Genomic DNA, 144,179 nt, shown 5'->3' on the forward strand with positions numbered 1-144,179 from the left:
TTTCTCTGCGTTTTGCGTTTTTTCTCAAGAGCAATTAGAATTGAATGTACTCCTGTCCACTGGCGTTTTGCGTTGCGTGGCGTTTTTTAACATAGGAACTGTCAGTTGCATATGTGTCCTTATTTTTCTCCTAATGCACCCATGAAAGTCAATGGAAATTAATGGAAACGCCGCGAAAACGCCGCGAAAACGCGGCAAAAAACGCAGTGAAAAACGCGGCGTTTTTCACGCACGGAAATCGCAAACGCCAGTGGGTGGGCGCCCTCATTCAGCATTACATGTCAGTATGCGGGTAAATATACCGTAAGTGCAGATATACAGAACTTATCACACGAACGTATCCTCATATTTGGCGCACGATGGCACAATAAGAAGGTAAGGCAGGATTCTTACCAACTAAAGCAGTACTGTTGTGCAGATAACGCTGAATGCTCAGACGATGCACTTTAATTAAGACATATAATAAAACTCATTAAACAATCTATATGCCATTCCGATTAAAATGATTTTTAATCTAAAAATAACGACTTCCTCATCGCACAAAGCCGCTTATTAGAGCCGCAATACTTACATTGTGAACATTTAAGTGTTGCAGTGTTTTTTATCTTTAACCTTTAAATATCAATGAACATTGGGCTGCGTTATCTTCTATGTACACTTCGCTTTCTGAAACAGTTCTAATTGAATTAATATTAGTTTCTTGCAACCAATGTAATTGAACTGGCATTCATCTGCTGCTGCGGGTTTATCTCAGAAAACACAATAATGTGAGTGTGGAAGCCGAGGTTCATCCTAAGGCAGATTTCTAAGATGTCTATTTTCGCAGCAGAGCGGTGGCTGCATTGATCTTCCATTATCGTGAATAGAAGATATGGAAACAAATGAGCGCCAGTCTGCCAGCTTCCACCGCGAACGAGGGGTATAGGACATTGGGTGTAACGCAGTCTCTGCTCTCCGTGAGGAGCCCCATGATATATTAGGAGAACTGCAAAACAAAAACAAGAAGCAAACCGGCTCACCAACAGCGGATACAGCTACTCCACAAAGTCAGGAACTTGGGCGAGGGAGGGCAGAGCGGCTGCAGCGGCGCACAGAGGAATCTCCAAATAGGAAAGCTTTCCGCAATCAAAATAACATTAATAAAACTCAACTTTAAATACATTTTGAGTAAAAACAACATTTTAAAGCAGGAGATTAAAAAGAGAGAACGTTCTTACAGGTTTAACCCCTTGAGTGGTGGGTTTCCTGCCACCCTGTCGTGCCCACCAGGGCAGGTTTTTTAAAATGGTCTAATCATTGAATTTTAACTAGTTTTGCAGTTGCGTCTCAAGAGCCATAACTTTTTCATTTTTCCATTGACATGGCCATGTGAGGGCTTGTTTTTTGCGGGACAAGTTGTGATTTTTTAAACAGGGGGGAGGAAAAAAAGAAATGGGGAAAAAAGAAAAAAAGGGGCCATGTCATTAAGGGGTTAAATAATGTATTAACTTCCTTCTCTGGGTCATTACGACGCATGGATACCACATGTGTGATTGTATTTTTGATTTTTTACAAAGTAAAGGGAGACAAGTGTTTTTTTTATTTTTTTAATAATTTTTTTACTTTTTTTTTTTTTTTTTTTTTTTTTTTGTCCCTATAGGGGACTTCCACAGGGACCCATCAGGACCCCTGATCACATTCCGGGGGTCCGATGGTGACAGCCCTTTACATGCTGCAGTGACAACCCTTTACATGCTGCAGTCACATAGACTGCAGCATGTAAAGGGTTAACACAGCAGAGATCGGAGGTTTTCTCTGATCTCTGCTGTAAGAGCTAGTACCTAGCTGTCCTCTGACAGCCAAGCACCAAGCTCTCCCTGCCACAGAGACCATCGGCTTGCTTCTGACAAGCCGATGGTCTCTATGGCAACCTGTAAACAAAGCAGGACATTGCAGACATGTCGGCAATATCTTCTGCTGGTTTTTCAAAGCCCTTGCACTGCTCTGTGTGGGTCTGTGCAGGCAGAGCACACTGTCACAGCTTGTGGCATTGTGCTCTGCAGCTCCCATAGTGATACATAGCCCGGAAATCTTCCAGGCTATGTCACTATGAGCAGTGGAGCTCGGCCCGGAAATTTTCTGGGCGTGCCACTCAAGGGGTTAAAGCCGGACAGTCTTGGCTTTCATTCATAGTGAAGTTCCCAGTTGCTGCTCCTAAATTAAAAGCAACAACTGCACCTTAAGGCCAATTTAGATACAACGATTCTCTATCAAAATTCACTCAGCCGTATTTAGATCGGTAACCGTTGGGTCTAAATGCACGGACATCATGCAGTTTTTGTACACAAGTGATTCCTTGCTCAATTCTAGTTTTCTAGAATTGAGCGATGAACTCTTATCAGCTGTGCAGGCTGCTGATAACATTCTTACAGCCCGTGTCCCGCTGGTAGTTCACAGTGGGGCACAAGCTGTAAACGCAAATAACAATGCAGCTGTTTGCTTATGCAGAACAGCGGTATTGTTCGCCGAGTGATAGCAGCCATGTCCCGCTCCGCCAACATAACTCTTTCGTAGCTACTATAGACTATGCAAAGATGATCACTCAAATCTGTCACTCAGACTGTCGTTTGAGCGATTTTTGAGGGATCATCTTTCAGTGTGAATGGTCTCTTACACATGTGAATGATAATTAGTATAATGACTAGTAAACAACGGTAAACTTGTCAACCACAGAATATCTCATTCCTATTGGTAAATAGTTTTACACATGGAGTAACGCTGTATATCATGAATAACAGGTATAAGTAGTGATGAGTGAACCAAAAGTTTGATTCAGCCTGGTCGCCAAAAATGTTCTTTCAGTCCAAATTAGTTCGGATCCAAACAGAACTTCAGCAAAACCCTGTGGTGCTTAATAACACTGTCAGGGAACCATAAAATTACTCCTCCTCCTCCTCCAACTCTCCCCCCTCCTCTCCTCTCCTCCTCCTCGTATGCCAATGAGCTTATCAGAGCAAATGATGCCCACCATTCAGCTATACAGGGGTATGTTCCATAGAGGTGCACAAGCTCTTTACTGTACCTCGGTATGCCACCAATTCTATACACTCCAATGGAGCATGTAGTGCGGGAATGGTGGCTTCATATTACCGTAAGCAGGCAAACAGGCGCCATGCAAGTATCCATGAGCCCTTAAAGCCTCAGAGCAATCCAAACACCAAATATGTTTGACAGATGTGCACAGGGACCGAATAAAGTGGTCCCGGGAGCTGAGCCTGCACCATACATAGCGGGTGTCAGTTGTCAAAAACAGCTAATACCCTGTGATCAAAGACAATGATGGCTGCACCTGTTACCCATTAAAATGTCACTGTCAATTCTGACAAAGACATCTGAATGGCCTAATTGGGAATGAGATTACAAGGTGTCATTGCAGACCCCCACGGCTGCCATGTATTTCTGCCTATTAAGACGTGCCTGTAGAAATAGGAAAGTCCCGCAGCACACCTAACACATGCACTTCAGTGCAGAGGTTCCAGTCTGTATATGCCAAGCCACCTGTGGGGTCATGAACCAAACCCCAAATAAATGCAATGGTATCCAAGGAGGCGGCAGCATCAACGGTGTAGAGATTATAAAAAAAGGGTTTTATTGCTCCATAAAATGGCGACATTTCGACTTAATCTAAGTCTTTTTCAAGCCTCAATTAAGACGTGCCTGTGACATATCTTAAAACAATGTCTACAGAAATACAATATACTGCAATGTTGTATAAGTAAACAATCACAAACCTCTCCACATATCTTTGGTATATTTGGTATTGCTGCGTATTTAAAGCTCTGGTCAATTTCAATAATGAATTATTGATCCCGCATAGAGAATGTTGTCAGGGAAAAAAACCCGCAGCGCCATCTGCTTCAAGAAAAAAAAAAATGATATAAAGCTATCAAACAGTCATATGTGTCCAAAATGGTGCCATCATAAACTACAAGTCTTCCTGCAAAAGACAAGCAGCTCTCACACAGCGCCATCAATGGAAAACTAAAAATGTTACGCGGTCAGAAGATAAAGACAGAAAGTCATTATTTTTTTAAGATATTTAATTATTCAAAAGTAGAATAACAAAATATATCGGGGGAACAGAAGTTTGGTTTCACCGTATTCGCACCAACCCGCTGTCTTTTCTTCCACTGTGTATACACTGTAACAATAAGACCCCCTCAAAATGGCCCAATTGAGTTTTTTTTTCATTTCACACCACTTATACATTTCTAAAAGTTTTGTAGTGCATTATATGGCACATTAAATAGCACTATTTAAAAATACAACTCATCCTGCAAACAACAAGCCCTCTATAGCCATGTCAACCAAAAAATGTAAAAAGTTAGGATGTCTTAAAAGTTTGGAGGAGAAAACAAAAAATGGAAAAAAAATGTCTGTGAAGTTAAAGGACTATAAATAAAGCACAAGTGGAAAAAAATGACTACTGTCTTTCAGGATCAGCGCCTCCGCGTACACAGGTTGTGTGGGGTATTGCAGCTCAGTCTCAGTAAATTCAATGTTGCACACACTGCAATACCAGACAAACCCCTGGCCAGGGAGCCTGGTTTCTGGAAGAAAGAAGCCATGTTTTTCCAATCCTGGGCAAGTCCTTTAATTGCATCTGCTGGTCCTGGTGGGGCTGGTGCTCATTATTAGGTAAAGGTCTGGACCCAGCATTCCTTTGGGGTGGTCTGATCCTGATCCACCAATTGAAGAAATGCCCTAGAACGATAACGACATCTTGATGCCACAAAACTACAGATGAAGCATCCATCTAACGGACTGCGGCCATCATGCTGCCCCGTTTGCACCTACCTGCTGATGGTGCTGGATTCTTCTCATTTCCATCCGAATTGCTCTTTTTCAGCAGCAGTCGGCTTATAATAAGATTACATGTCTTCTTTTTGTATTCGTTCACTGACTTCCCGATAACCCTCCCAATCTCAGCCGTTGTGGAGAACAAGATGCGCTTCTGTAATTAGGTCTTGCCTTCGGTAAAATACAATATGGATCAATATGTAGTTTGCTTGTTTATTATTCATCCTATTGAAGCTATTTGAGAACAGGAAAAAATACCGGCGCAGCGCTTTCAATTTCTTTGACAAAGCCTTTTTATCCACTAGAAAATCCCCCTTCTGTATAACTTCTACCTGTAGTTGATAAAACGGCTAAAAATGCCAGTTTGAAGTCAAGCCTTATGGTATTTCATGGGGCCCAAATTGGTAATATCCGTTATGATGTGCAGTGAATAGGAAATAGAGACTCCGGACCCTCGCTCTAGTGATCGGTGGTGGTCTCCGAGGTTGGGCCTTAATGATAAATGTTCTTATTTGGAAAACCCTTTGAAGCCTCACACAATAGGCCAAGCAGCGCTAAGGGTCTGTATGGCAGAGCCATAGGCACCGCACATTCTGCTCTACGATGTCTAGCTGAATGGGGCTCTCTTAGTAGTAATGTCAGAAAGTTCGACAGAGTAAACTGAGACAGACGATCTTAAAATGCGCCAAGCGGTAAATCCAGCTCAGGCAATGGTAGAACAGGATATTTAAAAAGTGCCTTTTATTACAAAAATATTAAAAAATATGGAACATTGAACACAATACTGTACATCAAAAAATGTTGCTGACATGTTTCTGGTGCAAACAGCACCTTTAGTCGACTAAGAGTGGTATTCGCACCTGAAATCCAAATGTTGAATAGTAAATCTGCCCCTGTGCGTCTAGGGTAGAATACCCCCATGACATAGCATGGAGTATGCCAAAGTATTGTTTCCATATGGAATTCATACCAAATCAGAGGCATGCAGAGGTACAGGATGGGCCTATAGCATGCACCCAACTGTCCCTCATTTGGCAGGACAGCCCCGGATTTTGGGACTGTCCTACCATCTCAGAAGGCAGGAGACATGTCCCACTCCTTCCCACAACCGGCTTCCCACAACCGGCTTAACACAGAACCCTACTCTAGTAAACGCTGTCAAGCAGCACCATCACTTCATCACCCACATACTACCGCCGGTCAGAGAGTGCACTTGGTAGAGATGATAGCCTGATGCCCCCCTTTACAAACACACGGAGAGCAGGAGACGGGGGAGCCAGGTTGTTCTCTATACGGAGCACGCTGTCCGGCCGTCGGTAGTATGTGAGGGATGAAGTGATGCTGCTGCTGGACGGAAGTGGAATTCATAAAAATGTCTAGACCAGAATTCTAGCAAATGTTTGTGCAAATCCCACTTGTGCAAAAATGTATGGCTTCTCTGCTTTTTAACACTGCCCTCACTACTTTTGTAAAAAAAAGTGGGTGGGCTTGGCATGAGGGGGTGGGGCTAACGGCAGTAAAACAAAAACTCCAGACGTTGGCTTAAAGTCTAGCACAAATCAATGGCAGGTTTTATTTGCCAAGGTAGATTTCAGCACATGGTACATGGGCAGCCTATGATGTGCCAAATGTAATAAGAGGCTTGCTCTTCGTATTATATTTGGTCCATCTTACTTTGTGGTCATGTATCTTAGACCAGTGTGTAAAAGTTTACTGAAGAGGAACGTGGCAGTGGGATGGGGGAAGGAGGGCATTATAACCTAGTGGGACCACAGTGATCATACCATACATGATGGGACCACAACGGGGGCACTATAAATGAGTCTACAGTGGCGGCACTATAATGAAATGGGGCTATAGAGGAGACATTATAAATGAGTGCGACCACAGTGATCATACCATACATGATGGGACCACAACGGGGCACTATAAATGGGTCTACAGTGGCGGCACTATAATGAAATGGGGCTATAGAGGAGACATTATAAATGAGTGGGACCACAGGGAAGAGCACGGGTACCATGGGGGGATTCTGAGAGGTTCATTAGGGGAAGCACCAGGATGGTAAAAGTGTACAGAGATGGGAAGTTATGGCTTAAAGAAGTTTTCATAGCAGTGTAGGCCCAGATAGAGAAGAAAATGAAAACAGACAACTCCAGTCTGAGACGATAGCACCTGGGATTACTGGAGGTACCTGCACTAACCAGAACTATTATGTGAGGGGACTCCTCTGGGGCATCACCGTGAGGGGAGACAATAGATGTTTCTTATTATAAAAGGTATATGGTCTAACATAAATAACATTGTCTTACTGCTGGACTCGCCCCTCTTGTTGTTTGGAAGCAATGCTGTACTGTAGATTTGTATAGGCGCCATATTAAATGGCAAACGACCTAAATAAGTTTTCTTTTTACCAAGAAAAACCGCTTGCTTTATATAAGTGGAAAATTTTTGCCCTCAAATAAAAGAAATTGGTTTGTTCATTTCCAGCCTCATATCTTTTCTCCATTTCCATTCTGGCAGCTGCGATCAGTCTGTGTCAGTGGTGGGGAAAGCAATAGCCTGAGAGAAACTGAATCCGCTGCTGTCCCTCCAAGAGACAAATGACATAAAAGGAAAGCTGATTATCAACATTGAGCGCGGTCATCATTAAAAGTGCGGAGGATCAAGGCCTTATGTTGGCTGAACTATTAATCCTAAAAGTAGAGCTGACTGGTAGACAGACCGTCTCGCTTTACAGTCAATTAGCTGCCTAAGTTGGCATTTAGTTTAGTGTCTGGTTTTTTTCAGCTTATTTTTTATTTTTCATCAAAGCGTGAGAACGATGCTAAACCTTGTGCTACGCCGAAGGACCTCGAAAGTGCAACCTCGAGGCTTCAACTGATTCCGCACTGAATAAAATGAGGTGCAGTGTTTTAGGGTTTGCAAGGGGGTTTGGACTTAAAGAGGTTCTGTCATTAGAAAAAACAATTCTATACTTACCTATTCCTCCCCAGGCAGCCTTCTTACTAGATCTTCCCCTTATTGACCTTTTCCTGGCTCCTCCAGTCCCCGGGTCACCTCACATCCAGCTGGACGATTCTTCTTCCGGTGATGAAGCGTACATTGCTGACATTCTCCTTCCTGCAGGTCAATATACACTTTGTCACTACGCAGTCTCAGCAATAGCTCAGCATTGCTTGATAGGCAGTGAACGCTACATCACTAGTGACGTAACCTACACTGACCTGCAGGAAGGAGAATGCCGAGAATGGACGCTCCAAAACAAGAAGAGGAGGATCCGGCCGGCCGGCTTGCGGTGAGGGGATGGGAGAAGATCAGCAAGGAGAAGATATGGTAAGAAGGCTGCCTGGGGAGGAATAGGTAAGTATTCTTTTTTTTTTTAATGACTAAACCCCTTTAAGCTGATGGATCTCCAGTTCGGGGTCCTTAGAGATGGGCACCAGCACACAGCAGCGATGACAGAACTAGAGAGTAATACAAAGATGAGGTGCACATCAGCCCTCCATGCCGCAAAACTTTAATGGTCAAACAGAAAGTATACTAGAAAGTAATCAACAAGGGCATAAATGAGACTATATATAGCAAAGACAACCATACATTATAAATGCATGACCAATTATATCATCCAACAAACCATTATCACTTGACGAATATCCAATTGTAACTGCAATCCATTTTACGATCGGACAACACCCAGTCTCGGCGTCCTCGTCTCTTCAAGCAGATGTTCGAACTCACACTGTTCGCTTCCAGATCGTATGACATCATGGGATTTCCAACCTTTATCTCTTCAGCTTCATTGATTGCAATTGTGCATGTCTCGCCTGAGATTCCATCAGAACATAACCCTCAACCCCCACATGTCTGCCCCCAAGAATTACATCCTTCTCAATGTTGATATGACCAATTTACTTAAGATGTCAAATATACAATATATATCCATATCTAAAAAAAGAGAGTGAGGAAGGAAGGGAGAGAAAAATGGAAAATTCCAAAAACATCCCATACACAAAGACGAGAGAAGGTGGAGTGCGATCGATCAAATCACCAGCCGGAAAATGTAATAAATTATGCAATACCCCTAGGATGAAAAAGTATACATCCCCAGCTCCCCTTGCATAAATATACCCCACTAAAGTTGAACTCCACATTTAAATCCTCGAGGTACAATGTCTCCAAGTTATGGGTCCATTTCAGCTCCTTTTGTTTCAACAGCCTTTCATGATTGCCCCCTCTCCTATGGGATGCTACATGGTCAATGACCGTATATCTTAATTGACAAATGGAGTGACCGGCCTTCAGAAATTGTCTGAAGACTGGTAAATCCATAATTTTCCTCTTAATAGTCCTTTTATGTTTGTGGATTCGCTCATGGATTTCTGTTGTCGCTTCATCAACAAACATCACAGAGCCTTAACACTCCAACATGTAGATGACGTAACTAGATCTACATGTATACAGTGAATCAGTTTTATACACCTTGTTGATGGCGAATGTGTCCCCCTTCACCATGTCCGTACAGTTAGACCTATTTAAACATGGAAAGTTACCTTTCCCTGGTGTTGTCGAATAGGTCTGAACAGACAGTTTAAACGTCCCGATATCTGCAGGGATGAGTTCATCCTTCAAGTTGTGTCCTCTCCTATAAACTATTTTAGTAGGTATCAAAAATTCTTTTACTTTCAGACAGCCCTTACTCAGTAGAGGCAACTCCTCTCAAATAATCCTTCCAAGATCCTTACTGACTTCAGAACATCTAGCGATGAAAGGAATACGTGTTACCGTATCTCTCGCATGGGACTCCGCAGAGAACCTGCTCTTCCTAATTCTCACCTTACATTCCTCCAATAGATTCCTCAGATACTCTCTGTCTAAAAATGTTTTGCACATCTGGTTTATCCCTTTGTTAAAACACACTTCATCAGTAACAATTCGACTCATCCAAACAGGCAGGTAGGAACTATTAGGGGTTGATTCAGGGATTAGTCTGATTGCCATTAGGGAGTCGGGAAGACATTTTTTCCCCAAAAGGGCTAATTGGCTTCTGCTCTTGGGGGTTTTTTGCCTTCCTCTGGATCAACAACACAGGAGGCTAGACAGGCTGGACTAGATGGACATTGTCTTCATTCGGCCTTACGAACTATGTTACTATGTAACCATCGACTCCTTGGTAGGGAGTCAAACATGTGTTTGGGGTGGTGGCTCTCCAAGTGCAGGAGGCTATTGTGATCTGTTAACTGGACAAACAAATCAGTTTTCAATCTACCATCTTCCACATACTCCTTTGTATCTAAAACGGTAATGACTCCTTGATGTTACCATAGTAAAACATATTCCATCTACACAATTATTAAACATCTCATGAAAACTATTCACATCTTTCATCATACCTGTCCAAATAGAGAAAATGTTAGCAATGATGTGCCGCCAGCACAGGATGCACTTGAGGAAAGTTGACGTGTACATAAATCGTTGTCCCCCTCTGCTGGAAGAAGAGATCGTACCCAAAGAAGATGGGGTGTTGACCAAATGTAAAGTGGACTGCAACTACGATTGGATATTGGTGTATGTTCATCGGGTGAATTATATGATTAGTCGTGCATTTATGATGTATGTTCGTCCATGCTATATATAGTCTCGTTTATGCCCTTGTTGATTGCTTGGAAAAGGCTCAGTGTTTGGTTGAAACATCGCTGCTGTACTTTCTGCTTGACCAATAAGGTTTGATGCATGGAGTGCTAACAACCACCTCATCTTTTTTTACCTATTTGTGGATGGATGTGGATGGATCTGACTTGACGTCTGTGCCCCCTTCGCTGTAAGGACATTGGTGCTGCTACTATCTGCTGCATGAGGAACTCTATCATCCTGAGTGGTGTGCACCAAGGGGTATACCCATGAAGGATAAAGATGCCCCCATCCTGAATGAAGGTATGGTAAAGTCAAGTAGATTAAATGTGTTTCCTTATATGGATCAGGATGTACAGAGATGTGTTTTCTCTGTTAAGGAAGACGCATCATTTTGAGTACTCCCTCCCTAGATTTATTAAAGAGGTAACATGAACAAGATTTTGAAACATCCATTTCAGTTGAGCTGCACCATGACACTTTACAGAATTCCCACATGGATGCAGCCTCGCCGGCGCCCACATTTATCCTCCTCCAATAATAACTTTTGCAAGAAGTTTGAAATTATTTTCAATAAATGTGCTTTTCATGTTATTCTCCTGAATGTGGCGTTTTTGCAACAAGAGATGGATAGTTTGAAAAATAATAAGCATGCGCTTGATGATCAGTTGACATTAGAGATGATCGAGCATTGCCCTTAGCTAGTACCTGCCCACTCGGGAGCAAAAAATTCGGCTGCCGGCGGCGGGGGAGAGCGGGGAGGAATGGAGGGGACATCTCTCTCTCTCCCCCCCCCCCCCCCTCCCGCTCCCCCCTGTTCATGGCGGCAACTCACTTGTCACACGCGCCGGCAGCTGAACCTTTTCTTCCGAGCGGGCAGGTACTCGCTGAGGACAATGCTCAATCGAGTAATTGCCCTTAGCGAGTATGCTCGCTCATCTCTAGTTGAAATCTTTATTATCTGCTATGAGTCTACTGAATTTAAAACTAGAGTGAATCAGATGTCTTCTAAACATCGAACAGAGGTGGGACAGATAAAATGGCATTGAGATCTGAAGGATTATCTTCTGGGAAAGCTTTAGAATTGGCAAGACCCTACGAGTTAGGCTAAGAACTCCAGTAGAATAAATCGCTGTCAGAGAGGGAACAATATGGGATCCAGAGAGAGAACAATATGGGATTCAACGAGGGAACAATATGGGATTCAAAAAGGGAACAATATGGGATTCAGAGAGGGAACAATATGGGATTCAGAGAGGGAACAATATGGGATTCAGAGAGGGAACAATATGGGATTCAACGAGGGAACAATATGGGATTCAGAGAGGGAACAATATGGGATTCAGAAAGGGAACAATATGGGATTCAGAAAGGGAACAATATGGGATTCAGAAAGGGAACAATATGGGATTCAGAGAGGGAACAATATGGGATTCAGAGAGGGAACAATATGGGATTCAACGAGGGAACAATATGGGATTCAGAAAGGGAACAATATGGGATTCAGAAAGGGAACAATATGGGATTCAGAAAGGGAACAATATGGGATTCAGAAAGGGAACAATATGGGATTCAGAGAGGGAACAATATGGGATTCAGAGAGGGAACAATATGGGATTCAGAGAGGGAACAATATGGGATTCAGAGAGGGAACAATATGGGATTCAGAGAGGGAACAATATGGGATTCAGAGAGGGAACAATATGGGATTCAGAGAGGGAACAATATGGGATTCAGAGAGGGAACAATATGGGATTCAAAGAGGGAACAATATGGGATTCAGAGAGGGAACAATATGGGATTCAAAGAGGGAACAATATGGGATTCAGAGAGGGAACAATATGGGATTCAGAGAGGGAACAATATGGGATTCAAAGAGGGAACAATATGGGATTCAGAGAGGGAACAATATGGGATTCAGAGAGGGAACAATATGGGATTCACCCGCTGTGAGGCTGATTCTACAGATGATTCTTCCCGACAAGATTTTTTTAGACTGAAATCTACATCTCTCTTGCAGTTAGGAACCTAAAGTATAACTTTTATTAATCTAAAATTAAAATAAAGCATGTGACCATCAATAATATTTGTGACTTCTCTGATATAATAGAGTGTTCTGTATCCTGTCCCGTAGCACGCATCCAAGGGAACGGTGTTCAAACAAGAAAAAAGACCAATCTAGATGGAAAAGAGATTGGAAAGATTTCTATCTTCGGACGCCACCTTAAAGGCTGTTGAAGTAAATCATGCAACTGGACAGCTAGTTTAACCAACCAGTTGCTGGTGCGAGTGTTACCACTATGGGTGGAAAATAAATCCTTTCAGCAAGAAATTAGTCGAATGGACCCCATACTGATATGTGGGGTACAACTAGAAGACCGATTAGTTGGTATGAGTAGTACTATTTCATGCAGAAGAGATTGACACAATTGTTGCTAAATATGTATCATAATTCCCACTGCATATAGCTCATCAATCAGAAAACAGCAGAGCGCTGTATGGCTGTATACAGAGGAGATAGCCAAATCAGTGCATCCTGCTGAAAAACAGATATTCCGGATACAGACTACTATCCTGATAACTAGCAGCTGCATAAGTTCGGAGCAGTGTTAGGTCTCTATCACTAAGACCATTTATAAGGGTCTCAGTGATTTTAGGACAAGTCTACACTTCCTTAGCTGACAGCTGCATAAGTCAAAGCTGAATAAATAGATTTCCTTTTCTTCTTTCTAGTAGATAGCTGAGAGGTCTCACTATAACCAATCTGCATAAAGGAGGCTCTATGCTAACTGTCGCCAGATTATAAAAGGGCTCATCGTGTTTCGATATCTAGATGCTAAGATATTTCATCAGGAGCTTAAAGATGTCAAAGGAAAGAAAGTGCTGCATGGCCATAATGGTCGACCAGAAGCTTCTCTGATAATGCCGGGTCAAACCTCCAATGGGGATCAGAAATATACATCTAGATCTAGATAGAGAAGTGGTGGATGTAAACATCAACGAGGTCAGAAGAACAGAACTAAAGAGATTTAATTGTAACCAAGGACCACCAGACCGGTTCAGAGACGTCGCATCTAGTGGTTAATATCTCCTCTTTTTCTGTTTCTGACATCAGTGTGGATTGAAGGTTTATCTGTTGTCGGGTACAAAAGATGGATTGGTTTCAGATTGAAGTTGATCTGCAGCGCTTGTTTAGGTCTTTGTGCTTCAAGGCATATTTTATGGATAATGATGAAATAAGATCTACACCTATGTCTCCATGTAGAAGTAATGAGGATATATGTATGATTAAAGACTGGAGTATTCGCATCCTCAGTGACTTCCAACCTCCACCAACTAATCACGCAGTAGAGACTTTTATTCAGATAATTACAGAGAGAGTTAAGACCTTGATGAGGCAGTTTGTGAATGTACATGTAAATAAGAGAAGATGGAACTACAGGATTTAATGTCTAATACGGTCATTACTATAAAACCGGCAGATAGGAGGGGTACAGTGGTGGCGATGGGCACAGACAAATATTTACATGAGGTTATTCGCCAACTGGATGATGAAAATATTTATTGGAAACCGAGCAGAGATACGAAGTTTGAGATTATTCATGGGTTCAAGGCTAATTTTGATGGAGCGTTATGTGAAGGAATTGTGAGGACAAACTGGGGAATTACTTGAAGGTACCCGGGTTCTCTATATGCTTCTGAAAATCCCCAAGAACCTGCTAGACCCCCATGGGAGACCAATTGTTTTGAGAATGGACTTCATCTTTAGTACTGTAGCCAACTTTTTGGACAAAGTCAATTTGCCACCACAACACCCTCGTATATACATGACACTAGTGACTTTTTGGATAAATTGTATTCAGTAAGTTTACTAAATTCTCCTTTTTTCTGGAATCCTTTGCTGTGGTATGTTTGTATACATCTATAAACCATGATATGGGTTAGGACGCATTCTCTGGAGCACTGGCCAGCGCACGATGCAGCCAGACGCTTACACAGTTTGTTCTTGTTCTGCTGGTAGTAGTCCTCTGGACCAATTATTTCCCTTTTCTGTGAATGATTTTTTCTTGCAGCAGAGGGGGACAGTGATGGGGTACAACATAGCCCCCACATATGCTACCACCTACATGTACTCCTTCAAGGACAGATTTGTGTATGCGTCACCTTTCTTTGTGCATATCCTGTGCTGACAGCACTTCTTTGAGGACATGTTCTTTATTTAGACAGGCATGTTGGAAGATTTGAATAGTTATGAGATGTTGAACAATTGTGTAGATGGAATACGTTTTACTATGGTAACATCTAAGGAGTCATTACAGTTTTTAGATACAAAGGTGTGGAAGATGATATATGGAAAATTAATTTGTTTGTCAATTTAACAATATCACTGTGAGAGCCGCCACCAGAAGCACATGCTTGAGTCGCATTGGCTAGAGTGCGCCAAATTGTTACTGATGAAGTGTGTTTTGACTGAAGGATAAGCCAGTGAATCTGAGAAATGTATTGGAGATATGTAAGTCGAGAATTAGGAGGAGTAGGTTCTCTACTGAGTCATGTGTGAGACGCTCTACCACGTATCCTCTTCATCTCTAGACTTTCTGAAGTTAGTGAGGATCTTGGAAGGATTATTTGAGAGGAGTAGCGACTACTGGGTAAGGGTTGTCTGAATATACAAAAATGTCAGATGCCTCCTAGAATGGCTTATGGGAGAGGATATAACTTGAAGGACCAACTCATCCATGCAGATTTTGCTATGTTTAAACAGTCTATTCAAACCTATTTGACAACGCCAGAGAAAGGTAATTTTCCTTGTTTAAATTGTTAACTGTGCAAACATTTGAACACCTTTCACCATCCACACACTGATAAGGTATATAAAATTGGTTCAGTCTATACATGTAGATTGGGTTATGCATGTGCATGTTGGAGTGTCCATGTACTAAGATGGATGATGGTGAAACGACTACAGAAAATTCATGAACAAATCAGCAAACATAAAAGTACTACTGGGAGGAAAATTATAGATTTAACAGTCTACAGACATTTTTTGGAGGCAAGTCATTTAAGATATGGGGTAATTGACCATGTGGCACCCCACAGGAGAGTTCATAGAATCATAGAATGGTAGAGTTGGAAGGAACCTCCAGGGTCATCGAGTCCGACCCCCTGCTCAGTGCAGGATCACTAAATCATCCCAGATAGATGTCTGTACAGCCTTTGTTTGAACACTTCCATTGAAGAACAACTCCCCACCTCCCGTGGTAGGGTTGGCGATCATGAAAAGCTGTTGAGGCAAAAGGAACTTAAATGGATCCATTCCTTGGAGACATTGTACCCCAAGGATTTAAATGTGGAATTCAACCTGAGCAGAATATAGTCATGCAAGGGGAGATAGGGATTTGTACTTTTACATTCCGGGGGTATTGTGTAATTTATTTATTTTGATATAGTTTTATATAATGTATATTCTGTATGGATATTTATGAGAGTTTTTTATATTTTTCAGGCTGGTGATTTAAACGATCAGATTCCACATTCTCTCGGCTCCATATATGGGATGTTTTTGGAATTTTCCTTTTTTCTGACCCTCCATTCCTCCCTCTCTTTTTTTAGATATGGATATATAGTATATTTAACATCTTAAGTTATTTGGCCATTTGATCCTTGTGAATGTGGGTATTTTATATCAACCTTGGGTGTTGATGGGTGGAAGTTGAGGGTTATGTGCCAATCGAATCTTGGGGAAAACATGCTCAATTGCAATCAATTAAGACGAAGAGATAAAAGGGGGGAAATCCCGAAGGAACAAAAGGATTCAATAATGACTTATGAAACACCCCGTGAACCCTCCATGTAGCTGGCAAATCAAGTTCATAAGCCAGAGGATTCACTACCCGCGTGATGACAAAGGGGCCCACATAACGCGGCGCCAGTTTTAAAGATGGAAGCTTCAATTTGAGATTTTTAGAAGACAGGTATACCTTCTGTCCCATCCTGTAAAGTTCAGACACTGACAGACCCTTCCCACTACGCAACTGCATACGAGCCCCTGTCGCTTCCAAGTTTTCCTGTACTTCCTTCCATACTCCCTGCAGCGTATCTGTGGCGACATCAGCTGCAGGACAGGCAGATGAAGTAGGAATAGCCGTAAGGAAGGGAGGATGCTGACCATATACACAAAAGAATGGAGACACCCCAGTAGAAGAACAAGTGCGATTGTTTAGCACAAACTTTGCCAACGGCAAGAACTCTGCCCCCTGATGAGTTTTTTCACTGGCAAACAACCGTAAATATTGCACTAAATCCTGGTTCTTCTGCTCAGTCTGACTATTAGTTTGCTGGTGGAAGGCTGACTAGTAGGACGGCGACGTTCCCAGGTTTTTGGAGAAGACTCGCCAAAACTGTGCAACAAACTGAACCCTGCAATCCGATACAATGTTCTCGGGAACCCCATGTAGACAAATGATTTCTTTCACAAAAATCTTGGAAAATTCTATCGCGGGGAAGGTAGCTTTTTTAACCCCAGAAAATGTGTCATTTTTTAGAAACGGTCTACAACCACAAAAATAGTGGTGGACTTCTGCGATTCCGGTAGATCGGTGATAAAATCTAGTGATAACTGCAAACACAGACAAGAAGGTACCTATAAAGGTCTCAGAGGCCCCTCCGGACGCCAACACCGACTTTTACTGCGTGCACAGACAGAGCATCCCTTAACAAAGTCGCGGATCTCCCGAGCCATGCCTTGCCACCAGAAGTATCCAGAGCAAAGATCCAGAGTCCCCTGAACCCCCAGATGGCCATGCAAAAACCGATGAGTGAGATTCTTCAATGACTCTGAGACGCAAGGTCTCTGGCACAAACCATCTGCTCTCCGGTACCCCCAAAGGAGCGTCCTGCTGACCTTTCTGTAGTTGAGGGATGAGGTCGGATTCTACAGCTGTCACCACCACCCCCGATGCCAATATATTCTCGGGAGTCATAGTCTCACTTTCCGGTGCCCCAAAACTCCATGACAGGGCGTCCGCCTTTACATTCTTCTCTCCCTGAATATATGTCATGACGAAATTAAACCTGGCAAAAAATAACGCCCACCTGGCCTGCCGAGCAGTGAGTCTTTTAGCATTGGCGAGATATACCGAGTTCTTGTGATCAGTATACACGATAATAGGGTGTCTAGCCCCCTCAAGATGGTGTTGCCACTCTTCTAGAGCCCACTTGATTGCCAATAACTCACGGTTCCCCACGTCGTAATTACGTTCCGCCGAATTAAACTTCCATGAGAAGAACGCACATAAGCTATACCCGGATCTCCCGCTGGCCTCCTGAGACAAAACCGCCCCCGACCTCGGATGCATCCAGTTCGATAAAAAATGGTTGCCGCGCGTCCGGCTGTACTAACACCGGGGCAGTGGAAAATGCCCTTTTTAGATGACTAAAAGCCTCTAGGGCCTCAGGTGGCCATCCTACCAGTCCCCTTTTTGGTAAGATCGGTCAGGGGTTGGGCAATAACTGGGTAGTTTTTAATGAATTTACGGTAAAAATTTGCGAAACCCAAAAATCGCTGGAGAGCTTTTAGGTTGTCTGGTCTGACCCATTGGGAGATTGCTGCCACTTTATCGGATTCAATTTGAATATCCGTGGGTAAATTCACATAGCCCAGGAAAGACACTTGTCTAGTACCAAATATGCATTTTTCCAACTTGACAAAAAGTTGGTATTCATGCATATGGGTAAGAACCAACTTCAGGTGCCGCACATGGGAATCCCAGTCCGGTGAGTACACCAAAACGTCATCCAGATATATGACCATGAATACCCCCAGGAAGTCGTGGAAGAACGTGTTCATAAATCCCTGGAACACAGTGGGGGCGTTACAAAGTCCAAAGGGCATGACCAGACATTCAAAATGTCCTAACGGGGTGTTAAACGCGGTCTTCCACTCATCTCCTTCTCGAATGCGAATTAAATTGTAAGCGCCCAATTTGGAAAACCAGTGGGCCCCTACTACCTTATTCAATAAGTCCGGAATGGTTCTTCACTGTAATTTTATTTGAAGCCCAATAATCCACACAAGGCCTCAATGTCCCATCCTTCTTCTCCACAAAGAAGAGACCTGCCCCGGCAGGGAACCTGGACGGCCTGAGACTTTTTTGTCGTTTGGCCAGAGACTCTGAGATATAGGACCTAAGGGCTTCATACTCACGCCCAGACAAATTGATAATGGCTCCCTTAGGGATGGGACTGTCGGGAATCCAATCAATACCACAGTCCCACTCCCTATGGGGAGGCAAAGTCTCAGACAATTTCTTGGACAATGCGTCCTGAAAATCAGACAAATATTCTGGGATAAGTACAGTATTTGCTGAGCACATGGATATAGTAGTTATGTGATTACGACAGGACAACCCCTAACGTGTCAATTCCCGGGTGGAACAATCAATTTGGGGGTGTGCAATGCCAACCAGGGCATACTAAGCACCACATCTACGGACATCCTTTCCATAACCAGGAAGCACAGATTTTCAGAGTGGAGAACACCCACAGTGAGCTGTAGAATGGGAGTCCTCCATTGGACAACACCTGCAGATAAAGGAGTTGAATTAATACTGGTAAAGTGTATGGGGGACTTTGGTGCTGAGAATTCAGTCATCAGAGGTCTGACAACATTTAAATTAATCAAATTGGCGGCAGCGCCCAAATCAATAAAGGCTTGCCCAGATCGACTAAAATTCCGGAAGCCAACTTGACAAGGCACCAACAAATTAGGGAGTACCTGTGATCCTAGGCGATCCTCCCAAAAATCGCCTAGGATCTGAAGTTTTCCACTGGTTCGGATTGATGTTGTAGACACTTCTGAGGACAGGTCGCTACACGATGTCCGGCTTTTCCACAATAGAGGCAGAGGTGATGAGTCATCCGGAACTGTCGCCGTTCCTTGGGCCTTAGCTGGTCCACTTCCATAGGCTTGGCACCAGGAGTTGGCTTGAAAGAAGTTGAAGCGGGTCTGGAAGATTCCCTAGTTTTACAGGCCTGATGTTCCTCTGTTCTAGATCTTAGCCTCCTGTCAGCTTTTACTGCCAATTCCATCGCCTCATTGAGTGTTACGGGAGTGGGATGAGAAATAAGTAGATCCTTGACATCATCAGAAAGACCCCAAAAAAACACATCTTTGAGGGCACTATCGTTCCAGGAGGTTTCACCAGCATACTGTCTAAACCTAGAGCAATAGTCCTCTACCGACTGCTGCCCCTGACGTAGAGACATGAGCTGTGACACTGGCAACCTCCTAGTTCCCGAAAAAACAAATTCACTGACTGCAGGCAAGCCGAACTCTTGGGTAAAGAGTAGGCCCATGTCTGGGGGGGACCCCGCAGTAGGGACATAATCAATCCCACTTTTTGGGACTCTGAGCCGGAGGAACCGGGCTGCATACAAAAATACAGACTACATGCCTGCTGAAAAACAAAAAACTTGCTTCTCTCCCCTGAAAATACCTTGGGGAGAGGACACTTGAGCTCAGGGATAGACAGGGCGGCAGAAACCTGAGCCAAAGCTCGCTGCTCCTGGGCCACCATACGACCGGACAGGTCTTGGATCACGTCCACTAGATCCCGCAACTGACTAGCAAGGACATTCATAGTCTCCATTGGGGAGCGAAACAAAACCCACAGGGTAATTTTAAGGGCCAGATACTATGTTAGGGTATCCTACCCACCACGCCAGCCCAGGTTGCCCTAGAACATACCCGCAACCCCCTGTCCCTGCCTACTTGACTCCACTCCTGGCTAATCCCAGGCGGGCAACTGGGCGGCAGGCCCTACTCTCACTAGGGACCGAGTGGGAACACTGGCGTACCAAGATGTAACGAAGGTAGAATACCGGCAGGATGGGCAGATGATACAACCTACAGAAAAATACAAGCAGACCAAGGCAGATGGGAGATCCTGGCAGATATGACAGAACAAGCTGACAATGCTGGAGACCAACAGAGGCAGGATGCTAGCACGCTGAAGGAAACCAAATAACTGGCAGTGAATGCAGGTCACTGCCAGCCTTAAAAACACAACCCTCCGCCCAGGGGCAGACAGAGGGAGACACTCACTCCCACAGCACCAATTTAAAAGGTGCTAATGCACGAGGCAGACTACAGTTGCGCGCACACATGGCGCCTCCAGGACCCGCGAGTGCGCGCACCATGCCGTGCACCAACAGCACCACGCTGACCAGCCACATGTGCCCCCGGCAGCTGGACAACAAGCTGTGGGGACGCGCCCTGACCGCGGGACCCAGTGCCCCGCAGCCCCGAGAGGACCCGCAGCCGCCGCACCGTAACAGTCTCACTTATGCCCTTGCTTAAAAAAGGCTCAGTGTTGGGCCAAAACGTTGCTGGTGTACTTTCTACTTGACCAATAAAGTTTTGCTGCATGGAGTGCTGATGTGCACCTCATCTTTATTTTCCTATTTGTGGATGGACATTGGTGCTGCTACTACCTGCTGTGAAGAACTAGAGAGTAGCCAGACAGAGCTGTAGGCTAAAACTAGAAGATCAATTGGGTGTGACAATCCAGAAAGGAGCAAACCAAGGCAGTGTCAGAGTTCAGGCTAGGAGTCAACACTACAAAATATACAGAAGAACAACATTTTAAGGGACAGGAGTACTCATTAACCAAGGGAGGGAGGGGTCCATCACAGGGGGCAATACTCATAGAATCATAGAATGGAAGGGACCTCCAGGGTCATCGGGTCCAAACCTCTGCTCAGTGCAAGATCACTAAATCATCCCAGACAGATATTTGTCCAGCCTCTGTTTGAAGACTTCCATTGAAGGAGAACTTACCACTTCCCGTGGCAACCTGTTTCACTCATTGATCCCCCTCACTGTCTAATATCTAATCTGTGTCTCCTCCTATCCAGTTTCATCCCATTGCTTCTAGTCTTTCCTTGTACAGATGAGAATAGGGCTGATCCCTCTGCACTGTGACACCCCTTCAGATATTTGTAGACCGCTGTTAAGTCTATTCTCTGCCTTCTTTGTTGCAAGCTAAACATTCCCAGATCCTTTAACCGTTCCCAATTGGACATGATTTGCAGACCGCTCACCATCTTGGTAACTCTTCTCTGAACTTGCTTCAGTTTGTCGATGTCTTTTTTAAAGTGGGGTGCCCAGAACTGGACCCAGTATTCCAGATGAGGTCTGACTAAGGAAGAGTAGAAGGGAATAATGACCTCATATGATCTAGACTTCTGTAATAAACTGATGCTCAGGAAATTAGTGAGAGACCTGGATCGGCAAGACCTGATGACATCATCAGAAAAAACCATTCTGATTCTTAGCAACAAAGCACAGCAACAGAAAGAGAAAGAAAAATACTATTCTGCAGCAACATTAGTGTGTGCAATAGCTTTGCGCCTCACAAGACAACTTTTTAAATGGACGGAGTTTAGTAGGAGGGGCGTGGCTTCCCATAGACTAGAACATTTATTATAATTTATGCCAGAAACTGGTGTACAGTATAATAATATTAGTACAAATCAATGACGGTTTAGACCTTGTGTGGATTTGAATGTCTGGCGCAACGGTCTTAAATTAACAACTAGTGCAGTACTTAGCCATATTCTGCTGCGTGGATCCAGTACTATAGCCCTGCTGCCCTCCGATGATTGTTGTGGAAGATGACGTCAGCAGAAGTCACTTGATTACTGCAAACAATAAGAGGCTGCAGTATCACCGCCCGCTCTTCTGGCATCAGTGCTAACATCCTGGGTGCCATGATACAAGGAGATCAGAATGGTGATGCTGCAGCCTCTGATTGGCTGCAGTAGTTGGCTGACTTCCGCTGACATCATCTTCCACAACAATAAATGGGAGGATTTCGGGGCAAGAGTGCTTGATCTCTGCAGCAGAGGACGGGTAAGATAGTTTGAGCAATAGCATCAATGTTGTCTGGTAACCAGACCATCCCTTTAATTCCAGCTCACGTTAGGAAATGCTTGTCTTGATCCCTACCTCCATGGCATTTTGTAACTCTCATACCCTTAAGCTTTCATTAATCAGTTTGCTTTTATAATTTCATGTCACTTGGGCTGTAGGCTCTTATTTCATCGGACACTTGTTAGGTAAAGCATGGCTGAAGAACCATCAGGACTATGGCTGTTAGATGGCATGCTAAAGTATATCTAGCCCTTGGTGGGAATTGAAGTGATGCCCAAGGCGAGGATTGAAACTAACATCCAAAATAAGAAGGACATTTTATGATTTTTAGTCAACATTAAGAAAACTGACATTTGCAAGGACAAATCTCTGAAGCCCAAAGCTGTCCCCGCAGATCATGGTTCCCAGGGTAATAGTAAAAAATAATCATAAAACTTCAGAATGAATTACGGCTCTGCTCGGCCGTGATCTTGACGTATCGTTTTGACTTGCCCCAGACTGCAGGTCATAATAAAGAACATGATGAAGTTTCTGTTGATCTTAAATAGGAAATAATACCTCTCTGATCCGGAGCCTCGGGTTGTAGAATTGCACGGGTCATTTATGAAATGTTTTCAAATATTTCTTACGACAACCAGCCTGCTGCGGAAAATTACAAATTAATCTAGAAAAGGTGAGAGATGGGATCTGACTGCTCGCTGTAGGCTGAATGAACTGGTTTCTTGGATACTTTTTGTCATGACTATTTTGGGTTGTACTGAGCCCCATAGTAACCTTTGCTGGCCTACCATACCTCCTGATGCCTCTAATTTCATGCAAAATCATGCTCCATAATGGAGGTAGTCTCTTCTAAAAGTTTTGCTTCTAGGTATGAATATCTTCATAATCAAATGCTAAATGGAGAGACCATCGGGACTCCATAACCAACTAGTGTAGAGAACGGAAACTTGAAATTGTGAAGGTTCCAGACAGAGAACTTATGTTGGAAGAGGTGATGTTGGGACAGAGTTGGTAAGCAAGAGCACTGAAAAGAGTAACAGGACCTGTTGTGTGCTGTGATCAGTGGAGCGGGATGCATAACTTTACAGCCATGTCCCCGCTGACCCCAGCGTCATTTTTCTTTTCCTTCTAGGTCCTCCTGTTTGCCTGCACTAGTTCGTGTTATATACAGAGCCTGGCACTAGCGTTCGGTCAAGTTGGCTGTCTCCACGGCTTAGTGTTACTCAAGCATGACATCTGTCACTACCACTGAGCGGTGTGGACAGCCCACTTGACAGAAAATGGGTATCCGGTGGCTCTAAATGTAAAGGAGAAGTGCTGCAGGTGAATGAGGGCCTAGAGTGTGGAGTCAGCAGAAACATGGCTGTAAAGCTACTCATACAGCTTCGCTCATTGCAGCATACAACAGGTGAATAAAAATAAAATAAAGAAATCTTGTTATTTGTATAGCGCCAACTTATTCCGCAGCGCTGCCTGGTAATTTGCTTATTAACCCCCACAAAGCTGGGTACCCATTTTACCGACCTCGGAAGGATGGAAGGTTAAGGAATTGAACCCGCAACCTTCAGGTCGTGAGCAAGAGCTTAGCACTGCATTTCTGCTGTCTTAGGACTCTGCGCCAATTTAAAGAGTATTTCTAACAAAAATGTAAAGAATGCCCATATATTAACAAATTATAAGAAACAGCCGTAGCCAATGAGTGATGAGTGGTTATGAAATTAGTATTATTGGCATCTTTCTATTCAATTGTGGTGGTCACTTTGTAACAGCGATAGAAGGATATACGGCCATATTGGTTGTCACTATTGCTGCAATACCTTCTCCGGAGCTGATGACTAACTCTGATTTCACCAGCCTGTTCTACCAAGATTTACATCAGTTTTATGCTAATTCTTAAAGAGTAACTAACTACACTTTTTAAAAACTTTTGACATATAGTGAGGTGTCAGAAGTTTTGATCAGTGGGGGTGCAGGTGCTGAAACCCAGACTGATCACTAAACCAGACAGACAGAAGTGTTCATCTGAGCACTGTGTCCGTTTGGTTATTTCTGTCACTATTCGGAGCAGTCTAGGGGCTCCATAGAGAGACTATGGAGTCCTTACATCACTTGCAGTGACAGCTTAACGAACACAGCACTCAGCCGAGCGATTCTGCCCATTCATTTTAGTAATCGGTGGAGCTATCAGCACCTGAGCCGCCATTGGTCACGTCAGATCAAAGAGTTTTTTTAAAGTTTAGTTATCCTTTTAAGTCCCAGCTTCAATATGGCTGCACTTTCTGCTTCTGTTATTGCAAAAATATGTCCTCCATAACTGTATAGAACGATGGCATCATCTCTTTAGGTAAAACAGACATCATGACCAAACTATGGCTCCAGCTTCAGGTCCTCATATATTCTTATATATGGCTAAGATTACGGTTTGGGTGCAAACTACCTTTAATATGTTCCTACATGCAGGCAGCGCTGAATGGTCTAGACAGTGTACACAGACTTGTGAAGAACCTGCAATAATGATGTCTGTTCCTTCTCGCCACCCCAGCACAAAGTATAAGCCTAAACATTCATTCCCCGATCATGTGAAGCCTTTTTTATATAAATGTCCTTCGAATAATTCCCAGTGGGATCTGAAATCCCATTGATGCCTTTCAAGTTTAAGACAAGGAAGGCGCCATTGTAGCAAGCAATTCACTGCTCCCACCATGCGTCCTCGGACTGTAAACCCCCATACTGTTCTGCTTTTATTTATGTCCTTGGCAGAGGCTATTGTACAGGGCATTATGTTTGCGTGTCGCTACACAAAGCTTCGCTCACACCATCTTGTATGACCTACTTGTTGGTGTACAGAAATCCACTGCTCCAACTTCCTCTGAAGAGATTTTATTACAAAATATCTGGGCGGTTTACAAAAGTATATATAAAAAACTAGAAAAGATCTTCAGGTCTGGTGGGAAATAGAAATGGAATTGAAACCATCATTGTCCAAGGTGGTTTGAAGAAGATACTCGTTGGTTGGTTGGGGAGGGGGGGGGGGGTGTGATCGTGTTTGTGAGAATAATGTGGAAGAGGGATCAGAAACTTTATCCAGCTCATTTCCATGGCAACAAGTCTGTAGCGGCAATCCAACTGCAGATGAGAGGGTCAGGAAACAGCAGCGTTATAACCTCTCTCGATGAATCAGCTTTTAACCATCTAATAGCTTCGAAGACTTCCGGCATCCCACATTTAGTCATCTCTTCGTCCTTATGATAGCAAACACAAACAAGTACTAAATAAATCATCAGAGCCATAAATAATGCATCATACGCTCATCAAGAGAGGATGAAAAGCCATCCATTGGTACTTTGTACTTTGGTCTACACATGAAATGCTCTTGCTTTCTTCAAGTAGTCATTTTTGAGATGTTTCCGAGATTGGTTTTTCTAGTAGAGAAATCACAGGTCTGGCAAACTTTAACTTGACATACTATGTGTCACATGCCAGGAGGCAGAGAATTGTAACATTTTTGATGGCATGTGATGTGTTAAATGCCCATATAAAGTTTGTAGCCTCATGGTGTGTAACATTAAATGTCAGGTTAAGGTTCGCTAAATATCTAAACACATCTCATGGTCTTGCTGGGGCAGTCATGTAGGACACAAGTAAATAGGGGGTATCTCATGATCATAATCCCTGTTTGTCCTAAGGCTATGGACTCTTGTAGACTGGATAGAGGTAAGAGAAGTTACACTCATAACCTCATTACATGTATGGAACAAACCCAGAGCTGTGGCTCCTCTACGATCATGAGTGGTGATGAGCGAACTTTTGAAAAGTTAGCCGAATTTCGGCAAAAAGTTTGCTTCAGTCTAAATTAGCTCGAGGTAAACCAGAACTTCATCAATACTCCTCAAACTGCTGTATAAAGACTGTCTAAGGGCTATGAAAGTGCTCCTCCTTTTCCAAAAAAATATTAAGCGGATCTGTCTCTGCCCTTAAAAAAAGTATAGAAATAAATAAAACCTGCATAACAACTTTTATAACACGTCAGGCCTGGACAGAGCAGTACAGCTCCAGCATACTTCTAAATAATATGGTTAGCATATTATGTACCCAAATATCAGCTCCACGCAGAGATAATGATTACAGTGCGGTTACCTCCAGAGATTACAGATGATGTCATCTCTGTTTGAAATCATCCGTACTCAGTTTTCTTCTCTTTAGGTCCACTAGGATTTCTTCCAGCCATGATGAATTTCAGTACACTATCCCTATCCCGCTGCTGCAACCCCTAATGAATTTCTTGATGCCCCCTATAGTAACAATGTGTCTGCTGTGGTCCTACTAAGTAAAAGTGCCTCTGCTGTGGTGCTACTACGTAATTGTACCCTCACTATGGTCCTACTAAGTAATAGTGCATCCCCTGTGGCTGCACTAAGTAACAGGATCTCTATATGGCGCCAATTATGCCCACTGTGGCCCTGCTTGCAGGCACGATTCATGGGGTAAGTTGTCTTCTGAGAGTAGGGACCCACAAGATAACAAGGACCCTTGTTACGGGCCCGTGGGCTTAAGTGTCTTGGCCAAAATACGAACCAATACCTTGTACTGTATCTATTCCATCTGTTTATGTGTGCAGGTATCATAGGCGAGTGTTTGGGGCACTTGTCAGTCATTGTATGTCTGCCGTGAGTCCAGTTCGTAGTTCACCTTCTATTTGGTTTGGTGTTCTTTTTGTGCATTTGTGCAGTATTTCAGGTTACAGATCCAGCGCATCCGGTCTGGAAGTGACACATAGGAATTGCTAGGAGATGAATCTCATGGACATCTAATATTTTCAGCTGCTGACAAATTGCCATCCATTTTTTTGCTTTAGTTCATTTAAAATACAAAATGAATCAACTTTATAAATAGTCTTAATTAAAAATATCCCCATTGTTTTGTGGATTCAGCTCCCATGCAGACCTATGTGCCTCCATGGTAACAGACTGCAAACAGTCTGTGTAGTCTGATCATGCAGTCATGTTTTCTACTTCTTACTAAGCACATATTCCTGAGCTGGGACAGACACTTCAGAATGGAGCTGCAGCACAAAGCATTAGGATATTTATAAATCAAAGCTGTTTTTAAAAATGATTCATTTTACATTTTAGATACATTAGTGCGCAGGTCTAAATTCCTTTTAAGTGGGCTTCCTATTTCAGCCAAGTGATATCCTACATTTGTAACACATTTAGAGATTAGATGATATTGGTGATAGCTTTATGCTATAAATATTTGGTGATTGTTGTCCAGACCCCAGTGCCGTGTAATGTCATAATACAAGAGTGTCTTACAGCAGAAGCTGGATCCTCATACCTGTAATCCACATCAGATGTTGACATCTGTCCACTCACAAGATAGCCTCTTCTCCACAGAATTTTTGCAACCTGTCAATGTCCAAGAATACTAAATTAGTGCGACATGTTTCATATGATATGCAAATGGTAGTCTAGTGCCATGTGACTTTACATTCTACTTATCATATCAACTTCACTGTAATAAGCTGGTAAAATGGTAATAATTAGAGATGAGCGAGTAGTGCCTTATGCGAGTACCTGCCCGCTCGTCTCTAAAGATTCGGGTGCCGGTGGGGGAGAGCGGTGAGTTGCGGCAGTGAGCGGGGGGGGGGGGGCTGGGAGGAGAGGGTGAGAGAGAAAGATCTCCCTCCTGTTCCTCCCCGCTCTCCCCCGCCGCTCCCCGCCCCCAAATCATTTGAGATGAGTGGGCAGGTACTCGCATAAGGCAGTACTCGCTCGAGTAGTTTGCCTTAGCGAGTACGCTCGCTCATCTCTAGTAATAATATCTATAATTGAGTTCTTATCGCTTGGACAAGGATTTAATAGGACATTTCCAAAAAGTCCAACCAACATGATGTAGGATATCTCATACACAATGGGTGTTACCATGCGGCGGTTGCTGGTCCTCTCGTGGCGGCGGTGCGCGGGGTCCCGCAGTCGGGGCAGGTCCTCCTGGCTTGTTGTCTGGCTGCCGGAGGCACGGTTGCCTGGCCGGCGTGGTGCTGGTGGCGCGCGGCGCCATGCGCGCGCACCTGTGAGTGCTCCCTTTTGTTGTGTTCTGTTGGGAGTTCGCTTCTCCCTCTCTCTGCCCCTGGGCAGAGGCTTTTGTTTAAAGGTCGGGAAGAGACTTGCAATCACTGCCAGTTATTGGTTTCCCTCAGTGTGCTAGCTAGTCTGCCTCTGTTGGTCTCCTGCCTCAGTCATCTTGTCTGCTATACTTTGCTATTGTCCATCAGGTTTTTCCATCTGCCTCAGTTCTGCTTAGTATTGTTCATGTTGGTTATTTACATCTGCCTTTTCTGTCGGTGTTCTACCCTTTCAATCCAGGTACGCCAGCGCCCCTTTTTCGGTCCCTAGTAGAGTAGGGACCACAGCCCAGTTGCCCGCCTGGGGTTAGCCAGGAGTGGAGGCAAGTAGGCAGGGACAGGGGTTGTGGGTGAGATCTAGGGCACCGGGGCTGGCATATCGAGGGTAGTATACAGTAACAATGGGATCTTGAAAGAGACAGCTACTGTAACTAAAAAGTTTCCATTGCAGTAATGCATTAACTGAGCTATAAAGTAATTTTCAGTAACCAGAAAACAACCATTGGCGCTGCTAAGTAGTGTTGAGCAAACCGAAACAGTAGGACCTTGTTCCAGGTTGAACTTTGCTATAAGTTTGGCTCAGCAAGAACGCAAACCTCAGGTGGTTTGTCTTGGCCGAACCTGCTAAAATAAGAAAAAAGAAAAAAGAAGGAAAAGAAGGGAAAAACAGAAGAAGAAAAAAAGGAGAAAATACCTTCTTTTTTTCTGCTTCTTTTTCCTTCTTTTTTCCTCTTCTGCTTTCCTTTATTTTATTTTTCTTCATTAAGTTTCCCTTAAAACAGCTCAGAAGTACATAGATGAACTCTTAGGTGACTTAAGGGTGTTATATAGGACTTTTATGGCTCTTGGTATTGTCATACAACAGTTTAAGGCCTCATGGCCACGGCCATGTTGGACTCCGCTAGCGGAATATTGCAGCGGAGTACGACAAAGCGCCCCCCAAAGACCCCATACTCACCTCTCCGATTCGGCCGCATGAGTCCCGTCTGGCGCGCCGATGCACATGCGAAGTACAGAGCATGTCACATCGGCAGTAAGCGATGATGCAGCCGGCTCACAGCGGACCTATCACGTGGTGGACAGCTTCTATTGAGTACAATGAAAACCGACCGCGCATTTTTCTGCGACAATTAGAGCATGCCGCGATTTCTTACATGCTGCGGAATTCCGCGGTAGAATTCAACAGCGTGAACATTGAGCTATTAGTTTCAATAGAACCTAATAGCTGCGGGATAACGCCACGGATTTCCATTGCATGAAACATGGCAGGAATCCATCTGCGGGCATTAGCCCTTAGGGACACTGGTGAAGCTGCAGTTCAGTTCATAATAATTCATACCAAACCAAACTTTTGCCAAAAATCTGTGAACCGGCCGAACCGAACTTTTTAAAAGTTCTGTCATCACTCACTACTACTTAGAAAGAACATCCTCATAGAGAGGTAAATAGTAAGAGTCCTTCTGCTTTCAGCCACTATGCCCCATATCACTACTGATTTTAGATATCAGCCCATCAATAATTCTAGACTCCTACGGCTAAAAGCAAAAATGCTACTGCTACCCCTTAGACCACCACATGTAAAAATGTGGCATACACTACATGTAGAAAGTTGTCAAAGTGAGTTTAAAATGGTTTTCGCGGACTTTAATTTTTTTTTCTAAGGTCAGGAAATATATACTGTACTATCCAACACTCACCCATGAATTGTCCAGTGCAGCCTTCCCATTCCCTGCTGCTCCAGTTGTCCTCTAGTAGTCATGTTCATCAATCATATGGCTGTTACAGCCAATCAGAGAACTCGGTGGTCATGTGCTGTAGATGGCAGCAGCACCACCGCAGCAGTCAGGTGAGTGATGAATGAAGAATAACTGTTGCAGAGATCTTTAGGACTGGATTGGCCGAGAATGAGGTGGCTGTATTGGAGTGGCCAGACAGTTAATGGATGTGTACTGGATACTGGGTGGCTCAGTGGTTAGCACTATTGCCTTGCAGTGCTGGGACCTGGGTTCAAATCTGATTAAAGACAACATCTGCATGTAGTTTGTAGGATCTCCCTGTGTGTTTCCTCCTATACTTCAAAAACATGCTAATAGCTGTAAAAATTGTGAGCCCCATTGGTGAAAGAACCTATAATATCAAGCACTGTAAAGTGATGTGCAATATGTATATTCTATATAAACAAAGTGATTATAGAAAGGATGATTTATTATTTTGGCCAATCTCATGCTCTTAGCAAGTTTTTTCAAAAGTCCCATAAAGCTCTTTTAATGAGGGACATTTTGCTGTCTCTACCACAGACACCAGCAAGTTGGGAAGCCCACCTTTAAAAATCTTATGCTTGCTTGACTTGTATGGTTCATGGCTCACCTTGGTTGGGCACAGAAGCCTTTGGTTCACACGCATCTGGTGTTATTTTTGTGCTTTGTGACAGCTCTTCTTCTGTAGTAAAATCTGTATTTAGCGGCAGTTCCTCTGGAGCCCCGGTCAGCTTGACAAAAGAGTGAGCACAGGCCATTCCGTGTTGTCCATTAGTCTGGGAATATACATTATTGACCCTGGTTTTCCCTCCTTCCTCCTGACCGCTGTACACTTTATATCGGATCATTAGGATAATAATAAAAACCAGCACAGAAGCCACAATAATTCCACCAATGATGATGATCATGGTGCCGCCAAGAAACTGGGTGTGGAGCGGTTGGCACTGTCCATTCTCTTCTTTTGTGTTGAACTGGGCACATCCTACGACTCGCGTGGCAGTGAGTGAAGTCATCCCATCGTCATAAACTGCCAGGACACAAAGGTCGTACTCACGTCCAGGAGCCAAGTCATTGATCAGGAAGCTTCGATTGTTTGGAGGTATCATCCTGCATGAAAAGGATAAAGGATAATGGTGAGGGTACAGATAAAGCAGACAGCGGACTCCAGGATGTATGGTAATGCTTAGCAATGATTTGGCTTTATGGGCCCACGGCCAATAGAGTAGAAGTCCCACCATTATTTATGTAGGCTGTTGTCCTATTTCTGTGTTTCGCTGTCAGGTTTCTTTACCTGCTGACTATACAGAAGTCTTTTGGAAAACTTTTCAGGGTTCTTAATTATTTATAGTACTACTTATTATTTTATTAACATGGATTTATTTCTCAGCTTGGTTACTTCTTCTCCTTGAGGAGGTTCTCTGATTTACTGGCATTTTCGGATGAGTTATGCTCTGCTCTTTCCCATCTTCACAGTGATTATGAATCTCACGTTTCTGTTATGCTGAATTTTATGGGCTTTATGCTGTTGTGTAAGATTGTTTGTCGTTAATATTAACCAATTTTTCAAATTGCCTTGTTGGGTGTAACGAGAAAGAGAAATGTATACTGCTACAGTTGGTGCAGGGGATCGGTGCTTAGCATTACAAACTTGAAGCCCTGAGTTCATGCCCTCCAATCAAGCCCTGGCGTTATCCACATGTATTTGCATTTTCAGTATGCCAGTTTATTGACTACCTACCAAAGTGTCCATGCAGTCTGAGTACAGAACATGCTGGAAACATAGTGAATGGTGACTATTTGTGCATTAGGGCAGTTCATGAGAGCGCATGGGCCGACAGTTCCTTTGTCACTAGGGGCTCCAAAAATACAAGTGATAAATGATCCTCAAATATATTTAACCTACCCAAATCAAGTGTGCCGTGGCTATAGTGCATGGTCAGAGTAGAGGTGTAACTTGAGGCTGCTGGGCCCAAGTACAAAATCTAGAACTGGGCGCCCAACTATAAACCTTCATTGATAGTATTGGTTTGCAATATAGGGAATAGAGGTTTTATGGGCCCTTTAGGGTTCCTGGCCCTGGGTGCGACTGCACCCCCTATAGTTACGCCCATGGTTAGGAGTCTATGTTCTTACTTGGGTTGTACCAGAAAACATTTTTATCACTTATCCATATAGTATGTGATAAAAATGTGATCAGGGGTGGTCTCACCACTGAAACCTCCACTTATTCTGAGAACGGGAGTCCCATGTCCCCCTCTTCTGTCACTGTGGGTTTGCTGCACCCACCCACAGTTCTGCTATTAGATTGAATGGAGCAGTGCCGAGCATGCATGGCCACCGATCTATTCATTTAAATAAGGCTGAAAGAAGTAGCCAAGTACAAGCCCTTGGCTATATCTGGCAGTTCCAAAGAAAATGAAAGGAGCCACACTGCACACATGCAACCACCCATCGGCTGCTTCCTGGCTTCAGGAACGGGTCCAGGCTGATATCACAACATCAGACCCTGATGCCTTCCAGTGCATGCTTGCTGTCATTTTGGTGCTAGATGTCAAGGGCATAACATCATCCTTTGGGTCTGGATGGCTGGATCCTTAGGCTGGCTAAGGCAATTGACAGCTCAACCAACTTATCAATGTGGCTTGTAGGATATTTAAACCAGCTCCTCCTTGCAGAGGATGCAGATTATACTACCTGTATACTGGTCTGTGTTTGATGCTGTGAGAACTAAGTCATATACCTTAGTTCTTGGACTCCAGTGTGTTTGACATGTGGAGTATGGTTTTGTTTTTTGTTTTGGATTTAGTGTCTATTATTTTGTTTTTCTGCATATCAGCCTTGTTTCTATCTGACTTTAAACTTTAGTCATTTCAAGCAGTGGGGTCGCCCTTAAACGGGTGGGTGCTTTGCTTAGATGCAAGCCAGCCAGGGTTGTTCCAGGCGAACTGGTAAGTATAATATTTGGTTATTTACCCCCCACCAGTACATTGACAGAACTGGACAAACATAACAATTTGCTTGTCTGTGGAGTTCATTTAGGTTTGATTCTCGCTTCTGTCACCCACAGAGTTGAAGTACAAAGCGTAGAGTAATTTTTTTTATTTTTCTCTTCACCATTATCATTGTTTTTGCTTTGTTTTACTCTATAGAGTCTGTATTATAGTCTAATTATAGTATTCTTAATGTCATTTAAAAAATAGGGTTATTTGCTAATGACTCTCAAATACAAGCAAACCCAAGACAATGCGATAATGACACACGAAGTTCTGGAAAAAAATGAGCTCTTTATAAATCAAGAGAGTTTTTATGTACATAGAAAACCATTACAATGCAAAAGATCCTATTTTATAACCAGCTTCAGGATCTGAATCAATTAAAAGTAAATAATCAACACTATAAGTAGGAACATTTCTACCCCAGGCAAAGAGTTTTGTATTTCGCTTTCCCTCACAATCTGATGTTATATTTTAGGCTGTAAAACAGCTACTAAGAAGTAACAGCAAAGCACAGACACGTTGCTGGCTTAGTCGTATTTCACTATTCTTCTATTTAAGGTTAAAAAGGGTTGTCTAGGATAGAAAACGAGCTACAAAGACGCTCTCTTGTTGTCTGACTGACGCAATCTATCCATGCATTATATATACAGCACATTCTTTCAGTAGGGAGCATGTAATGCTTCATCTGCCCTGTGGGGGAGCTGCAGAAGAACTGAACACTTGTTACCAGGTTCCACTGCTGAGGTCCTGCAGCAGGATACCAAGCAGTTATCATATTTTTAGGAAACTCTTCTTCAAAAAAGGCGTGGTCTGAATATAAAGAAATCTAACATGGACAACACTCTGCTTCCTGTAGTGCTGTACGGGCACCTGGTATAGATAATTGATATCTGAGTATTGGGTTGAAAACAATCAGGTGATAGATGAAGAAGCATGGACAATGTTTTAAGTTCTATTAGTCTTCACATTATAATATACCATAAATTGCTATTAATTAGACATTAAATGAGGCCTGGTTATCGTTGCTAGATTGGACCAGGCCAATATTTCATATGCTGTGAACCTTGTGGGGTTCAAGAGTATACAGAGAATGGTGTGATTGGAGAAAAACACCCAGCAAAAGGAAACCCCGTGAACATAAACAACTGGTCAATGAAAGGGGTCGGAGGAGGATGTTAAGAATCGTTCTGGCAAACTGGTAGTGAACAGTCAAGTAAATTGCAGATGAATACAACGTTGGTGCTCCAACTAACATATTCAAATGCTGAAGAAAACCTTTTTGTCTGGGCTTGTGCTCAGAAAAAAGGGATATTGTTTCTGAATTCACTGAGAAAACGTTAAGTAAGTATGCCGAACTACATCACCTGTAGCCAGACTTATGCCAGAGAGATTACTAGGATATAACCAAGGGATTTATATTATATTCCAACCATAAATAAGCTGCCAAAAGATCTCCACATCCCAATGCATTTTCCCCCCAAGGATTCATCAGGGTGCAAAACATTCCAAATACACATATAGGAGAATGGACGTCCTCTGACAGTATTCCTGGTCTGCGGCACTGGCACCCCCCACCATACACGTCATACAGGGAATTCCAAGAACTGTCGAAGCAATCTCAATGTGCATGCATTAGATGTCCGCTTCAGACCTCCTGCGTTGCCATAGCAACCAGAACGACACCATCAAGGGGGATTCCACTACTGAATCTACTCATATGCTACAGGACTCCAAGGATAGCAACCCATTATGTAAACTCTCATCATACAGGCAGGATTATAATGAGAGGGAGGGAAGTAGAATAAAATGAATCCCTTAAGGGGTTAGGCTGTGCTCAAATACAAATACACTCAAGTAGGTAAGTACTTACCTGTATTAGTATTTGAGCACAGCCTGACAGAAGCACAAGTCTACAAGTGTAGGTTGATTTGACTGTCCGTGGGGTAGATTAGCCCACCAGTAAATCCCCATGGGCCTGTGCACATATATTCCGGCCCCTCCTCCCACAGGGAGCCGGTTATTGTCCTGAAATCATTTGGGTTTGAGCATGTATGCTGATTATATCTCTATGTGGATCCAATTCTATTCATCCCTCTCATCTGTTTTAGCTTGTTATGTCTGAATTAGGTCCTGAACTCTAGCTGATGAGTTGTCAGATGCCTGAACCTTATCCTCTCAGAACTGTGTCCAATGACTTATCAGACGCCTGAACTCTATTCTGTCCGAACTCTGTCTGAGGGGTTGTCGGATGCCTAAACCCTATCCTCTCGGAACTCTGTCCGGTGGCTTATCAGACGCCTGAACTCTATTCTGTCCGAACTCTGTCTGAGGGGTTGTCGGATGACTAAACCCTATCCTCTCGGAACTCTGTCCAATGGGTTGTCTGACACCTGAACTCTATCCTCTCTGAATTCTGTCCAAGGGGTTAACGGGTGCCTGAACCCTATCCTCTCGGAACTCCATCTGATGGGTTGTCAGATGCCTGAATCTTGTCTCATCTAACTGCTGCCTGTCTTCTGGTCTGAACTCTGGTGTCTTGTTGTGTGTAAACTCTTGTCTTAGGTGTCAGCTATATCTGTTGCTGTCTTGCTTATTAGACTATATAAGTCAGTATGTGAACTACTACCAGCTGGAGTACTGTAACAACATGTTCCCTGTTCTATGATTTTATAATGGGTATCATTATGCTACTGCTCCTTGTTACAGGGTCAGCTTAGTTTCCTGTCGTGGGGTCACCCTTATCAGGGCGATTACTCTGCTTGTGTACCTGTGAAGAGCAGGGTCAGATTCCTAATTGTTGTTCACATTATGCCATGTTTTGTTATCCCTGTTGGACATAATATAAGCAACTATAAGCCCTGCAGAGCCATAATAGTTGGTCCTTTTAGGATATCTTATTTATGCCTGTGTATTTATGCCTGCAAGGATATAACAATAATATCTCATTTAATCCATTCAGTTTAGTGGATTTAAAATGGTAAATCCACTGTGATTCTTTTTGAAGAAGTTTTTTGTCCCAACCCCCACCCCATGGTGATGGACATGCTACTTCAAGTGCCAAATATGTAAAAACTTTGAAATTCTCATTGTGGTAGTCATGTGCATGTCTCGCCACTGCTGTTCCCTTTTTTTCAATATCATTAACATGCTCTCTAACACGCTGGTAAAAATCATGATAAGCAGCAGGACAATTACACCGGCATAAATAACTTACATCCTTAGACTGACAATTTACATAATCTCTAATAAAAAAACCAAAACATTTCTCCAGGTAGATCCTCTTCCCCGATGCTCGGTTTTTCACATTGGTGTCTATTATGAAGTTTAAAGAACTTCTGCCATTTCAATTTATGCCCAAATAAATGTGCATCATGAACCCACGAGAAACCATCAACATTTGTAACTGAATTAAAGATAAACCGTTTTTTAGCACTTCCGCCTCAATAGGCCATAATATCCTTGAAGAGAGATTCATTATTTGTAAATCATCATTATTAGAAACTGTGATTTCATTTGCGTTCCCGAATTCTGACCCCAAAAAATGCTCTCACCATTGATTCGGAGCTATCCCATCTCAGAAGCCGATGAGCCAGAGATGGAGGCTTTCCAGGGGCTACATCTGTGCCCCTTGTTTTTTGTTATTGATTTGCATGGGATATCGTTCCAATATTCACACCCCCTGAGGTCCTGCCCCATTGTCTCTCACTACCAAATCTTCCTTCCCAGAGGTGTAAACTAAAGCTTCTGGGCCCCAATGTAAAACCTGTAACAGGGCCCCCAACTATAATGCTTTACTCATAGTACTGGGCTCCCTATATGGAGAAGAGAGACCTTATGGGCCCCTAAGGCTCCTGGACCCGGGTGCAACCACATCCTCTGCATGCCCTATAGTCACATCCACCGAATATGGAGAAGTGAGACCTTATGGGCCCCCTAAGGCTCCTGGACCCGGGTGCAACCGCATCCCCTGTATCCCCTATAGTGACGCCAGTGTATTTTCCCATCTATTTGTGAAGCTTTTCTTATTACTGTAACATTTGTTATCTGCGATGCCACATTCAGACACGAGGCCTCAGTCTCAGACGGTTCCAGAGGATCAGTCCTGTAAGGGTTGTGTGCTCTTGTTTTCTTGAAATCCATATAAGTCCTGAACAAATTGTTTATCCTTTTATCTTTGATATAACCTTGATCGCGTTCAATAGAGACCTGTAGAATAGATTCACAACGCCCGAAGTCCCGGTCTGATTTCAGTGTTAACGCTTTATTTATTAGATCCTGTAAACGTCTGGAGTTGCTCTCCAGTGTCCTAGTTTTTACTTCCAGCAGAATATGCATGAATCACATGGAACTTTCAATTACTTTCTTTACCCAGCGTAAAAGTAAAGTTAGACTGCAAAGTCTGGATGCCGGGCCATTGAAATACGCAATTCTTTAGGTACAATATTATGTTTGATGCAACTCTCCAGGGACTGACACACCCACCATGACTTCATGTTGTCTTCATAGCATTGATTCAATCCATTAAAGGGGTTTTGTCATTAAAAAATAAAAATTCTATACTCGCCTATTCCTCCCCCATCAGTCTCCTTACTGCATCTTCCCCTCGCTGAGCTTCTCCAGTGCCCCGGGTCATGTCACCTCCAGCAGCCCGGCTTGTTATGAAACCGGTATTCCTCACTTTCTTCTTCCTAAGGTCAGTAAAGGTCACATCCCTGTGATGTAGCGTTCACTGGCTGGGAAGGAATGCTGGTCTATTGTAGAGACAGTATGCATGAGCTACAGTAGATCTGCACTCCCCGCCATAGGCTGTGAACTGTGACGTAACATACATTGGCTGGACAGGAAGGAGGCTGCCTATGAATATACGTAACGTCACAGGAAGCAGAGTAATCAGCCAGCTGGAAGTGAGGTGACCTCCGGGATTGCAGGAGACAGGAGAAGATAGGTGAGGTGAAGATCTGGTAAGTAGACTGGTGGGGCAGGAATACGTAAGTATAGAATTATTTTTTTTTATGACAGAACCCCTTTAAGGATAGATTTAATCGTATCTACCCGATGTTTGAACAAACTCCTTATCTGAAAAGACTTTTCTGGCCTCATTGATCCAAGTTTCAGTGTAATAGGGGTTTTCCAGGAATTTACGATTGAGGACCTATCCTAGGGATAGGTCATGATCTGATCAGTGGGGATCCCAATTGGCTGATCCTCCAGCCAACTGTCAGTGCAGCTGAGCCGGGTGTTTGCAATGGAGTAGGAGCCAGAATTGTAATAACTCCTGAGAGTAATGCCTTCTATTACACTTCTGACTCCGACCCCAATGCAGACATCCAGCTCAGCACCACTGACAGCCGGTCGGAGGATCAACTGATTAGCAGGGATCCCAAGCAGTAGTAAAGTCCCAGAAAACCCCTTTAATGGTATTAGTCAAAAAGTCTGCCATAGCAACAGACAAAGAATTGGCTGAGAAAGTGATAAGTTTGCCAAATAAAGCCTGCTATCTCTGAAAGAGCAAACTGAAATATAAACATTATTCAATCATTTAAATCTCACATTTCAACAAAGATAAAGTTATTTTTTACTGTCCCTTAGTGTATCTAAGCTCCAGGTTTCTTGATTCTTATTGGATGTGTATTGATTAGAGTTGAGCGAACGTACTCTGCCGAGCTTGATGCTCGTACGAATATTAGCGTACTCAATGGTGCTCGTTACCCAAACGAGTATCAAATCGTGTTCGACCCAGCTTCAGCTTTTGGCTCCTCCCCGCTGTGACGTGCCTGTTTTGGCCCCTCCCCGCTGCGACACAGCGTGCATCATTGGCAATTTTTTTCTCTGGCAGGAAGGGGGGGAGAGAGAGAGAGAACACGAACCAAGAGAAAAAAAAAAGCTCGGGACCCGGCGTCCCACATACAAAAATGCTCGAGTCTCCCATTGTAGTCAATGGGGTTTGTTACTCAAGTAGAGCTCTCGAATTTTACGAAAGGCTCGACTTGAATAACGCGGACCCGAGCATTTGGGTGCTCCCTCATCTCTAGTATTGATATCTAAATCATTTCCCCTATCAATAGTTACAGGTGGAGTTGATTGGTGAATAACGGACGATCATGAAGTTGTATATATTTAAGGGAAGCTGTCATCACCTTTAAGCCCCAGAAACTAAATTATGGTGCTGAATGGTGATGGAATAGGGAGCCGTGTTTCATACTCACCGGGTCCCCTGTTCCTGTTCTGTGTCCCCACAAGGTTGATTAGCGCACACTCTGTGACTCTATTCAGAAGGCTGTCCCATAGAGATGAATGGGGATACACATGCACAGAGCCATCTGAAGAGTCACACCATGTGTGTGTATGCCAACTCTGAAGGGACACAGCACTGGAACAGAGAACCCGGTGAGTCTGAGACATGGCCCCCCGAACTCCCTGCTCCCTCACCTTTAATGTGGCCGGGTATGCTTTGTATTTATCTATATTAGGTTTCTCTATCTTTGTTGAAATTTGGGTTTTTCACAATTGAATAAAAGGTTATGTTTTTAGGGTTTGCATCTTACCGCACTCTCAATAGACGTCCCTGGCCAGGATTTTGCATCTCATTAATTTGTGTGTTCTTCATTTGGTTCCGTTTTTACTGGTCTTGGTTCACGGGAAAAAGTCAAACCTCTTGTACAATAAAGTACTGGAAAATTGACCTTTAGGAAATGATGTATAAAACGTGGAGCAACATATGTTTTAATATCCTATTTATAAATGAATTTGTTTAGAAAGGCTAAAATGGTGTCAACAGTTTCCTTTTCAAAGCAGGGGATTATATGTGAATTATTCCACAACTTTCACATTAAGGCGCCATCCGCTATAATTTATCACAGTAATTAAATCCCTGCCTCTACGAGTAATGAAAATGCAGGGTCCCATCGTTCATTGACCTTCAGTTCTCAAGTTTCTTGCCTTGCCAATAATGCTCCGTTATTTGGGACTGAGTATACTAAAATGTTCGATTAGTACCTATATAATACATTTTTAACTGCATAAAAGTATTATTTGAGGTAAGGGGCATCTTCCTCACCTTCCAGCAGCTGGTAGGCCCCCTGTTGGTATGCTTTATGTCAGTCCACAAAATAAATCTGTCTAAAGTAACTAATGTAACACAGTAAATATAAGACAGGGAGGAGGGAAATGCAGCTGCAGTTTCTCTCTTTTGCTGTGCCTGCTGTGAGAGGGGAGAAGGAGTAAATATGGGAAGACATCTGACTAGCTCAGAGTGCCAAAAGAAAGCACCAAGATGGACACAACACACAATTTCTTGCTGAACTACACATTAAACGGCCACTTTATTAGAAACACCCATCAAGTAGCTAATTGGATGTCCTCTGGCCTTCATAACAACAGCAATTTGTTATGGCATAGATTCCAATAGGTGCTAATATCATTCTGCAGGGATATTGGCCAATGCAGACAAGAAGCTTCTTGCAGTTGCCACAGATTAGATGGAGGTACTGACATGCTTTGGTGAGCTAATAGGAAGGGTAACATTGTAACATAGTATGTAAGGCCTAAAAAAGACATTTGTCCATCCAGTTCAGCCTATTATCCCCCCCCCCCCCCCCCCACACACACACACACACACACACAATGTTGATCCAGAGGAAGGCAAAAAAAAACAATGAGGTAGAAGTCAATTTTCCCCATTTAAGAGATAAAATTCCTTCCTGACTTCAGAGAGTTCCATAGCCTCACTGCTCTTACAGTAAAGAACCCCCTTCTATGTTGGTGTAGAAATCTTTCTTCCTCTAGATGTAGCGGGTGCCCCCGTGTTACAGTCACAGTCTTGGGTATAAATAGATGATGGGAGAGATCTCTGTATTGTCCCCTGATATATTATATATAGTTATTACGTCACTCCTCAGACATCTTTTTCTAAAGTAAATAACCCCAATTTTGATGGCCTCTCTGGGTGTTGTAGTCCGCCCATTCCATTTATTACTTTAGTTGCCTGCCTTTGTACCCGCTCAAGCTCTGATATGTCCTTCTTGAGTACCGATGCCCAAAACTGTCCACGATATTCCATGTGTGATTTGACCAGTGACTTGTAAAGAGAAAGAACAATGTTCTCGTCATGTGCTGAGATGCACCCCATGATCCTATTTGCCTTGATTCATGCTGCTTGTGACAAATTCTGACCTCCCATCAGCTTGGTACAACAGAATTCTGGACTCATCTGACCAGGCAAAGTTTTTCCACTGCTCAGTGATGCAAATTTTGAATTCTTTTTCCCACTAGAGTCTTGCCTCTTGGACACAATAGCGTGGAATTGCCTGTCTGCTGTCATAGCCCAACAGTGCAAAAGAACGATGAGTTGCGCATTCAGGCACATTCATTGAAGCACTAACATTGTATTTGGCTGTAATTTGCTTTACTGTATGCCGTCTGTTCGTCAGAACAATTCTTGACATCCTCCTCTGACCCCTTTAGCCAACCATTTGTTTACGTCCATAGTATCCTCTTTCACTGATGTGATCACACCATTCTTGGTATACTCTCTACACCCCTACATAAGAAAACCCCACAAGGGTAGTAGTGAAATCCATGTTACTTCTCCATTCTGGGTTGGTGGACATGTGTACAACCCGTTTCCATGTGGATGCAAGGTAGAGCGGCTGGTCTTGTACTATTTGCTATTGTGTGATTCTTGCTGCTTGTATGCACTACTCAGGAATAGGGTGGTAGTTATAGGGACCGGCGAGCATGTGCCCTGTATTCTGGGTGGTGCCACAGGAAGTAGTAAAGAGGGTTGTAACTTGATTATTTATTTTCCATGGACAAGTTAACAAGAAATCAGGGAAGTTGGTAAGACAATATCAAGAGAGGAATTAGCGGTAATGAATATCTGGGATAGGGCAATCTGTAGGACTACTTAGTCTGTGTTGACACTACCCCTTTAATTTTAGCATAGTCAGTGGTGTGGTACTAATATAGATAAGGAATGCTCTGATCCGCCCATTAGCCTGAGCAAAGATTAACTTTTGCAAAGAACAAACATGTGTGAGAGAGATCAGGCACAACGTTAGCAGAAGCTGTCAGCTGATATTACAAGAAGGGGAAAAAACACTTGTATAATCCTTTTGCAAGAAACCATCTGTTCCCAAATAACCTCACAAGGCTTAATATTTTTTCATTCTATTTTCTGTTTCATTCGTAGAGTATATTTCCTGCACCTGGCCAAAGGGAGTTGTCAAGATTACAAAACAGGGGCCCACTTTATTCCCCAGAAACAGCACCACTCTTATGTAGATTTGATCGTCAGGCTGTAAGTTAGGCCGCTCTCACATCTGCACTGGAACCTTGGAGCTTCCATTGTAGTTCCGGCACAAAATACTGGAAGAAAAGGTCCTGCATGCCAGTACAATGCCAATCAGCTAACCGAAAACTGAATGGACCCCGTGGTAATCAATGGGGTCCGTTTGGTGCTTTTCGGTTCCGTCATAAAATAGATACATTCAAGCAAGGGATTCCCCTTTCCTGCTTTCATAATACAGCAGGACAACGAAACCTCCTACACAGATGGGAAAACAGCCTTAGTAAGTCACTGGTGTGACCCGTTGGCAAGTGATTACTTTTAATGGATCGATTCAAAGGGGTAAGTTCAATGAAGCTTCATTTTAAACCAGCAGGTAATGTGTTTCAAGGTTCACAGACCTCTTCATCAGACAGCAGGATGATTATGTGATTCTATATTAATGAAATAAAGCTACTTTGGACATATTCCCTTGGCTGCAGTCAATAATACCCTTCCAACAGGTCGCCCCAATGCCTTACTAACTTAAACCCTGATGGTCGTATTACCATCCAACAGTCACATGATCTATGGTTGACCAGGGTATTAGGCCGGCAGCACCCACTACATGCAACTACTATCACATCACTCCGGCCATAGTACACTACTTTGCTCTGTGTGCCACAGATTTCCCTTTTGGGGGTGCTCTGCCCCACTCCACTCTTATGCAGGGGCTGTGTCTGGAATTGCACTTACCCTCATTCACTTGAAAAGGAATCAGCTGCAATGCCAGAAACAGCCAATGGACAAGAGTGGCGCTGTTTCTGAAATATAGGTAGAGTTTTTATTTATAATCTTTGCCAACTTTTTAAATTGCCAAATCTTATCTCAATATTTAGTTGCAGCTTTTGCATTACAGGAACAAAACTTGTCTTCAAGAAGTTATAACTTGAAGCTACTGGGCTCCAATGCAGAATCTGTAACATGACCTTAACTATAATGCTTCATGTACAGCACTGGCCTCCTCATATGGGAACGAGAGACTTTATGTGCCCATAAAGCTGCAGGGCCCTGGTGCAACCACTTCTTCTGCATGCATTATGGTTACGCCCCGGATATGCCAACACACACAGTGTAATACAGAAGCACATGGACTCTGTGTGCCATTGTACTGCCTCCAAGTGCACTGCTATGTCATGTGCCTGAAGCCGCAGACGGGACAACCCCTTTAACCCCTTCCTACTGCAGTCTCTTTCTGTTTTTGTCATTTTCATTTTTTTCCATCCCCACTTTCAAAAAATCACAACTTTTTATTTTCCCGTACAGAAGGGCTTATTTTTTTAAGTTGTATTTTTCATTTAACGTACCAAAAATGTATTGGAAAACTTTAAAAATTTCTAAGTGGGACGAAATGGAAAATAAAAAGTAACTGCAACATTTTAAAAAATGACTTTCTCTCACTATCTTTTGACCGCCATCACTTTTTTATTTTTTCATCTAGGGGGTTGTGTGATGTAAAATTGTAATAGTTTGGACTTCTACAGATGCAGCAAAAGAATTTTTTACATGTTTTTCTGATTTTTACATTTCTCTTTAGTTCCCACGGGGGGCTTGAATTTGCTATTGTTTGATCATTCTTCAGTATAATGCAGTACTATGGTATTGCATTATGCTGTATGCTGACTGATAGACTATCAAGATTGATAAGTAGTCATCTCAATAGACCATCACTCATGGCAGCCATGGTGGCTCTCAGAAGGTGAGGTGGACGGTATACCCCAATGCCGATTGGGGCATTTAAGGGGTTAGAGCTGAGATCGGTGTTATCTTTGATCGATGCGGGCCGTATCCGCTGTGAAGATGGCCGACACACACCTTGACTGAGTAGTTTGTTCCGTACGCAGTCACTCGACGTGCTCTGTACATGTACGTCACACATCAGGAAGGGGTTAACAACTTAGCTGCTTGAATGACAGGATCACACGGACCTACAATGGCATCCAGGGCTCCCCTGCTGTGATTTGGGTTATGACTTATTCATGGAGCATGGACAGGATTAGGCAAATCATATCTAGTAGTATAACCCTATCTGAAGCTGGTATGTCCTATCTGCAACAGTTTTATTATAGAGAGGGGATGTGCGGGTGGATGGGGGGGGTGCAATATATCTGAATGGTGGGCTCTCAGAATCATGTCCTCTGAAGGTAATCCAGTCCATCACCCCTGATTTATAGCAATGCAATATTCGTGGATGCTTTGCATTCTGAAAAAGGGTTAATGTTCTTCTGTATCAAACTACATTACCATGAGTGTGTAAAGACCACACTTCCCAGAATGAAAATCAGTAGAGCAAGCCCTGCGGGGATATGTGAGGTCAGCAGTCAGAGGCGGCCGGCAGAATTCTCAATGCAGCTTTGAAGTGCAATGGAGTTTATGACATGGTGTGCAGTAACTCAAGGTCAGCAGAAGATGAGTAAAGTATTCACAAGATTGCAAGTTTCATCTAAATATAAACTTTAAATGGATTGTTTAATGAAGACACTGCATGTAGATTTCTAGGTAAAGCCACCAATGTCTCTAGCAGGGATACACAGCTTATTCTGGTTCAAGGGCCACATTGTCAGATTGAAGTAATCCCAAGGGCTACCATAAAACGTAACGGAGTATTACCATCTTACTCATTTATGGAATATCAAAAGTATATATGTCTTATAGGTTCCAGTTACACTTCCAGGATTCCCACTTATTGGGAGAACGGGGTCCCTTTTTTCCCTGTTTGCACTCTAGAGCAGGAGAGGGTATTAGTGTATCTTGACGCCACCAGGAAATCCTGGTAGAGTCTAGATTGACAGGGCGGGTCACGCCCTCTGTACGTGATTGGCTGGACAGTGGTGTTGGCTGCCAGGTCCTCTCTGCTGCAGCTTTGAGACGGCACTGTTGCCTCCCTGCATGCGCTCCCTCTGTCTTACCCTGCACAGAGCTCCCTCCCAGTTAGCCAGCTGCGGTGCCGAACAACACATGGGGGGCAGCATCCTTCTGGAGTGGTGACAGCTAAGGCACTTACACATGGCACTGCGCGGATGCATGGGGGGAACACTGTATGCTTTAAACGTTCTTTAGTGGGCTGCCAGGACCTGGCAGCCGACCCCGCTGTCCAGCCAATCAGGTATGGGGGGCATCACCCACCTGTCAATCTAGACTCTACCAGGAGTCCCTGGTGGCATCAAGATACACTAATACCGCAGGAGAGCCGGTGCATGAATGTGCCTTTCTCCATTGTAGTTTGAGAGCTGCTAAACAAGCCAAGTCTTTCACTTCACTCTCAAAACTATAATGAATGTAGTTGCATGCATGGCCACGTCTCCACTTTCCGGAGTGCCACAAAGGGGTCCAGGAGACCCACATTCTACCAATTTGTCTGATCCCAGAGATGGCACCATGCAATGCACCATTTGTACTTTCCTATTTTTGCTCCGGTGCTACGCACCAATTCTCTTCTCTCTCAGATGGAAAGCACATCTGAGCATTCATCAGACACAGATCAATATGCCTGTTATCAGATGGCTGGGGGCCACACAGAAAGGCATGGTAGGCCATGTGCGGCCCCCAACTGCAGGTTGTGCAATCTTGGTCTATAGAGTGGAGTGTTATAGCTGGAAGCCACAACAGTCACTAGAATGAAGCGGTGGGAGCCCTAGTAAAGTGCGATGCCTCTGTGTCTCCTATTTGGATCCATTCAGCTTCCTTCAGGCAGCCTCATGGCCATACAATGACTATCCAGGCTGCCGCTTGGAGAAAGCAGGGTGGAGCTGACTAGGTCTAAACAGAGACAATAATTAAGGACGGTAAAGAGCTGGGAGACATGACACATGGCAAAAGGTAATGGAGGAGCTAAATGTACGAGACAACAGATGCTGGAGGACTAGGACCTATCCCTGAGTGGCCAAACCTGCCTACAAAATGGAGCACCTGCCCTGAAAAGGGTGACTGCAACAGGAACCTGGGGGCTACCCTATAGGTTCCGAGATGGAAAATGGGAGGCTGGGGAAACAACCCGGAATGGACCAAATAAAATGAACCCACCAGAACACAAAATACATTTGACAATGGGCACAATACAAGAAAGGAAACAAGAATCAAGTGAAGCTGCGACAAACCAATAAAGACCAGTACTACTATAGAACACTAACACAGGCTATACTCTAGGAAATAGGGTGAACCCCATACAACTCAAAGAACAGCGCCCTCTGTCAGGAGGAGCTGGAATAAGAAACCCCAGGACGACGCTGATTGGCTGGCTGAGGCAAATGAATCTCAGTCAGCCTATCAGTGCGCATGTAACAGAGAGATGCTGCCTAGTCAGCATTCAGCGCCAAAAGCCACGGCATATGCACTTAGTCTTATCATGTGGTCCGACACTGACACTGTGATGTCACACCGGACCCCCATCCAAACCCAATTGGTGCCCAATGCGCCATGGCAGCAGGGTGGAGCTGATCAGAAGCAGAGTAGAATAGTCTTACTGTCACTTTGCATTAAGCTTTGCTGCACTAACCTCCCAGTGATAAGCCACCAATGTCTTTAATTAGACAACTGCTTTAAGCGGTGAGATAACATGATGCAGAATATACAAGGTGAAAATGGGAGATATTCAAAACTTACTTCAACTCTAAACTTCTAAACTCTTTAAATGCCGTTGTGTCCTAAGAACATACATCACTGTGAGGCCATTTAAATAGGTTTATAATCCACGGCCTTAGCAATAACATAGGTCATCGTCATCATACATGTGGTCAACAATGGCAAACAATAGGGCAAACTCCACATGAATGAGCCCTTGAGAGATCCATGGCACCACCAAGGTTCAGCGACTCATTTTAAGCCATTACCGCTTCACCTCTCATCCGGCAACAGAAAAACATTGGAACATTAGAAATTCATAGAAATGGGATTAAGCTGGCTCATGTAAGAGGGAAGAAGATCAGAGTGACAGAAACTGGACAGACAACAGTGAGCAAGAACCAAAAGAAGACCAAAGACTGAAGATTAAAGGCATAAAGCAGAAGAAACAGACCTGATAGTAGAGGAATAGAAAAGAAGGTAGTGGACCAAGGAAAAAAAAACCAAAGAAGACAGAAGACTGAAGCCGTAGATAAGCGCTGGATGGCAGGCAGAGCAGAAAGCCTGAGGAGATAATACACGGGGCTTACCATAGTCAATCTACAAGGCCTGGGAGAACGTTTCTATAGAGATCACTTGCAGAAGAATATGCTGATATTAATTTATGCTGGGGATTATTATTTCATATTACAGTAAACCATGAATGTAAAATGGAAAAGCAGGCGCTTAATTCAAGACTATTCAAGAGAGGGCAATCTAGAAAAGCTCGAATCTGTAAAGATCAAGAAGTTTACCAAGCTAACTGTGTATATTATATGATCTCAGAATTTACAAAATCATTAAAGGGGTTGTGTCAAAAGCCCAACCCCTGTTTAAATGCTCTAATAGAGTATAGAATGATGTGCCAAAAGTCATGGGACAGCAACTAATATCGTGCAGAACTCCCTCTAGCCCAGTGGACTCCACGTAGCTTCGATTCACAAATGAAGGGAAGACGTCTGAAGGGATGTTAAGTCACATGGTCTGGGTAGCCACAAACAGCTCATGGTATTTGTAGCTGCAGGATCTCAAGTGAGGATTGACCTTTCCACCACATCCCATAAAGGAACGTGCAGCCATACCATTTATAGGAAGGCTCCAGAATACTCCTTCAATCAAGTCTGGACAACTTAGACCCAATGTCACAGTTCATTATCCTGCTGGAATTTTCCATGATTGTGGAGGTACATGTAGTCTATGAAGAGCTACGAATGGTCACCATTCAGTGAAAAGTAGGGATCACCGGTCAGCGATGTGTTCTGAGAGACCGGTGGACTCAAACCATGCCATCCCCTTATTGAAAACTGGGGTCAATGGCTTCAGGAGTCTGTGCGACACACAAAGCCTATCATCTGCCCAAAACAATTGACACCATGACTCATTGGCCCATGCCACATGTTGCTAGCTCTCTAGGTTATAGTTAGCAACCTCACAAGCCCAGGTGAGGCGCTGTGTCTAGTGTTGTAGTGTTAACAGAGGCACTCTGGGGGCCCTTCTGCTCCTGTAGCCAATGGAAACTAAACAACGCTGCCCCGATGTGTGGGGTATGAGTGTAGGGCGCCCCGTATTGAATGAGGTTGTGTTTCTGCCAGAGTCGTTTGTCTGTTCACACAAACAATTCTAGCCGGACGTCCCTGATCGCGATCATTAACCCCTTCACACCACAGGACTTAAGTTTACGTCCTGGGCGCATGGTACTTAATGCAACAGGACATAAACTTATATTCTGTGGATGGCACAGACTCAGAAGTGAGCCGGCACCATCTTATAACTGACAACCGGTGTCCCACTACAACAGCAGGGATCAGTGAGACCACTCCTTCTGTGACATCATCATCCCTCCGCAATGTAATCATGGAGGGCCGATGGGTTGCCATTGCAAGTGGATGCCATAAAATGGCATCCAGGCTTACCATGGTCTGGGATTGCTATTTTAAGCGATCCTAGCTGTTCTGACTCAAGTCCCCTCCAGGGACATAAAAATAAATTAAAAAATAAATTAAAATAGTGAAAAGAGAATGTAAAAATAGTTACAAAAAAACTCTTATTAGCACTAGAGATGAGCGAGCGTACTCGGATAAGCACTACTCGCTCGAGTAATTGGCTTTATCCGAGTATCGCTGTGCTCGTTCCTGAAGATTCGGGTGCCGGCACGGAGCGGGGAGCTGCAGGGGAGAGCGGGGAGGAACGGAGGGGAGATCTTTCTCTCCTTCTCTCCCGCCCGCTCTCCCCTGCTCCCCGCTGCGACTCACCTGTCAGCCGCAGCGGCACCCGAATCTTCAGGGACGAGCACAGCGATACTCGGATAAAGCAAATTACTCGAGCGAATAGAGCTTATCCGAGTACGCTCGCTCATCTCTAATTAGCACCCTTATTTTACCCATTTTACACATTTGGTATCATCATATCTGTAACAACTGGTAAAATAAATTGAACACACTATTCATCCTGCCCGGCAAACACTGTAAAAATAAAACTAGGAAACTGAGCCAAAATGCTTATTTTATTCATTTAGCCTCCCAAAAAGTGAACAAAAAAAGCCTTATGTACCCCAATATGGCAATAATAAAAACCGCAGCTCATCACGCAAAAAACAAGTCCTCACAGAGCTCCATCGATGGGAAAATAAAAATGTTATGGGACGATGCAAAGATGTGAAAAAAAATAAAAATAAAATAATTAATTTAAAAAAAGTGGTTTTATTGTACAAAAGTGGAAAAACCATAAAAAATATATAATTTTAGTTTTGTTGTAATTGTAACAACCCACTGAAGAAACGTATCATTTATGCTGTAAAAACAAAGAATGCCCGAATCCATGAGGTTTTTTTATTCCTGCCCTCCAAAAAACAATTAATAAAGTTATACAGTACATTATATGTACCCCAAAAAATACCGATAAAAACTACAGTTCACCCCACAAATAACAAGCGCCCATATGGCTATGTTGACAGAAAAATAAAAATAGTTACGGCTTTGAAAAGGGGAGGTGAAAATCCCCCAAAAATTGTCACGTCCTCATGGCAAAAAATGAGGCATGTTCATGAATGGTCATTGCACTGTCCACTGTGGGTGGTAATGCCTTCCATTACATATTCCTTGCTCACACGTGACACTGTAGGTTGAGGAATATTAAATGTCTGCACAACTTTGGAAGTGGAACATCCCATCTGTCTGGCCCCCACTATCTTGTCTGAACTCTGATAGTTCACGTCTCCCTGCCATGAGCGCCCCCCAGTGTTCAACCTTACTCACAAGATAACATCTCCCAGCTTATACAGGTGTTGGCGGTCCCAAGCCATCACCTCAGGTAACTACACTTCATAGTCAATTTGCATCCCATGACTTCTGACCCAGAATGGAGAGCCCCTCTGTAGAGTGGTGCCTGTTGTGGTGGACCTTCTGCTATCTTGGTACTACAGGAAAACTGTAGGGGAAATTCGTAGCTGGACGCAATTTCCAAAGAACCAACGATCAGCTGTTTGCCCCGAGCCACACATGTGGGAGGGGGTTGTATATCTCAGCACAACCATTTTAAGGACTGTCTAATATACTTTACCCTGTTATTAATTCAGACTTCTAAGACTTTGCAGTAAACAATAGTAATCTTTAGCCCTCCTCCTCCGCACTACAGAGCCGAGGTTTAGGAGTTCCCTAGGCAAACCCATGTGTCCAGCTTCAGGAGATAATGCTGCCAAATGTACCATACAGGCACCAAATAATATTATCATGTGGTTTCTATAGTGCCTTACTATGAAGTGCGTACGAGTGCTCATATAGCTGTGCTATATACTGGCCAGTGGTGCCCATGGGAATGCCATATATATGGAGCCCTAGGCCTTAAGATGATATTAACACAAGCTGTAGGAACTCATTCTTCTGGTGCTCGCATTGACATCAGGTTGGTACGGTCCAAGAAATAAGCAAGAAGGTACAGATAATCCTCACTATACTGCAAGCAGGATCTTACTAAGTGATGGAATTGACAGGTGCTGAAACCCGGGGACTGATCAGGTTCTTGTTACAATAACAATAGTGCAATCGTGTAAGTAATTAACTCAATGAATCCTCACCGGGGCTGAACCAACAAAACTCATTCCCGGCCAAGACAAGAAGGATCTATTGAGCGTCACTGGTAGAAACAGAACAAACTGTCTTGGCACAATATGATGAGAGGAATAAACAACACATGTACAATGGAAAATACATATCCAGAACTACTGTTCACGGCTTTTAGGATGAGGGCGGCCCTTCTATGGGGGATGAACATGGGCAAACTCATGACATCTGCCCAACCTAAGCATTCATGGCATATCTACTGGATATGGCATAGAAGCCTGAGAGGTGCAGGTTCCATTGTTAGGGCCCTCACCTATTAAAAGAGTGGGTGTCATAGGTGGTCCCCATAGAAACCAATGAGAGGCAACCATGCCTGGCTGCAGCATTATCCATTAAGCCCTTTTTTTCCCCATGTTTGATTTTTCCTCCTGCCTTTTAAAAAATTGTAACTCCTTTATTTCTCCATCGCCGTCGCTGTGTGAGGGTTGTTTTTTGCGGGATGAGTTGTAGTTTTTCAATGATGCTATTTATTGTACCATATAATGTACTGAAAAACTTTTTAAAAATTCTAAGTGGAGTAAAATTTAAAAAAAAACGACATTTCACCATCTTTCAGTGCGTCTTGTTTCTGCGGCGCACAAACTGCAACAAAAATGACCTGATACCTTTATTCTACGGGTCGGTACGATTACTGCGACACCAAACTTGTAGAGCTTTTTTTTGCTGTAGTACTTCTATTTTTTTTTAAAGACATTTTTTTTTTTTTATTATTTTCTGCCGCCATCTTCTGCGCGCAATAACCTTTTTTATTTTTCCATTAACATAGTTGTAAAAGGGCTCATTGTTTGCGGGACGTCCTGCAGTTTGCGCTGGTACCAATTTGGAATACATGTGACTTTTTCATAGGTTTTTATCGCATTTTTTCTGGGAGACAGAGTGACTGAAAAAGTGCATTTCTGGCATTTTATTTTTTTTCTGGGCGACGTTCACCGTGCGGTAAATAATGCGCTACTTTGATAGATCGGACGTTTATAGACTCGGCGATGCCAACATAGGGAGAGGTGTTAATTGGTGGTTGTTTCACCTGGTGTTCCCTATCCTTGGTACCGTGCGTGTGCGCCCGGTGTTCACTTGCCCACACAAACATAACACTCTCTCTATGAGTGGGTGAGGGAAGCAGGACTCACAGGCTTTTTCTATGAGAGTGTGGAATTCACAAGCTACCATGTTTCCCCAAAAATAAGACACTGTCTCATATTAATTTTTGCCCCCAAAAAGGGACAGTGTCTTATTTTCGGGGGGTGGCTTATGCTCACCTAGTCCATGGTGCATGGGTCCCTGGCGCTGCTGATCTCCAGCAGCGATGCGGCACGCTGCAGTGTCCTCAGCGCTCACACAGAACTCTCCTTGGCTCACGAGCGCCGTGGCTCAGCCAATCAGAATCAGCGCTCAATGAGCCATTTACAGCCATTCAGTGATGTCATTCTCTGAATGGCTGTGAATGATCGAGCGCCGGCTCTAATTGGCTGGTGCACGATCCAATCACAGCACTCGCTTGCTGGAGGTGGGGTATTCAAAGCCCTGTCACCAGAAGGAAAGTTTTGTGTCAGTGCAGAGGACACAGCAGCCTGCCACAGGCCCGGGAACCAGCATGAGAGACTCAGACGCCGCCGGCTAGGGGAGTATTGATTTTTTGTTATTTTTTATTTTTTATTTGCTAGGGCTTATTTTTGGGGAAGGGCTTATATTTTAAGTCGCACCACCCCCGAAAATAGGGGTAGGGCTTATTATCGAGGTAGGCCTTATTTTCAGGGGGAACGGTATGTCTTAGCAGCAATTAAAGAGTTTTTGTTACATAAAAATAGAGAATCAAGTCATAGAAACTTTATATGCCTGAGCTCAGCATCTCCCCTCTATCATATGCTGCCCTCAGAGACCTGTAAGAACTACTGTAAGGTAATAGTACTAGAAAACATTCCTAGGCTTAAATCTATGGGAATCATTTATATAAAGATTCCAGAAAGTGGTGAACAGACTTCTTTAACACACTTTACAGTGTCAGCCGAAATGCAGAAAAGTCATACATGTGAATATACCCCGAGTGTGGAGGCTGCCAGGCAGTTCTATAGCCCCTTCACCTTTGAGCAGATCACTCAGGCTTCCCTTTGTAAAAACAGAATATAAGAGAAATAGTTCTATTCTTCTAATAATCAAAACAGCAAAAAAAACTGGTGCTGCTTGACTAATAGAGCAGACGATGGATACTTAGATACTGTAGAAATCCTCCGCATTGTTTATTGCTGTTAGCCAAATGGGACAAAAAAACACAATTTTTCCCATTTTGGCTAATTGGAGCATAGAGCTGTGTTGTGTTATGCCGTCCTTCCGTAGGGCAGATAGTCAGCTGACGGGTGGCTACAAACTAGAATCTTCCAGAACCACCCAGACAACTGGCAGACGCTGCGCAATAATCACTCTGTTTTCTCTGAGCTTCACAATAAGAATCCATAAAGGCCGAGAGATTTCATACAAACAGCGGATAAGACAAGAACAGACAAACAAAGTCTAGAAGCGATTCCTCACTCACTCTTGTGCTTGACCTTCTTGAGATCGGCCTAAGATGACGGTATTTCTCTACAGCTGCCAAGAATTCAGACAAAAGATTGCTTAAAGGAAAACTCTAACCAAAGCTCTGACATGGAGGAGGGTCGTGGGAGGAGCTGTCCGAGGTGCAGAAGAAGCAGTTTCACCTGGTCCCAATTTCGTGAGGGGGTTCCAAGATCCCTCTACAACTTAAGCATCCCTTTTACAAATGGTGTTGGGGGAAATCACTCCAAATATTGCGCAATAAACCATGTGATCAACATCTTTTTCCCACTGAACACAATGATCTCATCTATGTAAAATTCCTTAAAACTTTCTTCAAAGGGAATCAAGGCAAGAAAAAAGTTTTAAACTTGCTCTGAATTCTGGCACAACCTAAAAGTTACCCTTGGTTCCCCGCTGCTGTTCACTGCCTTCTGGAGCAATGACGTTACTGACACCCCCCTCCCCTACCTCCCTGCTGCGCCGGAGCTCCGTGGTCTGAAAGTCTAATGACAGCTCACATCATAGAGCTCTGCCTGGAGACCAATCAGCGTGGTCTCCAGACATGTGATGGCAGTCACATCCATCACCCTGACAATGCACTGCTCTACCCTCCATCTCAGGAGTCAGGCAGCTCATCTCGTAAAACGGAACAATAAAAAATGATGCTGACATAATGTGGGGGCATCAAAAATGTTATTTAACTATTTTGTATTATAGGACTATTAGGGATGAGCGAGCGAGTATCTGTCCTTACCGAGTACGAGTATCTGTCCTTACCGGGTACAGTATCTGTCCTTACCGAGTACGAGTATCTGTCCTTACCGAGTACAAGTATCTGTCCTTACCGAGTACCTGTCCTTACCGAGTACAAGTATCTGTCCTTACCGAGTACGAGTATCTGTCCTTACCGTGTACGAGTATCTGTCCTTACCGAGTATGAGGATCTGTCCTTACCGAGTATGAGTATCTGTCCTTACCGAGTATGAGTATCTGCCCTTACCGAGTACGAGTATCTGTCCTTACCAAGTACGAGTATCTGTCCTTACCGAGCACGAGTATCTGTCCTTACCAAGTATGAGGATCTGTCCTTACCGAGTATGAGGATCTGTCCTTACCGAGTATGAGTATCTGTCCTTACCGAGTATGAGCATCTGCCCTTACCGAGTATGAGCATCTGCCCTTACCGAGTATGAGTATCTGCCCTTACCGAGTACGAGTATCAGTCCTTACCAAGTACGAGTATCTGCCTCACCGAGTAGGAGTATCTGTCCTTACCAAGTACGAGTATCTGTCCTTACCAAGTACGAGTATCTGTCCTCACCGAGTAGGAGTATCTGTCCTTACCGAGTACGCGTATCTGTCCTTACTGAGTAAGCGTATCTGTCCTTACTGAGTACAAGTATCTGTCCTTACCGAGTACGAGTATCTGTCCTTACTGAGTACGCGTATCTGTCCTTACCGAGTATGAGTACCTGCCCTTACCGAGTACAAGTATCTGTCCGAACCGAGTACGAGTATCTGTCCTTACTGAGTACAAGTATCTGTCCTTACCGAGTACAAGTATCTGTACTTACTGAGTACGTGTATCTGTCCTGACTGAGTACGAGTATCTGTCCTCACCGAGTACAAGTATCTGTCCTTACCGAGTACAAGTATCTGTCCGAACCGAGTACGAGTATCTGTCCTTACTGAGTACAAGTATCTGTCCTTACCGAGTACAAGTATCTGTCCGAACCGAGTACGAGTATCTGTCCTTACTGAGTACGAGTATCTGTCCTCACCGAGTACGCATATCTGTCCTTACCGAGTATGAGTACCTGCCCTTACCGAGTACGAGTATCTGTCCTTACCGAGTACAAGTATCTGTCCTTATCGAGTACGAGTATCTGTCCTTACTGAGTACGTGTATCTGTCCTTACCAAGAACGCGTATCTGTCCTTATCGAGTACGAGTATCTGTCCTTACTGAGTACGAGTATCTGTCCTTACCAAGAATGCGTATCTGTCCTTACCGAGTACGAGTATCTGTCCTTACTGAGTACGAGAATCTGCCCTTACTGAGTACGAGTATCTGTCCCTACCGAGTACGAGTATCTGCCCTTACTGAGTACGTGTATCTGTCCTTACTGAGTACGTGCATCTGTCCTTACCGAGTATCTGTCCTTACTGAATACGAGTATCTGTCCTTACCGAGTACAAGTATCTGTCCTTACCGGGTACAGTATCTGTCCTTACCGAGTACGAGTATCTGTCCTTACCGAGTACAAGTATCTGTCCTTACCGAGTACCTGTCCTTACCGAGTACAAGTATCTGTCCTTACTGAGTACGAGTATCTGTCCTTACCGTGTACGAGTATCTGTCCTTACCGAGTATGAGGATCTGTCCTTACCGAGTATGAGTATCTGTCCTTACCGAGTATGAGTATCTGCCCTTACCGAGTACGAGTATCTGTCCTTACCAAGTACGAGTATCTGTCCTTACCGAGCACGAGTATCTGTCCTTACCAAGTATGAGGATCTGTCCTTACCGAGTATGAGGATCTGTCCTTACCGAGTATGAGTATCTGTCCTTACCGAGTATGAGCATCTGCCCTTACCGAGTATGAGTATCTGCCCTTACCGAGTAGGAGTATCAGTCCTTACCAAGTACGAGTATCTGCCTCACCGAGTAGGAGTATCTGTCCTTACCAAGTACGAGTATCTGTCCTTACCAAGTTCGAGTATCTGTCCTCACCGAGTAGGAGTATCTGTCCTTACCGAGTACGCGTATCTGTCCTTACTGAGTAAGCGTATCTGTCCTTACTGAGTACGAGTATCTGTCCTTACCGAGTACAAATATCTGTCCTTACCGAGTATGAGTACCTGCCCTTACCGAGTACAAATATCTGTCCTTACCGAGTACAAGTATCTGTCCTTACCGAGTACAAATATCTGTCCTTACCGAGTACAAGTATCTGTCCTTACCGAGTATCTGTCCTTACCGAGTACAAATATCTGTCCTTACCGAGTACACGCATCTGTCCTTACCGAGTACAAATATCTGTCCTTACCGAGTACAAGTATCTGTCCTTACCGAGTATCTGTCCTTACCGAGTACAAGTATCAGTCCTTACCGAGTATCTGTCCTTACCGAGTACGAGTATCTGTCCTTACCGAGTAGGTGTATCTGTCCTCACCGAGTACGAGCATCTGTCCTTACCGAGTACGAGTATCTGTCCTTACCGAGTATGAGTACCTGCCCTTACCGAGTATGAGTACCTGCCCTTACCAAGTACGAGTATCTGTCCTTACCGAGTACAAATATCTGTCCTTACCGAGTACAAGTATCTGTCCTTACCGAGTACGCGTATCTGTTCTTACCAAAAACGCGTATCTGTCCTTACCGAGTACAAGTATCTGTCCTTACCGAGTACGAGTATCTGTCCTTACTGTGTACGCGTATCTGTCCTTACCGAGTACAAGTATCTGTCCTTACCGAGTACGAGTATCTGTCCTTACTGAGTACGAGTATCTGCCCTTACTGAGTACGAGTATCTGCCCTTACTGAGTACGCGTATCTGTCCTCACCGAGTACGAGTATCTGTCCTTACCAAGTACACGCATCTGTCCTTACCGAGTACAAATATCTGTCCTTACCGAGTACAAGTATCTGTCCTTATCGAGTACAAGTATCTGTCCTTACCGAGTATCTGTCCTTACCGAGTACGAGTATCTGTCCTTACCGAGTACGTGTATCTGTCATCACCGAGTACGAGTATCTGTCCTTACTGAGTATGAGTATCCGTCCTCACCGAGTACAAATATCTGTCCTTACCGAGTACAAGTATCTGTCCTTATCGAGTACAAGTATCTGTCCTTACTGAGTATGAGTATCCGTCCTCACCGAGTACAAATATCTGTCCTTACCGAGTACAAGTATCTGTCCTTACCGAGTACGAGTATCTGTCCTTACCGAGTAGGTGTATCTGTCCTCACCAAGTACGAGTATCTGTCCTTACCGAGTACGAGTATCTGTCTTTACCGAGTATGAGTACCTGTCCTTACCGAGTACAAGTATCTGTTCTTACCGAGTACAAGTATCTGTCCTTACCGAGTACGCGTATCTGTCCTTACCAAGAACGCGTATCTGTCCTTACCGAGTACAAGTATCTGTCCTTACCGAGTACGAGTATCTGTCCTTACTGAGTACACGTATCTGTCCTTACCGAGTACCAGTATCTGTCCTTACCGGGTACAGTATCTGTCCTTACCGAGTACGAGTATCTGTCCTTACCGAGTACAAGTATCTGTCCTTACCGAGTACCTGTCCTTACCGAGTACAAGTATCTGTCCTTACTGAGTACGAGTATCTGTCCTTACCGTGTACGAGTATCTGTCCTTACCGAGTATGAGGATCTGTCCTTACCGAGTATGAGTATCTGTCCTTACCGAGTATGAGTATCTGCCCTTACCGAGTACGAGTATCTGTCCTTACCAAGTACGAGTATCTGTCCTTACCGAGCACGAGTATCTGTCCTTACCAAGTATGAGGATCTGTCCTTACCGAGTATGAGGATCTGTCCTTACCGAGTATGAGTATCTGTCCTTACCGAGTATGAGCATCTGCCCTTACCGAGTATGAGTATCTGCCCTTACCGAGTAGGAGTATCAGTCCTTACCAAGTACGAGTATCTGCCTCACCGAGTAGGAGTATCTGTCCTTACCAAGTACGAGTATCTGTCCTTACCAAGTACGAGTATCTGTCCTCACCGAGTAGGAGTATCTGTCCTTACCGAGTACGCGTATCTGTCCTTACTGAGTAAGCGTATCTGTCCTTACTGAGTACGAGTATCTGTCCTTACCGAGTACAAATATCTGTCCTTACCGAGTACGAGTATCTGTCCTTACCGAGTACAAATATCTGTCCTTACCGAGTACAAGTATCTGTCCTTACCGAGTATCTGTCCTTACCGAGTACGAGTATCTGTCCTTACCGAGTACAAATATCTGTCCTTACCAAGTACAAGTATCTGTCCTTACCGAGTACAAATATCTGTCCTTACCGAGTACAAGTATCTGTCCTTACCGAGTATCTGTCCTTACTGAGTACGAGTACCTGCCCTTACCGAGTACAAATATCTGTCCTTACCAAGTACAAGTATCTGTCCTTACCGAGTACAAATATCTGTCCTTACCGAGTACACGCATCTGTCCTTACCGAGTACAAATATCTGTCCTTACCGAGTACAAGTATCTGTCCTTACCGAGTATCTGTCCTTACCGAGTACAAGTATCAGTCCTTACCGAGTATCTGTCCTTACCGAGTACGAGTATCTGTCCTTACCGAGTAGGTGTATCTGTCCTCACCGAGTACGAGCATCTGTCCTTACCGAGTACGAGTATCTGTCCTCACCGAGTATGAGTACCTGCCCTTACCGAGTATGAGTACCTGCCCTTACCAAGTACGAGTATCTGTCCTTACCGAGTACAAATATCTGTCCTTACCGAGTACAAGTATCTGTCCTTACCGAGTACGCGTATCTGTTCTTACCAAGAACGCGTATCTGTCCTTACCGAGTACAAGTATCTGTCCTTACCGAGTACGAGTATCTGTCCTTACTGTGTACGCGTATCTGTCCTTACCGAGTACAAGTATCTGTCCTTACCGAGTACGAGTATCTGTCCTTACTGAGTACGAGTATCTGCCCTTACTGAGTACGAGTATCTGCCCTTACTGAGTACGCGTATCTGTCCTCACCGAGTACGAGTATCTGTCCTTACCAAGTACACGCATCTGTCCTTACCGAGTACAAATATCTGTCCTTACCGAGTACAAGTATCTGTCCTTATCGAGTACAAGTATCTGTCCTTACCGAGTATCTGTCCTTACCGAGTACGAGTATCTGTCCTTACCGAGTACGTGTATCTGTCATCACCGAGTACGAGTATCTGTCCTTACTGAGTATGAGTATCCGTCCTCACCGAGTACAAATATCTGTCCTTACCGAGTACAAGTATCTGTCCTTATCGAGTACAAGTATCTGTCCTTACCGAGTATCTGTCCTTACCGAGTACGAGTATCTGTCCTTACCGAGTAGGTGTATCTGTCCTCACCAAGTACGAGTATCTGTCCTTACCGAGTACGAGTATCTGTCTTTACCGAGTATGAGTACCTGTCCTTACCGAGTACAAGTATCTGTTCTTACCGAGTACAAGTATCTGTCCTTACCGAGTACGCGTATCTGTCCTTACCAAGAACGCGTATCTGTCCTTACCGAGTACAAGTATCTGTCCTTATCGAGTACGAGTTTCTGTCCTTACTGAGTACGTGTATCTGTCCTTACCAAGAACGCGTATCTGTCCTTATCGAGTACGAGTATCTGTCCTTACTGAGTACGAGTATCTGTCCTTACCAAGAATGCGTATCTGTCCTTACCGAGTACGAGTATCTGTCCTTACTGAGTACGAGAATCTGCCCTTACTGAGTACGAGTATCTGTCCCTACCGAGTACGAGTATCTGCCCTTACTGAGTACGTGTATCTGTCCTTACTGAGTACGTGCATCTGTCCTTACCGAGTATCTGTCCTTACTGAATACGAGTATCTGTCCTTACCGAGTACAAGTATCTGTCCTTACCGGGTACAGTATCTGTCCTTACCGAGTACGAGTATCTGTCCTTACCGAGTACAAGTATCTGTCCTTACCGAGTACCTGTCCTTACCGAGTACAAGTATCTGTCCTTACTGAGTACGAGTATCTGTCCTTACCGTGTACGAGTATCTGTCCTTACCGAGTATGAGGATCTGTCCTTACCGAGTATGAGTATCTGTCCTTACCGAGTATGAGTATCTGCCCTTACCGAGTACGAGTATCTGTCCTTACCAAGTACGAGTATCTGTCCTTACCGAGCACGAGTATCTGTCCTTACCAAGTATGAGGATCTGTCCTTACCGAGTATGAGGATCTGTCCTTACCGAGTATGAGTATCTGTCCTTACCGAGTATGAGCATCTGCCCTTACCGAGTATGAGTATCTGCCCTTACCGAGTAGGAGTATCAGTCCTTACCAAGTACGAGTATCTGCCTCACCGAGTAGGAGTATCTGTCCTTACCAAGTACGAGTATCTGTCCTTACCAAGTACGAGTATCTGTCCTTACCGAGTACGCGTATCTGTCCTTACTGAGTAAGCGTATCTGTCCTTACTGAGTACGAGTATCTGTCCTTACCGAGTACAAATATCTGTCCTTACCGAGTATGAGTACCTGCCCTTACCGAGTACAAATATCTGTCCTTACCGAGTACAAGTATCTGTCCTTACCGAGTACAAATATCTGTCCTTACCGAGTACAAGTATCTGTCCTTACCGAGTATCTGTCCTTACCGAGTACAAATATCTGTCCTTACCGAGTACACGCATCTGTCCTTACCGAGTACAAATATCTGTCCTTACCAAGTACAAGTATCTGTCCTTACCGAGTATCTGTCCTTACCGAGTACAAGTATCAGTCCTTACCGAGTATCTGTCCTTACCGAGTACGAGTATCTGTCCTTACCGAGTAGGTGTATCTGTCCTCACCGAGTACGAGCATCTGTCCTTACCGAGTACGAGTATCTGTCCTTACCGAGTATGAGTACCTGCCCTTACCGAGTATGAGTACCTGCCCTTACCAAGTACGAGTATCTGTCCTTACCGAGTACAAATATCTGTCCTTACCGAGTACAAGTATCTGTCCTTACCGAGTACGCGTATCTGTTCTTACCAAGAACGCGTATCTGTCCTTACCGAGTACAAGTATCTGTCCTTACCGAGTACGAGTATCTGTCCTTACTGTGTACGCGTATCTGTCCTTACCGAGTACAAGTATCTGTCCTTACCGAGTACGAGTATCTGTCCTTACTGAGTACGAGTATCTGCCCTTACTGAGTACGAGTATCTGCCCTTACTGAGTACGCGTATCTTTCCTCACCGAGTACGAGTATCTGTCCTTACCAAGTACACGCATCTGTCCTTACCGAGTACAAATATCTGTCCTTACCGAGTACAAGTATCTGTCCTTATCGAGTACAAGTATCTGTCCTTACCGAGTATCTGTCCTTACCGAGTACGAGTATCTGTCCTTACCGAGTACGTGTATCTGTCATCACCGAGTACGAGTATCTGTCCTTACTGAGTATGAGTATCCGTCCTCACCGAGTACAAATATCTGTCCTTACCGAGTACAAGTATCTGTCCTTATCGAGTACAAGTATCTGTCCTTACCGAGTATCTGTCCTTACCGAGTACGAGTATCTGTCCTTACCGAGTAGGTGTATCTGTCCTCACCAAGTACGAGTATCTGTCCTTACCGAGTACGAGTATCTGTCTTTACCGAGTATGAGTACCTGTCCTTACCGAGTACAAGTATCTGTTCTTACCGAGTACAAGTATCTGTCCTTACCGAGTACGCGTATATGTCCTTACCAAGAACGCGTATCTGTCCTTACCGAGTACAAGTATCTGTCCTTACCGAGTACGAGTATCTGTCCTTACTGAGTACACGTATCTGTCCTTACCGAGTACCAGTATCTGTCCTTACCGAGTACGAGTATCTGTCCTTACTGAGTACGAGTATCTGCCCTTACTGAGTACGAGTATCTGTCCTTACCGAGTACGAGTATCTGCCCTTACTCAGTACGCGTATCTGTCCTTACCAAGCACGCGTATCTGTCCTTACTGAGTATCTGTGCTTACTGAGTACGAGTATCTGTCCTTACCGAGTACAAGTATCTGTCCTTACCGAGTTTCTGTCCTTACCGAGTACAAGTATCTGTCCTTACCGAGTACGTGCATCTGTCCTTACCGAGTACGTATGTCTGTCCTCACCGAGTACGAGTATCTGTCCTTACCGAGTATGAGTATCTGCCTCACCGAGTACAAGTATCTGTCCTTACCGAGTACAAGTATCTGTCCTTACCGAGTACAAGTATCTGTACTTACCGAGTAGGTGTATCTGTCCTCACCAAGTACGAGTATCTGTCCTTACTGAGTATGAGTATCTGTCCTTACCGAGTACGAGTATCTGTCCTTACCGAGTACGAGTATCTGTCCTTACCGAGTAGGAGTATCTGTCCTTACCGAGTACGAGTATCTGTCCTTACCGAGTACAAGTATCTGTCCTTACCGAGTTGGAGTATCTGTCCTTACCGAGTAGGAGTATCTGTCCTTACCGAGTAGGAGTATCTGTCCTTACCGAGTACGAGTATCTGTCCTTACCGAGTACAAGTATCTGTCCTTACCGAGTAGGAGTATCTGTCCTTACCGAGTACAAGTATCTGTCCTTACTGAGTACGAGTATCTGTCCTTACCAAGAATGCGTATCTGTCCTTACCGACTACGAGTATCTGTCCTTACTGAGTACGAGTATCTGCCCTTATTGAGTACGAGTATCTGTCCTTACCAAGAATGCGTATCTGTCTTTACCGAGTACGAGTATCTGTCCTTACTGAGTACGAGTATCTGCCCTTACTGAGTACGTGTATCTGTCCTTACTGAGTACGTGTATCTGTCCTTACCGAGTATCTGTCCTTACTGAGTACGAGTATCTGTTCTTACCGAGTACAAGTATCTGTCCTTACCGAGTACAAGTATCTGTCCTTACCGAGTACAAGTATCTGTCCTTACCAAGTATCTGTCCTTACCGAGTATCTGACCATACCGAGTACGAATGTCTGTAATTACCGAGTAGGTGTATCTGTCCTCAGCAAGTACGAGTATCTGTCCTTACCGAGTACGAGTATCTGTCCTTACCGAGTACGAGTATCTGTCCTTACCGAGTATGAGTACCTGCCCTTACCAAGTACGACTATCTGTCCTTACCGAGTACAAGTATCTGTCCTTACCAAGTACACGTGTCTGTCCTTACCAAGAGCGCGTATCTGTCCTTACCGAGTACGAGTATCTGTCCTTACTGAGTATGCGTATCTGTCCTTACCGAGTACAAGTATCTGTCCTTACCGAGTATGAGTATCTGTCCTTACTGAGTACGAGTATCTACCCTTACTGAGTACGAGTATCTGTTCTTACCTAGTACGAGTATCTGCCCTTACTGAGTACGCGTATCTGTCCTTACCAAGCACGCGTATCTGTCCTTACTGAGTAAGAGTATCTGTCCTTAACGAGTATCTGTCCTTACTGAGTACAAGTATCTGTCCTTACCAAGTACAAGTATCTCTCCTTACCGAGTATCTATCCTTACCGAGTACGTGCATCTGTCCTTACCGAGTACGTATGTCTGTCCTCACCGAGTACGAGTATCTGTCCTTACCGAGTATGAGTATCTATCCTCACCGAGTACAAGTATCTGTCCCTACCGAGTACAAGTATCTGTCCTTACCGAGTAGGTGTATCTATCATCACCAAGTACGAGTATCTGTCCTTACTGAGTATGAGTATCTGTCCTTACCGAGTACAAGTATCTGTCCTTACCGAGTACGTGCATCTGTCCTTACCGAGTACGTGTATCTGTCATCACCGAGTACGAGTATCTTTCCTTACCGAGTATGAGTATCCGTCCTCACCGAGTACAAGTATCTGTCCTTACCGAGTACAAGTATCTGTCCTTACCGAGTACAAGTATCTGTCCTTACCGAGTATCTGTCCTTACCGAGTACGAGTATCTGTCCTTACCGAGTACGTGCATCTGTCCTTACCGAGTAGGTGTATCTGTCCTCACTGAGTACGATTATCTGTCCTTACCGAGTACGAGTGTCTGTCCTTACGGAGTACGAGTATCTGTCCTTACCGAGTACAAGTATTTGTCCTTACCGAGTAGGAGTATCTGTGCTTACCGAGAACAAGTATCTGTCCTTACCGAGTACAAGTATCTGTCCTTACCGAGTACAAATATCTGTCCTTACCGAGTACCAGTATCTGTCCTTACCGAGTATGAGTATCTGTCCTTACCGAGTACGAGTATCTGTCCTTACCGAGTACGAGCATCTGTCCTTACCGAGTACGAGTATCTGTCCTTACCGGGTACAGTATCTGTCCTTACGGAGTACAGGTATCTGTCCTTACCGAGTACGAGTATCTGTCCTTACCGAGTACAAGTATCTACCCTTACTGAGTACGAGTATCTCTCCTTACCGAGTACGAGAATCTGTCCTTACCGAGTACGAGTATCTGTCCTCACAGAGTGCGTGTATCTGCCCTTACCGAGTACGAGTATCTGTCCTTACCGAGTACAAGTATCTGTCCTTACCGAGTATCTGTCCTTACCGAGTACAAGTATCAGTCCTTACCGAGTATCTGTCCTTACCGAGTACGAGTATCTGTCCTTACCGAGTAGGTGTATCTGTCCTCACCGAGTACGAGCATCTGTCCTTACCGAGTACGAGTATCGGTCCTTACCGAGTATGAGTACCTGCCCTTACCGAGTATGAGTACCTGCCCTTACCAAGTACGAGTATCTGTCCTTACCGAGTACAAATATCTGTCCTTACCGAGTACAAGTATCTGTCCTTACCGAGTACGCGTATCTGTTCTTACCAAGAACGCGTATCTGTCCTTACCGAGTACAAGTATCTGTCCTTACCGAGTATCTGTCCTTACCGAGTACGAGTATCTGTCCTTACCGAGTACGTGCATCTGTCCTTACCGAGTAGGTGTATCTGTCCTCACTGAGTACGAGTATCTGTCCTCACCGAGTACGAGTATCTGTCCTTACCGAGTAGGAGTATCTTTCCTTACCGAGTACGAGTATCTGTCCTTACCGAATACGAGTATCTGTCCTCACCGAGTGCATGTATCTGACCTTACCGAGTACGAGTATCTGTCCTTACCGAGTACGTCCATCTGTCCTTACCGAGTAGGTGTATCTGTCCTCACCAAGTACGAGTATCTGTCCTTACTGAGTACGAGCATCTGTCCTTACCGAGTACAAGTATCTGTCCTTACCGAGTACAAGTATCTGTCCTTACCGAGTATCTGTCCTTACCGAGTACAAGTATCTGTCCTTACCGAGTACGAGTATCTGTCCTTACCGAGTACGTGCATCTGTCCTTACCAATCAGGGGTATCGGTCCTCACCGAGTACGAGTATCTGTCCTTACCGAGTACGAGTATCTGTCCTTACCGAGTACAAGTATCTGTCCTTACCGAGTATGATTATCTGTCCTTACCGAGTATGCACATCTGTCCTTACCGAGTATAAGTATCTGTCCTAACCGAGTACGAGTATCTGTCGTTACCGAGTACGAGTATCTGTCCTTACCGAGTATGAGTACCTGCCCTTACCAAGTACGAGTATCTGTCCTTACCGAGTACAAGTATCTGTCCTTACCGAGTACACGTATCTGTCCATACCAAGAGCGCGTATCTGTCCTTACCGAGTATGAGTACCTGCCCTTACCAAGTACTAGTATCTGTCCTTACCGAGTACAAATATCTGTCCTTACCGAGTACAAGTATCTGTCCTTACCAAGCACGCGTATCTGTCCTTACTGAGTTAGAGTATCTGTCCTTACCGAGTACAAGTATCTCTCCTTACCGAGTATCTGTCCTTACTGAGTACGAGTATCTGTCCTTACCGAGTACAAGTATCTCTCCTTACCGAGTATCTGTCCTTACCGAGTACGTGCATCTGTCCTTACCGAGTACGTATGTCTGTCCTCACCGAGTACGAGTATCTGTCCTTACCGAGTACGCGTATCTCTCCTTACCGAGTACAAGTATCTGTCCTTACCAAGTATGAGTATCTGTCCTCACCGAGTACGAGTATCTGTCCTTACTGAGTAGGAGTATCTTTCCTTACCGAGTACGAGTATCTGTCCTTACCGAGTACGAGTATCTGTCCTCACCGAGTGCATGTATCTGACCTTACCGAGTACGAGTATCTGTCCTTACCGAGTACGTCCATCTGTCCTTACCGAGTAGGTGTATCTGTCCTCACCAAGTACGAGTATCTGTCCTTACTGAGTACGAGCATCTGTCCTTACCGAGTACAAGTATCTGTCCTTACCGAGTACAAGTATCTGTCCTTACCGAGTATCTGTCCTTACCGAGTACAAGAATCTGTCCTTACCGAGTACGAGTATCTGTCCTTACCGAGTACGTGCATCTGTCCTTACCAATCAGGGGTATCTGTCCTCACCGAGTACGAGTATCTGTCCTTACCGAGTACGAGTATCTGTCCTTACCGAGTACGAGTATCTGTCCTTACCGAGTACAAGTATCTGTCCTTACCGAGTATGATTATCTGTCCTTACCGAGTATGCACATCTGTCCTTACCGAGTATAAGTATCTGTCCTAACCGAGTACGAGTATCTGTCGTTACCGAGTACGAGTATCTGTCCTTACCGAGTATGAGTACCTGCCCTTACCAAGTACGAGTATCTGTCCTTACCGAGTACAAGTATCTGTCCTTACCGAGTACACGTATCTGTCCATACCAAGAGCGCGTATCTGTCCTTACCGAGTATGAGTACCTGCCCTTACCAAGTACTAGTATCTGTCCTTACCGAGTACAAATATCTGTCCTTACCGAGTACAAGTATCTGTCCTTATCGAGTACGAGTATCTACCCTTACTGAGTACGCGTATCTGTCCTTACCAAGCACGCGTATCTGTCCTTACTGAGTTAGAGTATCTGTCCTTACCGAGTACAAGTATCTCTCCTTACCGAGTATCTGTCCTTACTGAGTACGAGTATCTGTCCTTACCGAGTACGTGCATCTGTCCTTACCAATCAGGGGTATCTGTCCTCACCGAGTACGAGTATCTGTCCTTACCGAGTACGAGTATCTGTCCTTACCGAGTACAAGTATCTGTCCTTACCGAGTATGATTATCTGTCCTTACCGAGTATGCACATCTGTCCTTACCGAGTATAAGTATCTGTCCTAACCGAGTACGAGTTTCTGTCGTTACCGAGTACGAGTATCTGTCCTTACCGAGTATGAGTACCTGCCCTTACCCAGTACGAGTATCTGTCCTTACCGAGTACAAGTATCTGTCCTTACCGAGTACACGTATCTGTCCATACCAAGAGCGCGTATCTGTCCTTACCGAGTATGAGTACCTGCCCTTACCAAATACTAGTATCTGTCCTTACCGAGTACAAATATCTGTCCTTACCGAGTACAAGTATCTGTCCTTATCGAGTACGAGTATCTGTCCTTACTGAGTTAGAGTATCTGTCCTTACCGAGTACAAGTATCTCTCCTTACCGAGTATCTGTCCTTACTGAGTACGAGTATCTGTCCTTACCGAGTACAAGTATCTCTCCTTACCGAGTATCTGTCCTTACCGAGTACGTGCATCTGTCCTTACCGAGTACGTATGTCTGTCCTCACCGAGTACGAGTATCTGTCCTTACCGAGTACGCGTATCTCTCCTTACCGAGTACAAGTATCTGTCCTTACCAAGTATGAGTATCTGTCCTCACCGAGTACGAGTATCTGTCCTTACTGAGTAGGAGTATCTTTCCTTACCGAGTACGAGTATCTGTCCTTACCGAGTACGAGTATCTGTCCTCACCGAGTGCATGTATCTGACCTTACCGAGTACGAGTATCTGTCCTTACCGAGTACGTCCATCTGTCCTTACCGAGTAGGTGTATCTGTCCTCACCAAGTACGAGTATCTGTCCTTACTGAGTACGAGCATCTGTCCTTACCGAGTACAAGTATCTGTCCTTACCGAGTACAAGTATCTGTCCTTACCGAGTATCTGTCCTTACCGAGTACAAGAATCTGTCCTTACCGAGTACGAGTATCTGTCCTTACCGAGTACGTGCATCTGTCCTTACCAATCAGGGGTATCTGTCCTCACCGAGTACGAGTATCTGTCCTTACCGAGTACGAGTATCTGTCCTTACCGAGTACAAGTATCTGTCCTTACCGAGTATGATTATCTGTCCTTACCGAGTATGCACATCTGTCCTTACCGAGTATAAGTATCTGTCCTAACCGAGTACGAGTATCTGTCGTTACCGAGTACGAGTATCTGTCCTTACCGAGTATGAGTACCTGCCCTTACCAAGTACGAGTATCTGTCCTTACCGAGTACAAGTATCTGTCCTTACCGAGTACACGTATCTGTCCATACCAAGAGCGCGTATCTGTCCTTACCGAGTATGAGTACCTGCCCTTACCAAGTACTAGTATCTGTCCTTACCGAGTACAAATATCTGTCCTTACCGAGTACAAGTATCTGTCCTTATCGAGTACGAGTATCTACCCTTACTGAGTACGCGTATCTGTCCTTACCAAGCACGCGTATCTGTCCTTACTGAGTTAGAGTATCTGTCCTTACCGAGTACAAGTATCTCTCCTTACCGAGTATCTGTCCTTACTGAGTACGAGTATCTGTCCTTACCGAGTACGTGCATCTGTCCTTACCAATCAGGGGTATCTGTCCTCACCGAGTACGAGTATCTGTCCTTACCGAGTACGAGTATCTGTCCTTACCGAGTACAAGTATCTGTCCTTACCGAGTATGATTATCTGTCCTTACCGAGTATGCACATCTGTCCTTACCGAGTATAAGTATCTGTCCTAACCGAGTACGAGTTTCTGTCGTTACCGAGTACGAGTATCTGTCCTTACCGAGTATGAGTACCTGCCCTTACCCAGTACGAGTATCTGTCCTTACCGAGTACAAGTATCTGTCCTTACCGAGTACACGTATCTGTCCATACCAAGAGCGCGTATCTGTCCTTACCGAGTATGAGTACCTGCCCTTACCAAGTACTAGTATCTGTCCTTACCGAGTACAAATATCTGTCCTTACCGAGTACAAGTATCTGTCCTTATCGAGTACGAGTATCTACCCTTACTGAGTACGCGTATCTGTCCTTACCAAGCACGCGTATCTGTCCTTACTGAGTTAGAGTATCTGTCCTTACCGAGTACAAGTATCTCTCCTTACCGAGTATCTGTCCTTACCGAGTACGTGCATCTGTCCTTACCGAGTACGTATGTCTGTCCTCACCGAGTACGAGTATCTGTCCTTACCGAGTATGAGTATCTATCCTCACCGAGTACGAGCATCTGTCCTTACCGAGTACAAGTATCTGTCCTTACCGAGTAGGTGTATCTATCCTCACCAAGTACGAGTATCTGTCCTTACTGAGTATGAGTATCTGTCCTTACCGAGTACAAGTATCTGTCCTTACCGAGTACGTGCATCTGTCCTTACCGAGTACGTGTATCTGTCATCACCGAGTACGAGTATCTGTCCTTACCGAGTATGAGTATCCGTCCTCACCGAGTACAAGTATCTGTCCTTACCGAGTACAAGTATCTGTCCTTACCGAGTACAAGTATCTGTCCTTACCGAGTATCTGTCCTTACCGAGTACGAGTATCTGTCCTTACCGAGTACGTGCATCTGTCCTTACGGTGTAGGTGTATCTGTCCTCACTGAGTACGAGTATCTGTCCTTACCGAGTACGAGTGTCTGTCCTTACGGAGTACGAGAATCTGTCCTTACCGAGTACAAGTATCTGTCCTTACCGAGTAGGAGTATCTGTGCTTACCGAGAACAAGTATCTGTCCTTACCGAGTACGAGTATCTGTCCTTACCGAGTACAAGTATCTGTCCTTACCGAGTACCAGTATCTGTCCTTACCGAGTATGAGTATCTGTCCTTACCGAGTACGAGTATCTGTCCTTACCGAGTACGAGCATCTGTCCTTACCGAGTACGAGTATCTGTCCTTACCGGGTACAGTATCTGTCCTTACGGAGTACAGGTATCTGTCCTTACTGAGTACGAGTATCTGTCCTTACCGAGCACAAGTATCTACCTTTACTGAGTACGAGTATCTCTCCTTACCGAGTACGAGAATCTGTCCTTACCGAGTACGAGTATCTGTCCTCACAGAGTGCGTGTATCTGCCCTTACCGAGTACGAGTATCTGTCCTTACCGAGTACAAGTATCTGTCCTCACCGAGTACGAGTATCTGTCCTTACCGAGTACGCGTATCTGTCCTTACCGAGTACAAGTATCTGTCCTTACCAAGTATGAGTATCTGTCCTCACCGAGTACGAGTATCTGTCCTTACCGAGTAGGAGTATCTTTCCTTACCGAGTACGAGTATCTGTCCTTACCGAGTACGAGTATCTGTCCTCACCGAGTGCATGTATCTGACCTTACCGAGTACGAGTATCTGTCCTTACCGAGTACGTCCATCTGTCCTTACCGTGTAGGTGTATCTGTCCTCACCAAGTACGAGTATCTGTCCTTACTGAGTACGAGCATCTGTCCTTACCGCGTACAAGTATCTGTCCTTACCGAGTACAAGTATCTGTCCTTACCGAGTATCTGTCCTTACCGAGTACAAGTATCTGTCCTTACCGAGTACGAGTATCTGTCCTTCCCGAGTACGTGCATCTGTCCTTACCAATCAGGGGTATCGGTCCTCACCGAGTACGAGTATCTGTCCTTACCGAGTACGAGTATCTGTCCTTACCGAGTACAAGTATCTGTCCTTACCGAGTATGATTATCTGTCCTTACCGAGTATGCACATCTGTCCTTACCGAGTATAAGTATCTGTCCTAACCGAGTACGAGTATCTGTCGTTACCGAGTACGAGTATCTGTCCTTACCGAGTATGAGTACCTGCCCTTACCAAGTACGAGTATCTGTCCTTACCGAGTACAAGTATCTGTCCTTACCGAGTACACGTATCTGTCCATACCAAGAGCGCGTATCTGTCCTTACCGAGTATGAGTACCTGCCCTTACCAAGTACTAGTATCTGTCCTTACCGAGTACAAATATCTGTCCTTACCGAGTACAAGTATCTGTCCTTATCGAGTACGAGTATCTACCCTTACTGAGTACGAGTATTTGTTCTTACCGAGTACGAGTATCTGCCCTTACTGAGTACGCGTATCTGTCCTTACCAAGCACGCGTATCTGTCCTTACTGAGTTAGAGTATCTGTCCTTACCGAGTACAAGTATCTCTCCTTACCGAGTATCTGTCCTTACTGAGTACGAGTATCTGTCCTTACCGAGTATCTGTCCTTACCGAGTACAAGTATCTGTCCTTACCGAGTAGGTGTATCTATCCTCACCAAGTACGACTATCTGTCCTTACTGAGTATGAGTATCTGTCCTTACCGAGTACGAGTATCTGTCCTTACCGACTACGTGCATCTGTCCTTACCGAGTACGTGTATCTGTCATCACCGAGTACGAGTATCTGTCCTTACCGAGTATGAGTATCCGTCCTCACCGAGTACAAGTATCTGTCCTTACCGAGTACAAGTATCTGTCCTTACCGAGTACAATTATCTGTCCTTACCGAGTATCTGTCCTTACCGAGTACGAGTATCTGTCCTTACCGAGTACGTGCATCTGTCCTTACCGTGTAGGTGTATCTGTCCTCACTGAGTACGAGTATCTGTCCTTACCGAGTACGAGTGTCTGTCCTTACGGAGTACGAGTATCTGTCCTTACCGAGTACAAGTATCTGTCCTTACCGAGTAGGAGTATCTGTGCTTACCGAGAACAAGTATCTGTCCTTACCGAGTACGAGTATCTGTCCTTACCGAGTACAAGTATCTGTCCTTACCGAGTATGAGTATCTGTCCTTACCGAGTACGAGTATCTGTCCTTACCGAGTACGAGCATCTGTCCTTACCGAGTACGAGTATCTGTCCTTACCGGGTACAGTATCTGTCCTTACGGAGTACAGGTATCTGTCCTTACCGAGTACGAGTATCTGTCCTTACCGAGCACAAGTATCTACCTTTACTGAGTAAGAGTATCTCTCCCTACCGAGTACGAGAATCTGTCCTTACCGAGTACGAGAATCTGTCCTTACCGAGTACGAGTATCTGTCCTCACAGAGTGCATGCATCTGCCCTTACCGAGTACGAGTATCTGTCCTTACCGAGTACAAGTATCTGTCCTCACCGAGTACGAGTATCTGTCCTTACCGAGTACGCGTATCTGTCCTTACCGAGTACAAGTATCTGTCCTTACCAAGTATGAGTATCTGTCCTCACCGAGTACGAGTATCTGTCCTTACTGAGTAGGAGTATCTTTCCTTACCGAGTACGAGTATCTGTCCTTACCGAGTACGAGTATCTGTCCTCACCGAGTGCATGTATCTGACCTTACCGAGTACGAGTATCTGTCCTTACCGAGTACGTCCATCTGTCCTTACCGAGTAGGTGTATCTGTCCTCACCAAGTACGAGTATCTGTCCTTACTGAGTACGAGCATCTGTCCTTACCGAGTACAAGTATCTGTCCTTACCGAGTACAAGTATCTGTCCTTACCGAGTATCTGTCCTTACCGAGTACAAGTATCTGTCCTTACCGAGTACGAGTATCTGTCCTTACCGAGTACGTGCATCTGTCCTTACCAATCAGGGGTATCTGTCCTCACCGAGTACGAGTATCTGTCCTTACCGAGTACGAGTATCTGTCCTTACCGAGTACAAGTATCTGTCCTTACCGAGTATGATTATCTGTCCTTACCGAGTATGCACATCTGTCCTTACCGAGTATAAGTATCTGTCCTAACCGAGTACGAGTATCTGTCGTTACCGAGTACGAGTATCTGTCCTTACCAAGTATGAGTACCTGCCCTTACCAAGTACGAGTATCTGTCCTTACCGAGTACAAGTATCTGTCCTTACCGAGTACACGTATCTGTCCATACCAAGAGCGCGTATCTGTCCTTACCGAGTATGAGTACCTGCCCTTACCAAGTACTAGTATCTGTCCTTACCGAGTACAAATATCTGTCCTTACCGAGTACAAGTATCTGTCCTTATCGAGTACGAGTATCTACCCTTACTGAGTACGCGTATCTGTCCTTACCAAGCACGCGTATCTGTCCTTACTGAGTTAGAGTATCTGTCCTTACCGAGTACAAGTATCTCTCCTTACCGAGTATCTGTCCTTACTGAGTACGAGTATCTGTCCTTACCGAGTACGTGCATCTGTCCTTACCAATCAGGGGTATCTGTCCTCACCGAGTACGAGTATCTGTCCTTACCGAGTACGAGTATCTGTCCTTACCGAGTACAAGTATCTGTCCTTACCGAGTATGATTATCTGTCCTTACCGAGTATGCACATCTGTCCTTACCGAGTATAAGTATCTGTCCTAACCGAGTACGAGTATCTGTCGTTACCGAGTACGAGTATCTGTCCTTACCGAGTATGAGTACCTGCCCTTACCAAGTACGAGTATCTGTCCTTACCGAGTACAAGTATCTGTCCTTACCGAGTACACGTATCTGTCCATACCAAGAGCGCGTATCTGTCCTTACCGAGTATGAGTACCTGCCCTTACCAAGTACTAGTATCTGTCCTTACCGAGTACAAATATCTGTCCTTACCGAGTACAAGTATCTGTCCTTATCGAGTACGAGTATCTACCCTTACTGAGTACGCGTATCTGTCCTTACCAAGCACGCGTATCTGTCCTTACTGAGTTAGAGTATCTGTCCTTACCGAGTACAAGTATCTCTCCTTACCGAGTATCTGTCCTTACTGAGTACGAGTATCTGTCCTTACCGAGTACGTGCATCTGTCCTTACCAATCAGGGGTATCTGTCCTCACCGAGTACGAGTATCTGTCCTTACCGAGTACGAGTATCTGTCCTTACCGAGTACAAGTATCTGTCCTTACCGAGTATGATTATCTGTCCTTACCGAGTACAAGTATCTCTCCTTACCGAGTATCTGTCCTTACCGAGTACGTGCATCTGTCCTTACCGAGTACGTATGTCTGTCCTCACCGAGTACGAGTATCTGTCCTTACCGAGTATGAGTATCTATCCTCACCGAGTACGAGTATCTGTCCTTACCGAGTACAAGTATCTGTCCTTACCGAGTAGGTGTATCTATCCTCACCAAGTACGAGTATCTGTCCTTACTGAGTATGAGTATCTGTCCTTACCGAGTACAAGTATCTGTCCTTACCGAGTACGTGCATCTGTCCTTACCGAGTACGTGTATCTGTCATCACCGAGTACGAGTATCTGTCCTTACCGAGTATGAGTATCCGTCCTCACCGAGTACAAGTATCTGTCCTTACCGAGTACAAGTATCTGTCCTTACCGAGTACAAGTATCTGTCCTTACCGAGTATCTGTCCTTACCGAGTACGAGTATCTGTCCTTACCGAGTACGTGCATCTGTCCTTACCGTGTAGGTGTATCTGTCCTCACTGAGTACGAGTATCTGTCCTTACGGAGTACGAGTGTCTGTCCTTACGGAGTACGAGTATCTGTCCTTACCGAGTACAAGTATCTGTCCTTACCGAGTAGGAGTATCTGTGCTTACCGAGAACAAGTATCTGTCCTTACCGAGTACGAGTATCTGTCCTTACCGAGTACAAGTATCTGTCCTTACCGAGTACCAGTATCTGTCCTTACCGAGTATGAGTATCTGTCCTTACCGAGTACGAGTATCTGTCCTTACCGAGTACGAGCATCTGTCCTTACCGAGTACGAGTATCTGTCCTTACCGGGTACAGTATCTGTCCTTACGGAGTACAGGTATCTGTCCTTACTGAGTACGAGTATCTGTCCTTACCGAGCACAAGTATCTACCTTTACTGAGTACGAGTATCTCTCCTTACCGAGTACGAGAATCTGTCCTTACCGAGTACGAGTATCTGTCCTCACAGAGTGCGTGTATCTGCCCTTACCGAGTACGAGTATCTGTCCTTACCGAGTACAAGTATCTGTCCTCACCGAGTACGAGTATCTGTCCTTACCGAGTACGCGTATCTGTCCTTACCGAGTACAAGTATCTGTCCTTACCGAGTATGAGTATCTGTCCTCACCGAGTACGAGTATCTGTCCTTACCGAGTACGAGTATCTGTCCTTACCGAGTACAAGTATCTGTCCTCACCGAGTGCATGTATCTGACCTTACCGAGTACGAGTATCTGTCCTTACCGAGTACGTCCATCTGTCCTTACCGAGTACGAGTATCTGTCCTTACCGAGTACAAGTATCTGTCCTTACCGAGTACCAGCATCTGTCCTTACCGAGTACCAGTATCTGTCCTTACCGAGTATGAGTATCTGTCCTTACCGAGTACAAGTATCTGTCCTTACGGAGTACAGGTATCTGTCCTTACCGAGTACGAGTATCTGTCCTTACCGAGTACAAGTATCTACCTTTACTGAGTACGAGTATCTCTCCTTACCGAGTACGAGAATCTGTCCTTACCGAGTACGAGTATCTGTCCTCACAGAGTGCGTGTATCTGCCGTTACCGAGTACGAGTATCTGTCCTTACCGAGTACAAGTATCTGTCCTCACCGAGTACGAGTATCTGTCCTTACCGAGTACGCGTATCTGTCCTTACCAAGTACAAGTATCTGTCCTTACCGAGTATGAGTATCTGTCCTCACCGAGTACGAGTATCTGTCCTTACCGAGTAGGAGTATCTTTCCTTACCGAGTACGAGTATCTGTCCTTACCGAGTACGAGCATCTGTCCTTACCGAGTACGAGTATCTGTCCTTACCGGGTACAGTATCTGTCCTTACGGAGTACAGGTATCTGTCCTTACCGAGTACGAGTATCTGTCCTTACCGAGCACAAGTATCTACCTTTACTGAGTAAGAGTATCTCTCCCTACCGAGTACGAGAATCTGTCCTTACCGAGTACGAGAATCTGTCCTTACCGAGTACGAGTATCTGTCCTCACAGAGTGCATGCATCTGCCCTTACCGAGTACGAGTATCTGTCCTTACCGAGTACAAGTATCTGTCCTCACCGAGTACGAGTATCTGTCCTTACCGAGTACGCGTATCTGTCCTTACCGAGTACAAGTATCTGTCCTTACCAAGTATGAGTATCTGTCCTCACCGAGTACGAGTATCTGTCCTTACTGAGTAGGAGTATCTTTCCTTACCGAGTACGAGTATCTGTCCTTACCGAGTACGAGTATCTGTCCTCACCGAGTGCATGTATCTGACCTTACCGAGTACGAGTATCTGTCCTTACCGAGTACGTCCATCTGTCCTTACCGAGTAGGTGTATCTGTCCTCACCAAGTACGAGTATCTGTCCTTACTGAGTACGAGCATCTGTCCTTACCGAGTACAAGTATCTGTCCTTACCGAGTACAAGTATCTGTCCTTACCGAGTATCTGTCCTTACCGAGTACAAGTATCTGTCCTTACCGAGTACGAGTATCTGTCCTTACCGAGTACGTGCATCTGTCCTTACCAATCAGGGGTATCTGTCCTCACCGAGTACGAGTATCTGTCCTTACCGAGTACGAGTATCTGTCCTTACCGAGTACAAGTATCTGTCCTTACCGAGTATGATTATCTGTCCTTACCGAGTATGCACATCTGTCCTTACCGAGTATAAGTATCTGTCCTAACCGAGTACGAGTATCTGTCGTTACCGAGTACGAGTATCTGTCCTTACCAAGTATGAGTACCTGCCCTTACCAAGTACGAGTATCTGTCCTTACCGAGTACAAGTATCTGTCCTTACCGAGTACACGTATCTGTCCATACCAAGAGCGCGTATCTGTCCTTACCGAGTATGAGTACCTGCCCTTACCAAGTACTAGTATCTGTCCTTACCGAGTACAAATATCTGTCCTTACCGAGTACAAGTATCTGTCCTTATCGAGTACGAGTATCTACCCTTACTGAGTACGCGTATCTGTCCTTACCAAGCACGCGTATCTGTCCTTACTGAGTTAGAGTATCTGTCCTTACCGAGTACAAGTATCTCTCCTTACCGAGTATCTGTCCTTACTGAGTACGAGTATCTGTCCTTACCGAGTACGTGCATCTGTCCTTACCAATCAGGGGTATCTGTCCTCACCGAGTACGAGTATCTGTCCTTACCGAGTACGAGTATCTGTCCTTACCGAGTACAAGTATCTGTCCTTACCGAGTATGATTATCTGTCCTTACCGAGTATGCACATCTGTCCTTACCGAGTATAAGTATCTGTCCTAACCGAGTACGAGTATCTGTCGTTACCGAGTACGAGTATCTGTCCTTACCGAGTATGAGTACCTGCCCTTACCAAGTACGAGTATCTGTCCTTACCGAGTACAAGTATCTGTCCTTACCGAGTACACGTATCTGTCCATACCAAGAGCGCGTATCTGTCCTTACCGAGTATGAGTACCTGCCCTTACCAAGTACTAGTATCTGTCCTTACCGAGTACAAATATCTGTCCTTACCGAGTACAAGTATCTGTCCTTATCGAGTACGAGTATCTACCCTTACTGAGTACGCGTATCTGTCCTTACCAAGCACGCGTATCTGTCCTTACTGAGTTAGAGTATCTGTCCTTACCGAGTACAAGTATCTCTCCTTACCGAGTATCTGTCCTTACTGAGTACGAGTATCTGTCCTTACCGAGTACGTGCATCTGTCCTTACCAATCAGGGGTATCTGTCCTCACCGAGTACGAGTATCTGTCCTTACCGAGTACGAGTATCTGTCCTTACCGAGTACAAGTATCTGTCCTTACCGAGTATGATTATCTGTCCTTACCGAGTACAAGTATCTCTCCTTACCGAGTATCTGTCCTTACCGAGTACGTGCATCTGTCCTTACCGAGTACGTATGTCTGTCCTCACCGAGTACGAGTATCTGTCCTTACCGAGTATGAGTATCTATCCTCACCGAGTACGAGTATCTGTCCTTACCGAGTACAAGTATCTGTCCTTACCGAGTAGGTGTATCTATCCTCACCAAGTACGAGTATCTGTCCTTACTGAGTATGAGTATCTGTCCTTACCGAGTACAAGTATCTGTCCTTACCGAGTACGTGCATCTGTCCTTACCGAGTACGTGTATCTGTCATCACCGAGTACGAGTATCTGTCCTTACCGAGTATGAGTATCCGTCCTCACCGAGTACAAGTATCTGTCCTTACCGAGTACAAGTATCTGTCCTTACCGAGTACAAGTATCTGTCCTTACCGAGTATCTGTCCTTACCGAGTACGAGTATCTGTCCTTACCGAGTACGTGCATCTGTCCTTACCGTGTAGGTGTATCTGTCCTCACTGAGTACGAGTATCTGTCCTTACGGAGTACGAGTGTCTGTCCTTACGGAGTACGAGTATCTGTCCTTACCGAGTACAAGTATCTGTCCTTACCGAGTAGGAGTATCTGTGCTTACCGAGAACAAGTATCTGTCCTTACCGAGTACGAGTATCTGTCCTTACCGAGTACAAGTATCTGTCCTTACCGAGTACCAGTATCTGTCCTTACCGAGTATGAGTATCTGTCCTTACCGAGTACGAGTATCTGTCCTTACCGAGTACGAGCATCTGTCCTTACCGAGTACGAGTATCTGTCCTTACCGGGTACAGTATCTGTCCTTACGGAGTACAGGTATCTGTCCTTACTGAGTACGAGTATCTGTCCTTACCGAGCACAAGTATCTACCTTTACTGAGTACGAGTATCTCTCCTTACCGAGTACGAGAATCTGTCCTTACCGAGTACGAGTATCTGTCCTCACAGAGTGCGTGTATCTGCCCTTACCGAGTACGAGTATCTGTCCTTACCGAGTACAAGTATCTGTCCTCACCGAGTACGAGTATCTGTCCTTACCGAGTACGCGTATCTGTCCTTACCGAGTACAAGTATCTGTCCTTACCGAGTATGAGTATCTGTCCTCACCGAGTACGAGTATCTGTCCTTACCGAGTACGAGTATCTGTCCTTACCGAGTACAAGTATCTGTCCTCACCGAGTGCATGTATCTGACCTTACCGAGTACGAGTATCTGTCCTTACCGAGTACGTCCATCTGTCCTTACCGAGTACGAGTATCTGTCCTTACCGAGTACAAGTATCTGTCCTTACCGAGTACCAGCATCTGTCCTTACCGAGTACCAGTATCTGTCCTTACCGAGTATGAGTATCTGTCCTTACCGAGTACAAGTATCTGTCCTTACGGAGTACAGGTATCTGTCCTTACCGAGTACGAGTATCTGTCCTTACCGAGTACAAGTATCTACCTTTACTGAGTACGAGTATCTCTCCTTACCGAGTACGAGAATCTGTCCTTACCGAGTACGAGTATCTGTCCTCACAGAGTGCGTGTATCTGCCGTTACCGAGTACGAGTATCTGTCCTTACCGAGTACAAGTATCTGTCCTCACCGAGTACGAGTATCTGTCCTTACCGAGTACGCGTATCTGTCCTTACCAAGTACAAGTATCTGTCCTTACCGAGTATGAGTATCTGTCCTCACCGAGTACGAGTATCTGTCCTTACCGAGTAGGAGTATCTTTCCTTACCGAGTACGAGTATCTGTCCTTACCGAGTACGAGTATCTGTCCTTACCGAGTACGAGTATCTGTCCTCACCGAGTGCATGTATCTGACCTTACCGAGTACGAGTATCTGTCCTTACCGAGTACGTCCATCTGTCCTTACTGAGTAGGTGTATCTGTCCTCACCAAGTACGAGTATCTGTCCTTACTGAGTACGAGCATCTGTCCTTACCGAGTATAAGTATCTGTCCTTACCGAGTACAAGTATCTGTCCTTACCGAGTATCTGTCCTTACCGAGTACAAGTATCTGTCCTTACCGAGTACGAGTATCTGTCCTTACCGAGTACGTGCATCTGTCCTTACCAATCAGGGGTATCTGTCCTCACCGAGTACGAGTATCTGTCCTTACCGAGTACATGTATCTGTCCTTACCGAGTATGATTATCTGTCATTACCGAGTATGCACATCTGTCCTTACCGAGTATAAGTATCTGTCCTAACCGAGTACGAGTATCTGTCCTTACCGAGTACAAGTATCTGTCCTTACCGAGTATGAGTATCTGTCCTTACCGAGTACGAGTATCTGTCCTTACCGAGTACGAGCATCTGTCCTTACCGAGTACGAGTATCTGTCCTTACCGAGTACGCGTATCTGTCCTTACCGAGTACAAGTATCTGTCCTTACCGAGTATGATTATCTGTCCTCACCGAGTACGAGTATCTGTCCTTACCGAGTAGGAGTATCTTTCCTTACCGAGTACGAGTATCTGTCCTTACCGAGTACGAGTATCTGTCCTCACCGAGTGCATGTATCTGACCTTACCGAGTACGAGTATCTGTCCTTACCGAGTACGTCCATCTGTCCTTACCGAGTAGGTGTATCTGTCCTCACCAAGTACGAGTATCTGTCCTTACTGAGTACGAGCATCTGTCCTTACCGAGTATAAGTATCTGTCCTTACCGAGTACAAGTATCTGTCCTTACCGAGTACAAGTATCTGTCCTTACCGAGTACGAGTATCTGTCCTTACCGAGTACGTGCTTCTGTCCTTACCAATCAGGGGTATCTGTCCTCACCCAGTACGAGTATCTGTCCTTACCGAGTACGAGTATCTGTCCTTACCGAGTACGAGTATCTGTCCTTACCGAGTACAAGTATCTGTCCTCACCGAGTATGATTATCTGTCCTTACCGAGTATGCACATCTGTCCTTACCGAGTATAAGTATCTGTCCTAACCGAGTACGAGTATCTGTCCTTACCGAGTACGAGTATCTGTCCTTACCGAGTACAAGTATCTGTCCTTACCGAGTACGAGTATCTGTCCTTACCGAGTACGAGCATCTGTCCTTACCGAGTACGAGTATCTGTCCTTACCGAGTACAAGTATCTGTCCTTACCGAGTATGAGTATCTGTCCTCACCAAGTGCGTGTATCTGTCCTTACCGAGTACGAGTATCTGTCCTTACCGAGTACAAGTATCTGTCCTCACTGAGTACGAGTATCTGTCCTTACCGAGTACAAGTATCTAGGTACTCTGTGCCTTCTTTTAATCAGATACAGCGCCACTCTTGTCCAGGGGCAATGTCTAGTATTGCAGCTCAGCCCCATTCTTTTGAATAGGGCTAAGCTGCAATACCAGAAACAGTCCAGGAACAAGAGTGGCGCTGTTTCAATTTTAAAAAAAATAGTACGAGAAATTGTCATAATGACAACATAATAATCATCCACATTTTGCCTGTACAGCCCCTATAGTCCCCGTACAGCCCTATAGTCCCCGTACAGCCCCTATAGTCCCCGTACAGCCCCTATAGTCCCCGTACAGCCCCTGTAGTCCCCGTACAGCCCCTATAGTCCCTGTACAGCCGCTATAGTCCCTGTACAGCCCCTATAGTCCCCATACATCCCCTATAGTCCCCGTACAGCCCCTATAGTCCCTGTACAGCCCCTGTAGTCCCCGTACAGCCCCTATAGTCCCCGTACAGCCCCTTTAGTCCCCATACAGCCCCTATAGTCCCTGTACAGCCCCTGTAGTCTCTGTACAGCACCTATAGTCCCTGTGCAGCCCCTATAGTCTCTGTGCAGCCCCTATAGTCCCTGCACAGCCCCTATAGTCCCCGTACAGCCCCTATAGTCCCCGTACAGCCCCTATAGTCCCTGTACAGCCCCTATAGTCCCCGTACATCCCCTATAGTCCCTGTACAGCCCCTGTAGTCCCTGTACAGCCCCTATAGTCCCCGCCCAGCCCCTATAGTCCCTGTACAGCCCCTATAGTCCCTGTACAGCCCGGCCTGAAGGACAGATACTGTTTCTCCTTTTTTTTAATCCATTCTTCTTGTTTTGGCTTCAACAAAATCCGATAAAACTCTCCAGCCGCCGGCTTCTGACTGATTGCCATCATTTTACTACCACGGACATCATGATTATTATTAGTATTGCTGTTTACAGGTTCATTATGTCTACAGCCACCTGTAGTAACGAGCCTTCAGGATAATAGCTTAATTATGCAGATTCCAATATTCTGATGCCGGGAAGAACACTTTATCACACATAGTTGCTGCATTACTAATGCAAGCCTCCCAAGGTCAGGATCAACATGAAATGTTAGCCATAAACGTCCATCTGTCAGCAGACTACGGCCAATAAGATCAAATTTATGTGCTATACTATGGCTATACATCTGTAGCCCGGACAAACCGATGTTACTACTGACCGCTGTGCAACCGGAATTTACAGATCATAGGAAAATACTATTTCTATGCAACTAAAAGTTCAATATCAAAAAGGAGTAGATACTACATGTCTATAGGAACATTACAAGGAGCGCCGTACCATAGCTAGAGGTCTGTCCAAAGTAACAAATCACTGAGTCATTGTAGAGTAACCAAGACCCTGTACCAATCCACCATGGTTGGTTCTTAGCCATTAATTGTGACGCACTCCTATATCTTACACTTCAACAGCGCCACATAATACTCTGGTGGCAACATTTGGTACTTTTTGGGGTTCTGGCCCATAGTTTATTCACCAGAGACCTGATTTAATTAAGTATGTGTGTATCTCATTCACAGACAGCTTTGTCTTTTCGACACCCACCTGTAAATCAGGCTGTCATCTGTTGAGCTGTTGTACTGAATCTGGTACATCCGGATCCCAGGAATATTCCTATCTAGAAACCACTGTATAAGAGCTGAATTGTGGCTCAGTTCAGCAGTTATCACCTTTCGTTCTGGGTGGTTCATAGAGTCATTGTTGGAGGCTCCAGGCTTAGCTGGTGTGAGAATATCTGAAGGCCCCTTATCGGGTCTGTGCCCCCTTTGACTAGCATTGGCTGGATGAGGTAGGGGGCTTACCGACAGCTCTACAGGTGCTGTGGCATCCCCGGCAGTATTTGATGCAATGCAAGTAAACAAGCCGCTGTCTCTTACGGTGGTGATGATGATTTCCAAGGTCCCATTTTCATAAGAGACAGCTCGAGTGGAATTCGATACGACCTTACCTTCTGGTGACACCCAATGAATGGAAGGCTCGGGGTCACCAACAGCTTTGCACTTCAGAACAACTGCTTCTCCCTCCATTACTAATATGTGTGGTGAGTGATGTGTGATGACCGGAGGGTCACACATGAACTCTTCCTCTGCAATGCTCCAGAAATACTTCCCTAGAAGATTAGTGGGTGATGCACATGTCTCGAGATCATCTTCCCTAGTCAATCGCCTGAGCCATAGAAGCTCACAATTACAGTGCAAAGGATTTCCCCCAAATCCCAACACAAGGGATGACAGGGGGGATCCCTTAGACTTCGCATAGACTGGAATGCGTAGGAATAAAGGATCTGGAGGAATAGTCTTCAGTTTATTTGAAGTCATGTCCAGTCTGGCCAGTTTGTGAAGATTGGTGAAAACACCACTGGGCACAAAGTCAATGAGGTTGTGGTCAAGACTCAAAGAATTTACATTGGTCAATTTTGAAATGGTTTGCCAAGGAATGTTAGCCAGATTGTTGTAGGAAAGGTCCAGGTCTTCCAATGTGCCTAAAAAATCCTGAAAAGACCCTGGAGAGATTTCACTGAGCTGGTTGTTGCTGAGGATGAGATGTCTCAAATTCTGAAGTCCTCTAAGTTGCTCGTACCCCATGGTAAGTATACGGTTGCTGTCCAGGTGTAATGCACGTAGCCCACGAAGATCAGCAAAGGTGAAAGGCGTGATTTGGCTGATGGTGTTTCGGGATAGTGTGAGGTGGAGAAGACGGGTCATGTTGGTGAAATCTTTTCTTCTGATCACTGTGATGAAGTTGTCAGTGAGTCTCAGCTCTACCGTCCGCCTATCAATGACTGATGGTACGAACAGCAGTCCGGTTTTAGCACATAGGATTGCCAAGGATTGTGCAAGGTTCTGGCATATACATCTTTTGGGACATAACTGAGCACCTGTTACACTCAAAGTGAGCGTTAACATCCAGAGGATAATCCCCTTCATGATTCCAGAGCTGTGAAGGAAGAGGTATATGGAGTTAGTATAGCTAGAGGTGTGAAATGGGTAAATTCAGATTAGTTCACTTAAAAAAACACTAATTATTAAAATCAAAGGATTTTACGTAGTTGATATGACATAAAGATGTAGTCAATGGGGATCCAACCATTAGGATGCCCATTACCTATTAGTGAGGTGGGGGTACATACCTAGTCGGTCAGCACATGGGAGTTATGGAAACAACCAAGCTCCCTGCTCTCTGATATATCATTGGAAATCCTGTTTCAAATTGAGGGACCACATCAATCAATAAATGAGACACAAGAATCACAAAGAAATGTTACAAAGACGGGGACTTTTTCCCAAAAAATAATTTTTTTAAGTGGCCCTCCAGTTTTGGGACAAAATTCTGTCACATGACGGGAGAGAGGCATATTATCTATAGCTGTTCTTCTCTCCATCCACCAGTTCCAGGCCCCATTTTTGAATGTCCAAAACGGCTACAACAATTTTCTATCTACCTGCCACACACTGTGTACTGCTCTCTGACTGGCCAGTGCTGATCACATGAGCAGCTCTGCCCAGTCAGAGAGTAGATATAGCGCACTGGAAGTCTAACACTACCAGTATACTGTGTGGATGAGGTAGTCTGAAGACTGCATTGGACATCTTGGCCAAAAACAGGAATCAGAACTGGTGGGTTAAAGAACAAAAGAGAATAACAACTGCAGGCAATATATCCCTTCTGGTTCCAGGACAGAATTTTGTACCTAAAACAGAGGGTCACTTTAAGTCCACAGGGTATGCCATAAATGGCTGATAGTGTGGTGTCCTGTGAGAGACGCCAAAATAAACCTGTCGCAGCCTATAAGTAACGCCAGAAATGGTAGCACTCCTGCTTGGGATACTGCAGGGAAATGAGTCGCTAGCGAAACATACCACAGGAGTTGGGAGGGTGTAGTCTGTGGACCTGTCATGGCAGCACTTCATCAATGAATAGCTAAGCGCTGTCTGTAATTGGCTGAACGTTCAGCCAATCAGCACAGCCCTTTCAGGAGGCGGGCATTTTTAAATCCCCGCCTGCTGAAAGTGCTGGACAGCAGTGTCGGGGAGCCAGCAGGAGGACGCGTGTGAGCGGCAGAGAGATAAGTAAAGTTTTTTTTGTTTTTTTAACCAGCTAGGGATGATTTTCAGGGACGGGCTTATATTTTAAGCCCTTCCCCGAAAATCATGCTGCGGGGGCTGCCACAAAACCACTGCTTTCAATGGGGCTGGCAGCAGCGCCGAACCCCATTGAAAGCAATGGGATAGCATCCTGGACTTCTGCCACAGCTGTCTCAGTTGTGGCAGAAGTCCGTGGTATTCTCCCTATGTTATCAATGGGGCTAGCGCTGCTGCCGCCGGCCCCATTGGAATCACTGAGTGATATCGCAGATTTTTTCTCTGTGATGCGAAGCTGGAGTGAAAAATGGCAAATGAGTATGGGACCTGCGCCTATTGGCAGAAATGTGATCCCTTGACCCCTTCCTGCCTAGTGAGGAAGTCTCTGGTCACCAGATCCAAGAGAAGAAAGAATGGAGAGTTAGCTGCGCATGTGCTCGGCTGTTTCTGTAACTCCCATAGACGTAAATGGAGAGAGTCGTGCAAAGACACCTATTTAGTCCATGCCTGAATGTGAGGGTCAGGTCAGAAGACCCTCATTCTGGAGATAGCTGTGCATCCCAAAGGTAGATATGTAATTTTAGATGGTAATACCCCTTCAATTTCACTGGTTGGCATGTAATTCTGCATTTCCAATGCAGTTACTTTTGTGGCAATAGCAGTTGATCACTACGGGTTATAGAAGCTGGATCTACAGTGATCAACTTCTATTAAATGTTGGTACTCCATGTTATACATAGTGCAGAGTCTGAGGGGATGGAGCCGGACATGGAGATTCAACACTATACCATAGGACATAATCTCTGCATTACGCTCCACCCTCTCAGCCGTGTTACGGTGGAACCTGAGAAGACCTCCAAAATGGTGAAAATGAAGATTCCAACAGAATGAGCCAGACCTGGTATGCTAAACATTTGTTAATGTATGGTACAGAGGGGGCCAGAAAATAGCTGCCATATGCCTGTGTAACACCAGTAGACGCGCGTCTCACCATATATACGGTGCATGCTGAGAGCGGTACTGCACATAATAGAGAATGTCTAAACCTGCTCTTCTACTTTCAATATATCACCATCCTCTTGCTGTCATACACAAGACCTTCGGCCAGGATGATTTGGGGGTCTCGAATGCGGAATGATACCGTATGTCATTTTCTGTAGATGTTTTACAAAAACCTTGTGAAACCTTTTCCAATCTGTGATGGATGTTCCCTGTTTTAGTTATTCAAGGTTGTAGACTATTACAATACGGCTGACAGAGGAGGATTGTGGAGGGAAACTTGGAAATGGTGTGGGGAGATAATCAGACGAAGATGGCCCTGCGGTGTAATCTGACATAATCCGGATTCCACTCATTATGAATTCCTTCACCATTATATTACAGCCTGGTTATTGGCTGCGTTTATAACATTGTGATTTTGGTATAATCCAGCTGGAAAGATTAGGTTACAGAGGTGGTCTCCATCCTGTGCCTCTCCAATCATTGCACAACTACAATTCCTAGTATGCTGTCAGTAAATGCAGGGAGAAGTAGTTCTGTAACCGCTGGAAAGTCACAGATTGGAGGCACTATCCTACCAAAAGTCATTGGACACCTGAGCAAGAATCAAAAGTAGTGTTTATTTCCATATGTTAATACTTAGTGGGGCTCCCTCGGCCCTAATGACATCAGATACTCTCTGTGGCATACTTTCTACTAATGTCTGATACACATCAGATTGTATTGCCCTCCATTCATACTGCAAATGTCTGGTACGTTTTCTCAAAGAAGATGTATTGGCTTGTCTACAGTGGTACAAGGGGCACCATTATTGGAAAGTTTAGCAATGGCAGAACGTTCCATGGAGTGATGAATCGCACTACTGATTCAAATCAGATGGACGTACCTGGGTGTGGAGAATGTCTGGGGAACGCCTTTAGCCATTGTGTATTGCACAAACAGTTAAAGGGATTCTCCAGAGGCTCGGCAAAATTTCCCTAAGATTTCCAAACGTCCATCTTAATAGTCAAACTGAACTCCGGTACCTTGTTTTTACTGTTCGTTGCCACCGCTGCTTTCCATCAGTTTCAGATTTCCACATTATTTAAAGTGGCTACTGGAGAGTGCAAAACTACATTTCCCACAATTCCGCATGGCCAGTAACTGATGAGGTCATAGCTGCACAAACTACGTCATCATTACACAATTTGAAAGCAGTGAGCATGCCTGACCAATAAAACAGGTTGTAATCAGTGGATGCCAATGGAGAACTAAGGGGGAGGGGGACCGCAGGTAAAGGGACATCTCTGCAGCTTTGCAGAACGAGTTATAACATTATATTGCAGAATTACATGTTATACCTTGTGAGACGTATAACCTTCACTTTGAGTTGCTGAAATATTTCTTGGGGATGTTTTATGTGGCATGGTCTCAGTTTGTTTGCTGTAGTGACAAGAACCATGAGCACGGAGATGTACCCTGACATTGTAGACAATAATGGGCTGCTTACAATGTGGCAATACTCTGGGAATGGTCGGCCATACTTCCAACAAGACAACGCGCCTCGTCACAGATCCTACGCTGTTTTATGTAGGCTTGAGGATATGGATGTTGCATGATTGGACTGACCTGTACAGAGTCCCGACCTGAACCTACTGAGCATCCTTGGGATGAACTGGAAAATTGCGTCAGGAAATATAAGCAGCATCCGTCTTCTTTGAGAGAACTGACTGGATGTTTGCAGGATGAATGGAGGGAAATACCAGCTGTATCAGATGTTAGAAAAATGTATGCCACGAAGAGTATCTGATGTCATTAGGAGGCCGCACTAAATATTACTATATGTTAATAAACAGTACTTTTGATTCTTCTCAGTTGTCCAATTGCTTCTGGCAGGATAGTGTAGCAATGATCATTTTATATAAATGGCAAAACTGGATGTAATGAAATCTTCATCCAATCACAGATTTGAATTAATCTGAAAGAATGAAATCTGCTGTAGAGCTGCACCAAAATCTGCGAAATCTGTCGCAAATCAGCAACGTGTGAACACACCCTGAAGTCGAAACGCTGCTATTTATAATGAACGGTTTCAGCCTGAAATTCCGACTGCCCATCTTAGAAATGCTGACATCCATTCAGTTGCTTCTTAGTCAGAAAACAGGTTGAGGTTCGGACAGGCAGGATTTAGAAAATTTAGTACACAGGCAAGGGTCAAGCAAGTCGGTAATCAAGACCTTCCTTTTGAACATTAGAAACCTTTTGCTCAGGCACCCTACTTTTTGGGAGGGTGTATGAAGTAACTCGGAGAGTGTCTAGATAGCATGGTGACAAGAAAGCTGGGTGTTCGCTCTGGACCTTTATGTATGTTCACCATACGGGCAAAAGAGACAGCTGAGAGGATCGGGCAGCATCTACTGCTATGACTGGCGGGAGAGGGAGGTGAGGAGATGCACTGACAGCCGGGGCTGATGGCCAAAAGAACAGGTTTATTACATTTACCGTTAGTTTAAGCCTTTGACTGCCAAAAAATCCCATAAAGACAGATTACCTTCTTAGCAGAGATCGTTCATGTCATGATTGGCCAAAAAAGTAAAAATCAACCATTTCAGTCAACTTCCAGAAGAAGAAGAAGGGGAGGAAGAATAACTGGGAAACGTAGCATGAAGAAGAGGAGACAAAGGAAGCTACAAGTCGTGGCATGGGGGGGGGGGTATTATATTAATACACTTATTTTATTTATTCTTTTACTCAAACTGCTTCTAACATAAGTTTAGATATATTTTACTAGGGACATTTTTGTTTTCTTTTACAGGGAGGAGCCCCATTGCCTTACCTGCCAAGCTTGTCCCGACCCTAGCCTGAGGTTTAGGATCGCACCATACCAAACTTTAGTAAATATTGTCCCAACCACAAGATGCTGCTTTGCAAAAGCTGGCCAACCATAGGTCAGAAATGACTAAACTAGGGAGTTTAAAACCTAGAGGAATCTTGTGTGGGTTTTCAAAACTTTTTTTATAAGGCTCCTCCAGCCCTAATCAGAATCCAAGTTTTACTTTAAGACAGTCATTGGGAGACCTGGACCACCCACGGGTCCTGTAGGCACTACAATGAGATCCTCTGTGAATGCTTTACCCTTTCTGAAACTCTCTTGACTTTTCTATGTGAATACAGGCTGCTGTGATTTGTATGCCAAGGATGCTTTTTAGCTCCTGTCCCGCGGCTTGAGTGCTTCCCAGGCCCCATGACACTAGCTTTAATTTGCTCCTATACGTACAAACCCCTCGGTAGCAGCGGAGTCAAACTGTTGGCTGAATCGAGATTGAAAGTGCTTCTGAAGGAAGCCGCTCCTTTGCATCCAAGCTACATTCTGTTCCACAAAGCCGTCTCCTAGGATTCTTCAGCCTGCCCCACCCTTGGGGGTGGGTTCCTCTTTCCTCTAATGGTGACTATTGTTTTGATGAATCGACAAGTAAGATATCATTAATGTATCTCAGACAAGCGGCGATGGAGCAGCGGTACATTCCAAAGCCTGAGCCTGAGTCATCTTCCTTTATAATTAGCCACCGCAGATACAAAGGAATGTCTTTAATTTGCTCATCTCTATGCAAAATATGTCGCAACAACGTTGTGGCCATTAAATAAATATACGTCGTTCAGCATTAACACCAATTTCAGCAGTTTTTTTTTTTTCTTCTTTGCCTAACCTTATAAACTCAATGTGCCATACCCTAATGCTGCCAGTTAGAACAAGCCTTTAATGAGAGGCTAACGAGCAAATTATCTGTGGGCGAAATACATGATTCAATATGAAGAGTTTATAGTAATGGTTCAATTTCCTCTGCCCAGAGCCAGCTAATGGCTGGGTGAGGGAGGGAGAGATGAGCTGTGATAGAGGCAAGACAAGAATGAGGGCGGAGGGAGACAATGACAGACAGAATCACCGAGAGGCTGGAGATTTGCGGGGAAGAAATAGACCTGTGGACGAGGAAGGGGGGATGGAAGAATGAGGAAGGTAAAGCTATTATACAAGAAAAGATTCTTAGATAATTAAGAAGCAGGGGATTGGTACTCCAAGGAACGGAGATTGGAAGGTTCGAATGATAATAACAAGATGAAATTATCAAATACATTTGTGACTATCACGACGTTTAATACACTTTCCCGTTTTTCTAATTAAATCCCAAATCAGTAACAATCAGAAGGATGGCGGTATTATATAATAGAAGGACGTTCATCCAATAATATCAGTTACACAGTTTGCATGAATATAACCTTGGGGTGACCATCATCTATGGAACACATTACTGAGCTAATTGTATTGTTCATATAGTGCCACCACCTCAGAGTTGGCTTGTTCTGCCAAGTTCCCGAAAGACAGAAAGGTCTATTGTCTCTACTGGAAAGCTGTCCTTCGTTTTCGTAGATGAATCAATTGTAAAATACAGGAAAAATGAACAGGAAATCATAAGCGGAGAAGAAAAGAGAAGTAAGAACAGAAAGTACGTCAACATGCCTATGGGGTTTGATAGAGGTGGGAACGTTCAGAATGATTGATGAGTTTGAGTAGTCCTCCTCAACCAAATGATGAGGAACCAAGTATTAATTCATTGTGTTCTCTTTAGAAAAGTCAAAACTGAAGAGCATTGAATCACATGAAACATTCCTTGGAAGGGGTGATAGGTTTCAAAGAAGAAGCTGCGTAAATGAGAAATAGAGAAATAGTTCTAATTCTTGGGTAGAAATACCCTTACAGTATTTAGTATCATTGAGACATGAAGAGTGTACTCAAGTGTCCATGTCATGAAGGTAACCTGTGGTCTAGTGTTGTCTTGCTGAGGCCGGACGGTCACTATATTCCTTCCTGAGGCAGCTTGTCCATTAATGTGCACAGCTGAGGTACCATTTCAGTAGAGCCCACCAAAACCTCTTTTAGATCTAGACCAGGGGCACTCAACTGGCAGATTGCAATCTGAATTCAGACTGTAGATGCCAGCTGTGCGGACTAGGTTCAGAGCTGATATCTCTGTAAGTGGAAGCGGCCTGGGAGAACTGAGAAAGTAGTCACATGGAATCACATGACTGCCACCATCTTATATTGTATGGGTGTAGAGATTGCCAATGGCCAATGTTTACACAGTGCATACAAGGGCAACCAGAGATCTTTACTTGCACAATTGGGGGGGGGGGGTTGTTATATCAAGTTAACCTTTTGTGACAACATCTTTACCGCTGGCATCCAGCTCAGACCTTCACCTGATGGCAGACCCATGTAAATGGTCCATTAATAAAAGTAGTTGAGTCCCTCTAATCTAGACATATCCCCCAACTTCCCCATTCTCTTGAACAAAACCTACAGTAGGGCAAAAGGGATGAAGGGTAGGCAGATATAGGTGACCGCCTGGGGTGCCATCTCATGGAGGGCAAATGTTGGCACAGGGGAAGAGGAAGACACAGAAGAAAAAATGGTGACAAAGAGGGAAATGGGAATATTGGACAAAGGAGGAGCAGGGAAGTGGTGGCACAGGGGTTGAAGGAGGGGAGACAAGTGGTCATACAAGGTGACAGGGGGAGTGGAGGCACAAGTGGTGGCACAGAAAGAACGGGTATAAGTGGTGGCACAGGGGGAGAGGGGGAAAAGGGGAGAACAAGTAGTATCATGGGGAAGTATTATATTTATAAGCTTATTTCTTTATTAAATCCACTTACAGAATGCTTTTATAGATCTTTCAATAAAGGGGTGGTACCATGATCACAAGTTATCCCCTGTCAACGCTCTGACCCCCACCGATGATCCCATGTCCTCTGTCCTCACTACAGACTTACTGCACCCCCAGTAATGAGGAAGAGACTGAATGGAGCACTATGGCGCATGTGTGCTGACTGTCCATTCACTTCCAATGGGACTGCAGAGACAGCTGAGAAGCAAGTGTCCAGGTATTTCCGTCAGCCCCACTGAAATCAATACAGAGCTTCCACCCATGCTCAGCCAACGCTCCTTTCAATCTGACATCTCTGCGGAATGAGAAGTGAGCCTGCAGTGACAAGCAGAGAGGGGCACGGGGCTCCCATTCTCGAGATCGGTGGAAGTTTCAGCTGTGAGACCCCCACTGATCACCAATCAGCAAACTATGTCCTAATCCTGACCTACAGCACTATATAGTCCTGTAGGTTTGGCATAGTACAATCATGGGGGCAGCGGGGCTGGGCTTTACATCCAAAATACTGCCCAATACACTCACATGAGAAAGACCGCAGATACAAATGGTTATGGAATGAAGAAAACGAGAAAAGAAGTCTGGAAGACTAGAAATGTATCTTCCTTATTACTAATTTATACAGGTTACTTACTTGAGATGTAAAATAACAAGTTCTATTGACCATTAAGAACATGAAGTACTGAGCTTTGGTTCATTACGTTGTCTCTGTGAAGTCAACAATTCGTACATGAACTTGAGATAGTCTTGGAAGGACTCCCATGTTTCCGAAAGAGAGGAAGGTGTAATTGACTGTACTTGGAAGTTGTCCTTCCTTTTAATGTGATTGTCCTTACAGAAAAAGGAGACAACTATTTGTGAAAGGAAGAAGAAAGAAGAGTAAGAGACTCGAAGGATAAATGATTTTGTAAAGAAGGTATGGAGGTGCCTCACAGGATGGAATACAGGTAGAGATAAATGGATGGGATGAGGAAGAGGAGCAGACATCATAATAAGACGGCTTTGTGGTATATGCATCACAGGAATACTGGAAGACGGTGAATGTATCTGGAACAATATCTTCTGAGATGGAATTGGAGAATGAATGGATAGATGTGAACCATATTATATTTATGTTCTTGTGAAGGAACACATTGTACTTGATCTCTACTATAGATAATGGCGCTGTGTTATACCCTGTCAAGCACCGCAATGTATTAAGCAACCAGGGGAAAAAAAGAATTGGAGATGTCTCCTTCCCAGGGGCAAAGATAAACGGAGAAACCGGTGGGGGCTGCTAGGTGACTTCTGGGTTTTAGGATCTGTGCTGAGAGGACTGCAATAGGAATTGAATGCTTTCTGTTGTCTTGGTACCAAGTAATAACGATCAGGGATTATGCAGCAGCCTATAATCATATATTAAGGTCAACCCCATACATTAGCTTTCAAGTAATCCTATAATATAGAATTCTCAATGTCAATGGCAAATATCAAGCGTTACATTTAGAGGCATAGAAACTGACTTACTAATTTCTATTATGCCGATGAGTGGAAGTGCCATAGCCGGCTTTACTCCCACTGAAATCAATGGCAGCTGCAGCCAGCTATTACACTTCCAGGACTTCCGCCTCAGACACCGAGGTCAGATGCAGAAGTGTAATAGGAGGCTTCAGCTCCCATTGATTTCAGTGGCACTGAAGCTGGCTATGGCACTTCCACTCCTGTCTCCAATGATGACCTCTGACCTCACTGCACAAACAGCGGGCCAGGCGATCAGCTGATCGCCCAGAATTTCTGAGCAGTTCCCAGCAATTAGGTACAGATGTCCTATCCTGATGATAGGTCATCCATAGTTTTGCCTGGAAAACATCTTTAATGTTATCAAGGGTGAACCGTAGTGACATCCTATTTAGTTGTATGGAGTCTTTGGTGGAAGGGAATGCAGCGATATGTTAGAAATGAAGCATGAGGAATCAATACAAGGATCATGAAAAAAATATTGTCGCAATCAAATCATAATTTATCCCGTCCAAGGTGGTTAGGGGGGTGGTGATGTCAACAGTCCCAGATGGGGTCCAAGTTTGGTATTTGCTATAAAGACCCTCTCCTAGAAGTATTCCCCCTCTCCTCAATGTACCGCTTGAATGTACTAGTAATGTATTACGATATTCCACATAGGTTACCAAACAAAATAAGACCCTTTTCATTCATCTCAAGTATAGGAATCACTTACAGTCCTAAACATTATATATTTCACCAATATTAACCTATTTTGGGAAAATTCCATCAAAATATAAGGACAAGGTCTACTCTCAAGGCATATTCTAGCTACATAAGGAAACTCAAAGACACATGACACATATAACATATATACAGTATAATGGCCAAACTGGATATGAACCCCATATAGTATACACACTATGGAGGCGGACCATGCAGCTGCTATGGGGCCCCTGGAATGAGGAGGCCCCGTTGTTGTTTTGTCCATCACCATTGCTACCGAGTTGCAAGAACAATTACATTGCTGGCAAACAAGTATGTCAAGATTTGGCCCAAGGGTCATGGAAAAACTAGAAAAACCTAGCACCTTAATGGGGGATCTATTTTAATCTTTGCTATAGGGATCCCAATGGATGCAACAACAGGATGGGCCATGGATAAGTAGCCCCACACTCTTCTGGAAGCTGTCAATCCTTTGTTGTTCATAGCAATCAATCACAGATGTTCTTTTAGACAGTTTTCATAAGAATGTGGCGTGGAGGTACTTTTCCGTAGCCCAACCTGTATTTACTCCTTAATCAAAGTGCTTGACTCTTAAAGCCGTTGCAAAATTAATGTTTTTATAAATCCATTTCATATGTCAGATTGGTCCTTCTCTCCAGTCTGTTGGCTGCTTTTCTTGGTTAATTAATTGGATGATGGCAATATTAACCCTTTCCAATCCACTGTCTGACCTCTGAAGACATTATGATTTAAGGCTGTACAGCCCCGATGTTGGAAGACGTCCGTCGGGGTTCTCTTACTGTATATTGCCAGCCTCTCTGCTGTCGGAGCCTATCCAACGTGTCACCTCATGCAGTACTGGCTTTAGCCAGTATATAGCGCCGTTGTATAACAGCAGAATAAGAGTAAGCCCCCTAGGAAAACCAGGATACAAATTGGATTGGAAAGGGTTAGACAATTACCAATATATACAAGCAAAGACTGCAGAAGAGTAACATAAGTAGTCATAGAGGGAAACTGTCAGTAGGACAAGCTCCGTTATATCAGGACACCTTTCAAATGCTCTAATGTGAAACTAGAGGTATATAAATGGAGCCAAGGCAAGAACTCACAAGGTATCAATCATCAGCAGGAAAATAGATAATCAAAATATGGCCCTCCTGTCATGTAACCCTGACTGTCACAAGGGGTCCTCCAACTTCCAAATTGGTAATTCTATGAACCATTTAGTGAGCATCCTTGCATCTAATAGTTTTGATAAATCCAATATATGCCCATACTGAGAGGAAGACGGCACTGATAGCAGATTCCCGTTAATTGTGGCATATACACTTAATGGCCACTTTGGCATAGAAGCCGTCCCTTTAACAATTGGAGCTTCCCTGTAAGGAAGTGCGACATGAAATCAAGTTTTCTGCAAATAAATTTCAGTATGAACACACATTAAAATAGGAAATCCGGTGATCTGATCGACGTCCTACGAGGCCTGGTCATTAGTACTAGAGTAGCCGGGGCCAGGATTTCACTGCCAACCTTGTGAGGTTTTCTCATGGTACAGTGTCAAGAGTATATTAAGAATGGTGTGATTGAGGAAAAAACATCCAGCAAAAGATAATCCTGTGGCTATAAACAACGCATTGCTGAAAGGGGTCAGAGGAGGATGTCAAGAATTATTCTGACAAACAAGCAGTGCACAGTCAAGCAAATTACAGCTGGATACAATGCTGCAGCTCCAATTAATGCATCCATTCCAATGAGATCTGGTCAGTGGTGCTAGACTAGCCAAGGTAAGGATTTCACTGCCTACCGAGTGGTGTTTTCTCATACAACAGTGTGGAGGGTATATGAAGAATAGTGTGATTGAGGAAAGACATCCAGCAAAAGGAGGGTTCTGTGGACATAAACAACTCCTTAATGGAAGGGGTCAGGGGAAAATGTCAAGAATTGTTCTAACTAACAAGTTGTGCTGGGGTCAGGAATTCACTGCTAGCTTTGTAGAGTATTGTTATCCAGCAGTGTGAAGAGCAAGAATGGCGTGATCCAGGAAAAACATGCAGCAAAGGGGATCCTGTGGATGTAACAACTTGCTGACAAAAGGAGTCAGAGGAGGATGTCTAGAATCATTCTAGCGAACAGTCAAGCAAATTGTGCCAAATGCAATGCTGGTGCTCCAACTAATGTGTCCGACTGCAGAAGTCATTGTTCCTTACCACAGATGGGCTATAACAGCAGATGAACCGTCCAAGTGCCATTGTGTCTACGAGAAACAGAAAGGTGAGATTCCAGGGGGCAAAAAAGCACAAAAATTGGATCATCGATTAGTGGGAAAACATTACTTGGTCAGATGAATCCAGATTTCGGTTGCACCATGCTGATGGAAATATCAGAATTTGTCAAAAGCAGCATGGATCGATGAACCCTTCCTGTCACATGTCAACAGCTCAGACTGGTGGAGATGACATAACGGTGTGGGGGGTGTTTGCTTGGCGCACCCTGGGCCCTGGGTATCAACCTGTGGATGGACGCCATGATGAATCGCTGTGGTTCTGTAGGTCAAAGCAGGTCCAATGCACTACTAGTGGGTATGTCTAATAAAGTGGCCGATCAGTGTATGATACATACAGGGCATAAGCCTGTAAACAAGCTAACAAGTACAGTATTCAAGCAGTCAATGACTATACCAAAGCAAATTCGACCTTAATGTCTTTCAAAAGCTTCCCTTTAAAAATCATATTCATTATGCAGCTGAATTAACATTCAGTTTGATCAAAGCTGCTTTACTGAGGCAAAAATAATTGTTAATCCCATTAATTTACTGAACAGCAGAAGGTTTCTGGGTATTCGACTGAATTCAGCCCTTATTGCAACATTTCGTTTCCTTTGGTTGCTTTTCGTACTCTAAATACGACTTCAATGAGACATCAATAAGCAATTTGCAGACATACGAGCTGTACTGGTCCCGTATTGGGTGGAGGACCTCTGACATGCGATGACCCACGATGACCCACGATGACCCACGATGACCCACGATGACCCACGATGACCCATGACGACCGTCTATTGATATAACCGGGCGCTCCCCAACTTGGGTTGTGTATTTACGGAAATACCTTTCTGGCGTCATTGGAAGAGTCTGACTCCAGGGACCTGCAAAATGTGGACGGTTAATAGAATTCTGCGAATGTTCGCCTGTTTGCCTAGAATGACATATTGTCCCATAGCGGAAGGGCGGGATGATTGACATTTTGTATTAGTCTACATCACCTACACAGCGGAGGTGACCATTTTACTATAACGATCAATATGACTTTGGGAATGGACAGCAAATGTAAGTCATCGGCTTCAAACACATGGCCAGTTAGATAAGTGTTTGATCCATAGGATGACAGAGAAGCATAAGAAGTGGAGAAGATTGGAAAAGCAACTTCATCTAGCGATGTTATTAAGTGGTTTTAGGATTAATTGCTTTGATCTAATTTTATGGCGGCTTAAAGTGGAGCTTCGTAGGATTATGCGGTAAACAGTTCCTATAAGCTATTTACATCATAGGTACAAGTAGAGGTGCCACGAGATGAGGGGCCCTGATGTAAACTCTCTAACAGGGTCTCTTGTGGGGCAAAGGGGTACCGGGGCTCAGGTGGGAATACAACTGCTGCACCTCCTACAGTGGCATCACAGCATTGCTATAGGCTCGTGGGCGCTGGTGCAATAGTTCAGCTTGCCTTCCGCACACCCACCTCCTGGCACAAATTCACTTCATAGTTCATGACAGCAGCCCCAAAAAATATATACATCAAAGTTAGCATAGCTATGAGTAAAGTAATCTAATATGGCAGGCTTAGATATATCACCTCGGCTCAGTCACTCACACAGTAATAATTATCCCTTTGTGCCCCATAAAGTGGTAGCTCCCCCCTTTGTGCCCCATAAAGTGGTAGCTCCCCCTTTGTGCCCCATAAAGTGGTAGCTCCCCCCCTTTGTGTCCCATAAAGTGGTAGCTCCCCCTATGTGCCCCATAAAGTGGTAGCTCCCCCCTTTGTGCCCCATAAAGTAGTAGCTCCCCCCTTTGTGCCCCATAAATTGGTAGCTCCCCCCTTTGTGCCCCATAAAGTGGTAGCTCCCCCCTTTGTGCCCCATAAAGTGGTAGCTCCCCCCTTTGTGCCCCATAAAGTGGTAGCTCCCCCCTTTGTGCCCCACAGCAATAACAGTAAAGGCCCTTATAAACAGAACAACTGTCGGGTACATAAGCGACTCTCATCCCTCTGCTTTACAAAGAAGCAATAGTCATAAAAGTTAATGGAGGCGAAGCAGGTTGGGGATTGTTCCAGTTGCCGCCTCCATTCGCTGTAACAGGCAGTCGCTGAACCATTGAGCGATTCCTGTTTACACTGAGTGAGAAGCCGCTCAGCAGTCGTTCCTTTTCAGTTAGCTGGAACAGAATGACTAGCGACAACTGAGCAACTTCTCACTCAGTGCCCTGTCTGTGGCCATTTGTACCCTGGCCAACAGTCACCCGAAATTGCTAATTTGAGAGATTATTCAGGCAACTATTGGCCACTGTAAAGGTGCCTTAATAGTGCCCCCCATTACACAGTAATAACACCCAATTTATGCACCGCCCAGTTTGTACCCCAAGGTAATCATGGCCCATCTGTGTGCCCCTCTCCAAGTAATACTGGTCCTCCGTGTTCCCCAAATAATAGTGGTCTCTCAGTGCCCCCATCTGGAATGATAGTAAACATCTGTACCCCATAATTGTCTCCCTTTGTCTACACAAGTAGAAGTGGTTCTTTGTGCCGCTATTGTGGTCGCTCTGTGACCACCCTAATGCAATAGTCATCCTCTGTGCTCCCATAGTGGTCCATTTGTGCCTCCAAGTAATAGTGGTCCTCTGTGGTTTCTTAATGTCCCTCCCTCAAGTGATAGTGGTCCTCTAAGCTCCTCCTCTGTAATGATTGACTTCTGTACCCCCATATTAGTCCCTCTGTGTCCCAAGTTTGACTAGTACTCTCACACTTTTAATCTCTTGTTGTTTCTACAGCGTGGCACTGGTACATTCAGAGTGTGTTGCCCATATTCTCCCCCATTGTCTCCTCAACCCCAGGGCCTTAGAGCACTAGAGGAACCACAGAGGAGGACTGAGGGGAGGAGGATGCAGGATGCAAACATTGCCATGTGCCAATTCAGCATTGTGGAAAAAAGATGTGAAGGTGCCAGTCATTGGCAGTGCTGTGGCAGTGCTGTGGATTAGGGTCCCAGGCACAATTGGGATTGCTGCAACTCCTATAGCTACATCACTGAATGGCTGACATAGAAAAGAGGCAAATATCGAAATGGTACTCATTATGGTGCGAGTTTATCACCAATTACAGAGGAGAATAGTGGCTGCTACCCCCACACACTTTTCTCGGACCACTGAACTAATTCCCTTCCCTCTTGTTTACTAATAATGCAGGTTCTCTGAAAAACAATTGCAAAGGCAATGGCACCAACAAGCGCTGGAGCTCTATGTCCAAGGGCCCCCAAGGGCCCCATAGCAGTTGCATGTGCTGCCTCTGTGGTACGAATACCCTTAGGATATGTAAACACGGAGGTTTCCATGTGGAATCCGCCTGCAATACTGCAGCAGAAATTTGTAGCTATTCTGCCACAGTTTTTCTATGGATCCACACGTGGATTTAGCCGATCTATGTGAAAACATGTCAGAAACTCCACACGTGGACTTTGCCCATTGACAGGGCATTCCACAGCAGAAAATCCACACCAAAATCCACATCAAATATGTGTCAAAAGTCGCTTCAAAATTCCCCCCAGTGGTGCCGATTTTGCCCCAGTATTCTGCTGCAGATCCCTGCAGATTTCACCCTTTCACTTGAAGCAGGGGTGCAGCTAAAGGGTCCGGGCCCGGGTGCAGAAGTTCACCTTGGGTCTCCCCCAACTTCTCTCAATGGCTGCAGTCTTTACAATGTTTAAAGTGGGTGAAATGAAAAAAAAAAAACTGATGAAGAGGAGACGTTTTGTGCAACTCCTTACAATTACGGTGATTTCAAATGTATAGACTTTTTTATGGTTCACTACTTTTAAAAAACAAAAACCTTATTTTAAAAAACACTTCCTGCCGCCGCATTATGAGACTTGTATATTTTTGCCTCAGGTGGGCGGTGTGAGGGCTTGTTTTCTTGGCACCATTATGGAGTACATTTTGATTACTTTTTATTTCATTGTTTTTGGGGGATAGGCTGCCCCACAATCCTGGCATTATTTATAGTCTTCTTTTTCTTTTTTTTTAATGCGGTCCCCATGGAGTATAAATAATGCAAGGTTTTTAATAGTTCAGATATTTACTGATCCTGCAGTAGTAATTATGGTCATTTTTTTATTGTTTAAAATTTTTATGGGAAAAATGAGGAGTTTTTTTATTCTTCGCTTTTTAATAGTTGTTTGTCTTTATTTTATATTTTGCGCAGAAGTTTAATGAGACACGTAGGAAGCAACACCTCCCACTATAGTGATCCATCAGCCTACCCTTTAAAGGCTTTTTTTCAAGCTTTAGAAAAATATTTTAGAGGGCAGCAAATGGTTAAAATAACTAACTAGGCTGTACTTACTGCTCCGATCCCCCCAACTGCCCCTGTCCTTACCACTGATCTCTGCTTACTTGGCTGTGCAGCGGTGACGTTCTGTATATATATGTCACCACACTAGTCAAAGTAAGTAGAGCCCAGTCAAGAGGACAGGAATGGTGGTGCTAGACTGGCGGGAGGGGAGGAGAGGAATGGTGGTGCTAGACTGGCGGGAGGGGAGGAGAGGAATGGTGGTGCTAGACTGGCGGGAGGGGAGGAGAGGAATGGTAGTGCTGTACTGGTGGGAGGGGAGGACAGGAATGGTGGTGCTGTAGTGGCGGGAGGAGAGGACAGGAATGGTAGTGCTGGACTTGCGGGAGGGGAGGACAGGAATAGTGGTGCTGGACTGGAGGGAGGGGAGGACAGGAATGGTGGTGCTGGACTGGCGAGAAGTGAGGTCAAGAATGGTGGTGCTGTAGTGGCGGGAGGAGAGGACAGGAATGGTGGTGCTGGACTGGCGGGAGGTGAGGACAGCAAATGGTAGTGCTGGACTGCTGAGAGGGGAGGACAGGAATGGTTGTGCTGGACTGCTGAGAGGGGAGGACAGGAATGGTGGTGCTGCACTGGTGGGAAGGGAGGACAGAAATAGTGGTGCTGGACTTGCGGGAGGGGAGGACAGGAATGGTAGTGCTGGACTTGCGGGAGGGGAGGACAGGAATGGTGGTGCTAGACTTGCGGGAGGGGAGGACAGGAAATAGTGGTGCTGTAGTGGCGGGAGGAGAGGACAGGAATGGTAGTGCTGGACTTGCGGGAGGGGAGGACAGGAATAGTGGTGCTGGACTTGCGGGAGGGGAGGACAGGAATGGTGGTGCTGGACTGGCGAGAAGTGAGGTCAAGAATGGTGGTGCTGTAGTGGCGGGAGGAGAGGACAGGAATGGTGGTGCTGGACTGGCGGGAGGTGAGGACAGGAATGGTAGTGCTGGACTGCCGAGAGGGGAGGACAGGAATGGTGGTGCTGCACTAGTGGGAAGGGAGGACAGAAATAGTGGTGCTGGACTTGCGGGAGGGGAGGACAGGAATGGTGGTGCTGGACTTGCGGGAGGGGAGGACAGGAATGGGGGTGCTGGACTAGTGGAAGATCAGACTGGTAAGAATATTTTGGTTTGTTGTTTTCAACCATTTGCTGTCCTCTCCAAAAGGTTTCTAGATCTCGGAAGGCACCTTTAATTGGCAGGCCAAGAGACCACTATGACAAGAGGTATTGCTGCTTATGTATTTTAAAATGTCAGAAAACCCCTTTAATTTAGCAGTAATAGTCAGCCGCCAGCGCCGTCCTTCTGCCTGAAGCAAGACAGAGACTGATTTTTGGGTGCGTTCACATGTCACTGATTTGCAGCAGATTTTGGTGTGCAACTGCAGAAGATTTCACACCTTCAATTTGAATTCAATTAAAAGGATGAAATCTGCTGCAGATCGGCACCAAAATCAGTGATGTGTGAACGCACCCTTAAAGGTGTTTTGCTGCCTTTGTACTACATACAGATACATTACTCAGATCGACATATTAGCTGCATCTACATTACACATATTAGGGCTCGTTCTCACTAGTGCTTAAGGATTCTGTGTTCCTGCTGAGTTCGGGTAGCAGCATTGCCCGGGCAAATGGATCAACCAAGCAGACCCCATTGACTATAATTACTATTTGGTTTCCGTCTTGCATTTACAGGATGAGTAGCGCTGCACGTTGCACTATTTTGTCCTGTTTTTTTAGCGAATTCAGTGATGGAGGCTCCGAATTGAACCTCCAACACTGACTGACCCTTCTACACATAGAGTATACAGACACAAATATTACACATATACTGACCATTCCTGCAGATGGCTGCATGCTGGACCTCCATGTCTTCTAGGCGGCCCAGGACAGCAGTGCAGGAGCGAGATGTTCTCCTAGACAGGCAGCTGGGAGGGTGAGCACAGGACAGGATCTGGCTCTCTTCCAGCCCTGCTGTCTGTGTCTCTTCCGGACTCTCTGCTTAGGGGCCAGGTTGCAAGTGCGACCCTTGCGACCCCTATAGCTACAGCACAGAATTGAAGGAAAGAAGTCTACAGTAAAATCTGGACCAATAGTGCGGATGTTGATGCAGTTTTTGACTCGGTTTTGATGCAAAATTTTCACTGCAGAAAACCCGCACCATTCTCGCTATGAGTGAACGTATCCTTAAGAAGTAAAAAAAAATCACACCATCTGCAAAGGAGGTGGTGACTACCCATCATGGGCATACATAGGGCATAGAAATGGAATTGTAAGTCATTGATTAAGCCTTTCTCCCTTCTCCTAGTATTAGCAGTAACTTTGCACTGTAGCAAATGCTGATGGTTTCCATTTGGATACCAACATATTGGTTCAACAGGACCAAAAATAGTCAAAGGGGTCACTTAGTTGACTCTACAAAATTTTGGGGATTAATGGGGGTCCAAGTGGTTGGATCACAACAGAATTTTGCAATATATTATCATTCATTGTGCTGGGTACACCCCTTTAAAAGAGACTTTTACTATTAATGACTTATCCTCAGGATAGGTTATCAATAGTTGATCATCCAGGGTCCTGCCACTTGGGATCCCTGCTGATCAGCTGCTCACTAGGCTGCTGTCAGTGTGGACAGCGCTGGAAGCAGAAAGCATTGTCCATATTGCAGGGCCCAGTTTAGAACTGCAGGCACAGGTCCCATTAAATTCAGCACCTGCAGTACCAACCAGGGCCATTGCAATATGAACAGCACTATCTGCTTCTAGCTCTGTCTGCACTGACAGCTGGTTTGGCGATCAACCGATCAGCAATCAACTGAGGACAGATCATCAATAGTAAAAGTCCCAGACAACCCCTTTAGCAGTAAGGACTGGTAGCAATAAGTGATGCTTCAATAACTCCTGCTGGTGACACATTTATAAGCCAGTAGCCCCCTGGTACCTGGCAGTCACCTTTGCTCTAATTGGATACCTCAGAGATTTTTTTTCACATTGTAGGCACCATGGAAAGCTGGGCAATAGTCCAAGATACACTCCCAGCACTGAAGGGGTCACAGAGCTTGAATTTTAAATTGCAATTGCCATTCCCTGCAGCGTTAATCAACATGCCAGATTTTCACAAATGGTATTTGGTCCTAATATTGGACTTGCACTGGGGGGGGGGGGGGGGGGGGCTACACTGCAATATTACTTTTGACAAGATGACTTATTTGATTAGGTTTTTCTGTGTGGAAGGAGAATCCCTTAAAGCTGATTTACATGCATAAGCAAATGTGACAGTGAGTAACCCATATACAGACAATGTAGCAGAGCTGAACATGTATGGTACGCTACTAGCATGGTTTATGCCAAAACACACATTGCATTATCGGTGCCAAATGACAAACGGACTCTGTACCCACCTGCATCCGATGCACCAAGAAATGTATGCATGTGATACTGTATCTTTGCATATTCGCATGAATTACAATGGGAGCTGCTTATCCAGAAGCGGGGATGTTATACAAAAGATTCCCTTGCCGCTCATGGCCAAATGATTATGGCCAGCAGTATAAATATATATATATATACACACATACTTCTCATTACAGGACTGAGATATTACTAGATTATGATCCGGAAGACAAGGAGAGCGCAGAGATATTTATACTAGGACCAACGCTGATGGCACAATGTAGCATATCCAATAATCTACATGCTAATTGTACTTGCAAACAAGTGAAATCAATTAATCCATATCTTATCTCTCATTTGCAAGCAAGCACTGTAGACCCACTGAAGCATCTCTGATTACTGTCATGTTTAGATTATGATTGATACCCTTATAGGCGACATCCCCATCCAGTATAACACATGTATTACTAGTCTATATGCAAATAGATAGATGTATGCACAGACCAGGAGATGTAACGACTCTCATCATCCTATTATAGGACAACATTGCAGGAAGCCTTTGCTAGCTTGTGGAACTATCCGCGCCCTATATTGTCAAGTTGTGGTTCCACAACCCATAGGTAACTGGAAGTGACAACCAAGCTCCCAGTGCAATCCCAAATCTGCTAATAACTGATGATCTATCTGGCCAGGAGATTGGCCCGGGGTGAATTACTGGGATCATCGGGTCAAACATTTAGGTCAAGAAAGAACAGTTTGGTTTCCCAAAAAAAGCAAAGTATTGAATATCCTGTAGCAAACTGATACATAAATATCCTCATCAGCGGTATGTATCGGTATTTATTAGGTATTGGATATCATTATATATCAGTATAAAAGCATACTATCTGCTGCAACAGACATAAAGCTCTTGAAATGAGCATAGAGGGCATCCAACGGGCAGCTAATGAGGTAGGGAGGGTTAATTACTTTTTCTAACCTGGCATGGAAGTAGTATAATTGAGATATTCTAGTAAAAGGCATAGCAACACAAACAACAGAATTTCGGTACCTGGTTTGCATTAGCAGATGATCACATTTTGGTTAGCACTGGATTTCTGGTGTTTCCCCAGGAGAAGGGAAGTTGAGGACAGGAGTATCAGCTCATGGCCTCAGGAAAAGAAGATTCGGTTGTCTCATCTTAGGAAACTCTTTGGATGGTAGTGAAGTTTGGGGTTCACTCTTTAGCTGATCTTGCAGAATAGCACCAGAATCCAATATAGGTTATAGGGTCATCTGGGACGAAGGTTGAAGGAACTCCACCGGCTCTTTGAAGACTCATTCTGATGTCAATGATGGTCTCTTGTGAGTGTAGAAGATGATTTAAAGGTGGTGTTAGAGTCTGCGCTCAGGATGCCATTAGACTTGGAGGAGGAATGGTTAAGATGGCAGCTTCCTAATGTCCTCGGAGTACTGTGGTCAAGATGGTATTTTGGTCCTCAAAGGGAGGGGTCATTGGTAGAAGAGCAGAGCATGAAATGAGTTTGGTCTTCAGTGTAATTAATCATGGTGCACCTTTGGGGTTACAGACCATTCTTAGAGGTTGCTCGGGAGGAGAAGTAACTAAGGATCATTCCTTTACAATATGTTTGTGCAAGTTGGGAGATGTAGTTGTAAGATCAGGAATTGCACCACCTTAAATGCACAACACAAGGGGGCGTAAGGGAGGAGGTGACAATCTGAGAAGTATCTGAGAGCAAGAAGAGATCTGAATGTTTATGGGGTCCGGTTAGAAACATCCAAGTCTGAGCTACATGACATAGACCCAGAAGACCACTTCAGCTCCTGGGCTGCATGCATCTTTGCATCACTGCCCAATAGTTATCATAATCCGAGCAGGAGATGATCCCGACACCTCTAAAGTCAGCTGTAGGGGAGCAGTTGCAATGTATTCCAGATGCAGTCACGACTCCAGATCACAGATGCTGTTCCGCAGCTTTCAGAAATATGTGATTGGGGGCTAGTGAATGCCCCCCTTTAGCTTTTGCCGGATTCATACCCCAGAGATGTGTTAAGCTGTCAGGTCTCTGCAGCAGATCAATGGTCCTCCTCTCAGCCTGTCTCTGGCAGACTGAATGTGGGGGAGTATGATCTGCTTCATACATATGGAAGAGAGCAGGCGCACAACCACCATCTGACTTAAAGCTGCAAGTCACTGACAGCAGCATCTCCAAAGACTGCAAAGCAATGAAGCTTGCACATCATCATCACAGTGGTCCAGGACACAGCCATATCCCTGCTCACTAGAGTTCAAGATAAGGTGCAATTACCTGGGCAGGCTGATAGCTATTACATCCCATCCCATCCACAGAGGTGGGGGCTTTAGTAAAAGCCCATGTTAAACCATGCTTGCAATTTCTGCTGCTGCTTAAAAAGCATTGGGCATAGCAGATAGATAGAAGAACTGCAAGGATCTGCACACCAGATTTCTACATTGTCTGCTATTTTCATGATTCATTGACAGTTCAGCGCTACAAACCCCGGTTACATCAATCTCCCCCATGTCCGGACAAATACCTCTGTGCTCATTAATTGCAAACCAATATACTGGTGCAGAGAAAAATCAATCCCTACCAAACAGAAGCAGTAAAATGAAAGCCTTGCTGAAATTGCCCCCCTTCCTCCTCCTTCCCTCTTACTTCTTCCCAGGAGACACCACCACCACCTCTAGAACAATGTCTTGGCTGACAATAAAAGCTTCTATTTTGCTGGTATTTCCATTCCTTCCTAGCTTCCGCCTATACATATCTGTAGGACACTTTGATCCTTTCGTCAGTCAGTTGGAGGAGCATTGACAGCGCCAACGAGCTGTCCCTGGCAGCCCTGACCTGTACACACATATACAGCCATTCCACAATCCTCCCACTCATACACTGCAGACTGGCAGCTCTCCCCTGGGAATCTCTGGCCCAGATAAGCAAACTTTCATGGCTTTAGTGACAAATAGCTGTAACCCATTTAGAGCTGGACAGAATTGTTCATCACCTCCACCTGCTTCCTTCTCCTGCAAACACAGTCCCTGGATTAGAAGGCAAATCAGCACCCAGGACAGCGACTACCTGAAAAGTGGTACCTGGAGAGAAATAACCTACAGATGGATCATACGATAGATAGATGAAATATATGATATGATGGATACGACTGTCCTATGTGTTGTGCCCTAACAAAGTACATCAAAATTATACAATATTCCATTTACTAAATGAATGTATTGTAGGATGTGTGTAACGATGATACCATACACACTATCCTACCGAGAGTAACTGAACTCCGGAGCAAGAATCACAAGTAGTATTTTATTGCCATGTTAATACTTAGTGGAGCCTTCTTTGGCCCTAATGACATCAGATACTCTCCGTGGTACACCTTCTACTAACGTCTGCTACACTTCAGCTGGTATTTCCCTCTATTCATCCTGCAAACATCTGGTGAGTTCTTTCAAAGAAGATGTATTGGACCTGCAGTGGTGCAAGGAGCATCGTTATTGGACAGTTGAGTAATGAAAGAATGATCTGTGGATTGATAAATCAGATGGCCGTACCCGGGTATGGAGGATCCTGGGGAATACCTTCTGCCTGAGTGTGTTGTGCCAACAGATAAGTACAGCGGAGGTTCTGTTACACTCTGTGGATGTGTTATGTGGCATGGTCTCGGTTCGTTGGTTGTAGTGGAAAGAACTATGAACACAGAGGTGACCCTGACAGTCTACACAATAATGTGCTGCTGACAATGTGACAATACTCTGCAAATGGTCAACAACACTTCCAACAAGACAACACGCCTTTTAGGTTGGTTTGAGGATATGGATGTTTCACGATTGGACTGGCTGTACAGAGTCCCGACTTAAACCTACTGAACATCTTTGGGACAAACTGGAGCGTCGGGTCAGGAGATATGTCCATCTTCATTTGGAGAACTTGCTAGACGTTTGCAGGATGAATGGAGGGAAATATCAGCTGAAGTGCACCAGACATTAGTAGAAAGTCTGCAAGGAGAGTATCTGATGTCATTAGGCCCCAAGGAGGTCGCACTGAGTATTAACATATGGAAATAAACACTACTTTTGATTCTTGCTCATGCGCCTGATTCCTTTTGTAGGATAGTGCATGTTGTATAAGATTATCCTATATGTTGTGCCCGGACATAAATGATATCACAATGATACAATATTTAGTTTACTATATGAATGCATATATATATACACACACATATGCATCACTTAGAAACCTGACTGGTGAACTCTTAGCCACAATGTCCACAGGGCGGATTTTAAATTCGCAGTAGAGACTCGCACCTCTAGCTGCCCATAGGGATGCATTAGCATCTGCAAGACAATTTAAAGCATGTGGATATGATTTTTTTTTCCCAGCATGCGGATCGCATGCGTGGGAAGACATCGCAGCATGCTCCATTTTTCTGCGGATCCCGCAGGGAGGGCTTCCGTTGAAGTCAATGGAAGCCGTCTGATCGGTGGCACAACCGCAGCTGCCACTGTGGACCTGCCACGGATCCGCGGGAAAGCAGGAGATTTAAAAAAAGAAAAATTGCACTGCGCATGCGTCCGGCACGTCGCTGTGGCATGAGGACACATCCGCCATGCTGAAGAAAGAAGATCCGGCCGGCACGGAGGAGATCTGCGCTGGATCTGGACAGGTAAGACAATGTTTTTTTCTTCCCATGTCCGCTGCGGGATTCAGCAATGGAATCCGTTCGTGCAAATGGACATTGGGCCTTATGCTATCGGGGTTGATGTCAGGTGAATGTTAAGAGATGTGGCTCACTGATTGCTCGTTTAGCACCTGTATGCTGCTTAGCCACTTTATTAGACACACCCATGCATGTTGCATCTCTTTAAGGCCTCGTGTCCAAGGGCAAAGTTGAATTGTGGAATCCATACGGGTGACCTGCAGTTCAATGTGCCCATAAACATTAATTGGGCTTAAATACCTGTGGGCGTCATTTTATCCTGGCATGCGGATAGCACGTGCAGGATACAAATCGCAGCATGCTCCATTTTCTGCGGTTTCCTGCATGGATGGTTTCCATTGAAGTCAATGGTAGCCGTCTGATCTGTGGCACGGCCACATATCTGCAGGAAAGCAGAAGATTTTCAAAAGAAAAAGCACAGTGCATGCACGTGGCACGCCGACGGGCACTCCTAGGTGCATCTGCCGTGCAGAAGAAAGAAGATCCGGCCACGACGAAGGAGACCCAAGCCGCGTCCGGACTGGTGAGAAAATATCATTTTTGGCCTCATGTCCACGGGCACGGCTGGAAACCGCTGCAGGATTCTGCACTAGGAATCCACGCATGCCCGTGGACATGAGGCCTTAGTCTTCAGAAGTACAGCAATTCATCATAGCATCCATCCACAGGTATTAGAGGACCCAGGGTGCCAACAAAACCTTCCCTGCACCATTACTTCACCTCCACCAGACTGAACTGGAAGGGTTCATCAATCCACGCTGTGTGTTGCAAATTCTGACCTCCCATCAGCAGAGTACAACATAAATCCAGATTCATCTGACCAGGTGATGTTTTTCCACTGCTCACTGATCCCGTTTTTGCGCTCTATTGCCCGCTGGAGTCTCACCTTTCTGGGTTTTTTTTGGAGAAATGGTGCTAGAACTGATCGCCTTCTGCTGTAACCCGTCCGTGCTAAGGAGCAGCAAGCTTTGTATCCAGACATATTAGTTAGAGAACCCACATTATATTCACCTGCGATGCGATTTACTGGTTGTCAGAACGATTTCTGCCATCCTCCTCTGACCCCTTTTGTTTATGTTGATTTATGTCCAAGATCCTCTTGGTTTTCCTCGATCACACCATTCTTGGTATTCTCCCAACACCATCGTACAAGAAAGCCCCACAAGCGTGGCAGTGACTTACTGATCATTCAGATCGCCCAATGTTCCCATTCTAATGTGGATTCACGCTGACACTGATTCACGGAGCAGTCGCTCGCGTGATTTTATGCTGTTTGCCAGGGTCATGCGTCCAATTTCCATAAAGTGAGTATATATATATATATAGACAGCCACTTTATTAGGGACAACATCCCTTTCACAGTTGAAGCTTCTCTCTATGGAAATTAGCAATATATATACATACACGTTCCTCCACGCTGAAACTGTAACACCAAGAAGGAAAAGTCATGGAATTACGTAAATCGCGGGATCGATACAAACGGTAAGGATGGTAAGATCATGAAAAATGGAAACAAAATATTCCAAACATCCGGATGAATTCAGTGTTGAGTCCTAGATGCACCTCCACGCCTCGGCAGGCTATCAATGAGCTCTTTAATGGTTGTCTGAGGAATGTTGCAAGAAAAAAAAATCCAGCATCCATAAAATCTCGGCTTTATTGAGACATATTAAAATCCCAACAGGAAGGACGTACAATGGCGCGGCAATATGACGTGTTCCCAGCTGTCACAGCAGCTTTTAGTAAGAGCTGAGGAATGTTCTGGCACGCTGAATGCACTTGGGCACGTAAATCATCCAGATGTGCTGCCGGCAGCTCCCTTTGTAATTACCGACCAATGATATCCCACATGTGCTCAATGGGAAACGGGTTCGGAGATGCTGCATGTCATGGTAGCATGCTTAGGCCACATAGGCTGCTGCACAAGCAACATGCAACCTGGCATTGTTGTGCTGAATAAAGGGCTCCTGCGACACATAGGCGAAATGGCTATACTATTAGTTCCATGACCAAATCAATGTAATTCTAAGCCTTTAGTGTACCCAGAATGGGGTCCAGTTACTGTAAATTATGTCACCCTACACCAAAATCCCAGGAGGTGTGACGTTCCCTTGTGAAGGCCTCTTCAGGCGTTGCCCACATGGTCTCCAGATGAATCTCTGGCTATCATTGCATCTGAGACAAAAGCAGGACTCCTCGCTAAGAGGATAGACCATGAATCCAGCCTCCATTGGGGTCTTGCTTTGCACCTTGATAGCCTTTGAGAGTGGTGGAATGAGGTCAGTGGACATCGGTCGCTGGATGTCTGGCTTGTAGCCCAAGATCATGCAAATGGTTTCTGTAGACACTGTTTGACACCCAGGGCTTGGGGAGTGACCGCCAAATTCACGTACAGAATAGATCTGTACGCCACATTCTTCTAATCTGATGATCCGTCCGTGCAGAGGTTCTCCTTGTTGCACCTTCTGCTGTCATTCACGTTCGTCATTGTTCCCCAACCACTTGGAAACTCAATGTTGAATGATGACGACATCTTGGCCTCAGCGCATAGTGATCCGATAAACCAGTCTCAGTTCAAGGATTCTGTCCCTCTCAATCTGCAACAAGTAGCGATGACGGGCATGTAGACGAACGGACATCGCAGTCATACCACAAGACGTCCTCTGATTCTTGAGGCTTCTTGTGGCTGATAAACTTGCTTTCGATCTGGATTTGAAGCCCCTCCCACGTGCCTCAGGGTGGAGCTAGGTGCTTGAAAATGTGATCATTTGCATATTTTAGCAACACCTTCAACTTCCTCAATTTGCATAATCTTACAGCTTGTCTTCTTGTCTTGCAATCTCACTGTTGAGGAGAACATACATGTAAAGTTTGTATTGCTTTATCGACAGTCAGAAAAATTAAAACATGATGGAATAATCATAGAGCTTTGGGGATAAAAGTCAGAGAGATCCTAAGAGGATCCTAATGTATCATGACAGATCCAGCAAGCGGATGATGATGCGTCATGATAAATTCTAACAGATCTGTTCTATTCATCACGAATACTGTAAAAGCAGAAGCCATGATTACAGTATGAGCCGTGCACCCTAGGCTTCCCCACACACTGGAGCCACGACAAACATGTCAGATCCGTCTACAAGTGGATCCCGGCGAATCCTGACAGACCCCATTGATCTATAATATTTCCTGCCAGGCTCCTGTCAGGCTTCTGGTATTTTTGATGACTAGAATATCACTACTCGCTGCACTTTTCTTGCCATCAATGTGAGCGGAGCCGTGGGCTATGAGGTTTGTGTCAAGTTTTCAAATAGATTAACTAATTGACTAATAAAAGGGTCCATCTAGTTCCCATTGGGGATTCAGTATCTTTGACAGCAAGGAGAGCGATGCGGACCGCACTGCTATTTATACCTTCACAATATCGGACCCAATTAAAGTAATGCAGTAATAATGGCTCCTCCGGGTACAGAAGCCATGACTATGCTGTGACTAGGGCAGCACTTACCTTACTGACCAACGATCAGAACCCTGACGCAACGTAACAGAGCCTCTCATAGGTCAACAGGTTCGGTCAGGATCCCTCTGAGAATGGACCTCACATGGCGGCAACAAGGCAAACCCAACCTAAACAGATTCTACAATATTAGGTTATCATTGGAATTGCTTCCTCCAGATGCAGGCGCTGCCTAATAATAACCGGCTAGACTGATGGGGATTTCTGGTCATTCTTCATAGTATCACCCAAGGCTGCATGATGGCGCATAATTTGAAGCTCCTGGGATTCAATGCAAAATGCATAAGCGGGCTACATATTCATAGTACTGGTCTTCACATACAGGCACAGACGGCCTTAGGCCTTGTCCACACGGCCGTAGGCATTTTTACGTGCGTCTGGTGACACTGTAAAAATGTGCAAATGTGCGCACAAATCTAAAGTTTGTGGGACTGTTCAGACAGCACAGCCCCGGCACATATATGCCAAGGCCGCAATGCCATTGGGCGTAGGGAGACAGCTTAGCTGTCTCCCTCTTCCCTTACCCTTACTGGCTCACCTCCTCTCTCCTCCTCTCCAGTTGTTTACAATGGGAGGGGGTGGGGGCAAAGCTAAGCTCCCACCCCATCCCCGCCCCTTGTCCACAGCCAGCAATGGAATGGGATTGAAAGTGGTGGAGCTTAGCTCCGCCCCCATCCTACACCCTCCCATTGCAAACAGCCAGAGGGAAGGAGAGAGGAGGAAAGAAGGGGGAAGGAGTTTAGCAGTCACGCTTCTAAACTCCCTACCACTTCCCTTCTCCAGCCGCTGTTATTGGCTCCCATAGGAGCCAATGCAGCGGCCGACGTATTCCAGCTGGACAGATAGCTCCAGGACTATCTTTGCAGCCCGGCGTAAAAGCGCACGGCACTATATTGGCCCGGCCAGGAGCTTTTACACCACGGGAATACGGCCATGTGATCTGATGCATGGAATCCAATGCATGAGATCGTAGAGTATATCAGCCGGCCGTGAAACCAGTGAAAGATCCCTTAGGGGGACATCACATGATCAAAGTCCTGAATTTAAGCACTATTTGCAGAGGTCTCCTGCTCTCTCCCACACCACCATGACCTCTGAGAAGGTGGCAACCTGTTGTCATGTTATTTGCTGGATTTGTACTGCGTTAGAGATGAGCGAACGTACTCGGATAGGCACTACTCGTCCGAGTAATGTGCCTTATCCGAGTACCGCTGTGTTCGTGCTCAAAGATTCGGGACGCGCTGCGGAGCGGGGAGCTGCAGGGGAGAGCGGGGAGGAACGAAGGGGAGATCTTTCTCTCCTTCTCTCCCGGCCGCTCTGCCCCGCTCCCCGCTGCGACTCACCTGTCAGCAGCGGAGCGTCCCGAATCTTTGAGCACGAGCACAGCGGTACTCGGATAAGGCACATTACTCGGACGAGTAGTGCCTATCCGAGTACGTTCGCTCATCTCTATACTGCGTTAAAGGGGTTGTCCCGCGCCGAAACGGGTTGTTTTTTTTTCAATAGCCCCCCGTTCGGCGCGAGACAAACCCGATGCAGGGGTTAAAAAAGAAAACCAGATAGTGCTTACCTGAATCCCCGCGCTCCAGTGACTTCTTACTTACCTGGTGAAGATGGCCGCCGGGATCTTCACCCTTGGTGGACCGCAGGTCTTCTGTGCGGTCCATTGCCGATTCCAGCCTCCTGATTGGCTGGAATCGGCATGTGACGGGGCGGAGCTACGAGGAGCTGCTCTCCGGCACGAGCGGCCCCATTCAGAAAAGAAGAAGACCGGACTGCGCAAGCGCGTCTAATCCGGCGATTAGACGCTGAAAATTAGACGGCACCATGGAGACGGGGACGCTAGCAATGGAACAGGTAAGTGAATAACTTCTGTATGGCTCATAATTAATGCACAATGTACATTACAAAGTGCATTAATATGGCCATACAGAAGTGTATACCCCCCTTTGTTTCGCGGGACAACCCCTTTAATGTAAAAGATAACTGGAAAATGTGAGGCGTTATAAAACTTCTGAATAGTATCTATCTAAGTATATAACTTTTATAACACCTCAATTTTTTCTGCTATTTTTTAACATTTACACAGTTCAAGTCAAACAAATAACATGAAATGGTCAAAAGTAAGTTAAAACATGAAAATAACTGAAATTTTAACCTGAAATGCAACAATAGTCTGAATTTATTATTTTAACCAAGGGGCTTTTTTCAGGGAACACATCAAGGGCCGCAGCTCTGCAGCGCAGAAGACACATTATGGTTTGAAATTGGATGCAAACTATTCCTACAGATCTCAACTTTTGTAGATTACTTTCAAACCTTCTGATTCTATATAAGTAGTGTTGGAACAGACTATATGACAACACCCTCTAGGGCAGGATTTGGACAGTTTTGCTCTTCAGGACAGAACACATTACTATCATAATGGCAAGTAAAAGGTAGTTAACCAAAGAAGACAGACAGACAATCAGAACCCTTAGAAGTGTAAGTCTGTCCTACAAAGAAATTGCCAAGAAAGCCAAGGTGGCAGTCAGTACAGTTTTCTATACCATCAAAAAGCACTTGGAAACTGGAGGAAACTCTGACAGGAAGAGGTCTGTAAGACCAAGGGCCACTTCAAAATCAGATGACAAGTGTTTGAGAGTCAACAGTTTGCGTGTTCGGCATGTCACAGCACAAAATCTTCACCTCAGCTTAAGGGCTTCTACCTACTAGTGTTTTTTTAACCCTGCAATATCGCAGCGTTTTTTTTCCAATGGGACTTTCTAATGTGAAAATCGCATCGCACAAAAATCGCAAAAGCACAAACTTGCGATTTTTGTGCAATGCGATTTTAACATTAGAAAGTCCCATTGAAAAAAACGCAGCGATATCGCACCGCTAAAAAACGCTAGTGGGTAAACGCCCTCATGCAGCAAAAAATGAACAAGTTTCTATTGCTGTGAAGAGAAGACTTCTATCTGCAAGTTTGAGAGGTAGAGTATTAGTACAGGCTCGCCCGGGCCAATCAGCACCTCCAGTAGACTACAGAAGAGTGGAAGAAGGTCTTATGGACTGATGAATCAAAATTTGACATCTTTGGTACATCACACCGGGTTTTTGTACACCATTGAATAGGTGAAAGGATGGTTCCTGAGTGTGTGACACCAATTGTCAAACATGGAGGAAGAACCATGATGGTCTGAAGCTCTTTTGCTGGATCCAGAGTTTGCAACTTGCACAGGGTGACTGGCACAATGAACAAAAGGGACTACCACAGCAGTATGATACCCCATGCAGTACCCTCTGGTGTACACCTACTTGGTCAGGGGTTCATATTACAGCAAGACAATGATCCAAAACACACTTCTGGGTTATGTGAGAACTACTTAAGAAGACAAGAAGAAGCCAGTAAGCTTCAAAGAATGGAATGGCCGGCATAATCTCCAGACTAAAGCTGCAGCAGTATTGCATGGACATTCCGCGAGATCTCCGTAGCAGAAAAGATTTTGAAGCGGCTTGTATTCCACTGCAATCATCTCTCCCTATAGAGAGGAGAGAGTCTGTAGTGGAAATGGCGATAAAATTGCCATGCCGCAGCTTTGGAATAGTCACTCTGTTGTATCATGCCAGGAATAATCAAGAAGTGAAGCTGCAGCGGTGTTATGACAGACCCGGTCTACATGATGGCACCTTCAGTGCATGCGCCATGTCTTTCGGTGCTGGACATTGCATCTTTTTATATCTCTGCAGAAGGTCCTGTCGTATATTGGAAATCCCTCAGTGTTCGGTGCCCCCTTCTTTTATACTCTGCTTCCACATCTCCTATGGTGTATGGATTGATTGGCCAACAGGGAGGCGTTTGCCCTAGCAGGTGAATTAGCCATTACAGATGTGTATATTTTCCTGTCCTGCTCCTACATGGGCACTGGTTATTCTCCGGACTTAATACTGTTCAGAGTTCTGTCTGTTTGTATCCTGACCCCTGTCTGAATTATGTCCTGTCTGCTCCCTCTGTCTAATGGGTTGATGGATGCCTGAATCCTGACCCCTGTCTGTGGAGCTTGGTCGGGCAGTGGACTCTTGTCAGCTAATTCCAGTGGTTATGATTTTGTGTGCGGCTTATTTTTTTTTAAACTTCTTCTTAATCCTCAATACTTGAGCTCACAAGCCAATCATCAAGGCTCCTCGCATTTTATGAGTCCCTACACTAATATAAATGTATCACAGAAAGGAAAATATAAAATCAAACAATCACTGAAAACGGACAGATACTTACTGATACAGGAGGGCAAATATCTGCACCAACCTCAGCATGTGGGCAGCCAAATGCCAAATGAGGGAGCCAATTTCATCTGTGGAGGACACTGATGAGACAGCCACTCACACATATTAGTGTGAGGAACCTTGACGATTGGCTTGTGAGCTCAAGTAGTTTGGCCAAAACCCAGCTGGTACCTCGCATTTGTGTGTATTGTTCAAATGCAGTGTGGCTTTTGGATGCCGGAGTAGCCCAGGGTGACAGTACCAATGTGGTTCACTTTTTAAAATGCAAGGCAGCCTGCCGAACTATTATGGCGTCATTAATAGGTTTCTAGTCTGCATAGTGCACTACATGTATCAGAATGGTTGGCACTTTGTATCTACTCTGTGTAGGAGTATACACCAAGCAACCATCTCCCTCTATATTAGGAAGTTGTGTGAGTGGCTTTCTCATCCGTGTCCTCCACAGGTGAAATTGGCTCACTCATTTGGCATTTCGCTGCCCGCATGCTGAGGTTGGTGCAGATATCTGCCCTCCTGTATCAGTAAGCATCTGCCCGTTTTCAGTGATTGTTTGACTTTATATTTTCCTTTCTGTGATACATCTTTATCCTCCATCTTGGAGCAGAATAGCCTACCTAGGTTTGAGACGTGGAGATGTACCTATTGGGTCAATCACCTCGCTTTTAGAAAGTGTCCACCATGCCAATGTTGGTTAGGGATGGTGAAGTGATCCTACTCCTGTATTCTTGTTACCATCTTTGACCCCTTTTATGTTTCCTACTTTTTAATATAAAACATGAATATACTGGTCCATTGTGGTCATGAATTACATTTGATCTCATGTGTTGGTGACATCCGCGAGAGATGCCATGCTTGTGTCTTGCACGTATGTAACACACTACTTATACACTTCTAATGAAAAAGAATCGCTGATCCTCTACATACCTCTTTTAAGGTTGAAATAGGAAATATTTACCCCTACTCTCTTGATTGCTGGGGGTCCGAAACAACTTACTTAAAGGGGTTCTACGAAGATAGACTTTTCTGAAGTCTATTTTGGTACAACCCTTTAAAAAGCTTTGTCCATTTTAGACAATCCCTTTTTTTTCAAATGCTCTGATTATAAGTTATATTAAGTCAGTGAGCCTTCAATACCCCTGCAGCGCCACCAGAGGAGAAATGAAGCATTACACAGTCTCCATTGAAATCGGTGGGTTGTTCATGTAATATACAGACCTTTGAGCCCTCATCAGAGTAACTACTACCTCTCAGTAGAGATCTGCTTAGCACAGCCCACCGTGTGCGGTTACTAGGACAATTAGCACTCACTGATGACATCACTCAGGTGGGGAATTCAAAGGAGATTTACATAGTAACATAGTATGTAAGGCCGAATGAAGACATTGTCCATCTAGTCCAGCCTGTCTATCCTACTGTGTTGATCCAGAGGAAGGCAAAAAACCCCAAGGCCAGAAGCCAATTAGCCCTTTTGGGGGAAAAATTCCTTCCCGACTCCCTAATGGCAATCAGACTGTTCCCTGCATCAACCCCTAATAGTTCCTACCTGCCTGTATACCAGGATTGACCCTTAACCTAATATTTATATCCTGTAATATACTTCTTCTCCAGAAAGACATCAAGTCCCCTTTTAAACTCCTCTATCGATTTTGCCATCACTACGTCCTCAGGCAGAGAGTTCCACAGTCTAACTGCTCTTACAGTAAAGAACCCCTTTCTATGTTGGTGATGAAACCTACTTTCCTCTAATCGTAGCGGATGTCCTCTTGTTACCGTCGTGGTCCTTGGTGTAAACAGATCGCGGGAGAGATCCATGTGTTGTCCCCTCATGTACTTATACATGGTTATTTGGTCGCCTCTTAACCTTCTTTTTTCTAGAGTAAATAGTCCCAATTTGGATAGCCTCTCTGGGTATTCCAGTCCCGTCATTCCATGTATTAGTTTAGTTGCCCTTCTTTGAACCCCTTCAAGCACTGTGACATCTTTCCTGAGCACCGGTGTCCAGAATTGTACGCAGTATTCCATGTGAGGCCTGACAAGTGCCTTATATAATGGAAGGATAATGTTCTCGTCCTTCGCCCCTATACCTCTTTTAATGCACCCCAAGACTTTATTTGCCTTTGCAGCAGCTGACTGGCATTGGTTACTCCAGTTTAGTCTATTATCCACTAATACCCCTAGATCCTTTTCCATATCACTTTTCCCCAGCGGTACCCCATTAAGTGAATATTGGTGACATCCGTTCCTCCTGCCCATGTGCATAGTCTTACATTTTTCAACATTGAACTTCATTTGCCATTTTTCTGCCCAAGCCCCCATCTTATCCAGGTCCGTTTGTAGCCGCACATTGTCCTCCGTTGCATTAATTATATTGTATAATTTTGTGTCATCTGCAAATATTGATATTTTGCTGTGCAGCCCCTCTATCAGGTCATTGATAAATATGTTGAACAGAGTGGGGCCTAATACTGAACCCTGTGGCACCCCGCTAGCGACTGTGGTCCAATCAGAGTACGAACCATTTATTACCACCCTCTGCTTTCTATCGTTGAGCCAATTTTTTACCCACTTACACACGTTTTCGCCCAGTCCGAGCTCCTCATTTTGTATATTAGCCTATTATGTGGCACGGTGTCAAAGGCTTTAGAGAAGTCCAGATATACAAGATCAATAGATTCTCCCTGGTCCAGCTTAGAGCTTACTTCATCGTAGAAACTGATCAGATTTGTCTGACATGAGCGACCCTTCATGAATCCATGCTGGTGAGGAGTTATTCCCTTAATCTCCTTGAGGTACTCATCGATGGCGTCTCTCAGAATCCCCTCGAAAATTTTTCCCGTTACTGAAGTGAGACTTACTGGCCTGTAGTTACCAGGCTCACTTTTGCTCCCTTTTTTGTAAATTGGAACCACGTTGGCAATGCGCCAGTCCAATGGACTATCCAGTTTTTGTAAGAAGGCTCTATTAGCTATATGCTGATCACAGGATATCCTGCTCATGAGGATCAGCTGAGGGATTCTGGTAGCAAGTGATCTGGTTCCCTGCAGCACCCCCACAGGCATTATGAAGAATTGCACAGCATCCAATGAAAACAATGAGTAATCCACATAATACATGGATATGCCATGTCCTCCATGGAGAGGTGATCTTTTCAGCCACTTTACACTCTAACTAATAGATGAGGATCCTAAATAGGGAAAAACTTTCAGTTAATTCAAAAAACCAGCTGCGGATTTCAGCCTGCGCTTTTCTCTTCTCATCTTTTCATACTACGCGATGCTGTGCACACCGGCAACTGCTACTGAGCGCCACCGCCAGCATGCATGTGATGCGGTGGTCATGTGATGCCACTTCTGCACCACATCACTGGTGATGACTCCACTCACTAGCCCTTGCTGGTGTGCACTACGCTTTGGGTACAGCAGCATGCAGTTTTGGTGAATTTAGCTGCAGATCCACATCTGATTTTGAGTCTTAATTCGCATCAATGTAGCGGATTTTGCTGTGACATTTTCCACTGCAGCATTTCCGCCTGGCATTAACCTACCCTGACAGGGTCTTTGTTCTGTAAAGCAAACCACAGACAGCCCATTAAACTAATTTCTGAGTTATCATTGAGATATCTCAGGAGATACAGTAGCATCACTAGAGCTCCTAATGATCCGCTAAATAGAGAAGCTCTACTAGAGATTGCGCTGTGCCTGGTTTTGTAGCTGAGCTGTAATACCAAGCATCACCAATAAACAGTAGGGGCGCTATTTCTGGGGGGAAAAGATCCCTTTAAGGAGCAAAGTGGTAAACAGAACTCCTTGAACCTTGGACCTCTGCAGGTGTCTTCTATCCTCTCAATTAGGTATAAGAAGAGAAAATAGCCTCAGAGGAGAGAAATAAGCCGTCTCCTAATCTGATTGGACATTGGAAACTCCAAACTGGTCGAAAATATATTCCATTAGCAAAGCAGCACCTTAATGAGGTGTGGAACGCCGGGGGCAACGAGAGGGAAGACAGGTAATTTTTACTTGTCAGTTAATAGGCACATTTGTACAAACCAGAAAAGAGTAGATAAGAATTTCCTGCACCTTGATTTGCCCTTAATAAGTGAAGGCGAGAAGATTTTGCATTTTTATTGGAATTATGTCATTTAAACACAAATAAAAAATGTGTCCCAACATTTATGATTAATATATGTTGTAAATCCCCAGATTTTTTTATTATGGTATTATGTGGCTGGGCTCCATTCATTACAGAGCTTCTCCCCATTAAGTTAAACCGACACCGATTACATATAATAGTCATCATTTAGCGTTCCTATATGGGGTTATGTATTGTGGGTTTCCTGAATGGACGGGGGAAAATCTGCAGTTACTCCATCTCCCCTGTTAGGCTTATCGTGTGTCAGTGTTCACTGCAGTCCTGAGATTCTATTCATGAGTCAGAAAGCTAATGAATATCATTAAATATTCCATTCAGATTAAATAGCTGATGGGAACTGAGCTCTGAGGCACAAAGAACTGAGCGGAGGAAGAAACAAATGAATATAAAAGAAAAACTGAATGACCATGTAAGTAGACAGATAGAAAAATAAAGGAAAATATGAGAGATAGATAGATAGATAGATAGATATGAGATAGATAGATAGATAGATAGATAGATAGATATGAGATAGATAGATAGATAGATAGATAGATAGATAGGTAGATAAATAGAAAGGAGATAGATAGATAGATAGATAGATAGATAGATATGAGATAGATAGATAGATAAATAGAAAGGAGATAGATAGATAAGAGATAGATAGATAGATAGATAGATAGATAGATAGATAGATAGATAGGAGATAGATATGAGATAGATAGATAAATAGGAGATAGATAGATAGATATGAGATGGATAGATAGATAGATAGATAGATAGATAGATAGATAGATAGATAGATAGATAGATAGGAGATGGATAGATAAATAGATAGATAATAGATAGATAGATAGATAGATAGATAGATAGATAGATAGATATGAGATAGATAGATAGATAGATAGATAGATAGATAGATAGATAGATAGGAGATGAATAGGAGATGGATAGATAGATAGATAGATAGGAGATGAATAGGAGATGGATAGATAGATAGATAGATAGATAGATAGATAGATAGATAGGAGATAGATAGGAGATAGATAGATATGAGATAGATAAATAGATAGATAGGAGATAGATAGATAGATAGATAGATAGGAGATAGATAGATAGATAGATAGATAGATAGATAGATAGATAGATAGATAGATATGGGATAGATAGATAGATATGGGATAGATAGATAGATAGATAGATAGATAGATAGATAGATAGATAGATAGGAGATAGATGGATATGAGATAGACAGATAGATAGATATATATGAGATAGATATATAGAGAGATAGGAGATAGATAGTTAGACAGATACATAGGAGAAAGATAAATATATAGATAGGAGATAGATAGATAGGAGATAGATAGATGGATAGATAGATATGAGATAGATAGATAGATAGATAGATAGATAGGAGATAGATAGATAGATAGATAGATATGAGATAGATAGATAGATATATAAATAGGAGATAGAGAGATAGATAGATAGATAGATATGAGATAAATAGGTAGATATAAGATAGATAGGAGATAGATAACAGATAGATAGATAGATATGAGATAGATAACAGATAGATAGATATGAGATAGATAAATAGATAAATAGATAGATAGGAGATAGATAGATAGATAGATAGATGATAGATAGATAGATAGATAGATAGATAGATATGGGATAGATAGATAGATAGATAGATAGATAGATAGGAGATAGATGGATATGAGATAGACAGATAGATAGATAGATATGAGATAGATAGATAGAGAGATAGGAGATAGATAGTTAGATAGATACATAGGAGATAGATAAATATATAGATAGGAGATAGATAGATGGATAGATAGATATGAGATAGATAGATATATAAATAGGAGATAGAGAGATAGATAGATGGATATTAGATAGATAGATAGATAGATAGATAGATAGATAGGAGATGGATAGATAGATAGATAGATAGATAGATAGGAGATGGATAGATAACAGATAGATAGATAGATATGAGATAGATATGGGATGGATAGATAGATAGATAGATAGGAGATGGATAGATAGGTAGATATGAGATAGATAGATAGATAGATAGATAGATAGATAGATAGATAGGAGATGGATAGGAGCTGGATAGATAGATAGATATGAGATAGATAGATAGATAGATAAGAAATAGGTAGATATAAGATAGATAGGAGATAGATAACAGATAGATAGATAGATAGACAGATATGAGATAGATATACAGATAGATAGATAGATAGATAGATAGATAGATAGATAGATAGATAGATATGAGATAGAGAGATAGGAGATAGATAGATAGATGGATATGAGATAGATATATAGATAGGAGATAGATAGATATATAAATAGGAGATAGAGAAATAGATAGATAGATGTATATTAGTTAGATATATAGATAGGAGATGGATAGATAGATAGATAGATAGATAGATAGATAGATAGATAGATAGATAGATAGATAGATAGATAGATAGATAGATAGATAAGAGATAGATAGATAACAGATAGATAGATATGAGATAGATATGGGATAGATAGATAGATATGAGATAGATAGATATGAGATAGATAGGAGATAGATAGATAGATAGATAGATAGATAGATAGATAGATAGATAGATAGGAGATGGATAGGAGCTGGATAGATAGATAGGAGATAGATAGATAGATAGATAGATAGATAGATAGATAGATAGATAGATAGATAGATGGATAAGAAATAGGTAGATATAAGATAGATAGAAGATAGATAACAGATAGATATGAGATAGATAGATAGATAGATAGATAGATAGATAGATAGATAGATAGATAGATAGATAGATAGGAGATAGATAGATAGATAGATATGAGAAAGATATATAGATAGGAGATAGATAATTGTGGAGCATGCGGTTGCGGTCGGGCTGCTCGGTAGGCTTGGATCCTGTAAGGGACAGTACGACATAATGATGGGACTTCTCCGGTCACCAGACAACGTCGTTATCACTGGAGATTTTCAAAGCTCCCCATCTAACAGATGTTCGCGGCGCAGCAGTAGACTGTGTAATTATTTATAACACATCTCAGAGCAGATTTAGCAAATGTACAATTTCAGCTTATTGCATGTTTAAATGTGGAGAGGAAAATTACCAGGTTTGTTTGTAGATTTGGGAAGCAGCGCCGTTTATTCATTATCCGGTCATTAATACGAGACGGAGGATTTATCTGCCCCCGGAGAACACGTTACACTGATTGATGGAAGGACCTTCCAACCTGGATGTGGGGAGACAATCAGCTTTAGCTACTTGCATTCTGCTGCATTGCCTAATGAGGTGTCCATATCCTGTACTTAAAGGGGATGTACAACATGGCTGCCTTGTTCTGCAGCAGCGCTCCGCCTGTTCCTGGGTGTCGGGCATTGCAGCGCGGCTCCATTGAGGTGATCGCGGTTCAGCTGCAGCGGTGCACACGTTGCAGGTCCTTTATGCTGCGGCACTGATAGACCATTTTCTTTGGAACAGACAGTCTTTACTCTCCATAATCATTATTTCGCTCCATGGTAGGCCTGATTATACGAGAATGTTACTGAACTAACCCGAAATATCCCCTCCGAAAACCTACTCTCATCAGTACAGTCTATCGGAAAGACAAGGGGCAGCAATTCTGTTAATAACGCACCATGGTAACGATCCATCATCATTCCTAAAGGTCTGCGGCATCATCCAATCATCGCGGCCTAGAGTGCCGTAGGTGCGGACATCAGCACATAATGCAGAACATCTCTGCCATCCAACATTCATCTTTGTTAGCATCATTGTCAAGTGGCTGGTCATAACATCACACAGCTCCCTCATACCCGCTGCAGCATAACTGCACAGACATTCTGTACGAACTAACTCCGCTAAGTGCAAACATGACATCAGGGCCAAGGCGTCCGCATTGGCATGCTGGCACAGTCCATACAGAGTGCACAATCGGTGCTGGCTATGATCATAACTGTTCGACAACTTACATGTATGATCAATCCTGACAGCAACATGTAAACTGTCAGCCGGGGGGCTCACTGACTCACCATTGGCCCCCTTGATGCAATTGAAGGTTGCCCGATGGTTGTCATGGCAGCGCTGGGCCTAATTAAGTCTCCCAGGTTTGCCTCGTATTTAACTGTATTAAGACTTGCCTATGGCAGGGCTTAAAATGTGACCGAAAAAATACAATGTACTGCAATACTGAAATGTTGCAGTATATTGTAGAAGTAATCAAACAATCATAAGTTCAAGGCCGCAGAGGAATGAAAAATAATGTAAAGTGTAAATTAAATTTAAAAAAATAGAAAAATCTAAAAAAACTTTTCCCACTAAGCAATCAAAATGCTAAAAGTACAAACATAATCGTGATTGCTGCATAGAACAATAACCCAAATTATTAGAGTATTCTATTATTTATCTCACATGGTGAAAATACATAATGCCGAAATTGCACTTTTTTTTGGTTACCCCCCCCCCCCCCCCCATCTTCCAGTAAAAACTGAAAAATAAGTGGTCAAACAGTTGTGTGTATGCAAACACCGTGCCCCCACACAGCTCCATCCATGGGAAACTAAAGCTATGGAGCCCAGAATACAATCACAAAAAGGATTTTTCTATTTAATATTTACTTTTTTAAAGGGTTTTTAAATTTTAAAGCAGTAAGACATAAAACAAATCTATAGACTGACGGGCTTAGTCACACGAGCGCATATCAGTCGCCGTTTTCACGGCTGGCCGATATACACTACCATCTGAGCTGTCTTCCCCCTTCCCTCCCCCTCGCTGGCTCTCTGCCTCTCTCCTCCCCTCCGGCTGTTTGCAATGGGAGGGGGCGAGATGGAGGTGGAGCTCAACTCCGCCCCCACCCATTGCAAACAGCCGGAGAGGAGGAGAGAGGCAGAGAGCCAGCGAGGGGGAGGGAAGGGGGAAGACAGCTCAGATGGTAGCGTATATCGGCCAGCCGTGAAAACGGCGGCCAATATACGCTGTAGGAATAAGTCCTAATACTGCCATAATGGTACTGACCCATAGAATGAAGTCATTTTTCCCACGCCATGAACACCGCAAAACCCCCGAAGTTTTCCAACACATTTTCTGGTGAATTGCATGATACCATTAAAAAATACAGCTTGCCTGCAAAAAAACAAGCCCTCGTATGGCTGCATCAACGCTAAAATGAAAACCTTAATAGCTCGTGGAATGCAGGCTTGGAAAAACAAAAACCCCAAAAGTGACTAATAGCTAAATGGTTAACTTTACCTGGGTTTATTAGAGCTGTAAAAAGTGAATGGGCTTCAGTTGCAATACCAAAACCTACCAGTGAACTAGGATGGTGCTGTTTCTGAGACCCCATTTTCTAGTTCCCTGCAGCTCCTTTAAGTTACACTGGAAGAATGCAATAAAAGTGATCATTAGCGCTAAAGTATTAATTCATCTTCTGGCTCCCACGCCATGGAGTAACATTAGAGCACATATGTTTATATCAATGAGATTCGGAATTGGTCTTCAGGTTCCCAGTTGTGGCTCCTTAAGACTCCTGCAGGCTGCAATTCTGGCTTGATGTCATATTAACCCCTTAAAGACCAGAGTCCTAGAGGTCCAGGCACGTTTTAGCAATTTTACCTATGTGGTGGTTTTATGGCCTATTTTTTTAAATTCCGCACCTTATATTTACTATCGTCCAGAATTAAAGCCCCACATACTGAGATATATTGTGAGAACTGCAAAACCCAGAGCTGCGCCCTGTGTGAGGGTCACCCTATAACAACCGGGCATACTAATCCGTATCAAGCTGTAATAAGTATTCAGACCTGAGACTCGCTGATCTAAATAACATCATGGCACATGTCACACGGAGCCACGACGGCAAATGTCAGATGGCTTGCGATTGCTTGTGACATATGAAGGCTCTTTGCAGAGTTAAGGAGCTGATCCGCTGCTTAAATAAATATGCACAACCTTGCTGATAGGTCACTTCTGCTGCTCAGCGCAATTAATGGATCAAAAGCCAGTCATACATCAACATTCCACCGGTTATGTCAAATCATTTTGATTATTTTTGAATTTTGTGAAGTTTCCGAATGTTCCCTCGCCTTTTATGTCAAACAGCTAATTTTACAGAACTTCACAAGATCATAATTTGCATAGGTCATATACCATAAAATAAATCATAGGGCCCTCGAGCGAAGCTCAGTATATGTCCTCCCCGCTGCAAGGTCTCCAAAATGTACCTTTATTATAGGGAACTCTCTCTGATCAGTGACCACTGCATAGGGGAACCAGAAGGCCGAAGCGGGCCGGAGCGAGTCATGGTTCAAGCCAAAAAATTCCAAAAAATTCCAAAAAAAACAGATGAGGTCACGAACATACCGAAGTCTTGAATAGGGGTTAACAGCCAAAACGTCACAACCAGAGGAAATCACAAAAAGCAGGAACCTAAAATAGAGCAAAAGATCCAAAGGCCTCAGCAATCGTGGCATCAGAATATTCTGACACAGGACGAATACGGGCTGATGAATCGCCTAAACAAGCAGCTTCCAGCAATAGTCACCCCGTGTAAAAGAGGACCCAACAGGGCACTGAGCGAGAAGTCACTCATTAGTCGCTAGTCCATGAACAAAGAAGCAAGAAACTGGCAAAATGGTGCAACTTACCCAAGGAGACAAGTAGGGGTCCCAACTTTACTTTATTTACCACAGCCAGCAGAAAAATGCATTTCGCGGCACAAGCCCCTTCCTCAGTTCAGCTGGGGTGGGCACAGTGGTACTCCAACTCGGGATCTGACTGTACATGGAGGGGTTAAAATAGGAAGGCAGCACATGGCTGAGTGGTATCCTAATCTTCCATGTGGTGCCTCCTATGTTAGCACACACATATTCGCGCACGTATTTGCACGTGCTAAATTTATGTACGCAATATGCAGAGAATAGAGACCAGTGATTTTATTGGCTCATTCACATGCTCTATTTTCCTGCACATTTGCGCACCAAAGGTCCCCATAGAAGGCAATCGGAGTTGTGCAAATGCACACTCAATACGCTAGGAGATATGTAATACACTGCATAATTGCACTGGAAAAAGAACACATCTGGAACTAATTAGACTAATTAGCCATTGTAATGGGTGCTTCTCTGTTTACAGCATGCAAATGAACATGCCCTGCAGGTGGAAAATGTACAGTAAAACATGCCGACGCACGCTAAAAAGCATCGTTTGTTCAGGAAAACGTTACACTCATGCGTGCACAAATACACAGAAACTCGTGTGGAGGGGCCTAACTGAGGAAGGGGGTTGTGTCCCGAAATGCATTTTTCTGCTGGTTGTGTTCAATAAATAGAAGTTGAGACCACCGCTTCTTGCTTCTTCAGTAAAGTAGCGCTGTTTTCAATGTTTTTTACTTGCTTATGCACCTCATCACACCAAAGTGGGGAAAACCACGGGGATTGCAGGATGGATGCAACGGGTGGCTCTGCAATCTCTCCCGACAATGGCGGCAACAGCGCTCCGCTCAACTGTTGCACTGTGGCACAAATAGCGATAGTCAATAGGTTAAACCTAACTGGTGTTTTTTTCACAGGTGAAGCCAGTACTCCAATCTGAACTCCAAGTTAAACAATGGTGAAAGAACTTGAGACGAGTCCTGTTAGCTTGTCTTAGTAAACTGGGAACACGCAGTTTTACTTAAGCTTTCAAAAGATGCGCTTAGTTAACACATTGAAAACAGTAGGTTTGAAATTGAAATACAACTTTTCTTCAACGCTCTCCCCCTTACTCTAGAGGTTACACAGTAATGAATCCCCACAGTTTTGACTATCTCATGGGTTTACTGGAAGTGAAAGATAACAGAGTTGGATAAGAGTTGTAATGGCCTCTGAACTATTCCTGGCTTTGAATTCACTGGGTAGTTAAACTCACTGTTTTAGTGGAACAATGACCTTCAACTCTTTTCTTCTCAGTGCTAGCAGGACAAGGAAGCGTAAAGGACTTTGCTACCCTTGAAGGCTTACTGAATCCCTGCACACTTGGATGTACTCCTGACACACACCTTCGACGACTCTCTGCAGACTCCCCTCTCTTCTTCTCTCTTCCCGCACTTTTTCTCTCCTCCCCCTCTGCCTACCCACTCTCTGACGTCTTCTCCTGCTCTGGGCTCTCCCACCTATCAGTGGAGGCATGACATTCAACCAATAGGCAACCAGCTAATGCCAGCTCTAAGCTTCAAGCTTAGGAAGAAGGGGGAAACAAGATTTGTCCAACGCACGGTACCTTCTATGCCTCCTGGAAGCACATAGACAAGTATGACAGGACAAATAAGTGTGACTATTCTGGAGGACCCTCCGGACCACTACATCAAGATGGTGAGCGGTCTGCAAATCATGTCCTATGAGGAACAGTTAAAGGATCTGGGAATGTTGAAGGCTGAGAGGAGACTTAATAGCGGTCTACAAATATCTGAAGGGCTGTCACAGTGCAGAGGGATCAGCCCTATTCTCATCTGTACAAGGAAAGACTAGAAGCAATGGGATGAAACTGAAAGGGAGGAGACACAGATCAGATATTAGACAGTGAGGGGGATCAATGGGTGGAACAGGTTGCCATGGGAGGTGGGGAGCTCTCCTTCAATGGAAGTGTTCAAACAAAGGCTGGACAGACATCTGTTTGGGATGGTTTAGTGATCCTGCACTGAGCAGGGGGTCGGACCCGATGACCCGGGAGGTCCCTTCCAACTCTACCATAATCTATGAATGACTTACTGTTCACAGTGAATAGAGGCAGGCACCAGAAAAATGTCTGGCGCGATCTGCTTCCATTCATTAAACAACTATTGCTCCTGTGTGAAAGCATAGGAGGGACAGTCGTCCCATGTAAAAAACCATAAGACACAAATATGTAAGGAATGCACAGTGACCGGTGACCATATTTGACAATATCAACACGGCAAGGGTTAACTTAACTAAGACTTTAAAGGAGTGCTGTCACCATGGTGTAGCACTATAAAGTTATGGTGTTGTTCCAGGTGGTGACAGGCAGCCGGGATGGGGGTGTTTTGTATCAGTAGCCGGGGTGTGCCTTTGTGAAGTCTGCACGTGGCCTGAAGCTTTGACTCCTCTCAGACCGCTGCGCGCTCCCCTATACAAGCCTGTGCGTCGGAGAATAAGAGCCCTTGTACACTGCAAGATGAATTAGGACAAGCGGTGATGGAGCCATCGCAGATCCGTGCTCTCAGCATGCATTTACACTGAACAATCATTGTGTGGTTACAGTCCTTCATTGGATTATACCCGTGCCTCTCGTTAACCCTTCTGCCGCTGCTTTCTAGGCAGCAAATCGTACGGCGCCTGTTAATGCGAAAGGATTTGCTGCAGACAAATTATGGTTTTTATGTCCGCATAAAAGATCCCAATCTAATCATCTATTGCCGATTGTCCGTCGCTGCATTGTGTTCACACCTTACAATTAGCATGGAAATCACTCGATCTAACAATCATCCACACAGTGTAAAAGGTCCTCAAGGGGCGCAGTTGGTCAACTCCTGGCGGACCAAGTAATGGCGTACTTCGCACACAGCAGCAGGAGGAGGAGGAGGAGGAGGAGGAGGAGACGTCCAGAACCTGACGATGGGAAGTATTTGCTCTCCCAACACTTAAATCGCGCAATTACTAATAACCTGTTTTATACTTAAATTGGTTTTCACTCTGTTTCTCATAAGAATCGTTTCATGGCATTACAGACCAGTAGTGTGGTGCAGCCTACCTCACTATGAGCCCTGTCACAGCATTACCTGGGGCACTATACATATATATATATATACACACTATATGTGGATGCCGTCTAGCAGTCTCTGAATGTTGTCTGTTTGAGGTCTTGAGGATATGGCGGAGACTTTCAAGGTCTCTGTGCTTTCTTTAGCTAGTTGCTTCTGCACCCGGTGCCCTTGCCCGTGCTGGCATAGTTCAGAACTCAGGGGCAAATTGGGAAACCAGCGTGACCCTGTAAAAAAGTGGCATCATGTTGTAGGTGCGCCAAAACCGACAGTAAGGATGGACAAAAGTAGACAGGGGTCAGAAACTGCCAAGTGCAGCCATGTTGGCGGTAGGAAGGGACAAGCCTATCTGATGTACATAGCTCACCGCAGTAAATCTGAAGGTATACATTACAATGCCGCCCATTTTTAACTTTTTAAGCCCCCGTGACATAAATGGAGATCATAAACTGGCTTGTTTTAAGCCTCTATGATGGTCTTGAGCCCACATGATCACCACGAAAGCCCTGCCATGATCAACAGTGACATAGGTATGGGGGGGCTCCTTTTGACCCGATCGGCACCCCGCTCATATAATTACAAGGGGCCAATGGGTAACCATGGCAGCTAGAAGCCTAGGAAAGGCCACCAGGCATGCCACGCTGTATGCCACCGCTGTATGCCTATTAGGATGAGCCTTCAGCACCATCTAATAGATTCACAGGGAATAATTCATTACTATGGTGACTGTACATAAAGCATTCTAAAGGCCATCAAACAGTCGCACTGACAACCCCAACCCAGGGGGACCAAATAAATAAGGGACTAAATGTTAGTAAAGGATGCAGTTAAAGAAGTAAACCCATTTTTAATTTTATCTTGTAAAAATGAAGACAGAACGCGCGCTATCACTGAACTCCATACTGTGATTACACAAAACTCACTATACTAAGATCAACACTACCAATAATAATGCTATGTAAGTGCCACATTACACCGCCACACCATGATCACATATTACCAACACATAATGACTAAATTACCACTATACAAAGATCAATATTACTAATAATAATACTATATGAGGACCAATTACACCCCCATAACAACATAATACCACTATTATTTTACTGGGAAAAACACTATACAAAGGCCATTAATACCCCCACACAGGGACCACATAGCGGTATATATCAGCTCTACACAGCCACTCTTCAGACCATATAAGTGATTAGAGTACTGTTACCAACAGTGATCACAGGTGATGTCCCCTCTGACTGAAGTGATTCGCTTTCTCTTCTGCATCTAGCCCAGACCACCATGACGACTTCTCCTTGTCACATCTCGTCTCTGCAGGATTTGACACAGACACCTTTGACTCCTAAATTTTCCAGCCACTGGGCTTCATTTTCCAAATCATTTAAATAATCTCCCCATTATTAGTGCCCTGGATAGTAATAATGCCACACATAGTGCCCCACGCAGTAATAGTATCCCTCTTTTTGTGCTCCCTGAATGCCCCACACAGTAAAAAGCACTCAGTAATAATGCATCCTTCATGCCCCCAACTCAGCATTATTGCCCCTCATAGGCCCCCACTTCGTAATAATACCCCTCATAGTCACAGGCCCCCACACTGGTAATAATGCTCCTCATAGTCATAGGCCCCCAATTTGGTAATAGTGCCGCTTATTGCCCCCCTCCAGTAACAATGCCCATCATAAGCCCCACTCTAGTAATAATGTATAGGACCCCGCTCTGGTAATAATGCCCTATATATATATTAAAATAAAAAGACAGTTATATACTCACCTATGTCTCTCCTCCCAATCCCAGCCTTCGCAGTCTGCACATCACTAGTGGTCATCCACTAACTTCCGGTTACAGCAATCATGTGATTGCTACGGTAAGTTCCCACTCGCACCAGCACTGGGGCTTGGCCCTGCGATCATTTGTCCAAGTTGTCACATGATGGCTCTCTACCCAGAAGTCAGTGCATGACCACCAGTGCTGTACAAACTTCAGAGGTCAGGAGTAGCAGGAGCAACATAGGTGAGTACAACTTTTTTTAAAATTTTAGAAAATAGATTTTTTTAAAACCCGCCCTCGCACTGGCTCCAGGACTGATCAGACCAACAGGAACCTTCCTAGTCGGTTCAATAGCCAATCTGCCCATGTCAGTACCTATTCTTCCAAAGTAGGCCTGTCCTTACCCTGGATCACCACTCTGGTCTGTGGTTGTCTCTGCTTCAGCATGGCTACACCAATCAGTGGCCCGGTCTTCCCTGGTGACACAGTCTTAGCACTAGACCTGAAACATTGCAGTAAGAACTAGTGAACAGATGTTGGGTTGTGCTCCTGGGACCTGTCATTTTATGGGTTTCCAGGAGCACATTTTCACAGGTGTAGCATGTTTGTGCTGGCTGGGTGTGGTGTTCTCCAGCCAGCCAATCACCACCGGTTTTCTGCACATATAATCCCCCCCCCCCCCCCTTCCTCTAGCTAGAGGGAGTCGGATTCCTCATTCCCTCTTGTGTTTGCATTCATGCTTGCCAAACATGTGGTGTGAACTGTCCTGTTCCATTTTGTATGCATTCCATACTGCGTTGGTGTGAACTGTGTCCTGTCCTGCTTTGGATCATTTACCATCTAGGGATAGTTAGGTCGTTAGGTTCCTGCACGGGACCGTCCCTATCAGGACAATCGCTCTACATTCAGGCAGCATTCATATGGTTAATTGTCTTGTTAGAGTAGGGACCCGTGAGACAATGAGGACCCGTAGCGTGGGCTCATAGGCTTAAAGGGGTGGTCTCGCGAAACCAAGTGGGTCTATACACTTCTGTATGGCCATATTAATGCACTTTGTAATATACATTGTGCATTAAATATGAGCCATACAGAAGTTATTCCACTTACCTGCTCCGTTGCTAGCGTCCTCGTCTCCATGGTTCCGTCTAAATTCGCTGGCAGCTTGCTTTTTTAGACGCGCTTGCGCAGTCCGGTCTTCTCCTTTCAGCACGAGCCGCTTCAGTGTGCTCCCCGCTACAGCTTTTCTGCGCATGCGCAGACGAGCTGTCACTGCTCGGGAGCGCGCTGGAGCGGCCATTTTGTACCTTCCTCTGTTAGAGGAAGGTGCAGAGCTGCCGAGCTGTCCGGAGAAGCCGCCCAGCTGTCCCGCCGTCCAGCTGTCCTGGTAAGTGATGGGCCGGGGGGTCTGCCGCTGCGATGGGGGGGGCTGCCGCTGCGATGGGGGGGGCTGTCGCTGCGTCGGGGGAACTAGCGCTGGGCCGGGGGGGGCTGTTGCTGGGCCGGGGGGGGGCTGTCGCTAGGCCGGGGGAACTAGCGCTGGGCCGGGGGGGGCTGTCGCTGGGCCGGGGGGGCTGTCGCTAGGCCGGGGGAACTAGCGCTGGGCCGGGGGGGGCTGTCGCTGCGCCGGGGGAACTAGCGCTGGGCCGGGGGGGGGCTGTCGCTGGGCCGGGGGGGGCTGTCGCTAGGTCGGGGGAACTAGCGCTGGGCCGGGGGGGGCTGTCGCTGCGCCGGGGGAACTAGCGCTGGGCCGGGGGGGGGCTGTCGCTAGGCCGGGGGAACTAGCGCTGGGCCGGGGGGGGCTGTCGCTGGGCCGGGGCGGGCTGTCGCTGGTCCGGGGGGGTTGCCGCTGTGATGGGGGGGGGGCTGCGCCGGTTACCTGCTGCCTGGCGGTGGGTGACAGGTCGGCCGTGTTCACTCCAGGGGTCTGGTCGGCGGCTGCGGGGCGTCGTGTTGTCATGGAGACACAGCTGGCAGCGTCTCGGGAGCGCGCACGTCGGGCTGCAGCGAGCGACGGGAAAAGAGCCGGCGGCCATCTTGGGGAAACTTTTATTAGTTGCTGAAACGCTGGAACGGTAAGTACGAACCAGCTAGAAATGTCATTTACAGGGGGGCTTAGTAATGTGTACTTAATGGGGGGGACTGGGCAAAAAAAAAAATTCACTGCTTCCTCGAGACATCTCCTTTAAGTATCTTGGCCAAAATACGAACCAGTACCTCGTACATATGATAGCTATTCCATCTGGTTATGCGTGCAGATATGTATGGTGCGTGTTTTGGTCACCAGTCCATTAGTTATGCCCGCTGTCTCCGTGTTCCACCAGAGTTCACAAGTTCATGAGTGTGAAATACGTAACAACAGGTTTCACTACGTACGGAAAAGATGGGGCATGTCCTTTTTTTTTCTTGGCTGTAGAATTAACGGCCGAGAAAAGAGCTAGTGAAAATGAAACCACTGAAACCCATTGAAATCAATGGTTTAATTTTGCCCCATTATACAGCCATGATCGTCACAGATGCATAATGGGAGAAAAACATGTTCATCTGAAACTGCCCTTACCTGGCCACCCTGCATGGGACTCGCATGCCCTCTTCTGTAGAACACAGGTAGAGGTGCATCAGGGTTGGCTACCTGATTTCTTCACTTTTCTTAACAAATTATCCAAAAATCAAGGACAGCCAACATTTTTTACGTTCACATTGGAAAACTATACTGAATGATACCGATTATAAGTATATAAGTACATGCTCATACGAGGTCAATACTGATAGGAACTTATTTACAGCAATAACTGTGAGATGTAAAATGAAGATAATTCCAGTTGTATTAAGCTGCTCCAATCACAGATGATCCATTTTTTTCTCGGACTTTGGAAAAAGGTGCCACTTTTTACAGACTGTCCAGGAATTTCCGGGCGGTTGGAGACCCTGCAGGTGATCTGAACACTGCTATAGAACCTCTGTGTGTTACGAAGGCATTGGGGAATGTATTGTAAGGAAACATAGAGTTTGAAAGGGTTATATCTAGCTTAGGATGGGCAGTGATGTACGCTTGGATGGTCAAACCACAAAAGACGACACTGCATAGGTACCGGATCCCTTAGTCAGGTGCAGAATACTTGAAATGCAAAACTTCTCCAGCAGCCTAAGCTGGAGCCATCAATCAAGACTCAACTGAACATGTTTAGACAAGGGAAGGGAGAAAGAGCCGGGACCAGAACAGGAGGTGGACAACCCATCAGATGGTTCACCTGTCACTTCCATACCAAGCAAGAAGCATGTCAAAACTGATATTTCTGCATTGGAACATCTACTGAAGACAACAAAGGCACCATGACAAAGGTATTGCAGAGTCAGGTCCCCTTGTACTAAACCTCCTCGCCAAACCCTTCTAAATAAAATAAAGACGTAATGCAAGGTTTTGGCTTAAATTGGCCGCTGCAGACTTTTTCTTAAGAACTAAAATTTAAACATAAATCTAATAGCAATAAAGAAAGAAGGAGAAAGACCCTTGGAGCTACAAACGTCCCCCAAAATATATTTTAACCAATATTTACCCCAAACTGACACCTGCCTGGACTCAGGGGCACCAACAGCCACCAAGATGTCTGCATTGATTAAACAGACTATTTAGAACTCGACCCTATGAGAGTCCCAGATGATTCAGACCAACCACAACCGCTCCATGAATTAAGCGGATCATACACATAATGAAATCCCCTCGACCAACTACAAGGACCACCCCCCCAACCACAGCGAGCAAGCTTTTGACCCCTCAAGCTTGTGAGACACTCCAGAACAACAAGACCCACCCAATTCCTCCCTGGATCGCTAATGCCCAAGATCAGTACCGACCACATTTAAATGCACCCTATCATGTGGCCAGTAGTTCCCATCGCCTAAGCACCCGAATCACCGGCGGAGAAGACGCTCGTGTTGTGGGTCAGCAATATCCTTGCATTTCATACATCATATCTTTTTTCCCTACAAGATGTCTTCCTCCAGTAGTGTGACCATCTTAATCCGATGTGTCCACCTTCACATTAAGTGACAGTTTTCTCACATTAACTCTTGTCCTGGTCCACCATCCCCGGAGCTTCAGGTCAGCGCCCTACATGAGTCAATAAGTAGATGCCTGCTTCGGCAGCTGGTGTTTGTGCTCAGATCTCACCTTGCAGGTTATTTATAACCTACAGGAATAGAGAAAGCCCCGGAGAGCGGCTCCTGTCCAGCTGACACGGCTTTCCTTCCCCAGGAACCCGCTGCACAGCGCCTGCCAGGGTCTCGCTGTCTCCCCTCCCTCGCCGCCGAGTCAGCACAATGCAGTAATATTAATGAGCAATAAAGAGGTTTTCATATTACAGAAGAGATGCCAAAGAGAGCGGCATAAAGCCGCGTTCACATGAATTGCTTTCATTCGCTCAGCACCGCCAGGTTTATATCTTTTCATAAACGCTGTCAGACGTTTTCATAACCACACAAATAACGGCTTATTTAAGGGAGGCCTCTGCCTGCACAATACCGCCATTCATTGTGTTAAACACGGATTTGCCAAACGCATTAGTATTTGTTTCCAAGTTTGAGCTTTAATTATTCAGTTTTAACATCCGAGAGGTAAGACGGCTAGAAACCTAGCAGAAGTGTATGGATCAAGGGCGTGCGAAGGGCGTGACATCACTGAGTTTATAATCTCTATACTGTGACATCACTGTGTTTATTATCTGTATGTTTATTAGTCCTTCATGTGACATCATTGCTTATTACTTCTGTACTGTGACATCTCTGTAATTCTTATCTCTATATTGTGACAACATTGTTTATTATCTCTCTACTATGACATCACTGCATTTATTGTCCCTGTATTATGACATCAGTGTGTTTACTATCTCTGTATTGTGACTTAATTGTATTTATTATCATTTTATTGTGACATCACTGGGATTATTATCTCTATATTGTGACATCACTGTTTTTATTATCTCTTTACTGTGGCCTCGCTGTGTTTATTGTTCCTGTACTATGGCATCATTGTTCTTATTTTCTCTGTACTGTGATATCACTATATTTATTTCCCTGTACTATGACATCACTGTGATTATTATCCCTGTACTATGATGATTCCCCCAGCCGCACTAAACACCCTCTCTGACAAGACGCTAGCCGCAGGACAAGCAAGCACCTCCAGGGCATACAGCACGAGTTCAGGCCACGTGTCCAGCTTCGACACCCAGTAGTTGTAGGTGGCAGAGGCGTCACGGAGGATGGTCGTGCGATCGGCTACGTACTCCCTCACCATCCTTTTACAGTGCTCCCGCCGACTCAGCCGTGACTGGGGAGCGGTGACACAGTCTTGCTGGGGAGCCAGAAAGCTGTCCAGGCCCTTAAAGACTGTTGCACTGCCTGTGCTGTACATGCTGCTCGATCTCCGCACCTCCCCTGCTATCTGGCCCTCGGAACTGCGCCTTCTGCCACTAGCGCTGTCGGGTGGGAATTTTACCATCAGCTTGTCCGCAAAGGTCCTGTGGTATAGCAACACTCTCGAACCCCTTTCCTCTTCGGGAATGAGAGTGGGAAGGTTCTCCTTATAGCGTGGGTCGAGCAGTGTGTACACCCAGTAATCCGTAGTGGCCAGAATGTGTGTAATGCGAGGGTCACGAGAAAGGCATCCTAACATGAAGTCAGCCATGTGTGCCAGGGTACCTGTACGCAACACATGGCTGTCCGCACTAGGAAGATCACTTTCAGGATCCTCCTCCTCCATCTCCTCCTCCTCCTCCTCAGGCCATACACGCTGAAATGATGACAGGCAAGTAGCATGGGTACCCTCAGCAGTGGGCCAAGCTGTCTCTTCCCCCTCCTCCTCATCCTCCTCATCCTCCTCCTCCTCCTCCTCCTGAACGCGCTGAGATATAGACAGGAGGGTGCTCTGACTATCCAGCGACATACTGTCTTCCCCCGGCTCTGTTTCCGAGCGCAAAGCGGCTGCCTTTATGCTTTGCAGGGAACTTCTCAAGATGCATAGCAGAGGAATGGTGACGCTAATGATTGCAGCATCGCCGCTCACCACCTGGGTAGACTGCTCAAAGTTTCGAAGGACCTGGCAGATGTCTGCCAACCAGGCCCACTCTTCAGAAAATAATTGAGGAGGCTGACTCCCACTGCGCCGCCCATGTTGGAGTTGGCATTCCACTATAGCTCTACACTGCTCATAGAGCCTGGCCAACATGTGGAGCGTAGAGTTCCACCGTGTGGGCACGTCGCACAGCAGTCGGTGCACTGGCAGATTAAAGCGATGTTGCAGTGTGCGCAGGGTGGCAGCGTCCGTGTGGGACTTGCGGAAATGTGCGCAGAGCCGGCGCACCTTTACGAGCAGGTCTGACAAGCGTGGGTAGCTTTTCAGAAAGCGCTGAACCACCAAATTAAAGACGTGGGCCAGGCATGGCACGTGCGTGAGGCTGCCGAGCTGCAGAGCCGCCACCAGGTTACGGCCGTTGTCACACACGACCATGCCCGGTTGGAGGCTCAGCGGCGCAAGCCAGCGGTCGGTCTGCTCTGTCAGACCCTGCAGCAGTTCGTGGGCCGTGTGCCTCTTCTCTCCTAAGCTGAGTAGTTTCAGCACGGCCAGCTGACGCTTGCCCACCGCTGTGCTGCCACGCCGCGCGACACCGACTGCTGGCGACGTGCTGCTGCTGCTGACACATCTTGATTGCGAGACAGAGGTTGCGGAGGAGGAGGAGGAGGAGGGTGCTTTAGTGGAGGAAGCATACACCGCCGCAGATACCAGCACCGAGCTGGGGCCCGCAATTCTAGGGGTGGGTAGGACGTGAGCGGTCCCAGGCTCTGACTCTGTCCCAGCCTCCACTAAATTCACCCAATGTGCCGTCAGGGAGATGTAGTGGCCCTGGCCGCCTGTGCTTGTCCACGTGTCCGTTGTTAAGTGGACCTTGGCAGTAACCGCGTTGGTGAGGGCGCGTACAATGTTGCGGGAGACGTGGTCGTGCAGGGCTGGGACGGCACATCGGGAAAAGTAGTGGCGACTGGGAACTGAGTAGCGCGGGGCCGCTGCCGCCATCATACTTTTGAAGGACTCCGTTTCCACAACCCTATACGGCAGCATCTCAAGGCTGATAAATTTGGCTATGTGGACGGTTAACGCTTGAGCGTGCGGGTGCGTGGCGGTGTACTTGCGCTTGCGCTCAAACACTTGCGCTAGCGACGGCTGGACGGTGCGGTGCGAGACATTGGTGGATGGGGCCGAGGACAGCGGAGGTGAGGGTGTGGGTGCAGGCCAGGAGACGGTAGTGCCTGTGTCCTGAGAGGGGGGTTGTATCTCAATGGCAGGTTGGGGCACAGGGGGAGAGGCAGCGGTGCAAACCGGACGCGGTGAACGGCCTTCGTCCCACCTTGTGGGGTGCTTGGCCATCATATGTCTGCGCATGCTGGTGGTGGTGAGGCTGTTGGTGGTGGCTCCCCGGCTGATCTTGGCGCGACAAAGGTTGCACACCACTGTTCGTCGGTCATCAGGCGTCTCTGTGAAAAACTGCCAGACCTTAGAGCACCTCGGCCTCTGCAGGGTGGCATGGCGCGAGGGTGTGCTTTGGGAAACACTTGGTGGATTATTCGGTCTGGCCCTGCCTCTACCCCTGGACACCGCACTGCCTCTTGCAACCTGCCCTGCTGCTGCCCGTGCCTCCCCCTCTGAAGACCTGTCCTGTGTAGGCGTTGCACACCAGGTGGGGTCAGTCACCTCATCGTCCTGCTGCTCTTCCTCCGAATCCTCTGTGCGCTGCTCCCTCGGACTTACTGCCCTTACTACTACCTCACTGCAAGACAACTGTGTCTCATCGTCATCGTCCTCCTCACCCACTGAAAGGTCTTGAGACAGTTGCCGGAAGTCCCCAGCCTCATCCCCCGGACCCCGGGAACTTTCGAATGGTTGGGCATCAGTGCCGATAAACTCCTGTGCTTGGAGAGGAACCACTACTGCCCAATCTGAGCAGGGGCCCGAGAACAGTTCCTGGGAGTCTGCCCGCTCCTGAGCATGTGTCATTGTAGTGGAGTGAGGAGGCTGGGAGGAAGGAGGAGTAGCAGCCAGAGGATTTGGATTTGCAGCACTGGACGGCGCAGAACTGTGGGTGGATGATAGCTTGCTCGAAGCACTTTCTGCCATCCACGACAGGACCTGCTCACACTGCTCATTTTCTAATAAAGGTCTCCCGCGTGGACCCATTAATTGGGCGATGAATGTGGGGACGCCAGAAACGTGCCTCTCTCCTAATCGCGCAGCAGTCGGCTGCGATACACCTTGATCAGGAGCTCGCCCTGTGCCCACACCCTCACTTGGGCCTACGCGTCCTCGGCCACGTCCACGTCCTCTAGGCTTACCCCTACCCCTCAGCATGCTGTATTATCAGTGATTTCCCAGGCAGCAAATAAATTGGCGCAAGCCTGCAGGACAAATAGAATGTTTCCCTTTTTGGGAAACGGAGGGCCCACTGACTATATTCAATCAGATAAGATATGTGTTGCACAGAAATGCAGTTATATGAAGTGCAGCAGAGCAGTTACTTTTCACAGGCAGCAAATAAATTGGCGCAAGCCTGCAGGACAAATACAATTTTTCCCTTTTTGGGAAACGGAGGGCCTACTGACTATATTCAATCAATAATATATGTCTTCTGGCCCTGCCTACACAATTCTCTCCCTGTAGTATTACTGCAAGGCGCAATGCTCTGCAGACAGCCGATTTTGAAAAGAAAAAAATATGGAACACTGCTAACAGCAGCCTGCACAGTACTGCACACGGATAGATGTGGCCCTAAGAAGGACCGTTGGGGTTCTTGAAGCCTACACTCACTCCTAACACTCTCCCTACCTAACCACCACTTCTGTCCCTGTAGTATTACTGCAGGGCGCAATGCTCTGCAGACTGCCGATTTTGAAAAAAAAAAATTTGTGCAACACTGCTAACAGCAGCCTCCACAGTACTGCACACGGATAGATGTGGCCCTGAGAAGGACCGTTGGGGTTCTTGAAGCCTACACTGACTCCTAACGCTCTCCCTACAGCAGCACCAGCAGCAGCACTGTCCCTCATCTAACTCACAAGGCATCTGAGGCGAGCCGCGGGAGGGGCCGACTTTTATACTCGGGTGACATCTGATCTCCCCAGCCACTCACAGCAGGGGGTGGTATAGGGCTTGAACGTCACAGGGGGAAGTTGTAATGCCTTCCCTGTCTTTCAATTGGCCAGAAAAGCGCGCTAACGTCTCAGAGAGGAAACTGAAAGTAACCCGAACATCGCGTGGTGCTCGTTAAGAGTAACGAGCATCCCGAACACCCTAATATTCGCCCGAGTATCAAGCTCGGACGAGTACGTTCGCTCATCTCTAATCTTGTTATACTTTTCAATCAATGCTTACCTTTAAAAAGAAGGTATTGAACCTTTCCCATGCTGCATGGTAATTCCCAGTGGGTTGTCCGTGGGCAGGCGGGATCGTCTCTCCCAGTCGGATTGCATGCCCTAACATGGCCCTTCTCTGACACAGTGAGGTGATGATGTCGGAGACGTCATCCATGTGCGCCTCAAAAGATCCAGAAGTAGAGGCTTAGCGGTGCATAGGGTCAGTCTAGTGAATCTGCCCACAGCAGGACCAGATGAACCGCGCCCGCGCCAGTCTAGTATCTCCTGTGTGTGCGTTAGACTTTGAGCGGCATGTGGATGACTCCTATGTCATCCATGTCACAGTGCTAGTGAGGAGTAGTGTTAGGGGATGTAATCCGTCTGGGAGAGATGGCCTGGCCCGTCCACTGGACCACTCACCAGGAATAACCATGCAGTGCGGGTAAAGTTTATATGTTCTCTTTAGTCCTCCTGTCCACGGGCATAGCGATATCCTGCAGCAGACCTCCGCCACGGGAGCCACTGCCGGGGAGTAGGGGAGAGCTGACAGCTCTCCACGCTGAGCCTATCTGACAGGTAGGCTCACCACGGAGAATCACGGCTAATGGTAGCATGCAGCGATTTAGATCCCGCAAGCGGAGAATCGCTATAGTCCTCCGCTTATGGACAGCGGGGCTGCACTTTCCATAGTAGTCTATAGAAAGCAGTTACTGCGTTTCCTGCAGCCGGATTATCGCCGTTGGAAATGCAGTGAAAAATGGCCCGTGGACAGGAGGCCTAAAAGGTGTGCTTTGATCAGAAAGTACAACACAATACAATTTGAAAAGTACAGTGCTTTATAGTTTTACCAATTTAGGCAGGTTTAACCCTTTAAGGACAAGGCCTATTTTGGCACAAAGGTCACAACGATTTTTTTTGGATTTTTATCTCCACTTTTCAAAAGCCATATATTTTTGACATTTCCGTCGACGCGGCCGTATGAGGGCTTGTTTTTGCACGGTGAACTGCAGTTTTTATTGCTACCATTTTTGGGTGCATATAATGTATTGTAAAACATTCAAAACATTTTTTTGAGAGAAGAACAGAAAACACATCAATTCCGCCATAATTTTTTATTTTACAGCGTCAATTATGCAGCATACAAAAAAACTGCAGGAATGCGCCACGGGGTTAATCTTCAGGTTCTTGGCCACATATATCCAATCCTCTGAGTCCAGGGAGAGCTGCAGGACATGTAGAGGGCTTCTCTTGATCGAGAAAGCCCCCCAGAGAGAAGAAGTAAAAACAATGTGTTGTTAGAAAAATGTCCGTGCGCTTCACGATATTGTGGCAAAAGAACTCGTCTGTCCTGGAAACGAAGGTAGGTATAGAGACAACACCTACTGGACAGGAGGGGGTGTGATGGTCAGAGACCCCCTCTTTGAAGTGTCGACCCCCCCCTTATGAAAAGATACCCTGGGATCCACAGGGACAGACTCCAGTACTTTATATGAAAGGCAACGCGTTTCGGTGCTCAAACCTTGGCACCTTTTTCAAGCCTTGAAAAAAGTACCAAGGTTTGGGCACCGAAATGCGTTGCGTTCCAGGATAGACGTGCTCTTTTGTCACAATATCGTGAAGCGCACGGACATTTTTCTAACAACACGTTGTTTTTAAATCATGCAGCATGAGTTACATGATATTTTCTTTCTGTGGGTCAGTACGATTACGACAATACCAGAATTCGTTTTTTTTTTTCGCTTTTGCAGAATAAAAACCATTTTGGGGGAAATTATTACTTTTTCTACATTGTTGCATTCAAAGTCCAATAACTTTTTTATTTTTTCATGGACGAAGCTCTGTAAGGATTTGTTATTAGTGGGATGAGTTGCAGTTTTGGGTACATAGGGCTTTTTTGATCACCTTTATTGCGTTTTTGTGAAGAAAATCAACAAAATAAGCATTTTGCCTCTGTTTTTTAGGAAG

General features: G+C 44.9%; 1 protein-coding gene across 1 annotated transcript; it reads right to left on the reverse strand.

Annotated features, from left to right (window-relative positions):
* Positions 1 to 25,281: 25,281 nt before the first annotated feature.
* On the reverse strand, positions 25,282 to 106,668 carry LOC136580973 (leucine-rich repeat and fibronectin type III domain-containing protein 1-like protein). The gene is made up of 5 exons (XM_066581920.1): positions 105,621 to 106,668; positions 83,150 to 84,541; positions 30,897 to 31,393; positions 27,743 to 27,813; positions 25,282 to 25,647 (listed from the first exon to the last, which is right to left on the reverse strand). Exons 1-4 carry the CDS (start codon positions 105,629 to 105,631, stop codon positions 27,755 to 27,757), a joined length of 1,959 nt encoding a protein of 652 aa, XP_066438017.1. The 5' UTR covers positions 105,632 to 106,668; the 3' UTR covers positions 25,282 to 25,647; positions 27,743 to 27,754.
* Between the last annotated feature and the right edge of the window lie 37,511 nt (positions 106,669 to 144,179).

Source organism: Eleutherodactylus coqui, chromosome 10 (assembly GCF_035609145.1).
Source record: "Eleutherodactylus coqui strain aEleCoq1 chromosome 10, aEleCoq1.hap1, whole genome shotgun sequence".
Taxonomy (NCBI): domain Eukaryota; kingdom Metazoa; phylum Chordata; class Amphibia; order Anura; family Eleutherodactylidae; genus Eleutherodactylus; species Eleutherodactylus coqui.

Bases quoted from the DNA above. Each gene is read 5' to 3' on its own strand.
- LOC136580973 (XM_066581920.1), bottom strand. The intron at 31,394-83,149 runs GTGGGTGTCGAA...CTTTTCATGCAG, and splicing joins GATGACAGCCTGATTTACAG to GATGATACCTCCAAACAATC. The intron at 27,814-30,896 runs GTGAGCCATGAA...GGACATTGACAG, and splicing joins GGCTTCTGTGCCCAACCAAG to GTTGCAAAAATTCTGTGGAG.